The sequence below is a fragment of the Oryctolagus cuniculus genome, chromosome 11 (assembly GCF_051225735.1).
Source record: "Oryctolagus cuniculus isolate XC-2025 breed Fujian yellow rabbit chromosome 11, ASM5122573v1, whole genome shotgun sequence".
Taxonomy (NCBI): domain Eukaryota; kingdom Metazoa; phylum Chordata; class Mammalia; order Lagomorpha; family Leporidae; genus Oryctolagus; species Oryctolagus cuniculus.
This window is the reverse complement of record NC_142877.1, coordinates 10,316,552-10,454,137: the sequence shown is the minus strand read 5'-3', so window position 1 is coordinate 10,454,137 and position 137,586 is coordinate 10,316,552. Positions and strand designations below refer to the sequence as shown.

The following is a 137,586-nucleotide window of genomic DNA, read 5'->3' as shown; positions in this document are numbered from 1 at the left end:
CAGCTCTGGCCGTTGTGGCCAATTGGGGAGTGAACCAGTGGATAGAAGATCTCTCTCTCTCTCTCTCTCTCTCTCTCTCTGTAACTCTGCCTTTCAAATAAATAAATCTTTTTTTAAAAAAAGAAAATAGATTTTTTTAAAAATCTCATCTGCAAAGCAGAACTGCTCACCTCCACCTCCCGGGCCATCCAAAGCGGAAGCGCTAAGCAGATCGCACCAGGAACGGCCCCGACCTCATCCCTGCACTGTGCAGGCCACGGACTGGCAGCTCTTCCCATCAGCCCCTGGCGTGGCTGCGGGACTGCTCCGGACAGATGGGTCGCGGAGGCTTCGCGCTTACCAACCCGCGTGGCCGCTTCTGCTTTAGAGGAAGCTCACGCGCCTAAGCTCCGAATCAAACCAACTCCAGAATCTGAACAGAAAGCCTGATCAGGGGAAGAGGCGGGCAGCTGCCCACGGCCGTGTCCCGCGGCTTTGCTGGGTGGCGGCACAGGGGTCCCTTTCTCAGCCTTTGCTGCGCCCGCGCCCCGCCCCCGGCGTAAGACCAGAGCCCCGCCCGCCGCCGGCTCCCGGCCGGGCCTGGCGCTGATGCCCCGCAGCCGACGACGCGCTCAGCCCGTCAGCTCGCAGCCTTTGTTTTTTTTTTCTTTATTCTTTTTTTCCAATTTGCTGCTTTGTACAAGGCGAGCCATCCGGGCCATCCGGGCCATCCGGGCCATCCGGGCCACTTGTGATTGTGAAGTGCGAGTCAAAAATGAGCTGGCGGAGCCTGGGCGGAAAGGCCGGGCCGGGGCTTATCAGGCCCAGAGTCGGGAAGCAGGGGCTCCCCTCGGCTGTCACAGCGGGCGGGCCACAGCGGGGGCTCCCCACGGGCGGTCACAGCGGGCTCCCAGCACGGCCGCCCGCCTGCTCCCGGCTGGAGCTCGCGCCGCCTGGGACAGGGTTATCTCAGAACAGCACGGGTTCCGTCCCCCGCCAGGGGCCCCCCACCCCAGACTCCCCTGGCCAAACGCAGCCCGCGGGAGGCTCGGCCGCCTGGAATTCCGCCACCATTGACACAAACCAAGAGATTTGGAAGCAAGCGGGAGTCTCCCTGAGGGGCGCGGGACAAGGTGGGGGTGGGAAGGGCCCCGGCACTGTCTGCCCGCGAGAAAGTCGCCTTCCAGTCCCCAGGGAAAAGTGTGAAATACAAGAACGGGGCAGGGGTGAGGGGTAGGGGAAGGGGCAGGGGGTGGGGGGCAGGGGCCAGGCCTTAGGCGCAGTCGCTGGGATGCGGCTTGCGTCCGGTGCCAGTGCCGCAGGCTGCCAGGGCAGTGAGAAATTGAACTCCCCCAGGGCTCACACGGCCCGGACAGCGAGGGGCTGCTGCTGAGCCACAGCCCGGACTCTGCAGTCCCCACCGCTCCCGACCGCCTCCCGTGCCGCCTGCTGTCCCCTGTGTGTGTGTTGGGGGGGGGGGCACCTGGTCCCTACTGCCCAGCATTTGGAGTTGGGCGGCAGAGCAGGGGCACAGGTCCTTCTTGTCCCCAGAGACGCCCTTCTGCAGGAGGGAGGGGCCTGCGGGCTGATCAGCTGGGGGCGTGGCTCCGAGAGTCGGTGTGCCCCGAGCAGCGGCCTCCCCATGCCTCAGTTTCCTGCTCTGCAGAATGGGATGATGGGAGCCGTCCCTTATTGGGCTGCCTGTGAAACACTCAGTCCAGGGCCAAATGTGCAGGGTGGGCCAGGGGAACCGTGGGGGGGGGGGGCTGATCATGGCCTCCCGCAGCCCCTGCCTCAGCCCTCGGACTTCCCCGGGAGGGCAGAGGAGAGGGGGAGGGGCGGAGGTGTTCGGATTGTTCACCTTTGACCTCCTCTTGTCAGAAAGGAAGGGTGAGAGGAAACCACCCCGCCCACTGCGGCTCTCAATGCAGCCAAAGCCGACGGGGCTGCTCCCCGCTGTGTCCCCCCCCCCGGAACCAGACTCTGGGACCCCAAAGCCTCCTCTGGGCCCCCGCCAGGGCACCCACTCCTGACAGCCTTGCCTCTTCCAGCTCTGGAGCCGCGAGGCAGGCGAGAGGCGGGAGACGGCCGCAGCGTGGAGCTGGAACAACACCGTTAGGTTGTGGGGAGAGAAAGGGCTGCCAGTCAGGACCCAGCCCCGCCCCGGGCCCCAGGAAGGAGCCGCAAACTGGGGATTCTGGGAAAATGAAACTCTCCGGGAGCCGTCCTGCTCGGGGACCCAGCAGCGGGACGGTGCAGTCCTGGTGGACTCCCTGGCGCTGGGAGAGGCCAGATGGCACAGTGGTTGGTGCTGGGCCTCAGTTCCCTCATGTGCGCTGCACCTGCCTCTGGGGTTGGTGAGGGTCCAGTGAGGTGGTGCCCGCACACAGTAGGTGCACGTGATAGGACCCTGTGAGTGTAGAATGGTTAGGGGGTCTCAGGCAGCCCCAGGGCCAGTGATAGAGCAGTGCCCAGGCCTCGGGTCCAGGAAGGTGAAGGGGGTGGCCTGGGCATCTCTGGGGCCCCGAGGCCCATGTGGTTGGCAGCACCAGCCCCAGCCCCCGGCCACTGGGAGGCAGCAAACGCAGGGGATGTGTGGCTCCACGGGACTCTTCCTGCCTGTTACCCCACACAGGCCCCGGAGGACCCCCGCAAGAGACTCCCCCCAGCTGGGAGCTGAGGCAGAGGAGCAGAGACGAGCCTCAGCCACCAGAGGTCTCTCCCAGCCCTGACCCTTCCACGCCACGTGGCCGTTGTGGCCCGGCCTCACTTTCTCCACCTGGAAAGTGGGCCCACGCTGACACTGACCTCACAGGTTTGAAGATGGGATATTTGGCATTCGGCCGGCACTCAATGATGGAACCACAGCTACATCAAGGAGAAGGCGGCAGACGCAGGGTGAGGTGGAGGAAGACGCCACCGAGCTCCGTCCTGGAGAGCCCCAGGCCCCCTGCACGTGCACAGCCCCTCTGTGGCCATGGGGGCAGGGCCTGCTCTGCCTTCTGCCTCCCTGGCTCTTTGTCACAAGTGTCAGATCTGTGAGTGTGTGGGGCAGGGTCCACCTCCGTGGGAACAGGAGGCCCAGAGAGGCCAGGTGTCTTGTCTGAGGCCACACAGCCCACCTCCCACAACGAGCTGGAGCCGGAACTGGAGAGGGGCTGAACGGAGCCTCCCCCAGCCCAGCCCTGCTCGGTCTCTTCTCCCTGTGGAACCCTGAGGGCTTGTCCTTCTCCCTCCCCGAGGCTCTCCCACATACCCGGGCAAGGATGAGCCTTTCCCTCACTCCCTGGCAACCACCAGCCACAAACTCGCAGCTCGTGCCTCGTCCGGCTCAGATCTGCCCTGTGTGGTCCGCGCCCGTGTCTGTTTCTCCACCAACACGGAAAGCACAGAGATTTCACATAGAACCAGATCCCCCAGGCCGGCGCCGCGGCTCACTAGGCTAATCCTCTACCTAGCGGCGCCGGCACACCGGGTTCTAGTCCCGGTCGGGGCGCTGGATTCTTTCCCGGTTGCCCCTCTTCCAGGCCAGCTCTCTGCTGTGGCCCGGGAGTGCAGTGGAGGATGGCCCAAGTGCTTGGGCCCTGCACCCCATGGGAGACCAGGAGAAGCACCTGGCTCCTGGCTTCGGATCAGCGCGGTGCGCGGGCCGCAGCACGCCAGCTGTGGTGACCATTGGAGGGTGAACCAATGGCAAAAGGAAGACCTTTCTCTCTGTCTCTCTCTCTCTCTCACTATCCACTCTGCCTGTCAAAAAAAAAAAAAAAAAAAAAAAAAAAAAAAAACACCAGATCTCCGGCTCCCTGTGTGTCTCTAAGCCACTCCGGGACGTGAGTGGTCAGAGCAGCAAGGGAAACGCATAACGGGGCTTGAACACTGGCACGGCCGCTGCAAGGGACATCCCAGCACCCGGCCTGGGTTTGTCCATTTGAACGGGGCCAATGCGGGCTCCCCCACCCCCGGGGCGAGAGTTGGGTCAACAGCACAGATGCAGCACAGAGAGCAGAGCCCCCGTGTGCTCGGTGCTGGAGCCACCCGTTAGCCTCGCCTCGTAGCTCCTCCCACCGCTGTGACGGCAGCCAAGGGCAGATCGAGAACAGTCTGCCATCTTCCTCTTGGTCCCGCGTAGTCTGCCCTGCCTGGCGACAGCGACAGCCCCGCCCCCTGCACGCGCCAAACCCTTGGGGCCTAGGCTAGCACTCTAACTGGGCAGTGCGTGCTCATCTGGTGGTCATGTGACACCATCGCATGGGGAAACTGAGGCCCAGGGGAATGCATCACCTGTCCAGGGTCTCTTGGAAGGGTGGGCTCTCATCTTGGTGACTGCACCCCTATACCTTCCCGGGGTGCGATCCTTGACTTGGCTCTGAGGGCTGAGGGTCCTGGGGCAGCGTGGTGCCCACAGGTGTGCTTGTGTCACCAGCAGTTTCCGGCTGGGCACTGGGTTTACTGTCTCCAAGTTCGTGGCGACAGATGAGCACCCAGGCTGTCCCAGGGACAGCAGGAGCGTGGGGGGCAGGGAGAGGTCAGCCGAGGCTCCCGGGGGAAGGGCCATCCAAGGAGCGGCCTGCGGCGCTGTTGACATTGGCACAGCCGTGGGTCTGAGCAGAGCGCTCCCGGGGGCACGGTCCAGGAAGGCTCCGGGCGAGAGGGAGCCTGGGTGCTTGGAGACCAGGACACGGCCACACGGGGCGTGGATGCAGGCGGGGGACATCAGCAGGCTGGTTGGTCAGCCCGGGCTCAGCCGCTCACTGTGGGACCAGGGGCGACTGCCATGGCCTCTCGGGGCCGCAGTGTCCCCCTCCATAAAACGGGGACGGTGGTGACCCCTACCTCCTGGGCTCACCCCAAAGCCTTAGTGCATCAGCAGGCATAGCCCCAGGAAGGACTGTGACTGTGATGGGTGGGACTCTGCAGCCCCAGGGCGCCCCACCCACTCTTGTCCCTGCAGGCCCAGGAGCCACGGAGCCCCCACCGGCCCGCAGGAGGGGCCAGGAGCTTCCCGCGAGGAGCTGTTGCCTGCCGGACAGGCTCGCTCAGCGGCGGTGCTTCTGTTGCACAGACCGCCCTGGAGGTGGTGCCCCCGCTGTCCCTGCTGGCCTTTGGGGTCAACAGGTGCCTTTCCTCGATCCCTTGAACGTCTTCCTCAGCTTGGCCGTCCGTGAGTCACATGGCCAGCTCGTCTCTGGTTTTCAAGTTCGCGTTAAGACGCAAGCAAAGCTGAGCTTCCGAGCCCCTGCCGTGCGCCGGGTCTGTCTGTCCACGCACGTGTCCAGCCATCCGCCAGCGCTCCGCCCCATCCATTGAGCACCTCGCTCATGCCTTGGGGTTCATGAGGAAGTGGGTGCCCTGGGACATGTAATGGACAAGTCTGCAACGTCACAGACCCTTTCTGATCCATGCAAGCTCCCTTAGTCACAGTGACCTATGACCTATGTAACCCATTCTCCAGATGAGAAAACCAAGGCTCAGAGAGAGGACATGCCTTTCCCGAGGTCCCATGGTCCGATTCAATATTCAAGCTGGGATTCGAACCCACACCTGTCGGTGTCCAGATCAGCAGCCCTCCACGTCCCAGGGCCACTGTCCACTAGGGGCATGCCGTCCCCTGCCTCGTCAGTGGTGCATCTGGGGCATTGGGGGCACCGCTGCCCAGAGCCCAGCTCCTTCCCGTGAGGCCCCCGGCAGCATAAGCTGTGCCCTCCCTTCCAGCATCTCCTACTGGCCAAGTGCACGGTCACTGTCAGGCCAGAGCCAGCAGGAACAGGACGTCCCGGCCCTCCTGCCCTGGCCAGGCTGGGGTTATTTTTGGGCACTTTTATTGATGGGCCCTGGGTGCCCGCTGGACTCCGGCTCAGGAGGAAGTCCCCGGGCTGCTTCTCCAGGCCCATTGCTGCCCCGGGGGCAGCACCATCCCTGCTGTGTCTACACTGCAGGCCAAGTGTGTTCTGAGCCGGCTGAATCCGGGAGTGGCAGGGGTCGCTGCTAGTGTAGACAGACACCAGGAGCCAGGGACTATGGTTTCCCACTGTGCCGGAACCTGATCTCTTTAGTAAGCAGAACACCAGGTTCTGTGAGAACAAACCCGCAAGTTTACCCTGGGCGAGCCAGGGCATCATTTGCAGACTCAGTTTACCCAGGAGTGAGGAGTGTGCTGGGCACCAGGTTAAATCCTGTGATGTTTTAAGGGTTCTAGGGCATGGGGGAGGGGCCGCTCCCACGGAAGCCACTGTTTGCCTTTGTGCAGAGAAGCGATGGAGGCTTGGAGACCTGGGTGACTCACCCGGGGTCACACGGCAGGCACGTGGCAGAGCTGCCTTTGAACTCAGGCCCACGTCCCCAGCTCCCGTCCCAGGGGGATCGGCGGCAGGTCCTGCAGACACCAGCAGTGAACTGGGTCCACCCCGATGATGGCGATCCCGAGACAAAGATTCCAGAATACTCCCCCAACAGGAATATGTTATGTTGTTTTCCTGGCTTGGCAGAGGCTCTGGGCTGGGGGGGGGGGTCTCACTGCATATTCCAGGGCAGGGGTGCTGGGGGCCGGGGGCCGGGGCGGGGGGCTGAGGAGGGCAGGGGGCTCAAACTCTTGGGCAATAGTAAGCCAGGAGCAGATGGGACGTTTGCTGGCTATGTGGCCGTGGTGCCTGCACCTGCTGTGAGCCACCCTGAGGCCAGAGGGCACACGGCAGCCTCCCTCGCAGGAAAGCAGTGGCCTTTGGTGAGCTGTCTCTGTCCGTCTAGCTCCTTCCCCGTCCCGGGTCCCTCCTGCTTCCAGGCCTTCGTCCCGGCGCTTCCCTCCCCTACCCCGGGAGGGCTTTCCTGCACTCTCCACCTGTAGATGCTTCACCTGTGACTCCACGAGCCCGTCCTGGGGCTTCCCAGAACCAAATTCCACCACCATCACCACCACCACCATCACCTCCACCACCACCATCACCACCACCACCACCACCACCACCATCACCACCACCACCACCATCACCACCATCACCATCACCTCCACCACCACCATCACCATCACCTCCACCACCACCATCACCACCATCACCACCACCATCAGCACCATCACCACCTCCACCACCATCACCATCTCCACCACCATCACCACCACCACCACTACCATCACCACCACCACCACCATCACCACCACCACCACCATCACCACCACCACCACCACCACCATCACCACCACCACCACCACCACCATCACCACCACCATCACCATCACCATATCACCACCACCACCATCACCACATCACCACCACCACCATCATCACCATCACCACCTCCACCACCACCACCACTACCATCACCACCACCACCTCCATCACCACCTCCACCACCTCCACCACCACCACCACCTCCACCATCACCATCGCCATCTCTACCTCCACCTCTACCACCACCACCACCATCACCTCCACCACCACCACCATCACCTCCACCACCATCACCACCACCACCATCACCTCCACCACCACCATCACCACCACCACCATCACCTCCACCACCACCACCACCACCACCATCACCACCTCCACCACCACCACCACCATTACCACCATCACCACCATCACCACCATCACCACCAGCAACAGCGGTGGTGCCTGTGGGACCCAGTGCAGGCCGCCTCCGTCATGATTGCTGAATGCAGCCTGCAGGCTGGGTGCCTGGCGCGATGCCCCAGGTCGTCTGTGTTGGAGGGGGTTGGGGTATCAGGAGTGTGTCTTCCACAGGGGGTCCTGGCACCCACGCCCTGGGAACACCAAGGGCCATCGGCACGTCCCATATCCATGTCCTTGTTGTCACGTTCTCAGCTACCGCGGGGTGCAGGTGCCACTGTCCCTGCCCGCTGGGCTGCGGCTCCCAGCTTTGCTCCCCTCCCCCCACAGCTGGAGGAAGAGGATCCCGGCGTCTCCTACTCAGAGTCCCCAGCAACTCCCCACTCCTCTGAGACCAACAACCCTCCTCCCTGCTGTGACCCCTTAGACCTCCTATGATCTGACCCTTGCCCATCGCCCTCTGCTCTGCTCACTTGCCCGACTCCTGCCACATGCCTGAGCCCACGAGCTTATTCCTGCCTACGGCAGCAGCTGGCTGATGCCCTGGCCCAGACCTTGGTCTGCCGGGTACCCACTGCTCACCCTCTTGCCGACTTCAGGGGTCTGTGGAAATGTCACCTCCTCAGAGACGCCTCCCCTGACCCAGCCTCTCCCACCCTTTCCCTTCCTCGTAGTCATTTCCTGTTTGATCTGTGGTGCTCTTATCAGTGCACCTGTTTTTATCTGATTTGCTGCTAAACACTTTTTTTATAAAGATTTATTTATTTATTTGAAAGCCAGAGTTACACAGAGAGAGGAGAGGCAGAGCGAGAGCGAGAGCAAGAGCGAGAGCGAGAGCGAGAGCGAGAGAGAGAGATCTTCCATCCGCTGCTTCACTCCCCACTTGGCTGCAATGGCCGGAGCTGTGCCGTTCTGAAGTCAGGAGCCAGGAGCTTCCTCTGGGTCTCCCATGCGTGTGCAGGGGCCCAAGGACTTGGGCCCATCTTCTGCTTTCCCAGGCCACAGCAGAGAGCTGGATGGGAAGTGGAACAGCCAGGACTAGAACTGGCGCCCATATGGGATGCTGACGCTTCAGGCCAGAGTGTTAACCCGCTGTGCCACAGCACCAGCCCCTGCTAAACACTTTTTAACAAGATGTATTTATTTGAAAGGAAAGAGATACAGAGAGAGTGAATGAGAGGGTCAGAGACAGAGCGAGAGCAAGAGCAAGAGATAGAGAGAGACCTTCCATCTACTGGTTCACTCCCAAGTGGTTGCAATGGTCAGGGCTGAGCAAGGCTAAAGCCAGGTGCCGGGAACCCCATCCGGGTCTCTCTCGTGGATGCAGGGACCCTAGCACTTAGGCCGTCTTCTGCTGCTTTCCCAGGTGCATTAGCAGGGAGCTGGATTAGAAGTGGAGCAGCAGGGACTGGACCCCGGCTATGTAGGATGCCGGCGTCACCAGTGGTGGCTTAACCCACTGCACCACAGTGCCGGCCCTGCAGCTAAACATTTGCCAGCCGGCTCCCTGGAGGAGGGGGTGCCTTCTGTGGTGTGCGCGCTCCTGCGTGGCCGTCTTATCAACCGACGTCATCAACCTGCTGTTGCCACATCCACAGTGAACGCAAGGGACATCAGGAACTCACTCAGAAAGCAGTAGATGATTGCCAGGTGACGAGCTTGGAGCAGTGGCTACTTTCGGCCTTATTTAATTGTGAGTTCACACAATTTCTTTTGTTTAAGATTTATTTATTTGAAAAACAGAGTCACAGAGAAAGAGGGACGGGGTGGGGGTGGTCTTCCATCTGCTGGTTCACTCCCCAACTGGCTGCAGCAGCTGAAGCTGCGCTGATCCGAAGCCGGGAGCCAGGAGCTTCGGCCAGGTTTCCCGCCCAGGTGCAGGCTCTCAATCTATTTAACTTTTTAAAAACAATGTTGCAGCTACTTCAAAGTAGCAAACCTCCATAAACCCAGACTTGCAGCTTCTCCTGGAAAATCAGGAGCCCTGGGCGCACCCGGCCAGCTTCCCTGGTGACAACAGAGCCTGGACGCGGGAGCAGCCGCCCAGAGCCCGCCACAGCCCCTGGGTCCGGCTCGGCCCACCTCACCGATCCCAGCCCCGCCCCGGCCCTGCAGTGGCCCAGGTCTGGCACTCATCATGGCCTCGTCGCCCCACTGTGGGTGCCTTCGGGACAGACCCTGAGGGTGGCTCCTGGAGCCTCCCTTGCCATTACAGGGCCTGGAACCTGATTAATTGTTTGTTGTCGAATGAGTCCCAAACGCCTAGCTACCCTAACTGGGGCGCACACCGAATCCAAGCCCCGAGCGGAATGTGACAAAGAGGTTGGCCGAGGCCAGGGTTTAAAAATACCCTGGGGCTGGGCGGCTGCTGGGTGCCCGGAGGCGTTGAAGCACCCGGGCAGAGGTTGGCCGGAAGCCAGCGCACCGGCCTGGCAGCGGTGGGGACGTGGGAGGGGTCGCGGGGAGGCGGGGAGCCTGGGCTGCAGCCCCCGCACCGTGGCCTGGCTGGAGAAAGGTCAGGGGTGCAGCACTGGTGACATGGGTGACATAACTCCACGCCAAGGCTGAGCGGGCAGGGCAGTGTCCCTGAAGTTGTCCCGCCGCGGTCTGCTGGCGTCGCGGGAGCCCTGTGGTCTCTCAGCGGCCTTTGCAGTCGCTGCCCAGTCCGTCAGAGCCATGGCTAAAAATAAACACGAGCAGCCCCGTGCTCGTGGGGGCCTCGAGCGCGCAGGGTGCCAGGCCCTGCAGGCCCTGAGCTCACGGCAGGGAGGGGGCGGCGCGACAGGTGGGGAGACGAGGCTCGGGGAGTGACGTCACAGGGCCAGTCCCCCACGAGGTCAGGGCCAGTGCTGGCGCTCAGATCCCTGCGATGGAAGTGGCAGGAGCCGGGCCCCTGTGTCTGATGCTGTGGGGCCAGGGCCCTGGAGGAGGGGCAGGCAGCTCCGTGCTCTTGGCCCAGAAGGGAGCCTGCTCCCCGCTCCAACCAAGACCGGGACACCCTCTGTCCTCTGTCTCCCCCCCACACTCTACTTCCCATCCTGGCTGCGCCCCCCAGGCACGACCAGGCCTCCCTCCCTTGGCCCTGGTCAGCCCCTGACCCCTCCTGCTGGCCCAGGCCCGGAGCTCCGCCCTGGTCCCCTGCAGTCTGCCACGGCCCCTGTGCACCTGCTGGTGTGGGAGACGCGGAGAGCAGGGGCAGCAGCATCGCCAGGGACATGAGATCTGCCAGGTTGCAGACGGCAGTCGGGGCTCGGGGTGGGGGGGCTAAGCCGCGGAGGGGGCAGAGGGTCGGACTGGCGCGAGTCTAATGGGGGAGTAGGGGGTGCAGGGCCAGGGAGGCCTCCCTGAGCAAATATTTGAGTTCCGACTTGAAAGGGAAGAGGGGATTGGGCAACGGGGCTCACTGGGGGAAGAGTGTTCCCATCAGAGGGAGCAGCACGTGCAGAGGCCCTGAGGCGGCCCCGGGCCTGCGACGTTTAAAGAAGTCGGGGAGTTGGGGGCGGTGGGTGGAGGGGGCGGGGGTGAGGAGCGGGTGGCGCAGAGTCTTGCAAACCACAGGGAGGGCCGAGCTGTTGTCCGGGGTGGGTGGGGGTCACGGAGGGTTCCGAGCAGAGGCAGTCACCCTCTCTATGTGGAAGGAGGTGGCGGGGGCGGGGGGGAGGCTCAACCAGAGGGGAGGGGCTGCAGCGGTCCGGGGGCCAGTGAGGAGCCCACGGGTGCAGACGCCGGACCTCTGCTGACAGTGGAGAGGCTGGGACTTGCGCCTGGAGCACACGTGACCGAAACCGAGACGGCAGGGTTGACACGGAGGCTCTGGGCCCAGCCACGGGGCCGGTGGGGATTGTGGGTGTGGACAGGGCTCAGCACGAAGCTCGGCTCTGCCAGAGGCCACCCCCCCCCCAACTGGTTGTGTCGTCCGAAGTCCCCTGCTATGGCTTCTCCCTCACTGGCTCCCCTCATTTCTGGCCCGGGCCCTGCCCACACTGCCTAGGAGCCCCCAAAGCCCCCTCTGCTGGCTGACGCGTCTGAGTGGGAGTGGGTGCTGCATCTGTTTAATTTTATGGGTGAAGAATGGCCCAGAGAGGTTAAGTCGCTTGTCCAGGAGCACACAGCTGGCAAACAGCAGAGGCAGGATTTGAACCCAGGCAACGGGGCACCAGGCTCATGCTTGTCTTCTGAGGGGCTGCCACTGGCTGGGAGGAGCCAAGCTGGGCTGGAGGGAGGGGCGGAGTCACAGGACAGTCCCCATTCTGCAGAAGAGGCGCGGGCTCAGCGAGGCCCCTGGCACGGCCAGAGCCAGCGTGCTTGTCACCTGCTTCCTGTGCAGGGAGAGGCGGGTGCGTGGGGCTGCTGCCAGGGTGGGCTTTCTCTCAACTGGCAGAGGCCAAGGAAGTGGGCTGAGGACGGGGCCAGGTACGGCTCTGTGGGCTTGTTGATCCCATCCAGTACAACCAGTTCTGGGGACACTGGGGCACGGGCACGGCGCCAAGCAGGTGAGACAGGTGACAGCCGCAGCTGGCCCTGCCGGGGCAGGAAGTGGCGGGCTGTGCCAGGAGTTCAGCTCCGGAGCAGCTCCGAGGAGCAGGTGCTCTGTGAACCTTGGCCCTGGGCAGCCTGCTCCTGGCTGGGCCTCGGTTTCCACCTCCGGGAGATGGGCTGATGGCACTTGCATCAGAAGCCTGGCAGAACACTGCCGTCAGCACCAACAGTGAGCGTGCGGTGGCGTGGGGGGCGGCGCCACCTGCGGCCCCCTGGGAGTCCCGAGCTTATGGTTCCCTAACAAACCGACAGCCAGAGAGGTTACGAGACAGCCAAGGTCAGAGAGCAGAGATTCAAACTTGATCGTGGCTGCTCCTCAGCATTAACCCTTCAAACACACAGCAGAAACAAAGCCTGGGTCCTGCGCCCCGCGACGCTCGCAGACCTTGGCGGGCGCTCCTGAGGGACAGTCGTCCCTGGAGCGCGTGAGCAGGGGCTGCTCTCTCCTCGTCTTGCACAGAGAGGCCAAGGAACTTGTGCAAAGTCACACAGCCAGTAGTTTTCAAAGCTGGGATTCAGTCTCGAATCCCAAGGGCCAGCACCCTGCTTCCCGGGAGCCCTTGCCCGGGCCGGCGGGGCCCAGGGAGCACGTGGAGAAGCCCGTCTGTCCTGGGCTCGCCCCCGCCGAGCTCACCCTCGGGTCCGCCCGCGCCACTTGCTGCCTGGCCACGATCCCCTCTCCCCCTCCCTCTGGGAAATTCTGGGCGCCAGCCACCGGGTCACGGGCCGTGGGCCAGAGGCGGCCGGGCAGAGTTTGGCCAGGTTATCAGATTTCGTGGTCACCACCTTCGCCCCTGTCTTTCCAAAACAGAACATTCAGTCAGCGCCCGTCCCTGAGCTCAGCTGTCCCCGTGCCCCTGACCTCGCCTCCCGCTGCTCCCTCGCTGCCTGCGGATCTGGGCGGAGCCAGAGCCACGGGACAGGGAAAGGGTCTGAGAGCCGAGACGGAGCAGAGGCTGCGACTGCTCGGCCCTCTGCAGCTGCCCCAAGGCCTCTGCCAATGCGCTTAGAGCAGCTCCTCCCAGCAGAGCCACCGCCGCCAGCCCCACGGGTCACGGGAGACAGCCCCCGCCTCGCCCCCCCACCTCCAAGCACAGTTCCTCGCCTGGCTGACTCCTGCTCATGGCCCTTCCTCCAGGAAGCCCTCCCTGCTGCATAGTCCGTCTGCATCCCCGACTGCACCCGCCTGTCAGCGGTGCTGGTTGGTCTCCCGTGGGGGCTCGGCACGGGGCCGGCGCACAGTGGCTGCTCAGTGAGGACCGCCTGAGCTGGCGGCTGCTGGCGTCGCCTCCTGAGAGGACCTGGCCACAACCTGCAGGTCGTGGTTTAGGATCTGTGTCCCCTCAGGTCCCAGGCACCCAGGGGCCGTAGCTGTCGCCTTGAGTCTGGTTTCCCCAGCACCTGGCATGGCACCTGGCACATTCAACTATCGGTTGAATGAATGAATGAATGGACCAGCAAATGAACCACATCTTAAACCCACTTGAACCCGGTCAGACGCACCCCCTTGCCCGTGAAAGTGAGCGCCATGTCCTTGCCAAGGTCCCGGGGTCCCCTTTGTACGACCCCACCCTTGGTGCCGCCCCTTCCAGACACTGGGGGCCCAGGGCGCCGTCCTCAGCCCCCGCGTGCACCTCCGTCACCCAGGGCGGGAGGCTTGTTTTTCTTGGTGACGCCACTGCCAAGGAAAATGGAGCACATTTGCACAAACAACCTCAATGTCACCCATGGACCTTGGTCACTGTGGGGCCGTGGCCAAGGCCCCGCCGCCCCGTGCCCGCTGCCCGCTGCCCGGGCCTTGCCCTGAGGCTGGGTTTGAGAGCTGGCTGTTCTCTCTCAACCCCCAGCCCGGCCTCTGGGGGGCTTGTCCCGGGTCCCAGACCGCCCAGAGGCACAGGGATGAGGGCGGGGGTCTGTGCAGCCCCCAGCTCATCCTGCAGGCCAGGGTGCGCCTCCTCCAGGAAGCGGCTGGGGTCGGCCTCCTCCCCCTCACTGTGCTTGGCCACGGGTGTCCCCTGGGCTGCGGGCTACCCCACCTTCAGCAAACCCACGCTCGTGGAGCCCCGAGCCCAGGCCTGGGTTTCAGGAGGGGATCCGGCCTCAGTGTGTGACGCTGCGGAGAGCTGTGTGGCGCTGGCTCAACTTCGCAACTTCTCTGTTCCTTCCTTTCAACTCGGGGCCACGCCTCCTGCAGCGAAACCACGGAATGGCTCGAGCTGTGGAGTCCGGGATCCCGGGTTCGAGCTCAGGCTCCCACACTCCTCGGCTGCGTGGTGTCGGAGGAGCCGCTTGCCCCGTCCAGGCATGGTTCCTGCACCTGCCTCCCAGGACTCCCTGCTGTTTCTCAAGCCCAGAGAAGCGGAGAAGGTGAGCTCCTGGCATCCACCTGGAGGAGGTGTGGGCTGCTCTGGGGTCGCTGTGCACACAGAGGAGCCGACTCGCCCGCTGGTTTCAGTTCCACTTGCACCTCACAACTTTGTATGGCACAGGCGTCTGTCCGGTCCCTGGGCTGTTCCTGCACCCCCGAACTCCAGCTCCGTGAGAGGGAACCCCTGGCATCGGCTGCTGCACCCTTGGGCAGATGCGGTGCAGAAATGGATGGGTGGGTGGACAGACGGACAGACGGACGGACGGAGAATTGGCACGTCGGTCACTGAGCTTTGACACACACACAGCTGTGCAAGCCCTGCTCCAAAAGCAAAAAAAGAGTCCACACTTAATGAGCACCTACTGCATACAGGCCCCTTGCTGCCGGCTGCTCCCCAGGGGGCTTCGGGAGGCTCGGGGGGGGGGGTTGGCCCACCTGTCGTGCTCACCGCACCGCACAGACAGAGAGAGGGCAGGCGCGAGGCCACGGCACGAGAGCTGCGCTGAGTTCCGGTTCTCGCCCCCCGACGGCTGCGTGGGGGCCCTAGGCGCTCCTCTGGGGACCGCCCTGTCGCCCGCGGCTCGGGGTCCTCCCCTGCGCGAGTGCGGACGCGCTGTCTCCTCTGCACAGCGGTGCCTTTGTTTGGGAAGCGGAGTTTGCACAATTGTGAGCATTTTGAAAAACAGAATAGAAAGAAAAAAGGAAATTTCTTATTAGATTTCCTGCAAGGCGGGTCTGCCAGCAGCGCTGTCCTGGGAGTAGCTGTCTCCATTCCGAAATCTGATTACAAAGTTGCAATTGCGCTGGGTACACAACTGCAAATCTGGGTGGGTCCCAACCGGCAACATCGCACTTTTCACATCATTGCAAAACCTACTTGGACCTTAAAAAACCACAGGACTCTTCCTTGCCCCTTACAGCCAAGAGCGTCCATGTGGCTAAGATCCGGCCAGTGGGATATAAGTTGCCCTTGTGTGTGTGGGGGGGTGCCTCTTCTTCCTCATCCTCCTTCTTGCTGACTGGAATGCAGATGTGACGATCGGAGCCTGGTGGCCATCTCGGGCCCAGTGGAAGTTGTTGATGAAGTTGTGAAACCTGGACTGCCTTCTCCATATTTATATTATGAAAGAGACAAACAACTTTCTTCTTTTTTATTTAAGTTTTTTTTTTTTTTTAATTTCGGGGGTGGGGCGGGAGAGAGAGAGAGAGAATCTTCCATCTGCTGGTTCATTCTCCAAATGGCCGCAACGGCTGGAGCTGGACCAGAAGCCAGGAGCCAGGAGCTTTTTCCGGTCTCCCATGGGGGTGCAAGGGCCCAAGGACTTGGCCATCTTCTATTGCTTTCCCAGGCCACAGCAGAGAGCTGGATCGGAAGTGGAGCAGCCAAGACTAGAACCAGTGCCCACATGGGATGCCGGCACTGCAGGCAGAGGTTTAACCTACTGCGCCACAGCGCCAGCCCCAAGAGGCAGCTTCCTACAGCCCATTGGTCTCTGCTACTTTAGTATTTCTGACACTCAGAGGGAGGAGCTAGGGGCTGAGATGGTGAGCATGCCCTGCCCCCCCCCAGCAGGAGTGCGGGAACCCCGCCAAGTCTCCAGCACCCAAATGGGTTCCTCCAGCACCCGAATGGGTTCCTCCAGCAGCTGAACGTGGACCCGAGACGCCACTTCGAATTTTTGTTTGCTTTATTTGAAAAGCAGAGACAGAGATCTTCCACGTGCCGGCTCACGGCCCCTGCTGCCCACAAGAGTCGGGGCTGGACCAGCTGAAGCCAGGGGGGTGGCAGGGACCCAACTGCCTCACAGAGACAAGGGGCGAGTGCCACACCCCCTCCCCGCCCGGTGAGGGTCTCCGAGAAGCCGTCATGCAGGGGCTGCCCCAACCTGGCCCGCATGCTCTGTGGGCAGCCGGGCAGCCGGAGCTGCAGGCAGAGGGGCCCACCCCACCCCCACCCTGGCCCCGTCAGGGGGGTGGAGGGGCTCGTGGGCTCACTATGGGCCGGGCGCGGGGCCTCCTGTCACACTCATCCCGCTGCACCTGCTGGGATGCTGGCGAGGCACGTGCCTGCCCACGAGCTGCGAAGGAGCCTGGGAAAGCGAGTTTTCTAGCATCTTCCCTCGGGGAGCCATGGGCTGAGGCGGGAGACCCTCTCTGCGGTGCAGACAAGGTGGCAGAAAGTAGGCCAAAGTTCAGCGCCCCGAGCAGCTCCGGGCGCAGGTTTCTGGCCTCGCTGGTTTATTTCTCTGCACTCCATTGGCGTGGCCCCTGCAGGAGCTGCCTTAGAGCCGGGACCCAGGGCTGCAGAGCCCGCCCAAGCCACGGTTGAGCTGCCGGCCTCCACCCAGGCCCCGGGCGCAGAGCAGGTGCACCACAGAGAAATCTCAAAGGGAGGAATGAATACCGCATTGGATCTCGGGATCCTGGAGTTAACATCCTCGACTCCACCAAGTTTCCCCGACGGGCGCAATGCCGCAGACGCAGGCCACGTGGCTGCTCTCAGTACAGGAAGCAGGATCCAGAGAGCCCGCACAGCGAGACCGGCGTGGGGAGGGTGGGTACAATGCCAGCTGAGGCAGGCGGTCTTTGAGCCGGGTAAGTGGCTTGGAGATGCGGGAGGGAGTCCCCTCTGAGAAGGGGGTGTTCGAGCAGAGACCGGAGGTAGGCGAGGGGAGCTGAGCAAATAGCCAGCCTATTCTGGGCACAGGGAACAGCCAGTGCAAAGGCACTGGGGCAGAAACGAGCTGGGCTGGCGCCACTGTGGCCAGGCAGCCAGGGAGGCAAGGGTTACACCAAGTTTCCCAGCTTCAGCAAATCCACTGGTGGAAATGGGGCGGGGCAGGGGGGCGAGTTCTTCACATTTAAGCTTCTCTGGAAACACATGATGTCAGGGACAGACAGTAAATCCTGACTTGTCCCAGAAAACAATGGGCCCGTGTAACTAGCGGAGCATCAGGCTGGAAGTCAACAGCCAAAGGCTGGGGCTCGGCGCGTCACATGGAATTTGCTCACAGATCTGTGTTTGAAAGAGAGCTTCCCACTTGGGCAGAGGAGGCTTCTGGAAGACATCAAACAGACGTTTGTTGTGGTGCTCGGTGCAGACATGACCGATGGGGCTCAGCAGCGCGGCTATGTGGAAAGACGTCCCCGAGGCGCGACGCGGACACAGTGGCCCGGGGCGCTTAGCTGGTGCCCGAGTCCTTTGGAAAATCCACGCACTCGCTCATTCAGGAGTTTCCTGTGAACCTACTGTGAGCGCCCACAGACTGCTGCAGGGGGGAGACACCGACCCGGCCGTCCCACGGCGGGAGACGTGGACCCGGCCATCCCACGGGGGGAGACACAGACCCAGCCTTCCCACAGGGGAGACATGGACCCGGCCATCCCACAGGGGAGACACAGACCCAGCCTTCCCACAGGGAAGACATGGACCCGGCCATCCCACAGGGGGAGACACAGACCCAGCCTTCCCACAGGGGAGACAGCCGTCCCACGGGGGAGACATGGACCCGGCCATCCCACAGGGAAGACATGGACCCGGCCATCCCACGGGGGAGACATGGACCCGGCCATCCCACAGGGAAGACATGGACCCGGCCATCCCACGGGGGGGACACAGACCCAGCCTTCCCACAGGGGAGATGGCCGTCCCACGGGGGAGACATGGACCCGGCCATCCCACAGGGAAGACATGGACCCGGCCATCCCACAGGGAAGACACAGACCCAGCCTTCCCACAGGGAAGACATGGACCCGGCCATCCCACGGGGGGAGACACAGACCCAGCCTTCCCACAGGGGAGATGGCCGTCCCACGGGGGAGACATGGACCTGGCCATCCCACAGGGAAGACATGGACCCGGCCATCCCACGGGGGAGACATGGACCCGGCCATCCCACAGGGAAGACATGGACCCGGCCATCCCACGGCAGGGACACAGACCCAGCCTTCCCACAGGGGAGACATGGACCCGGCCATCCCACGGGGGGAGACACAGACCCAGCCTTCCCACAGGGGAGACATGGACCCGGCCATCCCACAGGGGAGACACAGACCCAGCCTTCCCACAGGGAAGACATGGACCCGGCCATCCCACTGGGGGGACACAGACCCAGCCTTCCCACAGGGAAGACGGCCGTCCCATGGGGGAGACACAGACCTGGCCATCCCACAGGGGAGTCACAGACCTGGCCGTCCCATGGGGGGAGACACGGACCCAGCCAGCGCCCAGCAGGGAAGGCAGCCCACAGCTACATCCTGGCCCGGATGTCGGCATTGCGGGAAGAGACCGGGCACCCGCAGCCAGCCAGCACAGGGAGAGAGTCACCAGGGTGTGCTCCAGCAGGCTGAGGGGCAGCACGCACTGGGCCCCGCTGCCCTCACCTTTCCTTCCTTCTGTCGTGATGTTTTAGGTCCTGATTTACAGCGGATAACTCGACAGCCACGCATGCCAAGACTTCAGACCCGGGAGCGAGGGCTGGCGGGGGAGGGGCCTCCCTCCGGACCCGCGAATCTCCTGCCTTCTAATCACAACACCAACAACAAACAGCATCTTAAAACGAAGCACCAGGTCAGGTTATATTTTCACAAAATATGAAAAATTTTTAAAAAGTTGGCCAACGGCAGGGGGTCTCGACCTACAGGTGTCCAGGGCGCGTGGTTCTCCAGGGGCCGCCTTCTGTGCCTCCGAGACCTCAAATAAGAGGAAAAGGAGGCTGCAAAGAGGCTGCTGGGGGTGTGGAGACAGCGCCAGGGCCAAGGCCCACGCCGGCACCTCGGCAAGCACGGCTCAGCCTTAGCCGCACCACAGCTACCATTCAGTAGACAAAGGAACCGCTGAGCGAAAGCCAGCGCAGACGGCCCCCATTTGACAGATGAGAAAGCTGAGGCCGCAGCCCCAGGCCCGGGCCGCCCCGGGGAGTCTCCCAGGGCCGGCTGCCTGGCAGGCCTGGGTCTTCGCCGGGAAGCTCAGACGCTACGCGGGCGCCCTTCAGGGGCGAAATCAGGGGCGAAAAACAAACAAACCGAACAAGAAATATTGCATTTTTTAGCCACTTATCCGGGCTCTGATGGGGCCAGGCTTGGCCCGGCTCAGCTCGGGGAGGGCTTCTCACAGGGTGCTGTTTGGATTTGGGGTGTGGCCTCCTTCTGACCCCCTCTTCCTCAAGGCACATCCCAGTCTGATGAACGCAGGGGACCCTCACACCCGGACGCCCCGCCTCCCCGCCCCCCACCCCGCCAGCCTCCTCGGGGCCTCAGACCTGATGGGGGCGGGGTCTCCATACTGTACAGGAGCTGAGGTTGAGAGAGGCTGCTGACGCCCAAGGTCACGCCTCTGGGACCCCCGCCCCCCGGGGCCCCGCAAGGACAGGAGCTGCGCGAAGGGAAGGGAGGAAGCGAAGCGGGAGGCTGAGCCGCCTGCAGCTCCCGCCCCCGGGGCCGGCGGGGGGTGGGGGGGCGCGCCGAAGCCCCCAGCCGAGCGCCAGCCTGGTGCTGGGCCAGCGGCCACGGCGGGACCGGGAGCCGAGCGCTCCCTCCGCCTGCCCTGCCCGGCAGCCGCGGCCCGTGGCGGGCGGCCAGGCCCCGCCTGACGTCAGACCCCAGCCGGGACATAATGTGCTGGCTGCGGGACAAGGACTGAGCGCGGAGACAGAGAAAGTGAAATCGACACAGAGCGAGCAAAGCCCGCAGGACAGACGCGGGGAAGGGGGCCGTGGGGGGGGGGGCACGGGGGAGGAGCCACGGAGGGGGGCGTCACGGGGGAGGAGCCACAGAGAGGGAGCCACGGACAGGGGAGGCTCTGAGGGAGGAGGGAGGCGGCAGCCCGAGGCTCGGGTCAGCGCAAGCACGTGGGGGTGAGGCCCGAGCCCTTCCCGCCAGGGGGCGGCCGGGGTGCGGGTGGACCTGGGAGTCGCTCCCCGCCCCCTTGCGTGACTCGAGCGTGAGGCAGCCGCGCAGACCTTGGCCCGGCCCGGCCCGGCTCTGCGCCCAGCCCCCCCCCTCCCGCCATGGGCTCAAGAAGGCCGTGATCCCAGGGCCATCGCGTCACCGAAGCAGCAAGGCCAAGGCCTGGTCACGCGTGGCCTTCCAGCCCCGACGCCCCTCGTCCGGCTGCACTATTCAATGGCCCGGCGGGGCCGGGCGGGGCAGGGCGGGGCAGTGGCAGGGGCCCCGCCCCTCGCTCCCTGGTCACCCTGCTCCTTAGGGTTCCCGTGCCTCCCGCTCCTCCACGCGTGTCGCCGCGCCGGCCCGGCTCTCCCATTCCACAGGGGAAGAGGCTGTGGCCCGCCCGCCCGCCCAAGGCCACCTGCTAAGGAGCAGGGCCAGAGCAACCCCCCAGCAGCCCCACAGCGGGGGCCGCGGCTCACCCCCTTCAACCAGAACACCCCGCGGTGCCCCGCCAGCGGCCACGAGGCCACAGCTTCTGGGAGACGCTGCTGGCATTCGGTGGGAGCGGCGGCTGCAGGGGTCCGGGCAGGAACGCGGCGCGCGGGGGGCGGGGGGAGCAGTGCCGCCTTAGTCAGCCCTGGAAAGGTTCCGAGGGGACGCGGGCCGGCGGGACCCCGCGTGGCCGCCCCACACGTCGGGCCTCAGGAGGTCAGGGGGTCCGGCTGCTCCTCGAGGCGGAGCTGAGGCTCTGGGGCCGCCCGGGCCGCCCAGGCTGGGAAAGGAGGGGTGGGGTGCAGCTCGGCGCCCCGGGTCAGGCCCCAGCTCCGCGCCCCTCCTGCTGTGTGGTTTCCCTTCTCTGGTCCAGGCCTCTTGTGATAACTCCAGCAAAAATTCTAGACTGCATTGACGGAGCCCATCGCGACTTTTAAACAAGATGCAGGCTTGGTCGGAGCTGACGTTTTTTGGCTGCTTGGGGTATACAACTGTAGTCATAATAGAGTGTAATAAGATTAATTTGAAAAAAATCAGCAATAAAAAACAAACCAAAAAAAAGGAGTTTGTTTTACTCTCATGTCAATGCAGTCCAGATGTGGGCAGTTTGGGGCGAGGTTGGCAGCCCCACAGGGCCTCAGGGTCCCACCACTCCCACCATTTGCAGGCTGTGGTCCTCTTCCTCATAGTCCAGTGTGGCAGCCGGTGCACCCGACTTCACATCTGCCTTCCAGATGGCAGGATGGAGAAGGAAAGCTAGTGGGTAAAGGCAGGCAGCCCTCAATCTCTGGGAGGGATTCTGGGAACGGCCACCCGTGGCAACCTGCTGGCTGTGCTTAGCTGCAAGGGAAGCTGGGAGGAGCTGTGTTTGTTCTGCGTAGCCATGAACTAGATTGGTCAACTATGTGTCAGGACACAGAGGAGCGCAGGCAGGGATGGATTCCTTCTACGGAGCAGCACGACAGGGTGACCTGACGGGAGCCGGCCCGAGAGGGCGGCGGGGCTACGGCGTAAGTGAGGGGGCGCTGAGGGGACAGGCGGGAACAGGCACCGGGAACAGCAAAGTGGGCTGCCCGAGGGGGCCCCGTGGGTGCTGGAAGAACGGGAAGGAGGCCAGTGTGGCTGGGGCAGGGATGGGGCAGGCCGGGGGCACAGCTGGCTCCGCCCTGGGCGAGACTGGCAGGACCCGGGGGCCGGGATCGCAGGGACCTGACATGGGACTCGGGGCTCCCTGGGGCTGTTCACCCAGCCCCTTCTGGGAGCGCCTTCAATCCCCAAATGACTGCTCCTGGCTGGCCTGCCTTGTGCGGCTCAATGCCGGGTACAGGGCCGTGGGGGCAGGTCCCCGCCCCGGTGAGAGCAGAGCGGGACCCAGCAGACCCGGGGCGCCCGGCCTCAGCTCCCAGGTGGCCGGGGAACCCCTGGGTGAGATTCCCGCCGGGCAATGTCCCCTCGGGACCCCAGGGGAGGGCGAGGGCATTGGGGAGGGAGCCTGGGAGGGGGCGCAGAGGTCCCCGGAGGGGAGCTGATTTGCTGAGTGCTTTGACCCCAGATCCCTGGGCGGGGCCTGCGGCTGGATCCAGACAAGCAAGGACCCAGCGCCCGGCAGGGCTCCTGTCTCCCTGCGCTGCTGCGTGCCCGGATGTTCCTCCCCGTGACTCACGCCCCTCACGGCCAAGGCCGGCCCTGCCCCCGCTCCCAAGAATCACAAGACCCCGGCGCCAGCCCTGCAGGAACCACCAAGGGCCCAGGGGGAGGAGCTGTCCCGAGAGCGTCTCCCCAAGGCGGGCGGGCAGAGAGCCGGCTCAGACACCTGGTCCCGGAGCCTCACTTTGTTCAACTGAAGACAAAGACAAAGAAGAAAGGCAGGAGGAGAGAGCAGGGCCCCGCAAGCAAGCAAGCACCGAGGCTGGAGGGGCCGGCCGCGGGGACAGCGGGAAGGCAGGTGTCCTGGGGCACCGAGGGCCCGGCGTGGGGCCAGGTGCGCCCGAGGCCCCGCCCCGCCGCCCACGCCCCACCCCCACTCCAGGATCGCGGGGAACGGGCTCGCGTTGAGACCTCTCTGTGTCTAAGACGCCCCTCGCCCGTCCCCACCCCAGCCGGGGCCCAAGCGGGGCCGGCCCGGCTCCCCGCGCGCTCAGCAAACGTCAGCTGTGCGGCAGGTGGCCCTGGCTGACCCCAACCCCGACCCCCATCCCCCTCTTTTCTAACGGACCCCGGCTGCGCCAACCGCGCTGTGCCAGCCCCAGGGAATGAGTGTGATTGGTCGGCCAGCGGTGGCACGCCCATCCCGGCCTCCCCGTGATTGGCCCAGGTTGAGCACGTGATCTGGCTCTAGCCAATGAGACGAGGCAGGCAGTCGGATGGACGCTCCGAGATTCTCTTTGGAGAGGCCGGCGTGGGCGGTGCTGCTCGGAGCTCCAACCAGAACCCCCGGGAGAGGAGCCGCCTGCAGGGCCGGCATCCCATGTGGACACCGGTTCGAGGCCCGGTCGCTCCAATTCCGATCCAGCTCTCTGCTGTGGCCTGGGAAAGCAGTGGAGGATGGCCCAAGTGCTTGGGCCCCTGTACCCACGTGGGAGACCGGGAAGAAGCTCCTGGCTCCTGGCTTCGGATGGGCGCAGCTCCGGCCGTTGCGGCCAACTGGGGACTGAACCAGCGGATGGAAGACCTCTCTCTCTCTCTCTCTCTCTCTCTCCCTCCCCCACTCCGCTTTCCAAGTACATAAATAAATCTTTAAAAGAAAAGACAAATAGTCTACGCTGGCTGCCCCTGGCACCAGCGACCCCAGGGCTGACCACGCCCCACCCCTTGGTGAGGAAGCTGTGGCCGTCGGAAGCCGCGCTGGGGTGGCCCAACGCCCGGTGCTGCTGTCACGTCCTGGCCGTGTGGCGCCCGCTCTGTGAACGGAGAAGGGAGGGATGGGCATGTCGCCCGGCAGGTCAGTGACCGCGGTGCTTGTCGCTGGCCCCACAGCGGAAGCCAGCGCCTGCTGTCCCAGCACTGATGGAGCGACACAGAGGCCACCCCAATGCAGGTGGCAGGGCCGGGCCTGTTGGAGCCGAGTAAATGGCAGAGTTTGCCTGAGGCCCTGAGGTTCTGTACATCGAATCCCCGGTGCCCAGGACCCAAGCAGGCTCACCGGGCTGGGCCGCTCTCCAGGGGCCCCGGGGCAGCGGTGGGGGAAGGAGGTGTCAGCCACTCCTGGGAATAAAGGGGAGCTCCGGCCTCCGGGGATTCGGGGCGGACACTCCAGGGCCACGATGTGGGACACAGGGAATGCCTGCAGGCTGCCCCGCCCGTGGTGGTGCTGTCTCGCTCATTCACAGACAAAAAAATACACCTGGAGCTACACCAGGGTCAAGGCATGCCTCAGCCGTGGTCCCATGTCCACCACTTCCCATTCCGACGCCCTATGGCCTGGCTTTTTGGCGTTAGCCTTGCTGCCTCACAGTGACGAGATGGCTGCCACAGCCCCAAACATCACACCCTGAAGGAATTTCAAGACGGGAAAAAAGTGTTAGGTGGTAGGGAACTCGAACCGGCGCCCCCATGGGATGTGGGCACTGCAGGTGGCAGCTTCACCTGCCATGGCGCCAGCCCCCATGCACAGCTGTTCTCAGCACGCACTTCCCAGGCCTCTCTGCAGATCCCTGTGGCCGAGCGCCAGGCAGGCTTCGCAGAAACCGCGTCTGCCGCCCCTGTGCCTCTCCCCGGCCGTGTGAGATGTGCCCGCGTGCTGGCCGCCAGGTCGCCGTCTTCCGCTGCGGCGACTCTTTCCAGGTGGCTGGGATGTGGACAAGAGGGCCGGACCTCCGGCACCCTGAGCCCGGGCACTGTAAGGAGGGCTGGACGCCAGGGACGGTGCATCGGCCGCAGGCCACTCCGGGAACTGAGCCGCGGCGTTAACGGGGGCCGGGACGCAGGAGCTCTGGGCCCCTGCGCTCTTGTCAGGATATCGCCCCGGTAATCACAACCACCAAAGGAGGCCCTGAGGGACGGGCCCTCAAGCCCCGTTTCCCAGATGGGAAGACTGAGGCTGGGCAGGTTAAGCCAGATGGGGAGTGGCAGCCCCGCTCAGTCAGGGTTGGGGTGGGAGGGAGAGGTGGGGACCCGAGGCCCCAGGTGCCCCATGCCGGCGCTGCCGCGTGCCAGGCCCAAACCCCACGGTGAGTTCTTCCGCCCCTGCGGGGCATGCGGTCTTGAGCAGGGCGGTTTTGGCAATGCCCGAGGGCGTTTGGTGATTGCCATGACGGGAGCTGGCAGCCAGTGGGCACAGGGGCCCTGCCGCACCCAGGACAGCCCTAGCTCCAGAGACCAGGGGAGCCCCGGCCCCGCGGCCCGCCAGCGCCCAGGGCAGGGCCAGGCCGAGGCCCGGGGTTGCAGGCAGCGGGCCTGGTTCTGGGGTCTTCCCGCTGGCCGCGAGGCGCGCAGGTCCCCTCACCCCGGGTCTGCGGCTCCCCCACGTGGCCTCCTCTCCTGAAACCTGGGCCACGCCTCCAGCGGCTCTGCCTCCTCTGCACCCACCTGGCCAGCGAGGCCCGCTCCTGGGGCGGGCAGAGGCGCAGGGCACCCGAAGGCACCCAGCTCTCCGGGCCCGGGGGAGGGGCTCAGCTTTGGCTCTGGGAAGCCCCCCACCCCCCGCTGACTCAGAGAAAGGAGCGTCGGCCCCCGGGGACTGTGTCCTAGGGCGAAATCCGAGTGTGCTGGGCTCAGCCTCCTGGGCCGGCAGGCGGCTTCCAGGACCTTCTCAGCCCGGGGCCGGCTGGGGCGGTGCACGTGCACACACACGCGTGCACACGCACACGTGCACACGCACACACACACATGTGCATGCACACACGTGCAGCAGCCACAGTGGCCAACTCCCGCGCTGTCCACGCAGCTCAGGCAGGAGGGACACGGGGTAGGGGGGCTCCTCTCTGTCCCCTCATTCACCGAATCTTCCTCCAGCAAAGCGGTCACCGACCAGAGCCGCAGCTTCCCGAGGTCTGGAGAGAAGGCACCGGGGCTGGGCCCCTGCAGGTCCGGGGACGCCCCCAGTGGAAACCCCTGCCCGCCGGCCAGGCCCCTGGCGAGTAAGATGTCCGGGTGGGCGAAGCCGCCCCTCCCCCATGCGGGCTCGGCCCCGCCCCTCACGGGGCCTCACCCGCCACCCCCCCCCCCACGGGGCCTCGAGTAGTCCATGGTCACTCAGCGAGACACGGCCTGGGCCCTGCGGTCTGCAGAGGTGGGAAGCCGCTAGCCTCCAAGCTCCTCCACAGAGGGGCCCCAACGCAGGGACCTGGGTACAGGGGTGGCCGGGGGGCCGGGAAGCCACAAGGGGGCTCCGGGGGCTGCAGGTAGAATCACTAAAGCCCAGAGGCCGGCGTGGGAAACCACAGCAGGCTGCCTGGAGGAGGAGGGTGGTGAACACCGGGGCGGAGCCGAGCACAGGGCCGTCCTGAGGGCCAGAGAGAGAAGATTCGGGCGTCCGGGGTCTCCGTCCACGGCCCCCCAGCTCTGCAGCCAGGGACTGCTCGGGCTGTGTTCCAGGGACGCTGGGTCTACAGAGGAGGGCCTGGGCGGGCAGGTCGCTGACGCCTGAGCTCCAGGGGACAGGGAAAGGCGGGGCAGCCCCGAGATTCTCCAGGACTTGTGGAGGGTGCGCTCCACCTGGGATGGCGGTGAACGAGACAGATGCCAAACACCCAGACCCAGGAGCAAGACTCATGGCTCCCTCGCTGGCTGTGTGACCCGACGCCGTTCCTTAACCTCTCTGTGCCCGAGAGGCTAGGGCGAGCAATGGGCGGGCCCAGCGCCACGACTGTTCTCTTAGTGTTTTGCTGCTGCTACTGTTTTAAGCCAATGTGCAAATAGATTTACAATTTTTCACAACGTGCCCTGTACTGCACAGAAAGTGAGCAGGTGCATGAAAGAGAGAGAGAGAGAGAGAGAGAGAGAGAGAGAGAGAGAGTTGGGGCCAGGGGTCCCGGGAGGGCATCCGGGGGGTGGAGGGCAGGGCTGCCCGGGGCCACATCCTGGGAGTGGGTGCCCTGGCACTAGCGGTGCCCTTGGGCCCTGCGGCCTCACGGGAGGGCGTAATTAGAACTGCCGGCCGCTCCGGGGGCAGCAAGGTGTCTTCTCTAATTAGTGAGCGAGCGAAACACGCTTTGAACTCGGGGATGAAAGGGGAGCAGGGTGAGGCTGTGGTCACGGGGCCAGGGCGCCCCGCTGGGAACTGACCCGGGCAGCCCGACTCATGCTCCCGCTCCTTGCTTGCACGCCTCCTGGCTCCCTCAGGTCCCAGGTGGAGCCTGGGCGGGGACGAGGGAGCAGGCCAAGGGCAGCCGGACGCCGGGCTCAGGCGGACCCAGCGCTGGTGGCCGCGTGGGGAGGGCTGTCTTGCTTGCTGCCCAGAGCAGGGTGACCCGGGGAGTTACTGACACTCTCTGTGCCTTCATGTCCACCCCCCCCCCCAATCTGGCCTTAATTTTCTCTTCTTTAAAATGGGACGATGGTGGTGTGGCGGCGCTAGGCGCAGGTAAAGCCCAGGGCAGGGGGCCGAAGTAGCCACATCCCTGCCCCTGTTGCTGCCCCTCGCGTGAGTTCACTCACTGAGCCCCCGCAAGCATCGTCCCATTGTCCAGACAAGGATCTGAGAGCCAGCAGGGACGGCCGCGAGGGACACAGCCCACAGAGCAGGGGTCACCCAGGTGACGGGTGACCGCTCCGAGGTCACCCCCGGCCACCGGCTCCTGTGACCTCACGGAGGCGCTGCTGTGCTGGACAGTCCCCCTGGGCCATGGCCAGCGAGTGTGAGCCCCCCAGTCTCCCTGCGCCCACGACCTGCGTGTTTCTGGGGGATTTCTGGTGGTTTCGCGATCTTCCAATTTTACGAGATTCTTGGCTGTTTGGATGTGCTGTGTGCGCGGCAGTCCTAGGGGGCTTTGAACTTGCCAGGCTGCGTGCCTGAGAGCAAGGTGGGCAGCTGGTGCCACAGTGAAGACACCACGTGGGCTGCCCATATCCCGAGGCAGAGGGCCTGGGTTCGAGTGTTGGCTCTGCTTCCCGCTCTCGCGTGTCCTGGAAGGCAGCAGGTGATGGCTTGGGCGGCTGGGTCCCTGTCACCCACATGGAAACCTGAAGGCCGTGAAGGCATTTGGGGAGTGAACCTGTGCATGAAGATCTTCCCCCCCCCCCCACCTCATTCTTCCTGTCTCTCTGACTTTCAAATACAATGAAAATAAATGAGCCAAAACAAATTTATTTTTAAGCCCCAGAGATCAGGTCTCCCCGACAGTTGGGCTCAGAGAGGGCAATGGGCGGCCCGGGGCCACACAGCCGGGCCTCTGCAGAGCCAAGACACCGCAGAGCCTCCAGCCTCCCCCTCAGTCCACCCGGCTGCCTCTTCTGGCCCACGTGGCGTATCCACAGAACTGAATCCACCATCAGCACGCGAAGAAAGGGGCAGCCCCAGCAATGAGACTGACACCGTCTATGCAGCCTGCCAGGGCACCGGGCACCCAGAGGGAGCCCCGAGTCCAGCCACTGCCGCCGCTGCAAGAAGCAATGCCAAGGAAGCCGCGGAGGCAGGAGGCGGATGAGGGGCCGCGGGGTGTGGCCAGATGTCCAGGGCCTGCGGCTCCACCCCGGGCGGGGGGACACCTGCTGCTCATGCTTGTCCCAGCCCAGGCGGCACACGACGCCTGCCAGGACTCCCATGTCCGGGCGCCGACTTGCGGTGCCACGCTCATGTCCACCACCAGTAAGCAGGCGCTTCCCTGGGTGCAGGGGGGATCCTGTGATGGGGGGGCGTGGCTGGGGTTTTCTGGAGCTCTCTGTACCTTTCTCTCCATTTTGCTGTGAACTTAAAACTACTCTCAAAATCAAGTCTATTAAAAACAGCCCATGCCGGCGCCGCGGCTCACTAGGCTAATCCTCCGCCTGCGGCGCCGGCACCCCGGGTTCTAGTCCCGGTCGGAGTGCCGGGTTCTGTCCCGGTTGCCCCTCTTCCAGGCCAGCTCTCTGCTGTGGCCAGGGAGTGCAGTGGAGGATGGCCCAGGTCCTTGGGCCCTGCACCTGCATGGGTGCACCTGGCTCCTGGTTTTGGATTGATGCAGCGCACTGGCCGGCTGTAGCAGCCACTTGGGGGGTGAACCAACAGAAAAAGGAACACCTTTCTCTCTCTCTCTCTCTCTCTCTCTCTCACTCACTGTCTAACTCTGCCTGTCAAAAAAAAATAAAAAAATAAAAAATAAAAACAGCCCACCAAGTCTGGCCTCGTGTGTCCAGGGGCCACCGGGAGCCCTGTCCCCGATTCTCCGGAAGCTCCTGGTGAGAAAGGGAGCCGGCCAGAGAGGCGGACGGGACAGGGGACGCCTGCCTGGGCGTGGTGAGCCATCTTGATTCACCTTCGCCTGCCTGGGCCTGCGGTGGACGGGCGCCCACTGCGGGGTGATGCAGCCGAGCTGGGCCGCCAAGCCCGCAGAGCCACTGCTGCGCAGACCCGGGGGGTTAGGACATGCATGGCAGCCCGGGCTGGCGCTGGGCACCGCGGTTAAGGCGCCGGATTCCCACTCCGGAATTCCAAACTCAAGCCCTCGCTTCCGGCCAGCTTCCTCCTCACGCACCCTGGGCGGCAGCAGATGACGCCTAAGTGCTTGGGACCTGCCGCCCACGTCCGAGACCCAGAGGGGGCTCCTGACACCCGTCTTCCGCCTGGCCCAGACCTAGCCATGGTGGGCATTTGGGGAGTGAACCAGAGGACGGAAGAGCTCTCTCTCTCTCTCTCTCTGCCTCTGTGTGTGCCTGTCAGTCTGTCTCTGTCTTTCAAATAAATATTTTAAAAAAGAAAAATTCAGAAGCTGCCCAACTCCCCCAAGAAGCTAGCCCCCAAATGACGTCCTTCCTGACTTCACTTGTACAATCATTTGTTCACTCAACAAACACCCACTGAGCTCAAAGCATGTGCCAAGGAAGTCTCGGACAGGCGGAAGCAGGACAGCTGATGGTGACCCTGATGCTGACCCTGATGCTGACCTTGATCCTGACCCTGATGCTGACCGTGAGCCGTCCCCATCTTCTGGAAACACCTGGAAAGCACTGGGAGACCATTTGCCCCTGTGGTTCCAGAGGGTTTGTTTGTTTATTTATTTAGTTATTTATTTGAAAGTCAGAGTTACGCAGAGGGAGAAGGAGAGGCAGAGAGAGAGAGAGAGAGAGGTCTTCCATCCGCTGGTTCAGTCCCCAGTTGGCCACAGCGGCCAGAGCTGCACCGATCTGAAGCCAGGAGCCAGGAGCTTCTTCTGGGTCTCCCACGCGGGTGCAGGGATTCAAGCACTTGGGCCATCCTCTACTGCTCTCCCAGGCCACAGCAGAGAGCTGGATTGGAAGAGGAGCAGCCGGGACTCCAACCGGTGCCCACATGGGATGCCAGCGCTTCAGGCCAGGGCATTACCCACTGCACCTCAGCGCCGGCCCCAACACACTTTGCTTCTGACACCACTTTGACTTGGGTTTGTGTCCATCACTTGCAGCCAAAAGACACTGACCGTACAAGCTGCCTTCAGGCTAGAAAACGAATCGCTATGGGCAACCCAGACACGGGATCCGTGTCAGGAGTGGAGGCGAGGGACAGAGCTGGAAGTGGCGTCGAGGACGCCCCGCAGGTCACAGTGACAGCTCCTGGACGGCAGCAGGTGGCAGGCCCCATGCTCAGCCTCCCTCCAGCACCGTGAAATCCACGCGTCTCCCCTGGCTCTACGAACAGGAAAACGGCCAGGGCGCCAGAGGTAAAGACAGGGCAGGCGTGGGACGCGGCAGCTGAGCCACCCCTGGGGCGCCCACGTGCCACGTCGGAGGACCTGGGTTCTGGTCCCATCCCTGCCAGCACACACGGGGACAGGCAGCAGATGGTGGCCCACGTACTCAGGCCACAGCCCCCGGCGGGAGACCTGTATGGAATCCCAGGCTCTCGGCTTCAGCCTGGTGCAGCCCTGGCTGATGCAGGTGTGCGGGGAGTGAGTGAGCAGGTGGGCGATCTCTGTCTTCCGAGTAAAATGATAACAAATACATAAATGCAATTTCTAAAAGACTTGTTGAAGGTCATACAGGAATCGGAGGGAGCGGGCAGAGGCCAAAGCTGGACCCCCGCACCCCGCTGCCCCTGCCTCACCCTCACACTGCCACATCTCCAAGTCTTGCCCCAGAACGCAGACAAAAGCAATGCAGTGGACTTGGAGATGCGCCCCTATCCCGGAGCGCAGCCGCTCAGAGCCCCCCACACTCATCCCTGGCCACGCCCCTCCGACAGCCCCCGGCCAATGACTGCGCGGGGGAAGGGTTCCCTGGGCCTTCGCTGGCTGCGCTTTGGCGGTCTGCGGCTTCCCTCCACGCTGGCCCCTGCCCGGCCCTGCTGCCCCCCTCTTCCCCTCGAGGGGATCGATCCCTAAGAGCCCCTCAGACCCAGCGGGTGCCGCCCAGGAGCCCCCACCTGGGGCCTGCTATGGAGTCGTGGCGGCCCTATTTCTGGCAAACTCCGCGGTCGGCTCTGACGCCAGCCAGAGTGGGGCTGGCGGGGCCTCGGCTGAGCTCTGGACCCACGGCGTCAGCGGGATGAGTGACAGCGCCACCGGTCGACCACCCACCCACCCGCGAGCCCGACCCCATTTGCCTATTGACGCCCCGGGGCCCAGGGATTGCAAAGGCTTTGTCCAAAAACAGCGCTGTTGCTCGGGTCTTCACGCCCGCACCCAAAGCCCTGGTGACATTTGGTCCCCGTTGTGGGGCGGCAAGAGGGGGCCCAGGGGCCCCGTCCGAGGGACTGGACCATCAAGTCCGTGTGAGCCTCTCGCGGGTGGATGGGCTGCAGGGGCTTGCAGAGCGTGCTGCCTACAACCCCCACTTGGGCTCGGTCCCTTGGGGCCTCCTCCCACGGGAGGCCTCGCAGTCTCTGGCAGCCAGGAGGCGTCCGGCTCACCGGGCCCCTTGACCCTGGGCCGTGCAGCCTCCACACCTGGAGCTGAATTGGCCTTTATTTTTCACAAACTCCCGGGTCTATGGTGTTCAGTTATAGTGACAGGAGAACACAGCTATTTTTCTTTAAAAAAATTTTTTTTATTTATTGGAAAGGTGGCATTACAGAGAAAGATCTCCATCCACTGGTTCTCTTCCCAAATGGCTGGGACAGCCAGGGCTGGGCCAGGCCGAAGCCAGGAGCTTCTTCCGGGTCTCCTCTGTGGGTGCAGGGGCCCAAGGACTTGGGCCATCTTCTACTGCTTTCCCAGGTGCATTAGCAGGGCGCTGGATCAAAAGTGGAGCAGCCGGGACTCGAACTGGCACCCATATGGAATGCTGGCACTGCAGCAGCTGGCCGGCCGCAAGGCCCTGTGGGAAACCAGCACGCCAGCACCCTCATTTCCAGACCATGAAGACTCTCCGGGTGGCCAGGGCTGAGCGATCGCCCGGCCTGGGGTGTTGTGTGACCGCCTGAATCAGATACCCTCAGGCTGGCCCTGAAGCCAGAGAGCCAGTGTCAGAGTCAAGATTTGAACTCAGGCCTTTTTCTCACAAATTCCGTCAGCATTGGGAGGACCACAGGTGGACTGGGGCCAGCTGTAGGGGCTGCCGTCCCGGGGGGGGGGGGCAGCGGACGGTGGATGCAGCCCCCTCCCCTGCCCTCCCGCTCCTGATGGGGCCTCGGAGCCTGGGGCAGCAGGGCTCCCTGTGAGGAGGGGTTTCCGGCGGTTCCGGGAACGCTGTCACCTTGGATCCGTGACAGACGTGACCATGGCCCTCCTTCCGGAAGCGCCCGGGGTGCAGCCTCAAGGGACAGCCAGGGCGCTGCCGAGGCCGGCGGGAGCCCTGCTCTTCCGAGCCCGCAGCCGCTTCCCCCGGGACCGTCTGTTAGGTGGGGACCCTCGCTTCGGTGAGTCGGATTTCCGGTCACTTGCAGCCAAGCGCGTTGCAGCCTGTCCCAGTCACCTCCCGGGGACCACGGGTGGCCTCGGGTCCTACCAAGACGTGCACAGACCCTGCGGGCTGGGATGCCGAGGGAACCGCCCAAGGCCCCTGTGGCGTCACGCGCTCCTGACTCGCCGGCCAGGGCTCCTTCCTTTTGTTCATGCAGCCGGGGACGTGGCCGAAGTCGACACTTCCCATGGAGGCAGCAATGACCGTGCCTTGAATCTTTGCAGCTCTTATGTACACAGCCCCTGAGCCACCGTCCCGTGCCCCTCAGCCAGGACAGCTTCCTGGCATCCTTTGAAAGGTAAAAAAGCCAAATGCAGACCCAGTGCCCTGGGACAGCCGTGAGCTGGGAGCACGGAGCAGAGGGCTCGCAGCGGCGTCTGCCACGCAGTCCCCCAGGCTTGCGTCTATGGCCGTGGGCAGCTCTGACGCCCAATCGCCTTCTGTCATCCCACGCCCGGCTGGCGGCCTGGCACTGGGCGCTGTCGGCTTCACTCCCCAGTAGCAGGTTACATGGATACTGAGAAATGGCAATGATAATAAAATAGCGGCTAGCATTTACCACGTTCTGAGTGCTTTCAATGAATTCTTTTTCTCAAAAAAATCACTTTCTGAGGGGTGGGCGGTGTGGAGCAGCAGGTTGGGCTGAGGCTTGGGACGTCCACTTCCCATAGGGGCGCGAGTTCAAGTCCCCGCCCCTCCGCTCCTGACCCAGCTCCCTGGTGGCCGCGGCAGATGGCCCACGTGCTTGGGCCCCTGCACCCACGTGGGAGACCTGGAAGAAGCTCCTGGCCCCTGAGCTCAGCGTGGCGCAGCCCAGGCCATTGTGGCCATTTGGGGGAGTGAGCTGGTGGATGGAGAGATCTCTCTCTAACTGCCTTTCAGGTAAATAAGTAAACCTTCAAAACAGCAACCAACAACCACAAGACACCTGGCGATCGGAGACCTCGCCATGTGTCGGCGTCTCGAGGTCTCGAGGTTCTCCCCTCGCCCCTCTGCCTGACAGTCAACAGTGAGCCGGCAGCCGCTCCTCGGGCTGGTCCTCACGTCACAGACGACTGCCACGGCTCACTCACCACCTCCTCACACAACAATGCCCAAAGCAGGGAGGGAATTTCCCAGAAGCCCCCGGGGGAGTTTCCCTGTAGTCAGAACTGGGTCACATGGGTATCACGGGATCACTCACAGGCCGGGAGAACAGGACGGCCATGGTTGGCTTGAACCAAACGTGGTCCATCCCCTGGCTCTGGGCGCACGGCCAGCTGGAGGGAGGCCGCCTCAGGAGCAGAGGGAGGGGGCGTGGCCTAGCAAGCCCAGCCCTGGTCGGACACCCCCGCATGGCAAGCGCCCGGGGTGGCACCAGCGTGCGGGGTCCCTGTGGGGGCACCTGGACGAAGCCGTGAGTTTCAGGGTGCCTGAGAAAACACACGTACAGCAAACACGCCCATGGGACCCTGAGCTCAGCCGTTCTTCTGTGGGCTGGGGTGGGGGAGGGCAGGGAACTCCGCCCCCCCACCCCGCCCCTGGGCCTTTTCTCCGGCGTCTCCCACACCCTCTGACCTCAGCCTCGCTGCGGATCTGATTCAGGCACAGGCTTGAGCTCGGCCGGAGCCCAGCGCCCCTCAGCTGGGCCCCCGCCTGCTCGGTGGCTCCGTCGTTATCGGACCCTCCCCGCAAATCTCATTTCCGAAATAACGGGATACAAGCAGCCAACCGAGTGACCGCCGGCAGTGCTTCTCCTCGTCAGGAATCCGACTTTCCTAAAACAGCGGCAGAAGGCCTGGGGGGCCAGGGGCCGAGGCGGAGCCCGGCGCAGTGATGCTGAGCAGCGAGGAGGGGGGACATGAGGGGCGCACGTGAGGGGCGAGCGGGCGCGCAGACTGCGAGGCGGAAGATCAGCCGCCTGATCGGCGGCGAGAGGCACTCCCGACGGTCTGTTCGAAATGCACGTTATGCTCGAACTGCGAAGACTCCAAAGTGGTTTTTATTGCATCAAAGTGCACGCGTCTTCCCGGCTGCTTCCCGTGGGCTTCGGTCTCTGCTCGGCCACCCACCCCCGCCGCCCAGCATGAGGGCAGCCAGGCAGGAAAACACACGGACAGCACTGGGTTTCAATGCAGCTTTATCGCTGGGGCTGGCGCTGTGGCGTAGCGGGTAAAGCTGCCGCCTGCAGTGCCTGCATCCCATATGGACGCCGGTTCAAGTCCCGCTGCTCCACTTCCCATCCAGCTCTCTGCTATGGCCTGGGAAAGCAGTGGAAGATGGCCCAAGTGCTTGGGCCCCTGCACCCACGTGCGAGACCTGGAAGAAGCTCCCGGCTCCTGGCTTCGGCCTGGCCCAGCCTTGGCCTTTGCAGCCATTTGAGGAGTGAACCAGCACATGGAAGACACCTCTCTCTTTCTCCCTCTCCCTCTCTCTCTCTCTCTCTCCTTCTCTATATCACTACCTTTCACATAAATAAAAAAAGAAGTTATTGATGGACATTGGAATTTTAACTTCATACAATTTTCATGTGTTATAAAAGTATTATTATTTTGGTTTCTTTTTTTAAGAGAAGATTTTATTTACTTATTTGTTTACTTATTTATGTATTTAAAAAGCAGAGGGAGAATCTTCCATCTGCTGGTTCACACCCCCCCCCGAATTCCCACAGCAGCCAGGGCCGGGCGCAGGAGCCAGGAGCCCAGAGCCCCACTTCCGCCTCCCACGTGGGCAGAGCCCGAGCCGGGACCAGCGCCGCCACTGCGCCCCGGGCGCGTGCACAGGAAGCCGCACCGGGAACAGCCCGGGGACCGCAGCCGGGCCCTGACCCGCGACGCAGGCGCCCGGGCCGCGCCTGACCCGCAGCGCCCGGGTCTCTCCATTTCTGACTTCCAAGTGTGAAACCAGGCGCTGGGCAGACTCGTCCCGAGGACCGCCACTTGCCCGTTGCCCTGTACATCGCCGATATGAAAGGAAACCGCAAAGCGTGGGAAATCCAGGCGTATCAAACACGGATGCGCGCGCGTACACGTGCATCCACGGGAGGAGACCGAGTGGCTCATGCCCGGTGGGGGGGGGGTGGGGGGATAGGGGGGTGGAGGGCGGGGGGGCTCGCAACGGTCACGCGCACTGAGGAGGGAATCCGGGTCGCCTGAGAGCGCAGAGGAGGCGGCGTCTCCTGCCAACCCCCGCGCGTCTGCGTGGCCGGAGCCCAGAGGCCGCCTGTGCCGCAGTCCACGCGGGACCCAGCCGGGCGATCCCCGCACAGCTCCGGGGGCGCCGCCCCGAGGCCACGCGGGGACCGGAGCCCACAGCCCTAGAAATTAAGAGGGAGTCGTGCGGGGCGGGAGAGGGGGCGGCCGATAAAGCCGGCTCTGTCCGCCTCTCCGCGCCGCCAGCGTCTGCTCCGGGCCGAGGCGATGCCCGGGCCGGCGCAAACACCAGGGGGCACGGAGAGTTCCAGGAGCGCAGGGGACTCCGGAGCTCACAGCAAAGCGCCACGCTGCGCAGAAACCCCGCAGGGCACCGCCCTGGGGGGCTCCCGCCGGCTCCCCAGAAGCCCGGTCCCTGAGCCCCACCTGGAGGCCCTCTGACCCGAGCCAGGGGTCACAGACGGCGGTCTCTAAGGTCGGCACCAGGTGTGGACGTCTGATGAGCGGGGCCGGGGGGGGGGGGTTTGAACTCACGCCACTGCATATGAATACCCATAATACCCATGTGCCTGGCTCCCTGGGGACACTCGGAGCCCTGGTCACCCCGGGCCCACTTCCCACACAGGGCTTTCCGGCTACCAGTTTGCCGCAGTCCCCACCACTCCCCGTTGCCCTCCATCAACACCGCTGCACACACTCCTTTCCTTTCCATGTCACTGCCCTGGCCAGTGTTTGCTGCGCACCTACTATGTGCCAGGCACTGGGGTTACAGATGTGCGCAGAGTGGGAAAAAATGCTTCTGTTCACTGAGCTCATTTACGTTCTGCTTGGAGACGGACAACGAAGTAACGACGCCACAGGGTGCTGTGGCCGGGCAGGGGAGCCGCCACCTGGGACTCCCACGTCCCTAGTCAGAGAACCGGGGATCAGACCCCCACTCTGCGTCCAGTCCTTCCTGCCAATGCGCCCTGGGAGGCAGCAGGCGACGGCTCGAGTCCCCGGGTCCCTGCCGCTGACATGGGATAGCTGGTTTGAGAACTGGGCTCCTGGGCCAGCGTGGCCGAGCCCTGGCTGTTGCAGGCGTTTGGGAAGCAAACCAGCAGATGGAGGATCTCTCTCTCTCTCTCTCTCTTCCTAATATAAACAGACAAATAACTATTTTAAAAAAGAATAAATACAGAAAAGAGGGGCTGTGCTGGGCGGGGCCGGGGAAGGGGGTGGGGTCAGGGCTGAGGCCAGCTGCAGGAAGGGCAGAGCGAGAAGGGGTCAGGGAGCGGCCGGCGCTGCCTCCGTGTAGGGCCTGGGAGTGAGGTGGGAGCCATGGAAGACTGCAGGCAGAGGATGGGCGTGGGCAGCCTTGCTTTTGACTGCTGCGCGTGCAGGCGGGACTGCGTGAGCATATGGGGGCCACGGGCGGGGTCAGGGAGCCCAGCAGGACCTCCGGCAGGAGCCCAGGTGAGCCACCACGGGGGCTGTGAGGGTGGGGAGGGGGCGCCCTCTGCACATGCTGACTTTTCCCCACTTGGCTCCTCTGCTCCAGCCACGTTGCCCTTGCACAAGCCACCCCAGTGCCTTTGCACTTGCTGTCCCCGTTGGCTAGAGCTCCGGGCCCCTGGCATCCTCTCTCCCTTCCCCGGGTCTAACCACACCGCTGGGCCAGCGCGCTGCCAGCACTCCCGCCCCGGCCTGCTCGGGTTCTCCACGAGCTCCCGGCTTCACGGTGGGGCCGTGATGCTGTCTGCCTCTGTCACCGCTGTTCCCTGCGGTCTAGAACCGTCCCTGGAGCAGAGCAGGCCCTCGGTGAGACTCCCAGAGAGAGCGCGGTCCTGCCGCTCATCACGGCCTGGCCGCTGCACGCGACTCCTCCCCGCGCAGCTTCCGGAAAGTGTAAAGGGGTCCAACTCTGTAACCCCAGGCCAGAACTGTCGTGCGCGAGGGCTCTGAGCCTAAGCGGCTGGAAGGAGTCGCCCTCTGAGACGGAGAAGGAAGAGGGAAGCCGTGTGCCCCCCAGGACTCTCAGCGAGACACCGGAAGGGCACCTGAGGCTCCCGGGGCGCAGTGCAGGCCCAGCACCCTCCCCTCGCCTCTCTGCTCTCGGGCCCTGGTCCCTAAGCCATCTGGGCCTTTGGGGCTTTCCCTCTAGCTGGATGCAAGCAGCCCATCTCCAGCTTCTTTACAAAAAAAAAAAAAATATTTTTATTTATTTGAAAGAGTTACAGAGAGAGGAAGAGACATGGAGAGAAAGGTCTTCCATCCGCTGGTTCCCTCCCCAGATGGCCGCCAACAGCCAATCTGAGGCAGGAGCCAGGAGCTTCTTCCGGGTCTCCCTCGTGGGTGCAGGGGCCCAAGGACTTGGGCCATCTTCCACTGCTTTCCCAGGCCATAGCAGAGAGCTGGGTAGGAAGTGGAGCAGCCGGAACTCGAACCGGCACCCATATGGGATGCCGGCACTGCAGGCCAGGGCTTTAACCCACTGTGCCACAGCGCCGGCGCCTCTCTGGCTTCTAATTCCCCAGCAGCCGGGGGGCGGGCGGGGGCTGCTCAGCACCCCTCCCTCACTTCCAGCTATGACCATTGCCGCTGTTCCTGTCCTGTGAACCCTGCCGGCAAACCCAGCCCACTGAGCGGCACCAGGAAGCCAGAGAACGTGCTAGAAGGAGAGTGACCGGCACTGTTGGCACCCAGTGTGTACCAGGTACCGTTCCAAGCCCTCGACGCCTTTAGCTCATTTAACTGTCACACCACCCACGCACGGCGTGCTACAGATAAGGAAGCTGGGGTGTAAGTGGGTCTGAGGCGAACCCCAGCAGAGCCGGGGTCCACGTGTCTTTCAACCCCACAGCCTGCTGCCCACGGTGCTGCACCATTTCCCAGGCGCTCCCTGAGTGCCGGCCACGAGGCTCGGCTTCCGTTGGTGTCGCCTTTTTAATCCCTCGAGGACCGAGGAGCACACATGGCTGAGGCATAGCCCCATTGCACAGCCGAGCAAACCGAGGCACGGGAAGAGGCTGCGCCCCGATCACGCAGCGCAGCGGGCCGTGTCTGCTGAGGACTCCCATAGTGGCATCCCCCAACCTACGACCTGTATTCCTGTTTATGAAATAACAGTTTCGGGGCAGGCGCTGTGGCGCAGGGGACTAGGCCGCCTCTTGGGGTGCCTGCGTCCCATCTCAGAGTGCCTGGGGCAAGCCCGAGCTCCACTCTGAATTCCAGCTCCGCGCCCCTGTGCACCTGGGAGGCAGCGGTGATGGCTCGGGTGCCTGGGTCCCTGCAGCCATGGGGGGACCAGGTGGAGCTCCCGGCTCCTGGCGTCAGCCTGGCCCGGCCCAGCCCCGGCTGATGCGGCCATTCGGAGAGTGAACCAGCAGATGGAAGATCTCTCTGTCCCTCTGCCTTTCAAATAAACAAATGAACAAGTCTTTAAAAAATATAAAAGATAACTGCTCATTTTCCCTGACAAAAAGTGGGGTTGCTGTACATGTGTAGTTCTGCCCTGGCTTTTGCATGCTCAGAACGGCTTTCCCAGGGTGCATTCTCCCGGCCTCCTTGTGGGGGAAGGCGGCTCCCTCCGCTGCAAGCTGTCCTGGCCCGGCCTGGGGCACGGGGCGAGCCCAGCGACACCCCCAGGCCTCGCAGTGGTGATGCTGAGTGAGAAACCAGATGGGAGGGGCTCGGGGCACGAGTCCATTTACAGCAAGGTCAAGGTCAAGGTCGGTTGGAAGCAAAAGCAGCAGGAGACACCGCGGGGCAGCGGGCGAGGCCGGGGGACTTACTGGGAAGGCATGGGAAGGGGCTCCCGCAGTGTTCCGTGTGCGCATGGGTCCTGACCCCGCGAGGCTGACCGAGGGAAGCGCTGTGCCATGCGGGGTGCCCGTCCCCCGCTTCGCCCGCACGTGGCCATGTGAGCACGCTGAGAGCACTCCTGTGGGAGTGGGAGCCCAGGGCGGAACCCGGGCACGGCCGCCGCTGGGACAGTTACTTAAGCTGAGTCTCACAGAGACGCCTGTCACGCCCACAAGGGCACAGGGCCAGCCCCTGTCCCTCCGTCTATCTGTCTCTGAGCTCCAGCCACACTGGTCACCATTCTGGCCCTCCCACGGCAAGGCCTCGGGCACCTCAGGGCCTTTGCACTGGCCCTCACTGCTGTTCTCTCAATTTCCCCGCGGTGGGTTCCTTTCTCTCATTCACGTCACGGCTCTCGCTGACACACGAGCTACGTCTCGGGTCTCTGTCCATCTGAACCGGCCTTGTTTTCCTGCGCGGCTGTCGGTCACTTGTCTGGCGCTCCTCCAGACCCTGGGATCTGGAACCCTCGCTGTCTTGTCCACTGCCACTTCCCTGCCACCCAGACCCAGGCAGAGCTGTCAAGCTCACGGGTCGATGGGCGACCCCCACCCCCAGCGGTCGCTCTGCGATGGCGGCTCTGCAGGTGCACTTTAAGTGGCCGCGTCTATGCAACACGAGGCAATGGAAGCCGTCCGTGTGTGGTTAACTCGCCCGAGAGCGACCTAGGCGGGCCCAGGCTCCCCGTGGCCCAAATTCTCACTAATTCGACCTGTGTGGAAAGTCACGCAGCTTCTGCATTATTGGCCGCTGGCCTGGGGTGAGATCGCTCCCTGCTTCTCCGTTTCTTTCTGTTACGTTAGCACGGTTTTAACGGTGTCTCCCTCCAACTCCTGCCCAGCTAACATTCCGGGCACCCAGTGGGTGCTTCCAGAAATTTCCTGTGCTTTAACAGGCTTGGGGCCACACACAAGGGATCTTCAAGAAATTCATGGAACCGGATATAGTGAAAAAAAAAACATGCATCAGATTTCAAAAAGTTGTGGCACCCAAAGAAACGTCTTTCAAAGCCATTTCCCGCACAGGCTCTGGGGCGTGCATCCGTGCTGTGCGTCCGTGCAGTGCCCACTCCCCGGGTCGGACCGCGACACCGCTCTCTGCTTCGCTCTGCCGTGGCGCCGCCCTACAACAGGGCTGCACCGCGGCTGCCGGAACTCCCCGTTGCAGACCCGGTGTCCCTCCGGGGGACACTTCTGCCACCCGCCCAGCGCCGCGGGTGAGTCCAGGAGAATGCCCGGAGCCCGCTGGAGTCTGTCCAAGGGGCCCGGGGCGCCCCTCCCCCGCCATCGCCGCCCTGCGCCCCACCTCGCCCTCCTGGTGTCTGCTCTGCCTTTGACAGACTTTTTCCGATTTGACTTTGGCTTCTTGGCCTGAACTCTGCAGTGTTTGTGCTGATAAGAGAGCGGCAGGCTGGGGGCCAGTGCGGCAGGAGCAGGGGCCGCTGTGGGGGTCCCTGGGGGGTGGGAAGGCGACCCCGCCCTAGCGCCACGCCTCCTGACCCTCTGGGACAGCACCCAGAGAGCCTGCATGAGGGCTCCTTGGACCGGGCCTCTCCCAATCCAAACACGACCCCTGGGCAAAGTCCCAGCATGCCTCGAGGCACGGCGCACCCTGGGGAGGCCGAGGGGCCACAGGAGGTCTCCGTGGCTGTGTGGACGGCACGGCTCGGTGTCAACATGCTTTCTGCACGTGACACCACGGCTGTTTCAGGCCAGGGTCCAGGTCCTAGGCCACAGTCCATATTCCCACCCCCTAAAACTGTCTCAGCCTCAGAGGCAGAGACAGACCAGAGGTGCCCAGGGTACTGGGGGCTCAAGGGGGCCAGGAGGCCACGGGGGTCCAGGCAGAGGCAGTACCTGGCCCAGTCTGGGGGAGGTGTCCCCAGTGCTGCCTCCCCTAGCCCAAAGCATTTAGGGGGTCCCCAGACTTCCCAGGTCACGGCATGGGGTCCATACAGAGTGTGTGGCCTGACCAAATCCGGATGACCCAGCTACAAGCGAGCAGCTTACTGCTGCTTGCCCCAGTTCCCAGAGCGGGCCATGGAGGCCCCAGAGGGGGCGGCATGGCAGCACGTGGCTTCAGGTTGCGGGCAGCTGGTGAGTCTGGGGCAGGGACTGGGCCACTGGGCACAAGGTGCCCACCACCTGGCCTGGGGTCCAGCCAACAACGATGGCCTTGCCGTGACAGCTAAGTGACGGACGGACGGACGGAGCAGCGGGTGGGTGGACGCATGCGTGGAGTGAACGCGTTACCGAGGACACAGAGGAAGAGCAGAGGTGGAAGCGGCTGTGCCCGGGCCGCTCGCAGGCTCCAGCCGTGTTTTGGTTGGGCCTCACAGGGTTTAAAGCTTTTTTTTTTTTTTTCCCAAAGATTCGTTTATTTATTTGAAAGGCAGAGTTACAGAGAGAGAGAGAGAGAGAGAGAGAGAGAGACAGAGAAGCAGAGAGAGAGAGAGAGAGAGAGAGGTCTTCCGTCTGTTGGTTCACTCCCCAGATGGACGCAACGGCCGGGGCTGGGCGGATCTGAAGCCAGGAGCCGGGAGCTTCTTTCCGGTCTCCCACGTGGGTGCAGGGCCCAAGGACTTGGGCATCTTCTACTGCCCTCCCAGGCCACAGAGGAGAGCTGGATGGGAAGTGGAGCAGCTGGGACTTGAACCGGCGCCCCTATGGGATGCTTTACCCACTATGCACCACAGCGCCAGCCCCCAAGGGTTTAAACATTTTTAAGTTAAGTGTCATGATTTCAAAATTAGGACATTTCACGGTGAAAATTGAGAATTCTGGCTTCTCTTGCGAAACTGGGTGGATGAGCGCACTGGGGAAGCCACACGGCTGCGCCCCTGACGGCCCCGCTGCAGCCAGCGCGGGCTTGCTCAGGGCCGCTTCCCGGGGGCCCAGGGGAAGGGCAGTGGGCAAGCTCCGCGGGGGAATGAAAACAGGGGACGAGCTCACGGGCGAGAGGGCGTCATCCTTGCATGTCCCCCGAGGGAGACAGCACCGCGGCGACCAAGGGCGCGGGGCCCCGGGCTCCTCATCCGCCCAGCAGGCCCAGTGCCGGCCTCTCCACGCAGGCTGCCCGGCACCTGCTGCACGTGATGTTGTGCAGCTGAAGCCGTCGCTGTCCTGCGCGGGACCGGCCTCTCCAAGCACGGCACTCACCCGACGCCTGGGGTCTAGGGCAGTGGGTTTCCAGCAAGGGGACACTGGCAAACGTCGGGGACATCTTGGCTCGTGGCGGCTTGGGTGAGCAGGGGCTCCCAGCGGCTGGTGGTCAGCCAGGCAAGGTGCTACTGCAGGACAGACCCCTGCCTAGGCTGAGAGGCCCAGACCTCCAGGAACCCGAGCCACCATCACCCCCCGGCGGGGGGCAGGGCTGGGGCCAGACAAAGGCTGCTGGGGCCGACTCCATCCAGGGAGGCCAAGGCGGAAGAAGCTGCCCGGGTGTGGCCAGGGACATCCCTTCGGGCCTGGAGCCACCCAGCCTCCAGATCATCAGCCTCCAAGGACTGTGTCCACCTGGGGGCCTGGGCATGGAGTGTGTCCCTAGCGCCTCCCAGTGGCCTGGACCTAAACTACAAGATCCCTCCGAGTGAGCGGGGTGGTGGAGGAGGAAGGGGCCTTGCCCCAGGTGGTCCTGGGGGGACTGCAGGAAGTGGCCGGAGACAAACGGGTAGGCGTCAGAATCCCGGTTCTTCCACCTGCCCGCTGAGAGAGCTTGGACAAATCCCGTGATCCCTCTGGGCCTGTCTGCCCACCTGTACAATGGGAGAGGTGGTCCCTGTGCCTATCAGGTGCCCCTTGGTCTTCACAGCTGTCACCGTGTCCATACCAATCAGTAGCCTCTGGCATCCGATGAGCTTCCCGCATGCTGAGAGTGGTTCTGAAACAAACATCTGTAATGTACGAGGTCACCAGGCGTCCTGGCAGACAGGGGAATGGAGCCACAATGTGTGGTCAAGCGACCATGGCCACGGCCACAGCACCCAAGACACAGCGCACACCGGGATCGCACTGTGGCTTGATGGAGCTGTATTTTCTTTCTTTCTTTCTTTCTTTCTTTCTTTCTTTCTTTCTTTCTTTCTTTCTTTCTTTCTTTCTTTCTTTGACAGGCAGAGTTAGACAGTGAGAGAGAGAGAGACAGAGAGAAAGGTCTTCCTTCCGTTGGTTCACCCCACAAATGGCCGCTATGGCAGGCGTGCTGTGCCTCCTCCTGGTCTCCCATGCGGGTGCAGGGCTCAAGCACTTGGGCCATCCTCCACTGCCTTCCCGGGCCACAGCAGAGAGCTGGACTGGAAGAGGAGCAACCGGGACTAGAACCCAGCACCCATATGGGATGCCGGCGCCGCAGGCGGAGGATTAACCCAGTGAGCCATGGTGCCAGCCCCATGATGGAGCTGTATTTTCAAAGTCCGCGCAGTGTGTGACAGAGGAGAAACAGAGACTGGGTTTTCTCGCAGGTACGGCCTTGCCGATGGATCCGAGACCCTGGTGCAGCAGAGAGACAGGCCGAGGCTATGACTACGTTGCCATCAGGAAGGAAGCACTGGTGGCGTTTAGATATATTTGTTAAAAGCCGGACCTAACGTAAGGAGGAGGCACACGCAGGCTGGAACTAAGGTAAACACCCTCTCCCTCCACGGGCGAGATGGAGAAGTCAGCCAGGGCGTGGCCTTGGCAGGAGCGCGGGAAACAGCGCTCACCTAACTGCTGCTGAATGCCAGTGGGCAGCTCCACCTGGGACAGCATTTAGACAACGCGCGTCAAAACCGCCCGGCGCACCTGCCCGGGACGGCACAGGTCAGCCGCCAAGAATGTGGCCTCCCGAAATAGACCCCTGCACACGCACACGGACGGGCCGGCGGCATGAACGGCACACGGATTGCGGCACTGTTTGTCACGGCCAAAGCCTGGAAATACCTTCACGGCTATCAGTGGGGAGCTGGTTAGCGAGATCGGGACAGGCAGACAATGGGCTATGTGAAGAATGCTCTCCTGGCGCTGGCCTGAGAGAGCGCCGCGGTGCTTTGCTGAGTGAAGAAACACACGGCCGCGGTGCAGAACGGGGTGTGTGGTGCGCGGCTGCTTAGAGAACCGCGTCCAGGAATCCAGGCGCACGGCTTATCTGCGCTCTGGGCTTCTCTGCAGCGATCCCAGCACGATAAGCCCAATGCCTGCTGGGAAGGGGAGCTCGGCGCAGGGCAGGGGGAGGGGCTGGGGGAGGACACCCAGCTCGCAGCTTCAGGGACCCCGGGACCTTCTCGATGGCGCTGTGCCTCCTCACTAATCTTAAATAAGTTTTTTTTTTTTTAGTAGTCCCGGCTGCTCCACTTCTGATCCAGGTCTCTGCTGTGGCCTGGGAAAGCAGTGGCAGATGGCCCACGTGCTTGGGTCCCTGCAGCCACGTGGGAGACCTGCAGGAGTCCCCTGGCTTCGGATCGGCGCAGCTCTGGCCGTTGCGGCCATCTGGGGAGTGACCCAGCGGATGGAAGACCTCTCTCTCTCTCTGCCTCTCTCTGTAACTGTCTTTCAAATAAATAAAATAAATCTTTAAAAAATAAATAAATAAAAGGAGGCTGGGGCCGCGGCTCACTAGGCTAATCCTCCGCCTTGCAGCGCCAGCACACCGGGTTCTAGTCCCAGTCAGGGCGCCGGATTCTGTCCTGGTTGCCCCTCTTCCAGGCCAGCTCTCTGCTGTGGCCTGGGAGCGCAGTGGAGGATGGCCCAGGTGCTTGGGCCCTGCACCCCATGGGAGACCAGGATGGGTGCCTGGCTCCTGCCATCGGATCAGCGTGGTGCGCCATTGGAGGGTGAACCTACGGCAGGGGAGGACCTTTCTCTCTGTCTCTCTCTCTCACTGTCCATTCTGCCTGTCAAAAAAAATAATAATAAAATAAAAGGAGGAGCTCCAGGGTCCACCGTGCTTCTTCCTGGGTGAACGGAAGGGCGACTTTCCTCTTCTTCTTTTTTATTTGCTACTTTTCTAATTTTAAAAGATAATTAGCAAGATGTATTTAGGTGGGCGTGACTGTTTCTAGAGGAAAACCGTGGTGTTTTCTTGGTGGTCAGAGGAAAACCAACTTCTCAAAAAAAATAAAATCAACCACACGCGCACTTCCCGCACGGCTGGGCTGGGTGATTCCACTGCTCAGAGCACACGGAGCCTGAAGCCAGGCCTGGGAGGGAGACTCGGATGCACCTGCTGGACAGCCGCGCGGGCCTGCCTGGAATTCCGACTCGGCCCCCAAGGCTGAGCGAGTCCCGCTGACCTCAGCGACCTCTGGGCCTCCGCGTCCTCACCTGTCCTGTGGGGACAGCGCAGGTACTGGTAGCCTCTGTGACACGATGCCCGGAAGTGCTTAGCTCAGTCCAAACGAAAGGCAGCAATTCTGCGTGCCCAAGGGCGCGAGGGTGGCAGGAGCACAGGGCAGGAGCCTTCTCCCCCGGGATCCCTGGGCGAAGTCCCCAGCCGGTGGCGCAACCTGGCCGAGGATTCTCCTGACCGCTTGCGGAGGGCGACACCACGTGGTCAATCCTGAAACCGCACGGCCAGGCTGCCGGAGCTCAGGGCCCCTCGGAGGTCTGGGCGCCCCCTCCCGCTGTGATCTTGACCGAGGCCTGACCTTCGCGATCTCAGCTTTCTCAGCCGCAAAGTGGAGGCAGTGCCGCCTGCCTGGGCCATCGGGGGCGCACGCTGCACGTTAATTGGGGTCGTTCGCAGAAACCCTCTCTGGGGCCGCTGCCTCGTCCAGCCTCCGGGGCCCCATTTGTAACATTGCTCCCTGCAGCACCCCAGCACCTGGCTCGTGTCACCTCCCTGGCACAGCCCAAGCTTCCTTGCACCCTCCCACAGCCTTTCCAAAGTGGGGTCCCGCGGCCGAGGCCCCGTGCCTGGGGGTCCCCGGGTCTTCATGTCCACGGGCGCCCCTGTTGTCCTCTCCCCAGAGCTCTGGTCTCGTGGATCCGATGCCAGTGGGACTGGACGCCTTGCTGACGCTCACCCTCTGCCTCTTGCTTAGAAAGCAGCCCTGGGTCTCAGCGCCTTCAGATGGCGACATCACGGGGCTGGGACCTCAGGGAGTCCCTGCTTCTGTCGCCTGCCACTGGGGGTGAGTGGTGCCGGTCTGCAGCTCAGGGCCGCGTCTCTCCTGCTGGCAGCTCCCTCGCCACCTCCCTCCCCAAGTCCCACTCGGTTGCGTGACTTCCTCCGGCCCACAGCCTGTGAGCGACACTTCCACGAGGAAGATCCGAGAGCCACCAGGTGGCTGTGCCACGCACGTCCACCCGGGTACGGGCCACACCTGCAGCGGGGACCCGCGGGTAGGAGATCCTTGGGCCAGAGCCACAGAGCTGTGTGTAAGCTGAGCAAGAGCCGACGGGGGCTCCGAGGCTGCTGGACACTGCAGCAAAACCTGGCCGAGCTGACCGATGTGGTGGGAACACGAAGCTTCCTTTAGAAATGTCTCCTTACGTAAAATAAACGTATTTGTGTAACGGAAAATAGGAAGATGATGGTGATGCGGGAAGTGGGAGACCTACATAAAGGGGCAGAGCTTGGTTGGTGGGCATTGGAAAACAGGTCCAGACTTGTTAGTTACTAGTGTTTGAGAGGCAGGCACAGAAAGAGAGAGTGATCGAGACAGAGAGAGAGAGAAACTCCCATCCGTGGTTTGCTCCCCAAACACCAACAGCCAGGGCTGGGCCAGGCTGAAGCCGGCAGCCTGGACTTCACCCTCGGTCTCCGACACGTGCAGCACGGGGCCGAGTGCTTGCGCCCCACGGCCACCTCCCGGGTGAGCATCAGCGGAGGCTGGAACCTGAGCCGGAGGCGGGACGTGAGCCCAGCTGCCCTGATCCGGGTGCGGGCGTCTGGACCCAAGTCCTAACTGCTCGGCCAAACCCCCCAGCCCGAGTTTCCAATGTGAAAATCGTCCCGGCCGGCGCCGCGGCTCACTAGGCTAATCCTCCGCCTAGCGGCGCCGGCACACCGGGTTCTAGTCCCGGTTGGGGCGCCGGATTCTGTCCCGGTTGCCCCTCTTCCAGGCCAGCTCTCTGCTGTGGCCAGGGAGTGCAGTGGAGGATGGCCCAAGTGCTTGGGCCCTGCACCCCATGGGAGACCAGGAAAAGCACCTGGCTCCTGGCTCCTGCCATTGGATCAGCGCGGTGCGCCGGCCATGGCGGCCATTGGAGGGTGAACCAACGGCAAAGGAAGACCTTTCTCTCTGTCTCTCTTTCTCACTGTCCACTCTGCCTGTCAAAAAATAAAAAAAAATTAAAAAAAAAGAAAAAAAGAAAATCATCCCCCCGATCGCATGTGGCTTATCTCAGAGCCCGAACGCCGCCCACCTGCATTTCACATCCTCACCGGGCAGCCTGCGTGGGTTTTCCTAGCACAGAGCGGACCAGGTTGCTCCCCTGCTCGAGCCTCTAGGACGGCTCCCTGGGGCCCCAGGGTGCAGACCACGCTCGGCCCCGTAGCCCCTCGAGTCGTACGTCCCCGTGCCCGTCCCCACCTGCCACTCAGCCTCCTCTCCTCGCCTCTCGCCCTCCCTGCTCCAGCCGCACCGGCTTCTCTGTCGTCCTTCCCACAGGCATGCCATGGCCTCAGCTTTGCGTTTGCTGTTCCCTCCATCTGGGACGCTGTTCCCTGTCCTGGGAACGTGGCAGTCCCCTCCCTCCCCCAAGAGCTCCCGCCAGACGCCTCTGCGTCCTCCTGCCCCCAGATCCTTCTCCACTGGTGGCCTTTTGCTCTGGCCCCCGACCAACTGACATATTTGTTTGCTGTGTCCGTGCCCCCAGGACAGTGCCAGCCCCCCAAAGGTGAGGGTGTTGTCCGTTTTCTTCATTGCCCTGCAGGGGGCGCCAGGCCAGTGTTTGCTGGTGACTAAACGATGACCAGAGTAGACAGCAGCAGCCCAGGGCTCAGCTCACATTGAGCCAAACTTAAGTCGGGCTGGAAAAAGGTCGGCGCCCACTCGGGCTGGGCCGCAGGTCTGTGTTTCCATCGAAAAGGCAGGTGCAGATCCGTCCGAGGCATCCGGGCCGAGGGTGAGCCAGGGGAGAGCCGAGCGGCTGTGATAGGCAGGAGGGAGGAACCGCGCTGGGAGGTGGGCACCACGTGGAGCCTGGCCCCAGGGCGCCATCTGGATCCCGCACACGCCATTCCCCTCCTGTCCCTACTTGGGATCGGGCCATGTAGGGCACTGGGGACTGTGCATTCCAGGTGGAGCTCGAATACGGGGCGGGTGACTCAGGCGGTCTCTGGAGGCCGATACATCCGCGGTGGCAAAACAGCGCGGGAAGCCAGCAGAGTCCGGAGCCAGAAGAAGTCTCCAATCTCCACGCACAGCGTCTTATACAGAACAGAAACCAACCCCTGCCCCGGCGCTGGTGGCTACACCCTGGCCAAGCAATTACGAAGAAATGTTGTCGGCTGTCATCCGGTCACTGCTGATCGGCCGGGCTCCGACCTCAGAGCCTCGTGCTCTGAGCATGAGCCATTCCACAGACCCAAGACCCGCCACGCGGGGCCCCGGAGGTTGGCGGTCACGGTCGGCTGAGATCCCGAAACCATCCTGCCTCGCGCTGCTGCAGGAACGTGAAATCTGTGTTGTTCCAGAACCTTGGCTCCGAGCTCCCCCTAACGCCTGCGCCGGCAGACTCCGGCAGGTGACCCTAAGGTCAGTTTTCCTCTTCTGCAGAGACAGAAGCAAGGACTACATTTCCCAGCCTCCCTTGCAGCAAGGACTGGCCATGTGACTGCAGTTTGGCCAATGAGATGGGAGCAGAATGAGGGAAAACAAACTTCGTGCCCAGGCGCTGGGGTCTTTGAACCGGGACCGCAAGCTGGTGATGATGGGATAACAAGTTGGGGACCCAAACCCTGGAGACGCGCTGGTGCAGCCCCCACCCCCCAGCTCAGGCTTCCGTGTGAACGCCCGAGAAACCTGCGCCATACTCAGGCCCTTCTATGTCTCTGGACTCCACCGATGAAGTTACGTCTACGTGATTCGCCCGTGGAAGAGAGCTGGCCCGGAAATGCCCTAAAACACACCCACGAGTAACTCCTTTGTTTGCTTTTTCCAACAGGGGGAAGGGATCGGATTCACTCCGGTTCCACAAGCTCTTAAGCCTAAAGTAAGATGCCTGGCCGGGTGCCCCTCTGCCCCGGCGCCCTCAAGTCCTCCCCGCCCTGGCTCCCACGGGTGCCGGCTCAGCGCCAACACACCGGCGGCTGCTGAAAGCCGACTCCTGGCCTTCGGCTAGCTGGTTTCAGCGCTAAGATTTTAGGGATGTGACATTCTACAAACAGCCCCATGTGGCCAGCGGTGGGGCCATCGCCTCGGTGCAAAGGGGACGATCAGAGTGGCCCCCACACAGGTCTGTCCTGTGCCGAGCACCAGAGACGTGGAAATGTGCCGGTTCCAGGTGCACCTGCTGGCGCTCCCAGACCCTCAGGCCCGCAGCGGTCGCTGCTGGAGCACGTGTGACAAGGACGTGGGGACAGTGTGACATGGATGTAGGAACAGTGTGATGTGGACATGGGGACAGTGTGACGTGGGTATGGGAACAGTGTGACGTGGGCACACATGGGGACAGTGTGACGTGGACAGACACAGGGATGGTGACGTGGACGCAGCGACAGTGACGTGTACGCAGGGACAGTTGACATGGACAGACATAGGGACAGTGGGACGCGGGAGCAGCTGGTAGAGTCGCCCCCCGCGGGCCTGCTCCCCTTCCCGCCTCCCCAGCAGACGCGAGCGCGGCCCTGCCCCCACAGTGTGTCCCTGCCCACACGGCTTCTGGGCATGCGCCAATCTGCTCGGGGCGGAATGACCGCTCTGCGCACGGACCTGCGGCCGGCTTGGCGGAGGGAGCGGCGTGTCCTGTGGCGCGTTTACGGCTCCTGTGTTTCCTCTGCCCGGCTCAGCCATCTCTCTGCCGGTCACTGGGCCCGGCGCTAACGGCTGGAAGACGGAAGGGGCAGAGCTGGAGGCCCGTCCCGTCGCTTTTGCCAAGAGGGAAAGTCTTGGCACATACGCGAAAGGACCCCGGGAGCGCCGCAGCCTTGCTAATGGGGGGCTAGCCTCGGTTTCGTTTTCTCTGTCAGCTCGAGAAAAGTTTGTTATTTTATTTATTTATTTTTTACAGATAGAGTTAGACAGTGAGAGAGACAAAGGTCTTCCTTCCGTTGGTTCACTCCCCAAATAGCTGCTATGGCCGGAGCTGCGCCGATCCGAAGCCAGGAGCCAGGTGCTTCTTCCTCGTCTCCCATGCAGGTGCAGGGCCCAAGGACTTCGGCCATCCTCCACTGCACTCCCGGGCCACAGCAGAGAGATGGACTGGAAGAGGAGCAACCAGGACTAGAACCGGCACCTATATGGGATGCAGGCGGAGGATTAACCTACTGCACCATGGTGCCAGCCCCCAAAATTTCGCCATTTTAACGCTCTCCTTGTGGGGCTGCTTGGGCACCTTCTAACCAGGCTCCATAGTTCTTTGCTTTTCAAGTAATAAAATAATAAAAAAAAAAAAAACCAGAGTGATAGGGAGGGAGGGAGAGACACAGAGAGAAATATCTTTATTCCCGAAATGGCTGCAACACTTGGAGCTGAACCAGACCAAAGCTAGGAGCCAGGAGCTTCTTCCGGGTCTCCCACGCAGGTGCAGGGGCCCAAACACTTGGGCCATCCTCTGCTGCTTTCCCAGGCCATAACAGGGAGCTGGATAGGAAATGGAGCAGCCGGGACTCGAACCGGCGCCCATATGGGATGCTGGTGCTACAGGTGGCGGCTTCACCTGCTGAGCCACTGACAAATGTTTTGAAATTTACACTTTGCAATAAATTCTGTGAAAAGACACAAAGAAAAGACCAAGATAGCAAATCCTCGATTAGGGCAGTCAGAGAGGCAGGGACACTAGTGTGGAGAGAAGAGATGAGAAGGAGCGGCCTGGACCCCACGCAGGAAAAAACCAGGTGGGGACCCCGCTTTGCAGCGGGCCTGACAGCTTCCAGACGGCCCAGGGAGCTGCAGGCGCGGCCGGATAAGACTGGGGCGAACGTTTGACAGCTTCCGGCTGATGGGTTTCCTAAGGGTGACGCAGACCTAGAGGTCCTGAAATGAGAGTTACGTCTGGCAGAGGACGAAGGCTGGACACTGGGCTGGTGTGGACCCCCCAAGGGCCGCTGCTCCTATACATGGAGAGCTGCCGCGAAGCCTCGGTAAGAGCGGTAACCGTACCGCGGGCAAGAGACAGCTGACAGGCGGCAGCGCAGGCGGCAGAAGCCCGCAGTGCCACGCTTAACCTGGGACACAGATACCACCCTGGCTGGCCGAGCCCGACTGCCCCCGACCCTACCCTGGGCCGGGGAGGCCACACGCGGGCACTCCCACCTGCGGTCCAAGGAGGCGCCGCGGGAGGAGCGCCGGCCAAGGGTCAGCAGGTCTCCTGGGCTCGCAGCTCCCACCCAGCCGTTCTGCTCCCGGGACCTCATCCCGCAGGCCTGTTCCTACACGTACCAAATGACACGCAGGGGCCGGCGCTGTGGCGTGGCGGGTAAAGCCTACACCTGAGACACCGGTATCCCATACCCCAGTGCCAGTTCAAGTCCTGGATGCTCTGCTTCTGATCCAGCTCCCTGCTAATGACCGGGGAAGCCGCAGCCGATGGCCCTGCCCCCACGTGGGAATTCCTGGCTCCTGGCTTCAGCCTGGCCCAGCCCTGGCTTTTTAGCGGCCATCTAGGGAGTGAACCAGTAGATGGAAGCTCACTGTTGCTCTCTCTCTCTCTCACATACAGCCTCTCAAGTGAATAAACATTTTTAAAAACACAGTGACGTATAGACAGGTATCTGTATAGACAGAGGCATCCGTATAGACGGGTATCCGTATAGACAGGTATCTGATGTCACATTGCTTCTAACAGTAAGGAAAGTGAAACAGGGACTGTGGGAGAGGGCTGGGTGACAGTCCCTGGGCGCAATGGGACGTGACCGAGGCTGGCAGAGGGGACGGCGGCGTGGGAAGTCAAGTTCACGCCAGAGCCTCTTCAGCAGGGCATGGGACCACGCCGGGCCCGGGAGTGCGGGACGCGGCACGGGTGACGTCTTAAGGAGCGGGAGGAGCCGGATCTGAGTCCCCAGCTGCTCGGCCAGCAAGCATCTGAGCAGGAAGGGCACGTGGCCGGCGAGGCAGCAGATGGGGCAGCCATTTCAGGAATGTGTGGAAGAGGACACAGGACAGGTGGCGACCAGATGCCAGCGTCTGGTCTCACGGCCAAGTGAACACATCCTGAACACCTCGTGGAGGGAGAGAGCCACAGCAGGGCACCACGGGCAGGCTGGGGTGGGCGGTCCAGGCATGGGACAGGGAAGCAGGTGGCCGTTGCGGAGCCGGGTGTGGCACAAGGGGAAGACAGCCCGCCTGGGGCTCACATGGCCGCGTGGGTGGGGCCGGGCGCGCTGAGCTGGGGAGACAGGGCGAGGGGCCCGGTTTGGGCTCGGGGGCTCCAGGGCGCCGGTTAAGATTGAGAGATCCGCAAAATAGACAAGCGGCAACGTCCAGTACTCGGTGTGGCGCCTGCCCCCACGGTGAGGGAACCTGGGAAGAATGGAGAAGCCTGCGAACGAGGAGCGCGGGTCCTGCGTGGACCCCGGGCCGCACCCGTCCCGAGAGGGGCCGCTCTCAGCCCGCCAGGGTCGCGCTCCGGGTGCTCCGCAGCTGCGTCTGAGCGGGCAAAGCCTGCAAAGTCCAACGCTCTGCGGAAGCGCACGGGACCCTGCGCCATCGCCCACGCGAGAACCGAGTGCGGCTCCAGTTCTGGCCTCAGCTCCCGCGTGTGCGCGTGTGCGTGCGTCACACACTAAATAACGAGAGCACACAGCACCGGGGCGGAGTCCCCAGGCACTCTGCGACCCACGACGCAGACACCGATGCCGCTGGGACCGAGCGGGGAGGAAGCGGACAGCGCCGGCTCCGGGTATGGGGATGCGGCGCAAACTCGCCTAAAAAGCGTGCACCTTCCTTCCTTAGGAAACTGCTTCGGCGATAAATGAATGAGTTCCATTACACGTTCATTTAAAACTAAAATAATCTAAGTTAATGCTCCAAGCACCTTTTACTTCTCTTAATTGTGTTTATTATTTATTTGAAAGAGAGGGAGAGACAGAGAGAGGTCTTGCATCTGCTGGTTCACTCCCCAGATGGCTGCAACGGCCAGGGCTGGGCCCAGCTGAAGCCAGAAGCCAGGAGCTCTATCTGGTCTCCCTCACGGATGGCCTGGCCCACGCGCTTGGGCGTCTTCGGCTGCTGCCCCCGGGCTGAGGTCGGCAGGGAGCTCGACTGGAAGCAGAGAGGCCAGGACCGGAGCCACCGCTCTACTGACAGTGCCAGCTTAACCCGCTGCCCCAGGAGGTCCCACGCCATGCTTCTTAGTGTTGGAAAGACTTTTCAGGGGCTGGCGCTGCCTGTGTAGCAGGTAAAGCCACTGCCTGTCACGCCGGCATCTCATTTGGGTGCTGTATTGAGTCCCGGCTGCTCCACTTCCGATCCAGCTCTCTGCTGTGGCCTGGGAGAGCAGTGGAGGACGGCCCAGGTCCTTGGGCCCCTGCACCCACATGGGAGACCCAGAAAGGGCGCCTGGTTTCTGGCTGCAGATCAGCGCAGCTCCGGCCATTACGGCCAACTGGGGAGTGAACCAGCGGATGGAAGACCTCTCTCTCTACCTCCCTCTCTCTCTCTTCTTCCCCCCCCCCCCGCCTCTCCTCCTCTCTCTGTGTAACTGTGACTTTCAAATAAATAAATCTTTAAAAAAAAAAAAGATTTAAAAAAAAATACACAAATACGACTTGGGATAAAAAAAAAAACTTTTTTGGACAGGCAGAGTTAGGCAGTGAGAGAGAGAGAGAGACAAAGGTCTTCCTTCCGTTGGTTCACCCCCCAAATGGCTGCTATGGCCGGCGCACCGCGCTGATCCGATGGCAGGAGCCAGGTGCTTCTCCTGGTCTCCCATGGGGTGCAGGGCCCAAGCACTTGGGCCATCCTCCACTGCACTCCCGGGCCACAGCAGAGAGCTGGCCTGGAAGAGGGGCAACCGGGACAGAATCCGGCGCCCCGACCAGGACTAGAACCCGGTGTGCCGGCGCTGCAAGGCGGAGGATTAGCCTAGTGAGCCGCGGCGCCAGCCGAAACCAAGACTGCGACACTTGAAAACTCCCTTTTTCATTTCCTTTCTCTTCCTGCTGCGTAAGTAGACAGGGACGTCTATGACATACACTGGACAGGTGGCACTGCACGCGCCCAGAGCAGGGGCGTGGGGCATGCTGGGAGCCGGACCCTGGTGCAGGGAGGCCCCAGCCAGCCTGAGGAGGGGCCCCCCGGCGTGGCGGGGCTGGGGGCTGCTTCCTGGAGGTGGTAGCAGAGACAGGAGGTGGGCACTGGGGATGCAGGAGCTGCAGAGGGCGGGGGAGGCAACGGCCGGAAGCAAGGCGGTCAGACCCAGCACTCGCCCCAGCTCAGACAGGACCCTCACGGGGAGGCCCGGAGGTGGGCCTGCCCAGCAAACACGCTGCCGGGCGCCGACCTTCCGGACGCAGCTGGCACAGCTGGCCCTCAGCCCAGCCATGCCCCAGGGAGACCAGGGCACTTCCTGGGAACTCGCCGGTGCCTCCTCTCAGATATGAGCGAAAACCAAAGAGCTCCTGGCATCCGAGACGCCTGCAACATGAGACGGGCACCGGGACCAACCAAAAGAAATCGGGGCCCAAACTGAGACGCGGCGGGGATGCAAAGGCATCCAGGTGGGAGGCGAAGGCGAGGGCTTGCATCCCAGCTCTGCCACTAGCACGGCTGCCACACACGGTTGTGCAGGTCGTGGACTGCTCAACTGTAGGGGGCGCCCTCTATCTTGCGTGCTGTGTGCCTCATCGCCATGGAAGGATCCTGGCTCACCACCTCGCCCTGGAAAGTCACGGTCGAAGAACCTCACACGGGGAAGAAAACCGTTTTGATTCTTAGTCCCCAAGCCCAACAGTCTGTTCGGTTGGCTTTCAGTTGATGTTGCTGCTGAGTGAGTGACACTGAATGCAGCGTCCACACCACAGCCACAGCCCTGGCAAGATCAGGGTAAGGCAGCCCCACGACTCAGTGGCCGGGAGCCCACGTGCTGGGAGCCGGCCGCGGCTTCAAACCCCAGTCATCTGAGGCTGGTGTGGTGGCGTAGTCAGCTAAGCCTCCGCCTGCACCGCCAGGATCCCATACAGGCACTGGTTCGAGTCCCAGCTGCTCCACTTCCAATCCAGCTCTCTGCTATGGCCTGGGATAGCAGTGGAAGACGGTAGAAGATGGCCCAAGTGCTTGGGTCCCTGCACCCATGTGGGAGACCCGGAAGAAGCTCCTGGCTCCTGGCTATGGACTGGTCCAGCTCCAGCTGTTGCAGTCATTTGGAGAGTGGATGGAAGACCTCTCAGCCTCTCCCTCTCTCTCTTTGTAGCTCTGCCTCTCAAATAAATAAATATTTAAAAATCAGTCCCTTTGGACCTCTGTCCCCTCCCCATCCACTGGGGGAGATGAATGCCCGAGCCCTGAGTATTCTAGGAGTGTCGGGGCAGGGCCGGGCGCCGCCCTGGGAGGGAGCACCCAAAGAATGCAGCCCAGCCAGGCCGCGGAGCTGGCAGCGGCCTTGGGGACCGGGGACAACTTTGCGTCCAGGAGCTGCGATGCGGAACCGCTGCCCCCTCCACGCGGTGTCCTGGGGGAACAGGGCCGAGCGCAAAGCCCCTGGGACGGGGCCGCCGGCAGGGGGGCTGCCGTGGCGCTGCGCACACGGGGCAGGGCGCGCCTGGAGGCCGGAGGGTGGCTCGGGCCCGCACTTGCCGGGGACGCGGCTGCAGCTTGGGAGGCCACGTTCCTTATCGAGGGCCTGGGTTCGAGTCCAGCCCCACTCCTGACTCCGGCCTCCTGCAGTGATGGCGCCCGCGGCCCAGTCGCTACCACGCACGCAGGAGACCCCGAGTCGAGGGGTTCTAGTTCTAATGCTCCTCCGCAATCACAGTAAACCACGTGCGCTTGTCGGGGTCCCCCCAAGCTCACAGCCAGACAGCGGCCTTCCTAGCAGCCGCCAAACATCCGGAGATGAACTCTGATTGGACCCACGTGCACCGTAGGCCCATCTCCGAACCAATCATCGTACCGATCGTGCGTCCCCTGCTCTGGTTGGCTGGCGCTGCATCACGTGTCCTGACTGGGGCGGAGACTCACAGGGAACTTGTGGAGGGGGAGCATCCCTGGTCACGTGCTCTCCTCCACCGCCATTCCCCGGCGAGCGCCAACGGGTAGCACCGTGACAGCACCGTCAGGGCCGCCTCCCGTGGCACGCGGACCCGAGGGAGGCGGAGCCGCCCGCGCCAGCGCCAGCCCCTTACGAGAGGTATCCGCAGGGACGCAGCGATGTCTCGGCGTGGAGCCCCCGGCGCCCTCCGTGCACCTTGGCCTGGATTTTCCCCACCGCACCCGGGACCCGGCAGGCACGGGCGGGAAGAGGCAGGTGGGCCAGCAGCGAGCCAGTTACCGCAACAGATCCGGGCCGCAGGGCCGGCACGGGGTGCCGCGTGACCCGCCCAGGCACCAGGGGCACGGGGCCTGCACCCCACCTCTGGCCACTCGTGGGTCCGAGGCTTCCAGAAGGAAGGGAGGGCGCATTTATTCCCCAGCACCCCAGGCCGCTGGACGCTGGTAGTCAGACAGGAAAACCCCACACAGAATCCATCACCCAAGATGCGGGAGTTAGGGCTGCGAAGTCGGGCAGCAGCCTGGGCCGGCGCTGACGGTCCCGCAGGGCTGGGAGCCATCCCGGGGAGCGGACAGCGCGAGAGGGAGGGGACGGTGGCCAGCGAGGGGCTGTGATGAGCTGCCTCCCTCCACGGGCAGCCGGCACAGTCCACTTCAGGACGGCTGAGAAGAGGAGGCTGGGCGTTAGCCACGCCCTCTGTGCTGAGGGTCACACCCGTGTCACCCACTGCTGTGCACCTGTGCTGGGCTCAGGGCAGAGGTGCAGGTGCAGGGAAGCCCGCGGGCATCCAGAGCTCCCATCAAGCTTCTGCCAGGCCCCTGCAGTGACAAGATGGGCCCTGGCAGAGAACTGGGAGAGAGGCCGGAGCGGGCAAGGTACAAGGCGAAGTGCAGGGCACCTCAGCCCGGCCCTGACCACCACAAACGCCTCAGACCTGCGCCCTGCTGAGAGCCACAGAGGAAAGAGATAAATAAGGAGCATGGGGCGGGGAGGGGGTCACACACACACGGAACCAGCAACAGAACCTGGTCACGGGACGTGGCTGTAGGAGGGGACCCAGGCAGAGGGGAGGAATGGGGTCGGCAGTAAACGGGCAGCCTGTGCAAGGGCCCTGTGGCGACATCTGCAAGGCTAAGGAACAGATCACGGCCAAGACTCGGGTCACCCGGGGCCTCGACATCTGAGATACGAATTTTAAACTTTATCCGTGGTGACTTTTAGCTTTTAGATTATTTTAGGAATGGTTAAAATAAACTGAACCGAAATAGACAACATCAAAAGAGAAAGTATGGACAAAGATGGGTGGCCACCGGACACACGGGTGGAAGCGCCAAGCGTACGGGCCTCTCTGGAAACCAGCCGCGGCTTCCATGAAGACGCCGCTGCCGAGTCACCCGGCAGTCCCACTCGAGACTCACCCAGACAGAGCGCGAACTCGCACGCTGGCTTCACTCACGAGGGGCAAGGCTGGGGAGCTGCCTAAAGGCTCCCTCGGCCGCAGGGCACCCACAGGCAGGCACAGCTCCAGGGCGGCGCTCTCCGTCCCGGTGATGGTCTGGGCGGATCCCCGGGTGCCGGGCCGGGCAATAGCCCTGCGGCTCCATGACCTGGGGGGACGGCAGGACTGCAGCTACAGAAGACAGGCGGCTGCCGTGGCGGGCGGGGGTGTGGGCACGCGGCAGCCCACGGGGGCCGCGCATGCGTGCTGGAGTGGTTCTGCGTTGACTGTGCCAACAGGTGCACGGCTGCATGCATTCGTCAGAACCTGCAGAACCCCACTGAGCAGGGTGAGTTTAACGCATGTCAATCATGGCCTAGGCTGGCGCCATGGCTCACTAGGCTAATCCTCTACCTAGTGGCACCGGCACACCGGGTTCTAGTCCCGGTCGGGGCGCTGGATTCTTTCCCGGTTGCCCCTCTTCCAGGCCAGCTCTCTGCTGTGGCCCGGGAGTGCAGTGGAGGATGGCCCAAGTGCTTGGGCCCTGCACCCCATGGGAGACCAGGAGAAGCACCTGGCTCCTGCCATCGGATAAGTGGGGTGCGCCGGCCGCAGCACGCTCGCCGCGGCGGCCATTGGAGGGTGAACCAACGGCAAAGGAAGACCTTTCTCTCTGTCTCTCTCACTATCCACTCTGTCGAAAAAAAAAAAAAATCATGGCCTAGTCAGAGAGCAAAACCGACGTCTCGGGACGGCCCCAGCACGGCCACCAACTGCCCAGCCAAGAGAGAAAAATTAAGGCTGGAGGCCCGCCAAGCGCACTCCACTCCCACGGGGCACCTGAACAACAGGGCGCAGGGACCTTGGGAGCTGGCCTCAGACCACACACCTGGTGCGGGCGTGGGGAGTGAGCGTCCAAGACGCCTGCACGCCTGTCGCGAGCCTGGCTCCCAGGTGGGAGAGGAAGGCCCCGCTCGGAGACCAGAGTCGCAGGTGAGGGGTGCATTTGTCCTGGCTCCGCTGCGGGGGTGTCACACGTGGTCTGTACAAGTCCCATGAAAACACCCTAACCTCACACCGGGGAGGCTGACGCGGCGGCTCCGGTTCTGGCCGGTCTTCAGCACTGCCTGGGGCCCACCTGAACCCTGGGCCAGCTGGGAGTCTGTCTTTGACAGTGACACTCTGAGTGCCAGCAGCAGCCGAGCCTGCCCAGGAAGTCAGCCCTGCGATGCGAAACCCGAGAGGTCACATTCCGGCGGTGGGCACTTCCACTGAGGTCACTGTGTGGATGCCGGGAAAACACAACACAGGCAAAATGGCGACACGAAGAGCCCGAGCCCCCTGTGTGTCTGTGTCCCCGGGCCCAGATCAGTCCGACACTAAGCCCGGCCATGAAGGGCAGGGCCCGCCCGTCCCTGCCTGTGTGCCCAGCTGCCGTGTGGCCTGAGGAAGTCCCCTGGTCTCTGAGCTCTGGCTTCCTCACCTCCTCCCTGCGGTGGTGACAGAACGGGGGAAGCAGGTGAGGTGGGGTGCGTGGCGCGGCAGGCAGGGGGTGTGTGGCGCGGCTCTCCCTGGCCCCGTCGAAGCCAGTCCCCACCAAGCTGGTGGCTGAAGGGCACACCTGTGTTAGCCGACAGTTCTGGCCATCAGAAAGCCAGAATGGGGGTCTGTGGGCATCAGAATCAAGGTCTGGCCGAGCTGTGTCCTCCGCGGAGGCTTGAGGGGCGCGTCGGTTCCCTGCCCTGTCCGGCTTCCAGAGGCCGTGTGCAGCCTGGGCCTTGTGGCCACACCGGGCGCCCTGTGTTCAGGACTCCGTGATGTGCCGCGATCATCTCCCCTCTTGACATGCATTGCCAGCTGGTTTATTTTAAAGTGAACTTGCCTTTGTTGAAAACAAAAATTATTTGAAAGGCAGAGAGACAGATGGGGCTGCAGTGCCCTAGTTCACCCCCAAGTCACCAGCTCGGCAGGGTTGGGCCAGGCTGAATCCCGAAGCCAGCGTCTTAATCTGGTCTCCCGCGTGGGTGCCAGGGCCCCACGGTGTGAGCTGTCACTGCTGTCCCCAGGATGCAAATTAGCAGGGGCAGGGGCCTGGGCGAGGCACTCTGCCAAGGGCCCCGGGAGCCCCGGAGCGTTTGAAAGTGCTACCCCGATGCCTTCCCTCGAGGCCTCGATGTCATCACAGCTGTGCGCCTGCTTTTGCCATAGACAGCACCGTCTTCACCGGGTCACGGGATTCGGGTACAGGCCTACGGGGAGGGCGACAGCTGGCTGTCACGGCTGGTGTGGCCGAGGACGGTGCCATCCCCGGGAGGGGAGCGCACAGAGGTTCGCAGCTGGCACGGGGAGAAAGGCTGGAAGGACAAACCAATCCGACTGCCCCTGCAGCCCTATCTTGGGGATGGTGTTTCCTCCTTTCTCCATGACTCCCTTGTGTCCATCTTATAAGAAATGCTGTAAATGTAAGTAAAGGTGAACACAAACAATTATGTACGTGTACAACATCTGTATACCTGCACCGCTCTGGCCATCAACTCCTGCGCCCCAGATGGCGTGGCCTAAGCACAGCTGCCTGGCGGTGCTATTCAGGGCTCGGTGGGCGGCTCTTGTGCTCACCGGGCCTGCTGGGGGGGGCCACCATCGTGACGTGGGCTGGAGGTCCGTACAGCCTCTCAGTGCTCTCCCGGGGCAGCCAAGAGTTCTGCTACGGCTCAGGGCTACCAGAACTGGGCCGGCGTCACCTCCAGGAGGTTCTGTTGGTCAGAAGAGACCCAAGGCCAAGGCCAACGCTGATTCCAGGGGTGCAGGAGCAGACCTCGTATCTGGGGCGGGAGCTACTGTGTGGCTCCCTCTCCCTCTGCCCAGCCCCGCCCGCGTGCTTCCAGCAGATGTCCTCCTGTTCCCAGAGGGGCGTCCATCCTATTCCCGGAGGGGTGCTGTCCCAGCTCTGCGGGTTCCCTCAGGCCCCACCAGAGCCTCAGCTGCCTAGAGGGGTTGATCTGGGCTTTTCCTGCTCATTGGACCGCCCTCTCCGCCCTCTGTGCCGGCACCCCAGCTGGTGCACAGGCACTGCTGGCCTGCCACAGTGCACGGCCCTCTGAAAGCTGGGAGTGGGCACAGGGCCTGGGCCGGCCACCCACACCCTCTCGGAGATCTGAGTCCCAGCCAGGGCGACACAACACGTTCTGAGCAGCAGTTGGCAGTGGGAGCTGCCGGTGCCCTCCCCCGACCCTCGTCGCCCGTCCCCTGCAGCAACAGAGGGGCGGGGAGGAGCTGCCCTGTGCCCTGCGGGGTGTCCAGCTGCACCCCTGCCTTCTACCCGTGAGCTGCCACTCCAGCTCCCTCGTCGCCTCCCCAAGTTGTCATAGCCAGAAACGTCTGTCTGCACACGAAACGCCCCCCAGGGGACCAAAATCCCGTCGTGCCTGCTGTTGATGACTGGGTCAGAGGTGAGCTGACCCCAGCCGGCAGGGGCCAACGAGACAGCGGGGTGTATTTCCTGGGGGACTCTGGCGGCAGCATGGCCTCAGCCTTAGAGAGCCCCAGCTAGGCACCCCCTCTCTCTTTCCCACGCTGGAATTCTAACAAAGCGTCTTCGAGTCATTACCGTGATGGTGGCCCCGGGCAGCCTCGGGCAAGCAGCTGTGGGATGAAGGCGGCTTGTGATTGGCACGGCGGGAGGCGGGTTCTCGGGTAACACACCTCAGCTTCTGAATCCACCAAGTCAGCCAACCCCGGAGCTGCCCTTCCTGCCGATAATCGACAGCAGTGTGAGTGCGTGTTGAGCGCACTGCGGGCAGCGCACTCTGGTGACATCCCCAGAGCTGATGGTGCGGGCAGCGCACCCTGGTGACATCTCCAGAGCTGATGGTGCGGGCGGCGCACCCTGGTGACATCCCCAGAGCTGATGGTGCAATCCGGAGCCCCCCAGGGCAGCCTGCTGCCAGGCCCTTCCACGTTTAGTTCTGGAGCTTTCTCTGTTCACTTCTCCACAGCGCACCACAGCCTCCATTCCTGCAGGCCAGGGCTGGTTCCTGGAATATACAACGGGAGAACTCTGGTGCCTCCGTGGGCGACCTCTGTAACAGAAACCCAACGGTGGGGTTGGGGGTGTGGTGCGGCAGGTGAAGCTGCCACCAGCAAGGCTGGCATCCCGTCCGAGTGCTGGTTCCAGCCCTGGCTGGCCCAGCTCCCTGCTAACATGCCTGGGAAGGCAGTGGAGGGCGGCCCAGGGCTTGGGCTCCTGCCACCCACGAGGGAGACCAGGATGGAGTTCCCGACTCCTGGCTTCAGCCTGCCCAGCCCTGACCGTTGCAGCCGTTTGGGGAGTGAACCAGCGGATGGAAGAGCTCTTTGTGCTCTCAGGTCAATCAATCTTATAAAAAGAAAAGGCCGACCCTCCCGGCTGCCGTGCGCTGGGCTGACCTCAGAACCTGTTTGCTGAGTTGTCTGACTCACGGGTTTTTCGTAAAGTGCTCTAATGAGACCACAAGAAAGATTCAGCCCCATGTGAACAGGCAGATGAGAAAACATCAACACAGACTATATTCCAGTAAGTTCTGAGGCTGCACCACACAGGGGGTCACCCCTGTGCGCCCCAAGGGCCGCGAGGCCCCGCAGGAGATGAGGACCGGGTGAAAGGCAAGGAGAACAGTGTGGTTCCCGGTCCCTCGCTCTCCAGCCTGGGGGCGCTGCTTCTCGGTGGGTGGGGGAGACCTCAGTTGCCTCATCTGGCGAAGGAGCACCATCCCCACGGCCTCTCGGGACTGGTGTGACCTTGAACTCAGGCGGCACCCGGCTGACCGGTTTCTGAGACATCTCGGTTCACTGAGGCATGACTATGAAATCATTCCCTTTTTATGATAATTGCCACCAAATATTCTCTGTTGAACTCTCTTTTCCCTGCTCTGGGTCATTGTAAGAGGAGCAGAGCAGTGGCCGCACCCGTAGCAGAGCCTGCAGTGGGCAGCGCCTCCCCTACGCCGGCCGCCTGCAAAGTGCGCTGACCTCACCCAAAGCGTGTGAAGGCTTGGGAGGCGGGACCCGACATCTGTCCCCGTTTTAGAGAAGCAGAACAAGAAGTCATCGCTCCAGAGGTGTGGTACCGCTAAGGGATGGGCTTTGATGGGGCCACCACCTGCGATGCCAGCACCTCATATGGGTGCCCACATGAGTCCCGGCTGCTCCATTTCCAGTCCAGCTCCCTGGGAAAGCAGTGTCCCTGGGCCCCAGCACCCACATGGGAGACCGGGGTGAAGCTCCTGGCTTTGCCTGGCCCAGCCCCAGCCACTGCAGCCATTTTCAGGAGGCAACCAGCAGATGGAAGGTTTCTCTATCTTCCCCCTCCCCCTCTGCAATTCTGACTTTTTAGGGGAAAAAAAATTGAGGGATGGGCTTTGTCAACCTCCCTCTCTGCAATTCTGGAGCGTGCCAGGCTCTTTTGGGCAGCAGAGCTGTCTCGGTTCTGCCCCTAAACCTCCTCACCGTTCAGCCATCCCAACAAGGGGGCCACAGCTAAGCCCACGACGAGCTGAGTCTCACGGCCACACTGCTGACGCAGGCGGGCGGCCCCAGCGCGTGCACGCGGCACAGGTGCGAGTTCCACAGGCAAGACCCAGCCAGGGTGTCGGGCGTCAGGACAGCAGTCGCTCTTGATTGAGGGGCAGGGACCCTGGGCTGGGACCCTGGTGGGGGAGGGGACCCTGGGTGGGGTGGGGACCCTGGTGGGGGAGGGACTTCTGCATCTTTTTTTTTTTTTTTTTTTGACAGGCAGAGTGGACAGTGAGAGAGAGACAGAAAGGTCTTCCTTTGCCGTTGGTTCACCCTCCAATGGCCGCCGTGGCTGGCACACTGCGGCCGGTGCACCACGCTGATCTGAAGCCAGGAGCCAGGTGCTTCTCCTGGTCTCCCATGGGGTGCAGGGCCCAAGCACTTGGGCCATCCTCCACTGCACTCCCTGGCCACAGCAGAGAGCTGGCCTGGAAGAGGAGCAACCGGGACAGAATCCGGCGCCCGACGGGGACTAGAACCCCGTGTGCCGGTGCCGCAAGGCAGAGGATTAGCTTAGTGAGCCGCGGCGCCGGCCAGGACTTCTGCATCTTGATCTAGTCTCAGGGTAAACCAGCATGTGAAGTTTCTAGAAATTCTAGAAGCTGTGTGTTTACACTTTATATCACAACCCCCCCCCCGGTCATGAAAAAATGGAACTAAACGTTTATTTTTGCATTTTCCATGAAGTATACGCAAGGGTACATGGAAAATGTATGTTACGGAAAAACCACGCATGGATTTCAAATTGTTTTGCAGCACAGTGAATAGCTCCCTAAATTCCATTTTCCACTTTGTGAAGTTCCTGTGTGAGTGTCCAGCTTTCTGGTGTGTGTTTCAGATTTCCTTGAGAACACTCCAATCTCAGATTTGATTTCAGAGTTCTGCTTCACCCCCACCGCCCGTCCGTCACCCAGGCCGGACTCACGGCTCAGGGACATGGAGCTGCCGGGTGTGGAGGGCAAGGCGCGCTTCCAATTCTCACGTATCCTTGCTGGCAGGCGCGGGGGCAGGCTGCCATCGGGCTGAAGTGACCCCCAGCGGGCCGGGCTGGCCCCCCTCTGAGCGCAGGCTGAGGGGCTCGGAGCACCTGCCGCCACCCACCGCACATGGGAACACCTGGCACCAAGCAGCTGTGGGGGCTCCTGGACGGAAACCCAGTTCTGCTGCTTCCATGACTGGAGGCTGGGGGGAGGGGCTGCCCCTTCCCGGCTCCCAGGTGCCCAGATTCCCAGGCGGTGGAGGGGGACAGCTCCATTAGGAGCCTTTAGCCGGATGCAAGGAAGAGCCAGACGCCCGCCCCCTTTGGCTGGCGGCGACCACGATGTGAACGTGAGTAATTGACTGGAGAGGAGATCTGGGAGGCACCTGCTGAGGGCGGGGAAGGAACGTGCGGGAGCAGGTGTCACGGGGCAAGGGGGCCGCACCCCACTGGGGGCCTCCTGGAGACTGGCAGGGCCGTGCTGTGAGCTGCCCCCACCGAGGGCCGGGAACAGAGGCATTCGCCCACGATGTCCGGTCCCGCACTGGCTAAAGCAAGCTTCTCAAGTCGTGAACTCCCCCGCCCTCCTGGCTAGTGCTGGAGGAGGGCTCAGCCCGAGCTGCAGGGCTGAACGCCGCGGGGGTGGCCAGCTGCGTGCGCCACGCCTGAGGCACACCTGACGCCCCCAGACCTCTCCTTCTCTGTAGGACAGAGAATTTGCTAAGCTGCTGTCAGTCAGGCTGAGTGTTGCATTCCTGAGAGAGGAACAGGAGGACGCTGGGAGCGGACTGGGGCAGGAGAGCCGCGACCAGCGCTCTGGGGACAAAGCATCCAGGTTTCCCAGAGGTTACCACGGAGGGGAGAGACGGGACTGGGCGCTGGCGGACATCGAAGGGAGAGCGCTCTCAGAAGGTCGCAAACATCGCGGTCTGACAGAGGGGGAGACAGGAGACAGAGAGCCGGGGAAAGGCAGGCAGACAAGGGGACAGAGGAGGGGGGACAGAGAAAATAGCAGAAAATGAAAACCCCCTTCCTGGGCCGGCGCCGCGGCTCACTAGGCCAATCCTCTGCCTGTGGCGCCGGCACCACGGGTTCTGGTCCCATTTGGGGCGCCGGATTCTGTCCCGGTTGCCCCTCTTCCAGGCCAGCTCTCTGCTGTGGCCCGGGAGTGCAGTGGAGGATGGCCCAAGTGCTTGGGCCCTGCACCCCATGGGAGACCAGGAGGAAGCACCTGGCTCCTGGCTTTGGATCAGTGCAGTTCTGGCAATTGTGGCCATTTGGGGGGTGAACGAACGGAAGAAAGACCTTTCTCTCTGTCTCTCTCTCTCTCACTGTCTAACTCTGCCTGTCAAAAAAAAAAAGAAAACCCCCTTCTGAAATCTGAACGCGGCCGTTACAAGTGGTGTGGCTCTGTCCTGCACAGTTCCAAGTTTCCTTCATTAAACGTCTGCTACTTCCAGGATATAAAACAAGGAAAATAAAAGTGTCCCGCTTCCAACGCTGGAGCTCACACTCGTGCCTGAGACGGCCCACTTGGCCCACTTTACGTGGCTTCTCTCAACTCCCCCCCCCCCCCCGAGAGGCAGAGGCAGAGATAAAGAGAGAGAGAAAACTTCTATCATCTGGTTCACTCCCCAGATGGCCGCAAAAGCTGGAGCAGGGCCGATCTGAAGCCAGGAGCCAGGAGCTTCTTCCAGGTCTCCCACGCGGGTGCAGGGGCCCAGGCACTGGGCCATCTTCTGCTGCTTTCCCAGGCCACAGCAGGGAGCTGGATGGGAAGTGGAGCAGCCGGGTCGTGAACTGGTGGTGCCCAGCTGTGCCACAGTGCAGCCCTCTCCCCTGTTTCTAGAAATGACTTAAATCCACACAATCCCTTCCTACTCTCCTTGGAGAAGAGCCAGGTCAGAGCTGGCTCAGCGCTGACGCGCTGGCAGTGGCTGGATTAAGGATTAAGGATCGCTGAAGACGGCAACCAGAAGCAGCTTTGGAGCTGAGAATTGGATTAACCTCTCCCCGAGCTCTCTCCGCAAGAACCGTCTTGTTCTGCAGGAGCGCGGGGGAGGGAAACTGGCTCTGTCCAGGCAGGTGGCAAAATGAGGTGGTGATGGCTCATTCTTTCACACATTCACTCGACAAGCACGAGGGAGCTCCTCCCTGTCTCCCAGGCCCCGGGCGAGGCCCCGCAGTCTAAGATGGAGACTGGACAGCCCAACACGAGGGGACGCCCTGCTGCTGGGACGGACACTCAGACAGACACACACACACACTCACACACACATCCAAGACCTACACCAGCTCTGCCAAGACAGAGCTCAGCACACGGCCTGGCCCGCCTGGATCCTGAATGAAGACGACAGATGACACAGAGATTCCTACGGAGCACGGGGTGACGGCGATGCAGACGGCTCTCTAGAGATCCTGACTTCCAAAGCCGCTGGTACTCTCGGGAAGGGGCGTGGCTCAACCTGAGACCCACAGAGCTGCAGGAGGCCGATCACGTGCACGCACATGGCTGCCGCCACAGACAAGGACAGGCAACGCGTCCCTCCCTCTCCAAGGAGCCGAGCTGGGCGGTTCCAGGAACAGCTCAACGACGGCGTGATGCTGCCCAAGACCTAGGTGCTTTCTCTCCGCTCTTCCCTCTTTGCCCGTGGAGAAAGTCCCCCCGGGCACGAGGGGTGGGGCTGGTCCAGAAGCTCCGGGCAGACCCCATCTCGGGTCCCATCAGGCGGGACCCAGGCCCATGACCTCATGCTGGCTGCAGAGCAGGCTGAGGGCCGCACGCGTGACCAGGCTCGCAATCACGCCCACGCAAGTGGCTCGGGAGAAAGGGGAAGGGGAGGAGGAGGAGAGAGGCTACCAGCTGCGCTGGCCTCAGAGGGAATTCACACGCGCGGGCACTTGTTTATTGCCCCAGCGGCCCCAAGGTTTCCAGCTTCCCCTTTAACATCTGAGATGGGCGCTCGTGACTCGACGTGAGTGCAGCCCGGGTTCTTTCTGAAGGACATTACCCACAGGCTCGGGCCGCGCTCGCCTGCCTCACTGACCCTCCTGTGGCTGCCTGGCGACCACCGGGGGCTGGGCAGTCAGAGACGGCGTCCCCGGGATGTGCCCGAGATGCATGAAGGGGGATTTATCAGGGACTTGGCTCCGTGATTACGGCATTGAGAGGCTGCAGATCCTGCCATGTCTGTGGTATCACTCAGTTCCAGTCCAGGAGCCTCAGAACCAGGGAGGCGGAGGCTGCGAATCTCAGCTGAGTCCAAGAGCCAGCCACTGAGGTCCCCGGCGGAGGGTCAGTCTCGGCGCACGAGGGTGTCCCTCCAGGGGAGGCCTGCTCCTCCCGCTCGGTCCACTCACTCCCTGGCTAGTCTCACTTGGAAGTGTCCTCGGAGACACGTCCCAAGTCACGCCTCGGAGACACGTCCCAAATCACGCGTTTCCAAGCTTCTAGGTGTTCTTGATCCAGCCCAGCTGACACCAGAAAATTACCCACAGTGAGTGACGTCTGCTAGGGCTGTCACTGCTGGCACCACCTTGACCGAGAAGTGGTACCCAGCCCTCGTAACAGCCCCCCAAAACAAGGCCAGACTGCCTTGAACACAAGGTCAGGTGCTGCGCCTGTGAGCCCACGCACAGGGATTTCAACAAAGTGGAGTGTATTTCTAACCAGGGGAACGGCCCCCACAGGAGCCAGCATGACGAGAGCCCAGCACATCAGCGGAGCCCGAGCCCCGTGTCTCTCACTCCTGCAGAGGCCGGTGTGACCGTCAGGGGCTGACCGGGCAGGTGCACTGGGTCTGGGGCCAAGGCTGGCTCTCTACTGTTTTCTCCACCTTTCCACGTGGCCCTTGTCTGCACAGCTCAAGTTGGGGCCCACCAGGTCACATTCCAGGCAGAAGGAGAGAGAGGAAAGAAAGCTCCTACAGCCCCCACGCACCCATTCCCATCAAGCTGCAACCCCATTTCTCCAGGTGCGATTCAGAAATGGACCACACCACTTCCAATCACCCTGTCGGGCAGCGTGGAGGCAGGTGGAATACTGGCAGCCGCAAGGGAAGCTGGGAAGTGTAGTCCTCAGCCGGGCAGACTCGTGCCCTCTACACTGCAGGGCAGCGGGCACTGGGGACACTCAGCAGCTGACCCACCAGTTAAGACGAGCCCAGAGCAAGCCATAGAGCGTCATGACGCCCCGGGGGAAACCGTGAGAAGCACACCGCGTCTGCCCTCTGTGGCCCTCAGCCTCTGTCCAGCCGGCCGCTGCGCCGTGAAGCTGGCCCGGCTCCTGGCGTGAAGGCTGCCTGCGCCTTTCTCTCTCTGACACTGGGCCCTTCGGCCTCCTCTGGGCCCCAGAGGCCAGCGGCCCTGCCCGTCCCACAGCAACTCTGGCTTCCTCAGCTGCCTCTGGCCATGGGCAGTGGGACTGTCCACGGCCTTGAGAAGGCAGCTCCATCCCCGCGCGGTGCCCACGGCTGCACACTTGGCCATGGCCTGGCGGAGGCCCTCAGGAGCGCTGTCGGCACGTCCCCCCAAGTCTGGGGCCGCCTGCTCTCTGTCACCCCAAGTGACAGCGTTAGCAGCTTCCTTCTGGGACAAGGGCACACACGCTCCAGCCGGCCGCGCCACCTCGGCTCGATCAGATCTCCAGCGGAGGATGGGCTCCACCTCCGAACACAGCCACCAGAGCAACGCTCCTCCATACATCTAAACTCTGCACCTGCTCCTTCTCTCCAGCGGGCTACGGTCTGGCTACGGCCCACCCAACTCACACACATCATCCTGATGCCACTGCGCCACGGGGGCCAGCCACGCGGCCCTCACGGGACTGCTGGGAAGCCCTGGGCAGACACGGAGAAGGCCCGAGGCTCGCAGCTACTGCAATTACTCCACCAGGCAACGAAGCAGCTCCCCGCCACCCCGGGGGATCGGGCCGTTCCCCGCCCCCAACAGTGGCTCCTCTCACAGCAAAGGGCCAGGACCGTCCCAGCTTCAGACAGAATCTTGCAATTCTACACCTCCCTGAGCAAAATGAATCAATCAGCAGGGCTCCTTGCTCCCAGATTATTCAAAATCTCAAGATAACCACAGCAGCCCAGAGGGCCCTGCGCGTGCACAGGCTGCGTGCGCGTGCACAGGCTACGTGCGCATGCACGGGCTGCGTGCCCACCCACAAGGCTGGCCCTGCTTACCTGCAGCAGGACAAAAAAACGAGGTGGAAACAGCAGGTGGCAACATATACTATGAAAACATCTGGAGACAGATGGCAGCCTGCAGGACTGTAACAAGAGCCAACCCACCGAGTCCTGGCCTTGAACTACAGACCACCTCATTGAGCTGTCAGGACTCTGCCTTACGTAAAAGGTGGCAAACGGAGGATCAGAGAGGGTAAGCACTTGCCCAAGGCCACAGAGCCTGAGTCAGCCAGACTTGCACCCACACCAGACCACTGTGTATACAGCCGAGGCACCCCCACCCCGACCCTATAAACTGGAGTGTAGGGAAGTGGCTGTGGCCTCTGGGAGCCCTCCATCGACTTCTCCTTTGCTGGAGGCAAGGACCAGCTATAGTTTCCATCCTTGGGTTCAACTTCCCTCCGCGAGCTCCCCCCACTGCCTGTGCCTTCTTGGAACACACGTGATTCCCCCAGTTCCTCCCCCACAGCGCACTGCCTCCTCCCCCCGGGAAGTCACTCTTCGGAGGCAGCTTGGGAGTGTGTTTATGGCTTTATTTATTTATTTTAGATTTATTTATTTGAAAGGCAGAATTACAGAGGCAGAGGCGGGGGCGGAGGCAGAGAGAGAGGGGTCTTCCATCCACTGGTTCACTCCCCAGATGGCCACACTGGCAGGAGCTGGGCCAATCCGAGGCCAGGAGCCAGGAGCTTCTTCCACGTCTCCCACATGGGTGCAGGGGCCCAAGGACTTGAGCCATCTTCTGCTGCTTTCCCAGGCCACAGCAGAGAGCTGGATAGGAAGAAGAGCGGCTGGGACTAGAACCAGCGCCCTCATGGGATTCAGGCACTGCAGGGGGTGGCTTTAGCGGCTATACCACGGGGCCGGCCCCATTTTTGTTTTATTTTGAATGGCTTAAAGTCTGAGCTGCTTTCTGGGGTGGAGAGCTGGGGGTCTTCGTGGGGGTGGGAGGCGGCCGGCGAGGACGGCGGGGAGGGGTTCCAGGCCGCCAGCCTTCCTGCCCCTACTGAGGCTGCAGAACTCACGCAGGGGAAGGGATTTCAAAACCAGAACCACATCCCGAATGAAGCCAGGTTCAGACCCGGCTCCCCGTCTCTGCCCTGCGTGAGCGTGGGCACGCGCCTCGCCTCTGCCCGCTCCCCGCCTCTGCCCTCCGTGAGCGTGGGCACGCGCCTCGCCTCTGCCCGCTCCCCGCCTCTGCCCTCCGTGAGCGTGGGCACGCGCCTCGCCTCTGCCCGCTCCCCGCCTCTGCCCTCCGTGAGCGTGGGCACGCGCCTCGCCTCTGCCCGCTCCCCGCCTCTGCCCTCCGTGAGCGTGGGCACGCGCCTCGCCTCTGCCCGCTCCCCGCCTCTGCCCTGCGTGAGCGTGGGCACGCGCCTCGCCTCTGCCCGCTCCCCGCCTCTGCCCTGCGTGAGCGTGGGCACGCGCCTCGCCTCTGCCCGCTCCCCGCCTCTGCCCTGCGTGAGCGTGGGCACGCGCCTCGCCTCTGCCCGCTCCCCGCCTCTGCCCTGCGTGAGCGTGGGCACGCGCCTCGCCTCTGCCCGCTCCCCGCCTCTGCCCTCCGTGAGCGTGGGCACGCGCCTCGCCTCTGCCCGCTCCCCGCCTCTGCCCTGCGTGAGCGTGGGCACGCGCCTCGCCTCTGCCCGCTCCCCGCCTCTGCCCTGCGTGAGCGTGGGCACGCGCCTCGCCTCTGCCCGCTCCCCGCCTCTGCCCTGCGTGAGCGTGGGCACGCGCCTCGCCTCTGCCCGCTCCCCGCCTCTGCCCTGCGTGAGCGTGGGCACGCGCCTCGCCTCTGCCCGCTCCCCGCCTCTGCCCTCCGTGAGCGTGGGCACGCGCCTCGCCTCTGCCCGCTCCCCGCCTCTGCCCTCCGTGAGCGTGGGCACGCGCCTCGCCTCTGCCCGCTCCCCGCCTCTGCCCTCCGTGAGCGTGGGCACGCGCCTCGCCTCTGCCCGCTCCCCGCCTCTGCCCTCCGTGAGCGTGGGCACGCGCCTCGCCTCTGCCCGCTCCCCGCCTCTGCCCTCCGTGAGCGTGGGCACGCGCCTCGCCTCTGCCCGCTCCCCGCCTCTGCCCTCCGTGAGCGTGGGCACGCGGCCTCGCCTCTGCCCGCTCCCCGTCTCTGCCCTCCGTGAGCGTGGGCACGCGGCCTCGCCTCTGCCCGCTCCCCGTCTCTGCCCTCCGTGAGCGTGGGCACGCGGCCTCGCCTCTGCCCGCTCCCCGTCTCTGCCCTCCGTGAGCGTGGGCACGCGCCTCGCCTCTGCCCGCTCCCCGCCTCTGCCCTCCGTGAGCGTGGGCACGCGCCTCGCCTCTGCCCGCTCCCCGTCTCTGCCCTCTGTGAGGGTGGGCACGCGCCTCGCCTCTGCCCTCCGCTGCGCTAACAGGAGTCAGAACAGCACGTCTATCAAGTGCTCCACGATGCCGAGGCCACGGCAGCCTCCCGCCGCTTTCGGAGCTCGTGGGCGCTGAGCCCACCCGCCGGTACCTAGACCTGAGTCTCCCCTCACTGGGCTGCGGTTCAGTAACTCACCCCTCCTAAGCTCAGTTTCTTCATTGGTCTAATTCTCCCCTGGACACATTCTGGCTTAGAGACGGCAGGTGGGCCTGAACTGGACCAATGAGGCCCAAGACCCAGCCATGTGCTGGGCCCAGCGGGGACACGGCTCCTCCCGCTGGGGCGGCTGGGCAGCCAGGCTGTGAGCTGGGTGGGGGAGTCCCGGTCCCCCTGCCGCTGCCTGAGCTCCCGGACTCGGCCGAGTCTTCACTGAGCCCCCTCAGGACTCCCCACTTTCACAAGCCGGTACATCCCCGATTCGCGAAAACCGCTTTCAGCCAGCTCTTCCTCACTGGAAAGCGTCCAGGCTGCCACCAGCAGATGAGGCGACTGCCCGGCCTGACGCTGGCCAGCACGGAGCCGGGCTCAGCCGCTCCGCCCGCTGGGCTGCAGCGCTCACCGGCCGCACCTCCGGCTGCTCATCTGTAAACTGGGGGCAGCACCAGGCTCGCAGGGCTACAGGGTGAAGCTCTGTGCATCCGGTTCCAAGCGCTCTGGGCCTCGGCACTGCCCTGGTAGGGATTCCACCCCAGGGATGTCCTGGTGCCCAAACTCCGGGGGGGAGGGGCTCACGTGCCAATCTCAGCAGGAAGGGCCGCCTCCCTTCCTGGCTCTGGGTTCCCAGGGGTGCGGTGAGGGACAGAGGGAGCTCTGAGTCCAGGAGCTGAGGAGGAGCCCTGCCACCTCAGTTTCTGGAACCTTCCGAGGTGGGCTCTCCTGGAACAACCTGCTCTCGAACCAAGCCAACTTAGTCCCTTCACGGAGCTGACGTTCAGTGCAGAGCCAGGAGACAAAGCACGCACAACACGACACCTCCTGGCGACATGGGGAGAATACAAGCCATCCAGGGCCTGGTGAGCGCTGAGAAGGGGCGCCGTGGACGAGGAGGGCTCCCCGGGGGCTTCTCGGAGGAGGCGACATTTCATCAGAGACCCAGTTTAGGCTCACCTGGGTCCTGTGCTACCTCCTGGGAGAAAGACCGTGAGGGAACTCACCAGGAAACCTGCCCACGTCACCACGCTGGGAGCCAGTGACCCGCTACAGGTGAGGTAACCAGCTGCCCCTCCACTGGCAACCCTTAGGACATTTTTCAAAGTTTAATGGGCCATTGATCTGTAGTACCGACTTCCTCCATTAGCTAAGTCCACGCAGGAGAGGCCAGAGAAGCCTGCCAGGAGGGCTTCAGCCATCGCGACATGTGGGCATCCGCTCATTTCTTGCTGGTCCTTACTGATTCCCAGCCCCCGCCGTCCAGGCCCAGGCCTCGACGGGAACAGCAGGACTCCGCAGGCAGAGCCGGGCCCCAGCCTCACGCGCTCCGGCTCCTGCGCTCCCCCCTCCTCAGCCAGCACCCGGGGACGGGACACAGGCAAAAGGCTGAGCGCAGGACGCTGGCCGGGACATCCCACAGCAGAGCGGCTACCAAGTCCCAGCCCCCGCTCCTGATCCAGCTCCCTGCCAACGTGCACCTGCCCCCACCTCCCACCTGACAGAGCCACATGAGCTGCTCCTTCCGGGCTTCAGCCTGGCCCAGTCCCAGCTGTCGCGAGCGTCTGGGGGCAAACTGGTGGATGGAAGATCTGGCTCTGAAATGAAGTGAAAACGGGGGCCGCCGCTGTGCAACAGTGGGCTAAGCCGCCGCCTGCAGCGCTGGCATCCCCTGTGGGCGCCGGTTCTAGCCCCAGCTGCTCCTCTTTCCATCCAGCTCTCTGCTGTGGCCTGGGAAAGCAGTGAAGATGGCCCAAGTCCTTGGGCCCCTGCACCCATGTGGGAGACCCAGAGGAAGCTCCTGGCTTTGGATCAACCCGGCTTGGGCCGTTGTGGCCGACTGGGGAATGAACCAGCGGACGGAAGACCTCTCTGTCTCTCCCCCTCACAAATAAAATCTTTATTAAAAAAATAAAAATTTATAAAAGAGGTTGAGGTCCCCATCCTCACAGAACCTTATGGGGTGGGGTAGAAAATCAGCCAGCACTAAAAACGAGACACAGGCCGGCTCGCGGCACAGTGGGTTTCACTGCCGCCTGTGACAACTGCACCCATATCAGAGCTCTGGTTCGAGTCCTGGCTGCTCCTCGTCCAACCCAGTTCCCCGCTAACGTGACTGGGGAAGCAGAAGAAGATGGCCCAAGGGCTTGGGTCCCTGCCAACCATGTGGGAGACTCAGCTGGAGCTCCAGGCTGCTGACCTCAGACTGGCCCAGCCCTGGCCATCGTGGCCACTTAGGGAGTGAACCAGCAGATGGAAGATCTGTCACTCTTTCAAATTAATAAATTTTTCAAAAGATTTATTTATTTACTTAAAAGTCAGAGTTACACAGAGAGAGGAGAGGCAGAGAGAGAGAGAGAGAGAGAGAGAGAGGTCTTCCACCTGCTGGTTCACTCCCCAAATGGCTGCAATGGCCGGAGCTGTGCCCATCCGAAGCCAGGAGCCAGGAGCTTCCGGGTCTCCCACGTGGGTGCAGGGGCCCAAGGACTTGGGCCATCCTCCACTGCTTTCCCAGGCCACAGCAGGGAGCTGGATTGGAAGTGGAGCAGCCGGGACTCGAAGTGGCGCCATGTGGGATGCCGGCACTTCAGGTGAGGGTGTTAACCCGCTCTGCACAGTGCCAGCTCCAATAATTTTTTTTTAAAAAGACAATGATGAGTGCTATGACATAAACAAGTTCTGGGGTGCAGAGTGTCTGGGGGCTGTTTTAGAGACAGTGGTGACCTCTGACCCGAGATCTGAAGTGTGTGAGAGTTACAAGAGCGATGCGTCAGAAGCAGTTGCTGGTGCAAAGGTCCTGGGGTAGAAACTAGCTTGGTGTGTTAGGGGGTGGGCATGCGACCAGAACAAAGCAAGCAAGGGTGAGAGAGCTTGGCAGTGGCCAGGTCAGGTGGGTCTTGTGGGCCAGGGTTAGGAATTATTTAGGTTCTATTCTAACTGGAATGGGAAACTTGAGTTTTGCAAAGGAGGAATCATGGTCCACATATTAACATCTCTGGCTGCCGTCAGGTGAAGAGTGAATGCGCGGGGCATTAGCTGGTGCTCGAAGTTGGGAACTTCCTCCCCTGCCCCTGTGTGGGCTGCACGGGGGCCCCACCGAGGGGACGGCCAAGTCCTAACACCCAGTGCCTGGGTGAGAAGTCTTTGCAGGTACAGTTAACTTCATGATCTCAAGCTGAGATCATCCGGGCGCCCTGGGATCGCCCGTTCTGGATTAGGGTGGCCCCCACAACGGCAGGTGTCCTTGTTGGCGTGAGGCAGAGCGAGCAGACAGGCGGAGCCGGCGGCGCCGGGCCGGAGGAGTTGCCCCCACGCGGCTGGCGCCCCGTGGACACCCTAACTCCCACCTTTTGGCCTACAGCACTGCGAGAGGATGCACTCTGCCAACTGAAGCCCCGGAATCGGCAGTAGTTGATGACAGCAGCCTCTACCGTGACCAGCTGTGGCCCCAAAGGCGGAGTCGGTCACCCTGCAGGCGTGAGGGCCGCTGGGGCTCAGGACGGGCCCTTGATCTATTTACCCATCAGCTCTGCGTACGACGGCGACAGGACTGAACCAGGTCTGTTCTCTGTCCGCCCGCGCTCTCATCGCGGTGAGTCCCAGACAAACCGGCACTCGCGAACGGAAGGGGCAGGAGCAGCCCACGGCCTTCCCGGGGCCAGGAGGTAAATGAGGCCGCTCTCGCCTGGACCAGCGCCTCTGTTCCACTCTCCCTGTGGGGCCCTCGGCTTCAAGAGAGGCCTCCAGAGAGCCCAGCAATGCAGATGCAGGTGAATCCGTCCACCTGCCCGCCTGCTGCTGTTGGGCTGAGCTCCTGGGCTCCCCGCTAGGCCAACAGCATTCTGTACCCCAGTCTTGGTTTTTAGCACATCACCCATCGAGGGCCTGGAGGGCGCAGATGCACGGTCACCTGCGGCTCCCCCAGGCTGTGGCCCAGGTGGAATTTGGACCCAGGCAGCCCGCCCCAACGCACGCGGGAATCCAGTGCTGCTCCGGACGGGTGGTTCTCCCTCCCGGCGCCTCCGTCTCCCCAGAACTGGAGCTGGCAGTGCCTACTCCAGGGGGTGCGCGCGCAGATGACCCGAGCGCGTCCTCGGGACGCCAGGCCCAGCGCCTGCCCCAGGCGCCCAAGGAATGAGCTGGAATTCAACCGATAGCGCCAGGCAGCACGGGCTGGCCGTGGGCATGGGCACAGGGGTCAGAGGACGGGCCCTCCAGCTTGGCTCCCCCCCAGCCCGTGGCCCTCACAATGTCCCCGTGACAAAGCCAGGCCTGGATGTGGCCAAGCGGCCAGTCGGCCAGCCTTTCCCGCTGTTTCCAGGAACGGGTACCCTGGTCAGCCGGGCTGCACTGTCCACCACGCGGCCCGCGGGATTTCCCACGCCCACCCGCCCACTCCTCGCGTCTCGGCCAGGGACACTACCGCTCGAGGGCCGGGCCCTCGCCAGCAGCCGGGGCGGCCATCGGCCAGAGCCCAGCCCCCCGCACGCCGCACTGAAGGGCAGACGCGGGACGACTCCCAGGCCCCACTCTGACTCACCGCGCGCGCCTCGCTTCCGCGGCAGCCCCAGCTCCGCCCGCACCTCGCGGGACCCCGCGGTCACCGAGGCAACGCGCGCGCGCCACGCCCCAGCCCCGAGCCTCGCGCGGGAGGAGGGCGTTCCCTGCCGGACTTCCCCGGAGCCCCGCCCCCGGACCCGCCCCGCGGAAGTGCTGGCCGACATTCTCGGGCGCTGATTGCTCCTTTCGCTGCGGAGGCGGAGTCGGCGGCAGGCGCTGTGCGTACTTCCGGCTGCCGGGTTGACATGAAGAAGCAGCGGCGGCGGCGGCTAGGGCGGCGGTAGCGGCGGGCGTCGCGGGGTACGGCGGGCCTCGGGGCGAGGAGCGCGACGCGGCCTAGAGCGGCAGACGGCGCAGCGGGCGGCGGCGGAGGCGCAGCGGCCGCCCTGGCCCGTCATGGAGATGGAAAAGGAGTTCGAGCAGATCGACAAGGCCGGGAGCTGGGCGGCCATTTACCAGGTTCGGGAGCGCCCCGGCGCGCGCAGGCCCTTCGCCGGGGCCGCGTGAGCCTTCCCCGCGGGCGCCCGGGCCCCGTTCTCGCTCCGGGGCTGGGGGACTCGAGCCGGCGGCGGCGCGGGCCGCCCCCCGCCCCGCTCTCTTTGTGCGCCCCGGGTGGGCCGCGCAGCCCGTTCGGGTCCGCCACCCGCCCCCTGCCCCGGCGCGGCCGCCTCTGCGCGGAGGCCGCCGGTGGGCGCCCCGCCCCGCCCCGGGGGTTGACTGGCCCCCCTGCGGCTTCCTCTTCTGGCCCGGACCACCCCGGACGCCCTTCCTTTGTCTCGCTGGGGACGGGGCTACTGCGCGCTCGCTCCCCGCGTTTCCTCCCGCCGTGGTCTCCGCGCGCGCCCGGTGCCCAGGGTGACAGCCCCCTCGCCCGGGGCTGTGAGCCGGCTGCCGCGTCGCGGGCCGCGCACCTGCTCGGGCGCCGGGGATGGAGGCTGCTGAGCCCCGCGGGAGAGGCCGGACCGGAGCGGACAGCCTCAGTGACACGGGCTGCGCCGAGGACCGCATCGGAACGGGCGGCTCCGGAGAGCACGGGGGCGGGCTGCCCGGGGACACGGGCGCCGCGAGCCGCGCGGGGAGGGGCCGGCGGGCCGAGGAGCCCACGCGGGGCCCCGGGAGCTAGGCTTTCTGCCTGGCAGACACAAAGAGGCCCTCTCCGTGAGATGCCACTGCGGGGCCGAGAGGGCTGAGCGGAGCCACACTGCCGGGTGGCCGTGGGCAGGGCGCGGCGGGTGAAGGGAGTAGCAGCTTCCAGGCCCAGGGGCGAACTGGGAGACTCATCAGCGGGGTGTCGAGGTCTCTGGTGGGCTTTGCTGACGACAGCGTGCTTGCTGGGGTCCTCTCATGCACACTGCCATGTGTGCCAGCTCCTGATGGACTCGCGTTTATAGCGGCTGTGATCTGTGTGACCGTGCGAGTCTGCTCTCTGGGGAGCTATGACCGCCTTCCAGCCGGGGCTCGGAGAGGGTCTGCAGCGGCTCTGAGTGGATTTGTTGCATCTGAAGCGTTGAAGCTGATTACGGTACAACTCATCCCAGGTGTAGACATTCGGAGGGAAGCTCTGAACTCGTCACGGGTGTAGACATTCAGGGGGAAGCTCTGAACTCGTCACGGGTGTAGACATTTGGGGGGAAGCTCTGAACTCGTCACGGGTGTAGACATTCGGGGTGAGGGGGAGCTCTAATCCTGAAGCAGGCTGAGCTCTCTGCAGGTTGACGTTACACAGTCGCCGGCCGCATCTGATGTGGGAGTTGGCGAGCAGACTGGCTGCCTTCCGGGCTGGAGGTGCTAGCGCGAGCGCGGTGCCGCTCTGCGGGGATTTCCCCGCTGAGTGTCCACCCCGCGTCACCCCGCGAGCCAGCTGAGACCTCGGTCTTGGTTCGGGATGGATCACCACAACCAGGGATGCATCATCTTTTGATCTTGAAGAATCATCATTGTGGGTTTTTCTCACCTCTGCTGTGGAGACTTGTTCTTTTCTAAAATCGAAATCAAAACCTCTTTCTTTTTAGGGTAAAAGTGGCTGGTCGTGCAACCGTGGCATTTTTAAAAACAGTTCAGGTGACTTTGGATCCAGAGTAGCTAGCTTCTACGGTGTGTGTCCGTTTACCAAAACCGCTATGTTTCAGGATTTCAAAGAAACGTTATTACACTTGGTAGAAAATAGAAGTTAAAAAAAATAGCATTTTATGGCATGGATTTATAGTAGGTGGGCGAGGACAGCCTTGAGCCGTTAGCCGAGCCTGCCCTGCCTGTGCGGTGAGAGACGTCGCGTCACTCCCGCTCACAGCTGTGGAAAAGAGCACAGCACTCGTTCTCTCTCTGCTCAGGTGCGAAGATGGGGAGGGCGCAGGGGCGGCGCGGTGGGAGGGGCCGAGATGCGCCAGCTCCGCGGGAAGGAGCAGCAGCCGGCGCGGGCCTTTGAGGCTACTGTTCGCCCTGCGGTCCGTGAAGGCGGCCGTGACGGCCTGCGTGGATGACTAGAGTCGCGCTCTGGCATGTCCGTGACGTGCGGTCGCCGCTGGAGAGTGGGAGCGTCGTGGTGCGAGGGGCCGGCCGTGCGGGAGGGGTGAGCGTCGGCACCGGCGGATGCAGGGACTGGGTCAGGTGTTGCCTGTTGTTCTCTCTCAAAGCGCGGATTCTGACGCTGTCCTCGGCCTCAGCTGCGCAGCGTGAATGATTTGATTGTTTCAGATACAGGAGATTGCAACACGGATCGTGACTTGCAGGCGAGATGGGCTCCGCGGTAGAGGCAGGCTTTGTAAAAGGGGCCACTCCGCCAACTGGCGCTTGTCCTCAGGGCGGCTTTCGTGCTGAAATACAGCCTACTGCCTCAGTAGGTTCAAACCACGTCAGGACGGTAATTCCACTAACACGCCTTCCGCTGTCTCCAGCGTGGGGTGTTCCAAGAAGATGAATGTCGAAGCGGCCCAGCCATGTTTGTTTAAATACCGTTCTCTTCAGGGGAAAGAGAGAACTTGCATTTTGGGCAGAGGAGAAAGATCTATAAACCATGACTCATTTTAGCTAAACACCAGCAGCAACAAGACAGCCGGAAGTGACGCGGAGGGGTCGGGAAGCGCTGGCCACCCCGCGTGGCCCGCTGGACTCCAGGTTCCCCTGCAGCCCGGTTTGAGTGGACTGAACTGCGGTGTGGGATCCCCGCCTTGGAAAAGGCAGGGAGCACAGGAGGAAGCGTGGCGGGAAGAGCCCCTTGCCACCGCCGATGGGCGTCCTGGTGTGTGGGAACTTGGGAAGGAGGCAGGCTGGAACGCCAGCCGGGGCACTGGCAGTGCCCAGGGCTTCAGCTGCCCGTTGTCGGCCCTGGGATCCTGGCTCCGCTTGCCATTGCATCTCTGCGAAGTGCGTCCTCAAAACCTGTAACAAAGAAGACTTGGTATTGAATAACGTGAGCGAGTGCGTGCTGAGTTTCCTGGAGGCGTGAGTAAGAACTCTGCTGTGGGGGTTCCAGGCTGTCACCCGTGGAAACGGCTGCCTGTGCATTTTTTTCCTGTCTTTATTTAAAAGCGTTGTCTGCCTGCTGGCTCTTTCAGAGGCAGCTCCTGTGGGCACGCTTCCTGATGGGCTGGGGGAGAGTGCAGGGCCTCTCTCTGAGGCCCCCAGACCCATGGGGTCGCGTGCAGCTGGGCATTCCTCCTCCAGGGTTTGTGCGCGGCCCTTCCAGGCGCCAGGTGCCCTGCAGAGGCCGGGCGTGTCCCTTTATGTCACCTGCGGAGAGCAGGCCTGAATCCTCGCTGGGCCACCGTCTCCCAGGTGAGGTAGGTGGGCCTCCGCTGTGCGGGGCGCAGGAGGCCAGGGGCTTTAGCTCGTGCTTCTTGCTGCCGCGTCACATTGCTGGCTCGCCCATGGCTCCCCGTGGCTCGCTGGAGCTCACCGTCTCCTACTGCCGGCCCAGGGCCTCAGACTTTGCACACAAGGCTGCGGTGGTTCGTAGTCGCACTGCAGATGGGAGCGAAGCTGGTACTGTCCGTGCACCTCCCTGGTCAAGCTGCTTCAGAAAGTTCACGGCAAATGGAATTAAAAGGTCAGTTTCTTTTTGGTGCAAAAATTTTTTGTGGCTGGCGCCGTGGCTCAATAGGCTAATCCTCCGCCTTGCGGCGCCGGCACACCGGGTTCTAGTCCCGGTCGGGGCACCGGATTCTGCCCTGGTTGCCCCTCTTCCAGGCCAGCTCTCTCCTGTGGCCAGGGAGTGCAGTGGAGGATGGCCCAAGTGCTTGGGCCCTGCACCCCATGGGAGACCAGGAGAAGCACCTGGCTCCTGCCATCGGATCAGCACGGTGTGGCGGCCGCGGCGGCCATTGGAGGGTGAACCAACGACAAAAGGAAGACCTTTCTCTGTCTCTCATTGTCCACTCTGCCTATCCAAAAAAAATAAAAATTTTTTTTTCATATGAAGGATCTTCAAAGCATTCATAAAAATGCATATTATGAAAAAGCTATGCATGGGTTTAAGAATTGTTTTGTGCCCAAATCTTTTCACTTCCATTTCCCACGAACTTTCTGAAGTACCCTGGAGCACAGAGGAGGAGGGGCGGAGGGACACTCCTGGAGCACCCGGGCCTTGCTCACGTGATCCGAGCCCGTCTCCTCCTTGACTGGTGCTCTGAGTGAGGCCTGTGGGGTCAGAATCCCCGCCTGGCAGCGGGGCTCCAGCCCTCCCTGCCGCTGGCCTCCTCCTAGCGCTCCGCCAGAGGCAGGCTGCTCCAGGCTCAGCCTGGTCTTTCGCTCCGCTGCCCTGTAGCTCCACGCTGCCCGGGCGCCGTCCAGCTCCTCCTCAGGCTGGACTTTGGCTGCCACCTGTGTCTCCGTACAGCCTGACACAGGCTGTCGTGGGCCCTGCCCGCGAGGTGCCTGCTGCTTCGCACCCAGGGCTGTCTCTCCCTGAAGTGACCCGTTCCGTTTCCTCTGTGCGTGGGGATGGAACTGGCCGACCCGGGCCGACCCCGGCCGACCGCGCTTGGCCAGCCTGACGGTATGAAGGTGCACGGGGTAGGGGGTGACAGGCACATTTCGCTGCCAGCAGCAGGGCCACTCCGGGGAAGACCCAGCACGTGTGCGGCCCTGGCCTGGCGAGGTGATTGGTGCCGCTGACTCGAGCCGCGCATCCTGAGCAGCCAGGGCGGACGCCGCCAGCTCTCCCAGCGGCTTTGAGCTGAATGAGAGGTTTGTCCCCGGCCTGAAGGCAGACTTGGCCGTGACCTGGAGACGGCGGTCGCTCTGTAGGAGCTGCTGCGCGCACTGTCCTCACTCTTGGCTTGCTCTCAGGGCTTCTCTAGACAGGGGCTCTGCACGTAGTTGGTCCATAAAATGTTTGATTGTGGGAGGTGAAGCAGTTTGTTAAGGAAGCCTGTGGCGCTTTCGGAGCTCTGGAAGTGAAGGCCTTTGCTCAGACCACCCTTAGTGTCAAGACACCAGGTGACTCTCGGCACTGGTGGGAGCGGTTGTCCCTGCTGTTGGCTGAGCGGCGCTGGGCTCCGGGCTCCTCCCTTGTGAAGAGGACCTGGACTAACTGGTCATTAAGCCCATGGCAGGCAGTAGAAGCCCTCCACCGCTCACACAGGTGATCTCAGCCCTGGAGTCGCCTTGTAAGACGCAGCGGTGACTCAGGTTTTTAAGGGGCAGGTGGGTGGGTGCAGTCAGGCTCCAGAACGCAGAGCAGTTTGTTGATGACTCAAAGAAGTGAGTCTCTCTTTTTTTTTTTTTCCAAAAGTCAGTGGCTTCACTAGGAATGCCAGGCTTTTTTTTTTTTTTTTTTTTAATTTATTTTTTGACAGGCAGAGTGGACAGAGAGAGAGAGAAAGGTCTTCCTTTGCCGTTGGTTCACCCTCCAATGGCCGCTGCGGCCGGTGCACCGCGCTGATCCGAAGGCAGGAGCCAGGTACTTATCCTGGTCTCCCATGGGGTGCAGGGCCCAAGCACTTGGGCCATCCTCCACTGCACTCCCTGGCCACAGCAGAGAGCTGGCCTGGAAGAGGGGCAACCGGGACAGAATCCGGCGCCCCGACCGGGACTAGAACCCGGTGTGCCAGCGCCGCAGGCGGAGGATTAGCCTAGTGAGCCGCGGCGCCGGCGTGAGTCTCTTTCCCAAGAGGCATTGCACATTTGGAATGAATCAAGTTGCTTCGACTGAGCAGTGTGGGAACGCGAGGAGCCCGACACAAGTGGAGCTCGCCGCTTTGTCTAACCAGCAGTGGGGTGGTTTTTCCTGTAAAGACAGAGGAACTGATTCTCGAAGTTACGGAAGATTCAACCCCAGCTAGGTGCTGGGGAGGAGCTGCCCTTTCTGTTGTAATTTTAGAAAGAAACCTACAAGTAAGCTGGGCTCATTTGAATAATGGAAGAGTTGACACATCGGCCGTGTTTGGGAAGAAAGTACCCAAGTGCCCAGGGCTCAGCGTGCTGCCGGTGTTGTGTCGAGTGGGTCTTTCGGGTTTACTGGCTGCTGCCATCTCCTTCTCGGAGCTACTGAATGCAGTGTGGATTCTGGGTGTCTGACAGCTGGGAACAAGCCCATTCCACAGGGGAGATCCCCGCCCCCAACAGGCGAAGTGTGGCCCCGCGCTTGGCGCTTGTGGGTTTGCTAGAAGTCGCAGTGCAGACGGACAGCAGCCTGAGACAGGCTTCTCGCTCTGGTCTCCGTCCGTGACAGTTGTGAAGCTGTGATCCTGCCGAGCGGGGCAGACTTCCCGATGCTCCAGGAAGTCCGTTCTGGGATCCGTTCAGAGTAAACACAGCTTAACAAAGCCACACTCGGCCTGCGTTCCCCCTGCCTGAGCCAGCACTGTGCCAGGAAATTCTAAATCCTCACTGAGGCTTAACCGCCCATTGGAATGAACGTTGGGGTCCAGCTGGGCGTGTGTCCCAGGCGCCCTCTCACAGGTGACTTCACAGGGGCCGAGCTGGGTCCCTCAAGATGAAGAGGAGCCTCGGCGCTGCCTGTGGCTTTTGTGGGTCAGCAGCGCTGCTCGCAGAGGTGAGCGTAGCAACACGCGGTGTCCAAAACTGTCTTATGAACTTGCCAGAGATCCGAGAAGGAAAAGGCTTCTCCGTATTTCTGTCGTGAAACACTTTTCTCTGCCTTTTTTCCCCCTTAATGGATCTCTTCCTGGCACATCGCTTCCTATTGAAGAATCTCATTTACAGGTGGCCACAGCTAGCAGCTTAGCTGTCTTTTATTCTCGTGGGTCCTGGTTACTCGCGGATTCCAAGCCGTTGCAGACCGCTTACCGGAAGCGTGAGCGTCGAGCGATTCCTCCCTGGTTCTCTTAAGAACGTGAGTTACTTAAACGTCCAAGGGTGAATCACTTCTCTCAGCAGAACAGAGCAGCAGACTGCTCTCAGTGTGGCCGACTGGAGTGGCTCCGGCTCCCCGGGGAGGTGCACCTTGCGGCGTTCCCGTCATCCCTCTGGATTCTGTGCTGTTTGACTGAGAGCCAGGGCTCAGGTCGTTTCTGTGAAGGCAGAGGCTGACTCTGTCTCCACGGGGTATTGGTGCTTGCGCGGCTCACTCCTGTATAGGGAACGGGCCTGGAAGAAGCGTCCAGTGGTCTCAGGGACAGGATATGTTTTGTGATGTCATCACTTGGCTCTGTTTTTGTCCTGGTTTGAACTGGGTTTTAATAGCACCTTTGAACTCAGCATGCCCGTTGCCATTCTCTATTACCTGGACACTGCCTCTGGCCGGAGTCTTGTGGGTCATCCCTGGACGTGGGGTGAAGCGGCTGCTGCTAAGGTCAGCAGTGCCCAGGCCCACGTCTGGAGCACTCCCCAGCGCACTGGTGGGTGTGGCCACACCTCAGGACTACCTGGTCCCCCTGGCTCTGGAACCGTCCTTGAAGACCCAAGTGCCCAGGATGCTTTTGAGATGTGAAAGGCAGTGGGGAGGGAGGGATGGATCTTCCATCTGCTAGTTTACTCCCCAAATGGCTGCAATGGCCATCGCTGGGCTAGACTGTAGCCAGGAGCCTGGAACTCCATCTGGATTTCTCTTGTGGGTGGAGGGACCCAAGTACATGGGCCATTACCCACTGCCTTCCCGGGTGCATTAGCAGGGAGCTGGATCAGAAGTGGAGCAACCGGGACTTGAACTGGCGCTCTCATGTAGGATGCTGGCATCGCAAGCAGCGTCTTAACCCACTGCACCACAGTGCCAGCCTGGATGCTGGGTTTGAATGGTCCCTTAGGTACCTGCCATAGCCCCATTTCTAAGGAATTCTCAATATCCCTTCACGCCCTGTGAGTTTTTTGTTTAAATCCTAAGTACTTTATTTAGTCTGTTCACACCACAAATAACTCCCAGGGCTGCTACTTTTCCTTGTTTGTCCACCTGCTAGTGAGGATCCTGGTGGGCACTCAGCGTGTCGCGGCAGAGTGCACAGTGACGCTCAGTGGGTTCCGTCTTGTCCTTAGTCACTCGTTTCCATCTCTGTGAACTTGTCTTCCTCATTAAACTTGCCACAGGACACAGGTGTCCCGAGCGTCCCTGGCAGCCGCTGAAATGCAGCAGACCTAGGAAGCTTGCTTGTCTAAGCCTGGTTTTGCGCATGTTCCACTGCTTGATGGTGACACTTTTGTTTCCCAGCAGGCTTTGCTGCAGGAGATTGCCTTTGTGAGTAGAAAGTGAACAGCATTGGAGGGTGGAGCCGAGCCTGCTGGGTCTTGAGGTGGGGTCTGCGGTGTCCTCTCGCGTCTGCGTCCGTGTGAAGGGCAGGACCCTCAGTCCGAGGAGTGGTGTGCCTTGTACGCAGCACGGGCTGCGCCTCCGTGCTGCTGAGAGGCGGGGCCTGCCGGCCTCGCGCTTCCCTGCGGGCTTGCCTTCACGATGGAGATACTGTGAAGTTAGAAGATCCTTGCGGATCCACATGGCCTCACCCCTGCAGCTCTGTAGATGCCTTTAATGTTGGCGTTTTGTAGGTGGATCATCAAGACGCGGTAAGAATGTTAGGTTATTTGTGGTTGGAGCTAATTTTAGTCTTGTTCACAGCTTGCTTTACGGCCCTTGCCATTAAAACATGCTTTCTAGAAGGCAGATTTTGAATTTAGGACACAATCTGTATTGTTGGCTACAGTGAGCCAAAAAAAAAAAAAAAAAACTACGTCTTTCTGTGCTTTGGAAGTTGGACAGCTTGGAGCGTGGTAACATTACTTCAGAATCATGGACTCTTCCTTAGTCACACTTCTGCTTCTCTAGAAATAAATTCTTTCACAGAGGTTTGGATCTCTTGCCCCTGGCCAGTAGTTAAAGGCATAATTTATTGGAGGGTTTCAAAGAGATGATGACTGGAGCCAGCACTGTGGCGCAGCAGGTGAAGCTGCTGTCTGCAGGGCCAGCGTCCCGGTGAGAGCCGGTTCCAGTCCCAGCTGTTTCTCTTCTGACCGGCTCCCTGCTGTGGCCTGGGAAAGCAGCGAGAGATGGCCCAAGTGCTTGGGCCCCTGCACCCACGTGAGACATGGATGAAGCTCCTGTGTTTGGCCTGGCCTAGCCCCAGCTGTTGTGGCCACTGAGGGAATGAACCAGCAGGTGGAAGATCTGTCTGTCCCTCTTTCTCTGTAACCCTGCCTTTCAAATAAGTAAATCCTAACTTTTTTTATGACCAGCCACATACCGTAGTAAAGCAGGGGTTTGCTGGGGCTGTGTAGGAGGCATTCCCCAGCCTGCCCCCTTAGTTGACAGGGCATTTTGCTCCAGAGGGCAGGCATCTACCCAAGTACTAGTTAGCTTCACACGGAGCAGTTGTGTTTCAAAGTTTGATTCCTAAGCCGCCCGCTACCCAAAGCCAGGCACCTGGGAAGTCACAGGGTAGCGGGGGCTTGGGAAGCCTGAGTTCAGGTCTTGAGTGTGCCACGGGCTGTTGGAGGGGCCTGGAGGCGTTTCCTACTGGTTCTGTAAGGTGCGCCAGGGACACCAGACAGCCCTGGAGCACGACCCCGCCCTAACATCCACCCACCGGGTCACCATGGAGCCCCAAGGCGGGGGTGGTGACCTTTTTGGAAAAATTCAGGCTTTGTGTTTTACTCATGCTGGATTGGGTAGCATTGCTAATCTGAAAGTAGGACAGAACTTAAATCTTATCTGCACTCAAATTTAAATTTAAAAAGTGCGTTATTACGCCCCTGTGAGTCGGAACATCCTGTGAGGGTCCAAGTCAGCTTGCGTTAGAGAGTGACTGTCACACGCAGGAGCAGTTTCCTCTGAGATCCTTCCTGCGTCTAAAGGGGCTCATCGGGCTCTGTCCATGGACCAGAATCTCCAGGGGGTAAACGCGCAGTCTGCCCGTGCCCGCCCTGGGCCGGGGTAGACCCCACTGAGGGCCTTCTCTGGCCCAAGGCTCTGTGCACAGTGTCTCACGCACAGTCCTGGGACTGTGCCCAGCAGTTGGGCTGTGGTAGCAGGAAGTGCCTCAGGAGCACATTTGGGTCTTGGAGCCGCTGTCCTCCTCGAGGTTTCCCGACCCAAATCCAGCTGCACGGCAACAGCGGGCCACGCAGACACTCGGCTGACTGCAGCATGTGGCGAGGGAGGGTGCCAAGCCCCCCCCCCCCCCCGACTTCTAGGACACGGCGGAGGCGGGGGGGCTTGTCCTTTTTGACCTTCGCCCACTTTTCTCTCCTTGTAGCAAGATGTCACAAACTGGCCACCCACGGTCATAGTTTGCTTGGTCCACACAGTGCTTTTTTATAAAAAAGTTGACTTTTATGCCATTGTTTCTAAGTCAGGAGAAATCATATCCAAATGTAGACTTGCGACCCCTCTGGAATAGCCTGAAGCTCACCCGCCCTGGGCAGGCTGGGCTGGCCGCGCGTGTGGTCTGTCGTTGACCGTGGCCCTCTGTGTGCACTCACTGCCGGGCCCCTGGAGGCTCCTGAGTTTGCAGCCCCCCTTCCTAGAGGGGCTTCCTTTTGAAATTTGATGTGAGTACTCGTTGTAGAGCCAGTGTGAGGTCCAGCCTCGTCAGTGGTTGGTGTGCTTGCTGCTATCCCATAGAATCGAAGCCAAGGAGTCCAGGGTTGATGCCCAGGGAGTGCCCTTGACCGCAGGCCGGAGCTCAGCCAGGCGCCCTTTCTTGTCCCCCTTCCTTCTCCTCTTTAGCGCCCATCTGCTGTTCTGAGGAAGTTAGAAGCCACTGCCTTTTTTTTTTTTTTCCCCACCTTGGGCAACTGAGTGTGACCCTATTTTTGCTGCGTGTTGAGTTATTTCCACGAACTGTTTGGCCAACTTAGAAGTTAAATTGGTGAGCCCTCTGGGAATTGATAAAGACTAACATGCCCAAGTGTGCGTACTTGGAGAAATCTGAGAAATAACGTTCTCAGTGCCGCGCCTTCTGCCTTGGTTAGGAATGCCACCTCTTGCCACGTGGTGAGCTCACGGTGAGATGGTTCCTCCGCTCTATCCCTCTCCGTCAAGGGGTGGCATCAGCGATGGCCATGATAAGAAAATAAGTCTGGAGGTTACAAGGACTGTTATTTAAGGTCCCTGTATCCCTGTTTGCCAACAACGGTGCCTGTTGTGCTGTAGGCATGCTTCCCCACTGGTCTGTCTTGAACATCTGTTACTCCATAGTTAGGCTGTATATGACAAATTAGAACAGGCACTAGGTAAGATTCTTTATCATTAGAAAGCAGTGAAGGTCTTTGTCCCAGGTTTTGTACCCCCCTCCCCCAACGCTGAATCCTTAAAGGAGAGAACCAGCTCAGTGTTCTAGCACTGTGCGTCATGTGACGTGAAGGCACAGCTAATTTCTGCTTCTACTGATTTTTGTCTTGTTTGAGAGGAGGTCCCGTTCATTCGTTTACTCCCCAGACACCTGCGGTGACTGCAGCTGGACCAGGCCAAAGCCCTGACCCGTCACCGGCCCCTCCCAGGGTCTGCATTAGCCGGAAGCTGGAATGGGGAGCCCTCTAGTGAGGAATGCCAGCTGTGGACTGCGGGCCACATGCCTGTCCCTGTGCTTTTTCCATGTATGTATCTGAATTTAGAGTCAACTACTTGGGGGCTGGCGCTGTGGCAGGTGGCAGGTAAAGCCCCCACCTGCAGTGCCAGCATCCCATATAGGTACCGGTTTGAGTCCCGGCTGCTCCACTTCTGAATCTAGCTCCCTGCTGGTGCACGTGGGAAAGCAGTGGAGGATGGCCCAAGTCTTTGGGTCCCTGCACCTGCGTGGGAGACCTGGAAGAAGCTCCTGGCTTCAGATTGGCCCAGCCCCAACTGTTGTGACTATTTGGGGAGTGAACCAGTGAATGGAAGATCTCTCTCTCTCTCTCCCTCTCTCTTTGTGTGTAACTCTACCTTTCAAAATAAACCGTTAAAAATAGTCAACTACTGAAGACCAGTTTCTCCATGAACTGTTTCCTCCATCTGTCATTTGCTCCTCTGCTGTAGAGTGTAACTTTCGGGCGGAGTCCGGCTCGTTCCATCGTTCGGCCGGTGTACACGAGCAGCTGGCTGCTGAGTGCCAGGCTGTGGGCTGGGCAGCGGGCATCAGCGCTGAGAAGACACTCAGGCCTGCCCTGAAGAAGCTTCACAGGGGCTGGCTGGTGCTCTGGCAACACCACCTGCAACTCCGGCATCCCATGTGGGCGCTGGCTCAAGGCCTGGCCACCCCACTTCCCATCCAGCCCTCGCTAATGTGTGTGGGAAAGCAGTAGAAGTCCCTGGGCTGTTGCACCCACGTGCAAGACCGAGATGAAGCTCCTGACTTCTGCCTGGCGCAGTCCCAGCTGTTGCGACCGTTTGGGGAGTGAACCAGTGGGTGCATGTCCCTCTCTGTGTAACTCTCCCTTTCAAATAAGATAAATAAAATTAAGAAGCTTAGTAGTCCAGCTGACCAAGCTGCTGGGTAGAGCTGATGCCAGTTGGGAGTGGCGCGGCTCTCCCAGGCCTAGGATTGGAAGCAGCCCCAGCAGAGGGGTGGTTCCTAAAGGCAGTCTCGGCAGGTCTGAAGGGCAGGGAGGGGCGAGAGCGGTGGTTTCTGGTCCCTAGTGTGGGGTCTACTCCGCCCTCTCTGTCCGGCTCGGTGTCATTGTCGTGGTTCACCGTCTCCTCTCTGGCCGAGCATCCTTTCTCCTCTGCCCCCAGTTCCTGTGCACGTGTTCTCACAATGTGTGGCCGTTCCCTCCCTTCCCTTGTATCTTTTCCCTCTGCCATCACCTCTGTCGTCCCCTCTCACTTTGACCACTAGAAACAGTTCTGAAGCCTTCTAATGGAGTGGCATAGGTCGTGGCCTTGACCTCGTGACCTCATGCCGCTGTGTAGCAAGGGCAACCTTACCTTGTCATTGCCAGCCCTGGAGCACAGGTGACGGTGCGTGGTGCCTGGTAGGCAGGCGGTACAGTCATTGAAACGGAGCAGTGACTTTCGTCTAAGCCTGGATGCAGACAGACTTCAGTCTATGAAAGCAGACTTGGCATCTATTTTAATCTGGAAAGATTTTTTGAAGGAATCTTTTAATTCCAGTCTGCCTCAGTAAGAACAAGCTGAAAATACGTGGCGAGACCACTGGTCTGTGCTGACACTGGGGGCGGGGGGGGGGGGTCTCGTTTGTTCCTTGTGAATTTTATGGGATATTTGTAATGGTGCTGGCTGGTTTATCCCATTATGTGGTCTGTTTATTAACAGCTCTCAGCACACCGACGGTTTGGTTTGAGTGACTCCTTCAGGCTGAGCACCTTGTAAAATAACTGCTGGTCATCACCTTCCTTGTAAATGGCGGAGATGGCTCTTGATTTTAGGCATTTTAACACTTCAGCTATTACAAGTTTTGAGACATTGATGGTTAAATGCAAGAACTGTCTTCCTGGGTAGTCCTGAATGACTTACCGACTGCTGCCTATTGTGCGCTTACATGTTTGTTAAGCTCCCCTTGCTGTGTAGAAGCAGTCAGAAGTAGGTGAGCATAAGGCAATAAAGCATGAAAACCTCTGTCCGTCGTTCCTTCTGTTTCCAGATGTGACGGTGATGTGCCGGAAGAGGTTCTTGGAGAGCTGTGCCTAGTCCTCGCCGGAGGATCTGGAAGAGGGCGGGCTTCCCTCGGCTGTGCCAGGACAGAGACAGCGCAAAGCACGCCTGCGCCAGGGCACCTTTCTCGGCTGGCGGGAAGGAGGGTGGGGAAGTGGTTTCCCCCCCTTGCTGCGGTTGCAGTCACTGGTGTGTTGCTGTGGGCCTCGCAGAACCTGCCTGCAGGGGTAGCTGTGTGGGGTGGGAAGTGGTCACTCACGGCCTCTTGGCGGGGTCACAGCAGCGTGGCGGTTCCGTGGCCACACTCTGCAAGGGAGGCCCCAGCTGCAAGGAGGGGACGCATTTGAGAAAAGCACCCTGGACTGAACCCCAGACGCGGGGCCAGGCCCCCAGTCGGCCATGCTTTGTCTGCCGAGTGGCTGAGGAGGATAAACATTTGGGGTGCTGGGACTTAGAAGAGCGAGCGACATAGAGGAGTGTGTGTGTGTGTGTGTGTATGGGTGTCAGAGGGTGCCATCAAGCTTTCCTAGTCAATAAACTGCCGCTCTGAGGAACCGTTTGCCCCTCGGGCCCTGCTAGTGTGTTACTGACGGGCATCGCCCGCTGCTCCTCTTGGTGTACCCGGCTGGCCGCCCTCCGTTCCCAGGCTGCTGCGCCCCTGGCCGTGTCTGGGGGCTCTCGGCCTCTCCTCCTGCCTGCCCGCCCCTCCCTGACCCCTGAGCTCCCCTCTGCTCCTGACATGCTGTGGAACTCGGACCTGCTGCTGCCCGGCCCAGCCTCCGGTGCTCCCCGGTCCCACACTCGGCTGATTGCCCTCCCCAGGCTTCTCTGCTCCGTCCCTCCCTGTCTTTCCCTGTCCTCACTGCCCTCCTCGCCACCTCACGGCAAGATCAAGAGGGAGACACGCACGTGCTGTGTCCCCTGTAGCCTTTGCCCATTTCCTCACGCCCGCACCCCACCACCTGTAGCCGGGCCGCGCCAGCTGCCTGCCCGCACTCCTGCTGCGGAGGGAACCTCCTGGCGCTGCCGACGGAGCCACTGAGATCCGGTCTTGCACCGCGAGTCTGCCTCCCACTCGGTGTCAGGCTCTGTCTCCCTCAGCTTCCGGCACAGGCCTGGAGCAGATCTGCCCTCCTTCCCCTGCATCTGGGAAGAGAAAGGGCCCTCACAGCAGTCTGAGCGTGCCTGGGGAAGGCGTCCCACCCTGGTGTGAGCGTGCCCGTGGGAGGCGTCCCGCCCTGGTGTGAGCGTGCCCGGGGGAGGCGTCCCGCCCTGGTGTGAGCGTGCCCGTGGGAGGCGTCCCGCCCTGGTGTGAGCGTGCCCGTGGGAGGCGTCCCGCCCTGGTGTGAGCGTGCCCGTGGGAGGCGTCCCGCCCTGGTGTGAGCGTGCCCAGAGAAGGCGTCCCGCCCTGGTGTGAGCGTGCCCGTGGAAGGCGTCCCGCCCTGGTGTGAGCGTGCCCGTGGGAGGCGTCCCGCCCTGGTGTGCACGTGCCCAGGGAAGGCGTCCCGCCCTGGTGTGAGTGTGCCCGGGGGAGGCGTCCTGCCCGGTGTGAGCGTGCCCGGGGAAGGCGTCCCGCCCTGGTGTGAGCGTGCCCGTGGGAGGCGTCCCGCCCTGGTGTGAGCGTGCCCAGGGAAGGCGTCCCGCCCTGGTGTGAGCGTGCCCAGGGAAGGCGTCCCGCCCTGGTGTGAGCGTGCCCAGGGAAGGCGTCCCACCCTGGTGTGAGCGTGCCCGTGGGAGGCGTCCCGCCCTGGTGTGCACGTGCCCGGGGAAGGCGTCCCGCCCTGGTGTGAGCGTGCCCGTGGGAGGCGTCCCGCCCTGGTGTGAGCGTGCCCGGGGGAGGCGTCCCGCCCTGGTGTGAGCGTGCCCAGGGAAGGCGTCCCGCCCTGGTGTGAGCGTGCCCGTGGGAGGCGTCCCGCCCTGGTGTGAGCGTGCCCAGGGAAGGCGTCCCGCCCTGGTGTGAGCGTGCCCAGGGAAGGCGTCCCACCCTGGTGTGAGCGTGCCCGGGGGAGGCATCCCGCCCTGGTGTGAGCGTGCCCGGGGGAGGCGTCCCGCCCTGGTGTGAGCGTGCCCGGGGAAGGCGTCCCGCCCTGGTGTGAGCGTGCCCAGGGAAGGCGTCCCGCCCTGGTGTGAGCGTGCCCGTGGGAGGCGTCCCGCCCTGGTGTGCACGTGCCCAGGGAAGGCGTCCCGCCCTGGTGTGAGTGTGCCCGGGGGAAGGCGTCCCGCCCTGGTGTGAGTGTGCCCGGGGGAGGCGTCCTGCCCGGTGTGAGCGTGCCCGGGGAAGGCGTCCCGCCCTGGTGTGAGCGTGCCCGTGGGAGGCGTCCCGCCCTGGTGTGAGCGTGCCCAGGGAAGGCGTCCCGCCCTGGTGTGAGCGTGCCCAGGGAAGGCGTCCCGCCCTGGTGTGAGCGTGCCCGTGGAAGGCGTCCCACCCTGGTGTGAGCGTGCCCGTGGGAGGCGTCCCGCCCTGGTGTGCACGTGCCCGGGGAAGGCGTCCCGCCCTGGTGTGAGCGTGCCCGTGGGAGGCGTCCCGCCCTGGTGTGAGCGTGCCCGTGGGAGGTGTCCCGCCCTGGTGTGCACGTGCCCGGGGGAGGCGTCCTGCCCTGGTGTGAGCGTGCCCGTGGGAGGCGTCCTGCCCTGGTGTGAGCGTGCCCGTGGGAGGCGTCCCGCCCTGGTGTGCACGTGCCCGGGGGAGGCGTCCTGCCCTGGTGTGAGCGTGCCCGTGGGAGGCGTCCTGCCCTGGTGTGAGCGTGCCCGTGGGAGGCGTCCCGCCCTGGTGTGAGCGTGCCCGTGGGAGGCGTCCCGCCCTGGTGTGAGTGTGCCCGTGGGAGGCGTCCCGCCCTGGTGTGAGCGTGCCCGGGGGAGGTGTCCCGCCCTGGTGTGAGCGTGCCCGTGGGAGGCGTCCCGCCCTGACGGCTGACGGCTGGTGGTGGCTGACGGCTGACGGCTGGTGGTGGTCTCTGCGCTCCCTTGCCTGCTCAGGCCTGCTGCACTCCTTCCCGACTCCCTCCAGCCCTGCTCAGGAGGTCTTTGTGCCGTGGGTCACCTCCCAGTCACCTTGACCTGTGCCAGCTAGACCTTGCTGAGCTGCTGAAAGAATTCTGTCCTGCTTGGTTTGGGTTTTCCATTTGAAAGGCAGAGCTACAGAGAGAAAGATCTTCTATCTGCTGGTTCACTGCCCAAATGGCGTCAGTGGCCAGAGCTGTGTGGATCACGGTGGGTCCCTCCCTCCAGGGCCTGGAGTGCACTTGGGCTCCCTTGTGGTGGGCTGAGCCTTGATGGGGGACGGAAGTCAGTGTCATCTACACTCAGTCCTTGTCCTCATGAGGCCCTGCCAGTGGGTCCTGCTTCCTGCCCTGCACAGGCCCCCTGCTCGGAGGGGCTGTGGTTGACTGGTCTTGTGTTCCAGTGGACTGGCCAAGTAGGAGAGAGGTCAGTGGGCTGAGTGCCTCCCTCCTTCAGCCTCACAGTCCTGGTAGCTGGGACTGACCAGTGCCGACAGGAAGGAGAAGCATTTATTAAAAGCCAGAGAGTTGTCAGCTTGCAGGAAGCTGAGCTCTTGTTAGCATATGATTTTGTGGTTGATCTGGTCGTCCTCTTATAAAAATAAACAGCTAGATGCAAGTGGGAGGGCCGTGCTGGTCTGAAAGCTGGGGCGTTTTCCTAAGGAATTTGCCTTCAGAGCTCCATTTGTTGGGAGTTTCCCGAGATGTTGATCTTGAGTTCCCAGCAAAAGTTCTGGGCAGGTGGAACATGTGCATCTGAAACGGAATCATTGTTGGTCTTTACCGTTTATCTGAGTCGATTGTACTTGGGTGAGCCCTGAAGATGATTCCATTGTTTGGGGGCCTCAGCTCCTCTCTTGTGGCCCCCATGGATTGGCGTTTGAATAGAGAAAGAGAGGGGGTATAAAGATAAATCGAAGAGGCTGTCTGATGGGTGAGCTGGGCGTTGGAGCCCAGTGTCCTGTCTCTGCCTGGTGAGCTGGGCGTTGGAGCCGGATGTCCTGTCCCTGCCGGGTGAGCTGGGTGTTGGAGCCCGGCGTCCTGTCCCTGCCGGGTGAGCTGGGCGTTGGAGCCTGGCGTCATGTCTCTGCCTGGTGAGCTGGGCGTTGGAGCCCGGCGTCCTGTCTCTGCCGGGTAAGCTGGGCGTTGGAGCCGGATGTCCTGTCCCTGCCGGGTGAGCTGGGTGTTGGCGCCGGATGTCCTGTCCCTGCCTGGTGAGCTGGGTGTTGGAGCCCGGCATCCTGTCCCTGCCTGGTGAGCTGGGTGTTGGCGCCGGATGTCCTGTCCCTGCCTGGTGAGCTGGGTGTTGGAGCCCGGCATCCTGTCCCTGCCGGGTGAGCTGGGTGTTGGCGCCGGATGTCCTGTCCCTGCCTGGTGAGCTGGGTGTTGGAGCCGGATGTCCTGTCCCTGCCGGGTGAGCTGGGTGTTGGCGCCGGATGTCCTGTCCCTGCCGGGTGAGCTGGGTGTTGGAGCCCGGCGTCCTTTCCCTGCCAGGTGAGCTGGGCGTTGGAGCCCGGCATCCTGTCCCTGCCTGGTGAGCTGGGCGTTGGAGCCCGGCGTCCTGTCCCTGCCTGGTGAGCTGGGCATTGGAGCCGGAGGTCCTGTTCCTGCCAGGTGAGCTGGGCGTTAGAGCCCGGTGTCCTGTCCCTGCCTGGTGAGCTGGGCGTTGGAGCCGGATGTCCTGTCCCTGCCAGGTGAGCTGGGCATTGGAGCCGGATGTCCTGTCCCTGCCTGGTGAGCTGGGCGTTGGAGCCGGATGTCCTGTCCCTGCCAGGTGAGCTGGGCGTTGGAGCCCGGCGTCCTGTCCTTGCCGGGTGAGCTGGGCGTTGGAGCCGGATGTCCTGTCCCTGCCGGGTGAGCTGGGCGTTGGAGCCGGATGTCCTTTGGAAGCAGGGGTCTGTACGGCTGGTTTGGCTTCATGTCGTATTAGCTTTTTTTAGGTTTATCTTTTTAACTGGAATTTTGTGTGAATGTAATTCGGTTTAGAACGAAAGCACTTCATCTCACAATCTGCAGAGCACCCTCCCCTGTTTTAACTGGGAGAGGCCCGTAAGGAGCTGGGCGGGGACTGATGCTAGGGTGCAGGGGGCACCGAGCAGCCCAGCACCCTTTGCTCCTCCGACCAACCGCCTTTTCTCTGCATTGCTGGACTTAAGGGAACAGAGGGTCCCTCCATGGACCCCTCACTCCCTGGCCTGACTTCTAACCCAACTGAAGGGCAGGGGGAACGAGGCGGAAATCTGTTGGCAGGAGTTCTGCAAAAAATGTCACCTGTCGTGGGACAGGTGGAAGTGGATGGCGTTGGCGTCCAGGCGGGCCCCGTGGTAGCCTGTGTGTGGCTGAGTCCCTGCCCACTCTGCCTCATCCTTGCCTCCTTCCTTTCCAGCCTTCCCTCCCCCACCCCCACGACCACCACAGCTCCCAGTAGCAATCACTGACCTGGGGGAGCTTCCCTCCAAGGTACTGCGTGTGTGGTGTGCGGTGTTGGCGCTCCACACGCACCGTGCGAGGCGGGACTGCGGGCGAGCAGTAACCTGCGTCTGGCACCTGTCTGCTCTGTGCTAGGGACGTGTGCTGCCAGCAGCGCCAGCTGAGCAGGTTGGAGGGAAGTTAAAAAGCAGCTACAAAGCACTACGACAGATTGTCAAACAGCACAGCGTCCTTTTGCGACAAAATCAGGACATCTGTTGTTCGTGCTTGAACATCCTTGGGTAATCTGTAAATCAAGAGTCTTTGAGTAAAAGCCGTGGCCAGTCCGATGTGCCGTGGAGTAGCTGGCTAGTGAGACTCGAAGCTGGTGCCTTATGGAGTGTCCCTCTGACTCTTTCTTGGGTCAGCTCACAGAACCATGTTCAGATGGACTTTTCTTGGCTGCCATGGAGTCAGGGTGGTAACTGTTACCGGAGAAGCAAGGGTTCTTCGCGCAAGAAAGAATTCAGGCGTGAGACAGTAGTGGAAAGCAACATAGCAAGGCTTATTAGGGCAGGGACATCCGTAGGAACGGCTGGGCACCTCTCCAGACAGGACCTGAGAGAGCGCCTAGTCACTCAGACTGGGGGAGAGCGGGGTTACATGGTTGAGTGGAGAGAGTACACCTGGGCAGGCGAGGCGGGCGGCTCAGCCGAGAGGCAGAGGGCTGAGCGCGCAGTCCGGTTGAGGCCGGGGGTTTTTAAGGGGATGGGTCTTGCCTTCCGCCTCTTCTCCTCCTGGAACAAAGGACTTCTTGGATGTAAATATGAAAAATTCCTCTCTGACTTTGAGTTTCCCCCTGAAGTTATCAGACAGGGGAAGCCTGGCTGGCATTGCCCTCCCCCCCCCCCCCCAGAGGAAGGATGGTTATCAGTAGAAGGGGCAGGACGACGTTTGAAGTGCAGATACTGGGCTGCACCTGGAAGGTTGTCAGGATGACTTTGAGGTGCGGATGCTGGACCTGGATGTCAGTGCCTTAGGCCTTTGTCACACACACATAAGTTCATTTCCTTTTTTTTTTGGACAGGCAGAGTGGACAGTGAGAGACAGAGAAAGGTCTTCCTTTGCCGTTGGTTCACCCTCCAATGGCCGCCGCGACCAGCACACCGCGCTGATCCGAAGGTAGGAGCCAGGTGCTTCTCCTGGTCTCCATGGGGTGCAGGGCCCAAGCACTTGGGCTATCCTCCACTGCACTCCCTGGCCACAGCAGAGAGCTGGCCTGAAGAGGGGCAACCGGGACAGAATCCGGTGCCCCGACCGGGACTAGAACCCGGTGTGCCAGCGCCACAGGCGGGGGATTAGCCTAGTGAGCTGCGGCGCCGGCAGGTTTTTCTGACGCCTGTGATTTCGGAGTGCAGGCCGGATGCCACGGAGCCGGGATTGGATCGGAGCTCTGAGGAACCAGGGGGACAGGGAGCAGGGACAGGTAGCTCCTGGGGCACTTCCCAGGCCTGGCTGTCTTCTGGCCCCAGGCCTGGGCCTGTTGGGTCCCTTGGTTACCGTGTTTTGCTTTGCACCAGGGATTGTTGCTCTGGTCTACAACTGAATATCCCATGGGAGCCTCCTGTTTTTGAAATGAGTAGTCTTTTTGTGATGTTTCAGTTAATTTCTAGTCTAAATGTTGTGGCAGAGTAACTTGTGCTGGGAGGAGTTAGCGTGTCCCGGATGACATCCTGTCAACGGTCCCTGGGTCGCAGTCACATTTCCCTCGATGTGTATCGCGTTGCAGAGAACAGCAGCTCTCCCAGTTCTCGTGGCTTCCTTCAGAGTCCAGGATGTCTGCAGCCTGGAGACAGATAAACCTCGGGAGGGAAGCTCAGGGGTCCCTCGGGACTCCGCCCGTGGCTTACGTGGTGCAGAGGAGAGGCAAGGGCCCGCAGCGTGGGACAGTCGCCACGAGGGCGGCCTACCGCTGGGTGCCGGCGGGCCTGAGCTCCCTGCTTGTTCCCGGGAGCTTTCCAGCCCTGACTTGGCGCCTCTCCTGCCCTTCAGCAGGAGGGGACACCTCTGCCCCACCTTCCCCTGAAAGGAAGACTTGCTGTAGCCCTGGCGAGAGCTGGCGTCGCGTCCGGGGCAGCGTCTGGGTGGTGGGTCAGGGCTGCCTGGGCCTGCAGGTGGCCTGGTGTGGCGGGAAGTTGCTGGGTTCCCACCCCACCCCCACCCCCACCCCCACTCTTCATGAGAAGCACAGAAGGGGTGCAGGTGGTCTGGCCCTAGAAGCTGTCGTATTAAGCGGCACTTTCTGCTTTTAGTAAATTTTATTCAAATGAGGCTTTATTTTTTGCTTTCAGCAAATTTTATCCAAATGAGGCTAAGTTTCTCTTTCTGACTTACTGGCAGTTCTTCTGAAAAATGTCTAGTTATTTTTGCCAGAAAATCACCCAAGTATTTAAGCTTTTTTTTTTTTTTTACCTGTGAAACTGTCTCTTAAAATACATTAAAGCCAGTTACCAGTGAGACTTCTGTATTCCCTGGTGTGTTATTGTTACGTGAGATGGGTTCTGTGTTTCCTGGTGTGTTATTGTTACGTGAGATGGGTTCTGTGTTTCCTGGTGTGTTATTGTTACATGAGATGGGTTTCTGTTGCTTTGGGGGCATATTTTGTAACGTGGAAGGCTGCTGCACCTGTCCTGTAAGCTTGATCTTGGCTTTGACCGGGGGGCTTTTTTTCTGGTGCTGGGGGCTGTGGTGAGAAGTGGACTGGGTGACCGTCGAGTCGGTGGCTGACGTGTGCACTTTGCTACCTGTGTCTGTCCTCAGTCTCAGTAACTGAAACCTACAGGGATCCTCCGCTCTTCACCTGTGCTCACCGCCAGCTGATTACCGTCCCCGGCTTGGCTCCAGGAGTGGCCGTTCTGGCCTCTTTCCGTTTGCCCGGGCCTTGGTTCAGGTCCTCCTTGTCTAGCCTCGCCGTCGCCGCTGCTGGTTCAGGCTCTGATGCAGGGGCATCACGTGTCACGGTCCTGTTGAACCCTTCCTCTGGCTGTCTGGTGCCGGCTCTCTCCAGAGGGGGTGGCCTGCCCAGCAGTCCTGCCGCCTCCCTGCCATCAGCACCACGTGCGCGCCGGCGCCTGCTCAGCCCTGGCACCGAGCTGTGGCACTGAGCTGACCTTTCTATCCAACCCCTCCCTCCCTTGTACTCTGGGGAACGCTTTATTACGAACGGTCTCTGTGGCTTCTGAATGTGCTAACTTTGATCCAAATGAGGACTCCATCTGTCTAGCGGAAACGTAGGATTTGGTGACAGAAGCAAAAAAACCAGCAAAGCCCTGGAGAGTAGCTCGGTGCCTGACAGTCGCAGCGGCTCTCGGCACTCGATGTCAGTCTTCATAAGCGGATCTTTTTGTTCGGCTCTTGCATTTGACTTCTTAGCTAGAATGTAGCCCTGTCGGAGTGGGGTTCTCACCCCCACAGGGCGGTGTCTGGCCTGGGCGTGGCCCCCTTAGTTACGCTGTGAGCAGTGCCCTCTTGTCACCCCGCCCTCTTTCCCGGAAAGAGAGAGAGAGAAATTCCCTTAAATACCACGCTGCTCCTATCAGCCAGCCTTGACAGCTCTAGGGGAAGTGAGGCTGCGGGTGAAGAGAGATTTCTGGGGGTTCCAGGACCCGAGGCGTGGATGCTGGCAGTGTGAGGCGTCGGCCCACGGTTGACTTAAGTTGCGGGCACTTCTCTGCTTCCGGCTGCTCAGACGATGGGCCATCTAAGTCCTCAGGCGTGTTCGAGGGGGGAAGTACAGACCTCCCGCGCCTAAGGGGGTCTCTCCAGGAACCTGTCAGTCACCAGTCCCTGTGAAGGGAGTCGGGGAGCGCAGCGCAGCTCTGGCGTGAGGGCAGGTGCGTGCCCTGTGCTGCTTGGCAACACGTGCCTGTCCGGATGTCCTGTGGTCGTGGGAGAGACCTAGAGCCGCCACGGGGAGGAGCGGTTTTCACTGTGGAGGCAACATTGGGAGAGAGAAACTGCAGCCTTGGAGTGAGGCTGGGGCAGGCACTGCTGAGCACAGGAGACGGTGCGGGCAAGCTGTGCAGTGAACCAGGGCTACCTGTGTGTAAACAAGCAATACAAATGGGTCACTTAGGTGCAGGTGTTTAGAGAACAGCGTGGAGGAGGGGACACGGCTCGGCGGGTGGAAGCTGCGTTTGGTGTGTGTGTAGGGCCTGCGGTCGTGTTAGCTTTCAAGGAGGATTCTGGCCGTTTGGGAACATTGGTGTTTGCTGCTCTTGCTTCTTGCGATGCCATCGTTCTGTGCTCCCCGTTCCTCGGATCTGGCTGTGGCCGCGATTCCCTGCCGCGCGCAGTACTGAAGTCAGCTGGTTGTCATTTCGTCCCCACCCCTTAGAGCCTGATTTGAAATATTCTCGGTGGACCTCGAACAGCAGCTAGTGAAGGGATTCTGCCTTTCAGAAACGCGCCTGGGCCTCCCAGCCCCTCCTTCTTGTAGCTAGATCTCCATCAGAACTGCTAGCCAGACTGGCGTGTCGTCACCTTGATGGCCACGCTTTGGCCTTGGACCTGCTAGTACGGGGTAATGCTCCCCGTAAACCCTGGCTTCCCTGGCCATGGCGGTTGCCTGGAGCGTCTTCCGTCCTGCACTGCTCGGAAGGGGTTTGTGGAAACCACGCTCTGCGAATTCGCAGTGCTCTGCGGTCTTTAGTCTGCCTGCCCCTGGATCCCGTTGCCCTCCCCTGGTGACCTGAATGAGTTACAGCCTCGTCTTCTCGTGGAAGCCGGGCTGGTGGTGTCGGGTGCACTGCTCTCCTGCACGCGTTATTTGGGGATTGCTGCCTAAGTGCCCGCTGAGGTTTTTAGCCTTTTGTTTCAAAGTCTAGACATCTATTAAATCCTATCTTGGGTAGCGGCTGATGGCGGGGGAGGACCCAGGGCCACTGCCGGATGCAGGGGCAAAACCAGCATCCCACTCCTCATGACCGGGGTTCGGCCTGTGGGCCGGTCGGAGACGGCGGCAGGACGCTCGAGCGAGTGGGGGAGGCGGGTGCCCCTCGTGGGACACTGGTGGGGTCGCGTGGTGTGGGATTTGTTTCTGATCGGATCGCAGGTAACAGCTGAAGGAACTGGTTTGAATCCTAATGCCGAGTGTGGCAAGAGATTCCTCCCGGAAGTCCTGATGCCGCTCCTGTAACTCACGGAACCGAGTGTTCGCAGCCTGATACGGCAGCCACGCCAGGGTCCCCCCGAGGGGGAGCTTTCAGGTGCTCCGTGGAGGGACCGTGAGTGACGTGGGCTTCGTCGCGCGGAGCCTCCAGAAGTTCAGCAGGCACTGAGGGCCACTGTGCCGGGAGGCTGAGCCACCAACACCGGGCGTGTCAGAGGAAAGCGTGCCGCCGCCGTTGCGCAGAGCAGCAGGAACGCCCGAGGAAGCCAGCAGGGTTCGGGGTGTCTTTTTCTCTCTTCAGATTGATTTATTTACTTTAGAGCAGAGTTAGAAGGAGAGGCAGACATCTTCCATCTGCTGGTTCACTCCCCACATGGCCACAATGGCCAGGGCTGGGCTGATCTGGAGCCAGGAGCTTCCTCCAGGTCTCCCATGAGGGTGCAGGGGCCCAAGGACTTGGGCCATCTTCCACTGCCTTCCCAGGTCATGGCAGAGAGCTGGATCGGAAGTGGAGCAGCCGGGACGTGAACTGGTGCCCATGCTGCAGGCGGATGGTTAACCTACGCCACAGCTCCGGCCCCTAGAAATCCGTTTTTCATGAGAAAATTTGTCAAAGGATCTTTACTTGATTTCTCAGATGGATAGTGATCAGTTGGACGGTTGCCAACATAGAAGAACTAAAAAAAGCTGACCACAGGCCCTGATCTAATTCTCGGAGCGTGAGGTCTTCTCCCGTGGTGCAGCTGATGAGAGGGGAAGGCGAGACCAGTAAGTGCTGCGTTGTGATCTCGAGTCCTGAGGCAGCAGCAGCAGTGGAAGTGAACGCTCTGCTCGGAGAGGAAACCTGCCCCCGAGGACAGCTGTGAGCTTGCACACAGCAGAGGCGGCTCGGCACCTGTCACCTTCCAGTCGGAGCCAGGTGCACGGCAGGCTTTGAAATACTGAGAAGTTAACTTCCCAGGGCAAGCCAAACACGGCAAGGATAAAGGCTGTCAGTACTTTTTTTTTTTCTGCTAAGAATGGTTAACAATTAATGGATGCTCTTATGTATAATCAGCCCGTTCAAACTCAAGCACATGGGACGCTATGGCGTAGTGAGTTAAGCCACTGGCCCGTGGTGCCGGCATCCCATATGGGTGCCGGTTCAAGTCCCGGCTGCTCCACTTCTGACCCAGCTCCCTGCTATGGCCTGGGAAAGCAGTGGAAGATGGCCCAAGTGCTTGGACCCCTGCACCCACGTGGGAGACCCGGAGGAAGCTCCTGGCTCCTGGCTTCGGATCGGCGCAGCTCCAGCTGTTGCAGCCAATTGAGGAGTGAACCAGCGGATGAAGGACACCCCCCCTCCCCGCCCCGTAGCTCTGACTCTCAAGTACATAAATCTTTAAAGAAAAAAAGAGTTTGATGCACTAAAGAAAAGAGTTTGATGCACAGTGCCTGCAGAGGGCAAGCACACAGGCTGCGCTCTGCCCGGCGGCTCAGCGTGAGTCCTGGTCCTCCAAGGACCGCCGAGCGTCCTGTGTGAAGCACAGCTCGGCAAGACAAGCACGAGGGGAGGGTTTGTTCCCAAGCAGCTGGATGTGCCAGCTTTGCCAAGAACTGAAGAGGTGTCCGGGCAGACGCTGCCTCACCTGTAGTCGCAGAAACAGAGCTGTGGCTGTGGCTCCGACGTCCACCACCTCCAGGTCTGTGCGGCCGCTCCGGGAACCGCCCTCCAAGGGGGTGTCTCCCACCGAAAATGAAGAGGGCGGAGCTCCTGAGGAACCAGGTGGGAGGGCCAGGGACCATTCCCAGGGGAACAGCGGGGACGCTTGGGCGGAGACGCCAGCTTAGCTCCACCTCAGGGAGTGGCCCAGCGTAACTGTGGAGAGCGGCAGTGCCTCCCAGAGCACCAGAGTCCAGCAGGCAGGCAAGCAGAACACCTGTCTGGAAGCTTCCCCCTCTCCTCACACTGAGCCTTTTGCCGGGAGAACGGAGAGCCAGGAGGGAACTGGCAGCAAGCAAGCAAGCAAGCAAGCGTGTCCTGAGTTGCTGTGGGCTCGGGGTCGTGAGCAGGGGGATCCCAGAATTCATCTCTGAATGATTTTGAAGTGAAGGATTCCAGTCAGTAAAAATGTAACTAGATATAGATACATATACAAATATTTTTCTGTTTTTGTGTTTTGTTTCTAGTTTTGTTTTTGATTTTAATTGGCAGAGATTTTCTTCCTGGAATCAACTTTGAGGTTCAGATTTAGCTTGGAAAATGGAACAATAATATAGGAGCTGAGGGAGTTGAAGTGTTTCTGTAAAACTAGAAACTTCTTTGGAAAATCTGTTTGAAGTTTGGCTGGAAGAATGCCGTCTCTGACTGTGGCCTTGTGTTGCAAAGCAGATCAGTGGCCGGGGGCCTGCAGGGTGATTTAAAGTCGGGTCTGTTGCTGTGTTCATAAAACAGAATGGAATCCGTGAGTCGGTTTTTTAGCTGGAGTTTTAGTTTGTCTCTTGACCTTCCTAATATAGCTCTCAACAAGATGTTAAGCTCCGATTGTGCTTGGAGGTGTGGCTGCCAGTCAGCCTGATGGGGTGAGAACAGGGGTTTTCTAAAGTTGGGAATCTCATCCGAGGCCTGAGAGGCTGTGTCGGGACTGAACATGCTGGGACTGTTCTGTGGTTTTCTTGATTCTTCCTGAAATGGGAAACACAAAAAAACTTGTTCTCTGTTCTTTGGCTGCCCACCTTCAAAGTGAGAGAACCAATCGCCTGCTGAGTATGTGTTTCTTTTTTTCTTTTAAGATTTGTTTGAAAGTCAGAGTTAGAGACAGAGAGAGAGGTCTTCGAACCGCTGGTTCCTCCCCATTTGGCAGCAATGGCCAGAGCTGTGCCAATCCGAAGCCAGGAGCTTCTTCCAGGTCTCCCACACAGGCGCAGGGACCCAGGCACTTGGGCCATCTTCTACTGCTTTCCCAGGCCACAGCAGAGAGCTGGATCGGAAGTGGAGCAGCCAGGTCCCTAACCAGCACCCCTATGTGATGCTGGCGCTGCAGGCCAGGGCATTAACCCACTGTGCCACAGTGCTGGCCCCCCAAGTATGTGTTTCTGACTACTTCGCCCAGTCTAGTAAAATCATGTGATTGCCATAAATTTCAAAATTTAAAAAAATTGAAGTTTTTTTTTTTTTTTTTTTTAGATTTATTTATTTGAGAGGCAGAGTTACAGAGAGGCAGAAGCAGAGAGAAAGAGATCTTCCATCCACTGGTTCACGCCCTAAATGACCGCAACAGCTAGAGCTGAGCCCATTAGAAGCCAGGAGCTTCTTCCAGGTCTCCCACATGGGTGCAGCAGCCCAAGGACTTGGACATCTTCTACCGCTTTCCCAGGCCACAGCAGAGAGCTGAATCAGAAAAGTAGCAGGCAGGACATGGACCCGTGCCCATGTGGGGCCGGCACCATGGGCAGAGGCTTAGCCCACTACGCCACAGCACCGGCCTCACATGGAAGTATTTTTAAAAACCATATCTTGGTGTTGGCCGTTTGGAGTTGTTCTCCCCTCAAAATTAGTATGCTCGTCCAATATGTAGTTTCGAGTCTTAATTTCAGGAAAGTCAAATTAGCTTTCCATGGTTTTGTGTTCCATTGCTTCGGTTTCCTTCCTCATAGCTCAGCCTGCTACGTGTGTTTGGTGTTTGCCAGTCATCTCCTTTTAATCTTTTATTAAAAGATATTTTTTCATGACTTTAAGCTTGGAGGAAAATCTAATAGTACAGGAATGATTTTTTACTTAAAAGTTTCCTCTTTTCTTTTAAGGTATAAGTGTGTATTTGCTCTCATCTTCCTCATTGTCATTTCTGAGCAGATTTTTAAGATTTATTTATTTGAAAGGCAGAGTTACAGAGAGGCAATGGAAGAGGGAGGGAGGGAGGGAGGGAGGTGTCTTCCATCGCTGGTTCACACCGCAGATGTCCCCAGTGGCTGGAGCTGTACCCATTCGAAGCCAGGAGCTTCTTCCAGGTCTCCCACGCAGGCGCAGGGACCCAGGCACTTGGGCCATCTTCTATTGCTTTCCCAGGCCACAGCAGAGAGCTGGAACAGAAGTGGAGCGGCTGGGACTAGACACAGCACCCACATGGAATGCCGGCACTGCAGGCGGCGGCTTTACCTGCTACGCCAGAGTGCCAGCCTGGATTTTTTCTTTTTTATTTATTCTTTCACCTGTGTTTAAACCTTTCTTTAGCCAGGCATGCTATTCCTTTGATTTTTATCCATTCTGATGCCTGTTCTACAGCTGCTGTCATTTGCTTGATTTCTTTCGGCTTGTTGAAGTCCATCTGCATTTGCCTTTATTTTCTGTAGGGACATTGTTTTGTCCCTGTCCTCTCGTTATAATGCTGAATGACTTCACTGCTTCTTTGCTACTTGGCATTTTACAAATATTTTTGAGAGACAGAGGAAGACGGGAGAGCTCGCTCGCTCTCATCTGTTAACTCCATTGCCTGCGGTGGCCAGCGCTGGGCTGAGCCGGAGCTTGTAGCCCGGAGTTTGTCTGGGTCTCCCACACTGGCAGGAGTGCAGTCCCTGTGCCGTCAGCACTGCCCCTCGGCGTCTGTGTTGATGGGAAGCTGGAGTCAGGACTCAGACCCGGACGCTGCAGGGTGGGTCACGGGCTAAACACCCCCGCCGCCCTTTTTGTAGCAAGCGAAGACTCTGGAGTTTGGGGTCAGGACAGCTTTTCCGGCTCCAGCTGCGTTGTCTTTGTTTAGCTTCAGGGCTGCATGAAAAGCTGTGCTCACCATCCCAGCCATTGGCCGCCTCCCTCCCTGGTAGCTGGGGAAGCCGTGGGGGCTTAGGGAATGTCGCCGTCCCAGCAGTGTGGCACATCAGAACACGGTGCTGCCTGCAGGAGAAATGGAGGGTCAGCCGCGTTCTCTCCCGCCCGTGCGCTCCTGGGTGTCCTGGCAGGAAACCGCTCTTTACTGGAAACCCTGGAGCCCGTGCTGAGGTTGGAGCAGAGTTCTCGGTGGATCTGGTCAGCAGTGCTCTCTGGGGCCGCTGTTCCTTGGTTTTCCACTGTCCTCCTCACGCTGCCTCTGTGGAACCCAGACGCACACTTTTACTCCCTCCGGGACCGGGGGCTGAGGGCGCCCCGTCTGCAGGCCTGCGCTAGCCCTGTGAGTGCGTGCTCCTTTGAGATAAGTGGTGAGGCGCCTGTGTCCTCTCCGGAGGAGCCGGGCCAGCCCAGTGGAGCGGGGGCTGTGTGTGTGCCTTCAGCCTCCGGGGCCTGGGCACACAGGCCACTCGCAGGCCCGTGGAGTCTGGAGCCAGCGTGCTCTCCTTCCTGAAGGCTCGTGTGATGAGGGCTCCTCGCAGAGCGGCGTGAGCAGCAGGTCTGAGCTTGCCCCAGTGGAGAGCGGCCGTCCCCCCTCACTCGGACCTCAGGGCCGAGGCTCCCTTTTAAGCAGCAGCCGCGGAGCAGATGGGGGAAGCAGTTTAGGCACGGCTGTGTGACTTACCTCCCTGCGGGGACGCCCGAGGCCGGGTGGGCGGGGCCGGGGAGACCTTGTGTTCCCCTGCAGCAGGCGTGGCTGCCCGGCAGAGCTAATTTTGACGCCTTTCCGTCTTCCTGCGGCACAGACTGCCCTCTGCTGAGTCCCTTCCACTCCGTAGTGTGTGTGTGTGTGTGTGTGTGTGTGGCCACAGGTGGTCTTCCCCACCCAGTGGGAACTCTTAACCACCTGGCTTTCCCTCTGAAACACAAGGACAAAAATTGCTTGAGGGGTTGCTCTGTGGCGCAGTGGGTTAAATGGCTGGCTCAAGTCCCAGCTGCTGTACTTCCAGTCCAGCTCCCTGCTACACCTGGGAAAGCTGTGGACGTGGCCCTGCACCCATGTGGGAGACCCAGATGGAGCTCCTGGCTCCTGGCTCCTGCCTGGCCCAGCCACAGCTGTTTGAACCAGCAGATGGAAGATGTATCTTTCTTTCCTTTCCCTGTCACTCTACCATTCAAATACAAGAAGTGTAATGAGGCTGCGAGCACCATGATACATTGTCGTCTGGATTCTAAAGGTGATCCTCAAAACTCGGCTTTGGCATCCAGTCACCTCTGAGAATATGGTTGGTGGTGAAACTAGTTACTAGTTAAGAGTTAACAGCTCGGGGGCTCACTGGTTAATCCTCTGCCTGCGGTGCCGGCATCCCATATGGGCGCCAGGTTCCAGTCCCGGTTGCCCCATTTCCAACCCAGCTCTCTGCTGTGGCCAGTGGAGGGTGGCCTGAGTCCTTGGGCCCTGCACCTGCATGGGAGACCAGGAGGAGGTGCCTGGCTCCTGGCTTCGGATTGGCGCAGCGCGGGCTATGGCAGCCATTTGGGGAGTGAACCAACGGAGGGAAGATCTTTCTGTCTCTCTCACTGTCTGTAACTCTGTCAAATAAGTTAAAAAAAATAAGTTAACAACTCTGGCTCCATAATTCTCATCTGCTAATGAACAAATCCGAGTGAGATTGTGTGCTTTCGCTCTTGAGCAGTTCTGTGAAGACTGGTGTTTTTAGCACAGTGGGAAGACACATTCTCCAGGTGACTTCAAGTGTATGTGTTGGTATTGCATAAAAATGTGTGTTGGAAACTATGCGTACCTGCTGTTTGCAGGTCCTGGCCGTGTGTGTCAGTGCCAGCCCCACTTGGTGTCCTAACTCTGGAGGAAGGGAGTGTGGCTGCTTGTGCAGTCTTCAAAGGGTATTGGCCCTGCAGTGGCCGTGTGGGGCAGTGATCCACATGACGACCACGACCCAGGTCTGTATCTAGCGGTGCATACATGGATTTTAGCGTGGCCGTGTGGGGCACAGTGACCCACATGACGATCACGACCCAGGTCTGCATCTAGCGGTGCATACATGGATTTTAGCTCCTGTCTAGCTGTGGCTGTGGCAAACCCTCTGAAGGAAGGACTTGGCATCTGTCAGCTTTCAGAAGCTCCTAAAAATTGATCCTGTGTCATTAGCAAAGGTTTACTGCCTGCTTCCATTGTTTGGAAAACTCATCTTCTATGTATTCAGCTGTGAGAACCCAGCGGCTGAAAGACTCAATGGCTGTTGCCCAAGGCTTATGGCTAAAGACAGAAAGGGATAGAATTCTTAAAATCCCATTTTATATAATGTGAGGATTTTCAAAAAGTTCATTGAAAATGTGTATTGTGAAGAAATTGCATGAATTTCAAAAAATTTCCACCAAAATAATCACTTAATTCCATTTTCCAGCAACCTTTTGAAGTTCCTGTATATGTTGAAGTAGTAAGATGCACTAATTGGTTGATTATGCTATTTTATGCTAGATACTATTTGAACGTTGCTTTTTAATTAAATATACTTTATACAGTTTGTTTCTGAAGTTAGAAGGTAACTCATGGAAAGCTATACTTTTTGTTTGAGATTTGTATAATTGTATAAAGCAGAGTTGGAGACAGAAAGAGATCTGCCTTCTGTTGATTTATTCCCCAAATGACAGCAGTGGTCAGAGCTGGGCCAGGCCCACGCCAGGAGCCTGCAGCTCCGTCCGTCTCGCACGCAGGTGTGTAGGTGTCCGGTCCAAGCGCCGGGGCCCTCTTCTCCTTTGCCAGGTGCATAGCAGGGAGCTGCATCAGAATGGAGCGGCGGGGACTCCAGTGAGCATTGCCAGCATTGCGGTGGCAGCCCAACCCGGGCCACACCACCAGCCCCGAGGCCTTTTAAATCTGCTGATGAACACGGCAAATAGAAACAATGTGATGCTTTTAATGTAGCCTGTGTTTCACAGCAAGTTTCTACTAATGTAGACCAGATAAACATGGGGGGAGACGTTGCGCCAGAGCCGTCTGCCCAGCCTCCCCTCGCGGAGAAACAAAGTGACAGTGTCCGTGTTGGCCACAGGAGTGCTGTTGTAGAGCTTCAAAACTCTGCTTCAATCTCTTGTGTTCCTCTCGGTTTTAATTTGCGAAATAGTTAGAATGAAGGTAACCTATGTGATCCCCCTCAAAAGCAGCTCCGCCTCCGTTGTGATGGCTCCTCTTACTGTGAGAAGCCTTTGGCTCTTCTGAGGTCAGAACTGCCCTCCAGCCGGGCTTTGTTACTGTTTGAATCTGGAGGGGAGGAGGCAGCAGCCCTTGGAGCTGTGTGGCATTGGACCTTGGAGACGACACAGGGGCAGTGGGACCTCGACAACCCCAGTGGAGACACCGGCTCTCCGAGTGATCTGAGACTCATGGCCACGCAGTGGGCGCAGCTGAAAAGCGTAGAAGGAAAACAAACTCTGGATGGATGACGGTTAAATGTTTGTTTTTCAAAAAGACAGGCCCTTGTGGAGGAGAAGACTTTCTTCCTTTAGAAGCAATAAAGGGAGTTGCAGAGGGAAGAGTCGATAGACTGGAACACATAAAAATTTAAAGCCACTCGGAAGCTTCTGTTACACAGGTAGTGCGTACCTGGTGTGGAAGACTGGAAAGCAAAACGACTCACCCATCCAAGTCCCAGCGGCAGCTCTGTTGCGCCCACACACACACGTCTGATTTCTCACCTGTGAAGACAGTCAAGCTGGATACGTGGTTTCCAGCAAGGACAGAGTTAATGGCATTAAAATATGGATCAGAAAACCACGAAGGTTCGGCAAGGTGGGAAGGACACAGTCCCTGCGTGTGCGTCCTCTGGCAGGTGCAGCTCACCATCCAGGCCACGTCTGGGTTGAAGCCGTGCTTCCTGGATCAGCGGCTGTTAGAACAGACATGTCTTACATTTTTGTCTTTTGTTTATTACATGTTGAAGTATAATACAATATAAAATATAAAATGTGTTAAACATTTGTCTTCTTTAGATGACCTTTCAAAAGATGTTGTAGGAATTTTTTTTTTAAGTTTATTTGAAAGGCAGAGTTATAGGGGTGAGGGGGGGAGAGAGCGAGATCTTCCATCTGCTAGTTCACTCCCCAAATGGCCACAACAGCCAGAGCTGGGCTTGGCCGAAGGCAGGAGCAGGAGCTTCATGCTGGTCTCCCTGTGGGTGGTAGGGCCATCCTCTGCTGCTTTCCCAGGCACATGAGCAGAGAGCTGGATCAGAAGTGGAGCAGGCTTGAGCTGGTGCCCACACGGATGCCAGCATCGCAGGCGGCAGCTTTAGCTGCTGTGCCACAGTGCCAGCCCCTAGGAATGTATATTTTTGAACTTAGAATAAGCAATGTTAAGAGGCTCTGAAACTAGAATGAGCAGTTGGAATTAAGAGACTCCAAAACTAGTTACAAATGAAAGCGGTGGTGAATTGAACTCCATGCAAATGAAGAGCTTCAGTGCTTCAAAGAGGCCACCAGCATTCGGTTGTTTGCAGAAGTAACCACAGATTTCTCCCACCCCGTCCATCTGTTTCTTTGAGGTGACTCAATCGAGAGGTGGAGTCTTTCTCTACTTTTCAATTTGTTTGACCACATGACTCACTTTGACCAATAGAATATGGGCAGTCTTGCATGGTGGGGCTTGCCTACTCCTGAATTCCATGAACATGACCATGTGAACAAGCCTTTTGGGTGTGGACTAGCCTTGGTGGATGAGCAGCACACAGCCCACTCACCACCATGACCCTTGTCAGCAGGCAGCCGAGCATCAGATACGTGAGTGAGGCCGCTGGACAGATCTGCATGAGCCCGCCAACATCACATGAACAAACGAGCCATCCCAGCTAAATGCAGCCTCTGCAACAGGAGTAGTTGTAAGCAGATATGTTTTAGACTAATTTGAATACGTAGCCAAAGTTAATAAATACAGAGAAAGATATTTCTAGTAAATGACCCATGGAGAGACTTGAGCCCAGACTATATAAGGAGCATTCCATATCGTTAAGAAAAAGATGGACCAGCTAATTGCAAAAGCAGGCAAAAGCTATGTGTAGTATTATTCTGTGATGTCCTGGAGAAGGGGTGACAATGGAGACTGAAAGAGATGAGTGATTGCCTGGGGTTTGGGGCTGGGATAGATGGGTGAGAGCACAGGGTCTCCAGGGCATTGAGAACATTCCGTGTCATTCTACAGTGGTGGCTGTGTCTCCGTGAACATTGGTCACAACCCATCAAAAGTACAACCCCTTCTCCAAAATGCTTCGAGGGCTTCTGTTGCCTGTAGCAGTGGCATTGTATCCAGAGGGCTCCTGAGCAGGTAGGACATGTACCACTAACCGTTAGCAGTTTTTAAATGCCAGTGCTTATAAATAACTGAAAATAATTAGGTTAAGAGTGTAAGGTCATTCCCATTCAGTTAATTCCATTTGACTATATTCAAATGTTTTCTGGAGTCAGAATTTCAAGTAACCCCAAATATCGCATGACTCTTACTTGGGGAAAACAAAACCAGACTGAAGTGGGTTTTCTCTTGTAATCTCATAAGACAGTACATCGCCGGCACGGTGAGTGGGAAACACTGAACTGCTGGTTCTAGTTTTTCTCAGTTAGCTCTCTTGCCAAACTAGCCTAAAGAGATTTTTCTCCTGAAGCTCTGAGGTTTACACTCTTTGCTGTTTATTCCAACATCATCCTGAATTAGCTTTAGGTTAGTGGAGTTACATCTTATTGTAGAAATCTGCATGTAAACCAAGTTATCTTCAAATCGCCTACACCGCCTGGGGCCCTGTGTGTAGGTCTCGGCACTGTATCCTTCAGTCCACGTCCCCGCCAAAGCCCTTGATCTAACCCAGGAAGAAGCGGGGAGGAAGACGCCTGCGCACGTTGTGGCCTTTGAACCAGGAGATGTGGGGGCGGGGCGGGGAGGGGCAGTGGGTCCTCTGCCCACTCGTTGGTGCCTTTCATCCATTGTTTCACTGCATCCTCTGACCGTGCTGCGTAGCCAGGCATGTTCTGTGGCTGCCCTCCTCCCCCAGTGCAGGGTCCCGGGGAGCGCGATGCTGCTCTGGTCCTCGTCGTGTCCTGAGCCCCTGCCACGTCGTCGGTGCTCAGGCAATGCTGCGATGGATTAGAGGGACTCCAGTATTAAGTCTGGAGCTTGCTCCCTAAGTCCAAACACAGAGTTCTTGGGAAAGCCGCGTAGAAGAGTGTGGTTATCTGCTTCCTCTCTTCCTCCAGCTTTTGTCGTCTTTTTGTGGTCTCACTGCAGAGCTGTCACTTGAGTTGCTTCTGGCCTTGGTCGTGCCTTAGTCTTCGTTGGTTCTTTACCCGTGACTGCTCAGGTGACAGTAGAAAGGCGTGTCGCCTCTGGGAAGCACCCCATGACCTCATCCGGTGATGAGTTAGGCTAGACCTTTTCCGGGCTCCTGGGCGTGGAATCTTGCTGTACTTGAAACATTAAAGAATGTGCCAAGACCAGTTTGATTTTGACATTCAGCTTGCGTCCTATTCATAGCCCTGAATTGGGCGCAGAGTGTAAGCATGGCTGCCACTTATTTCGGAGTAGGACTATCACGTGGGCTCCTCGGGGCCTGCCTCTGGGACCGTGGAGGAGGGAAGCTGGTGGCCGGTGAGCTGGTCCCCTGTCAGGGAAGCTTTCAGAAGCCGGCCAGCTCCTGGTGTCCTCTGGCAGCGCCAGAGCCCCAGGGCCGAGATGCCGAAGCCTTTCTGGAAAGCGGAGGGTAAACGGAACCGAAGTGAAAGTAAATCTGATTTTTAGACTGTTCTCTTACAGGAATGGCTTTGTGGTTCCAGCATTTAAAGACACTGATCCAATGTTTTATTGACGTCAGTTACTGCAAGTCTGATTCATTTTCTGCCTTATTGATTTTTGTCCAAGGTGAAATTGATGACGTTCACCAGAAAATACAAGTGATTTTTAAAAAGCAGACACAATTACGGATGGCAAAAGTAAGGCTTAAAGTTAGGGACACTGTCAGCTGCGGTTTATAGAACTCATTGTTAGTGATGCCGTCCGAATTCTCTGCATAAGTGATGTAAAGCTGCAGCACCTTGCAGGAGTAGGACACAGAATGCCTTCTCTGGGCCCCAGGTTGAGGCGGCCACGCCCTTTCCGGGGGAATCTCCTTGTTCCGGGTGGAAGGTAACTTTCAGTTCTGAAGCTGCATTGAGGCAGGGACTCGAACAGCCAACTGGTTCAAGTCGGCACCGATGATAGCGGCCCCTTTTTTATATTTTTAAGATTTTCTGTTTCATTGTATTAAAGGCAGAGAGAGACAGAGATGGGCAGAGACACAGCTGCCCCTGAGTGCTCACAACAGCCAGGACTGGGCCAAACTAAAGCCAGGAACTCAGCGAGTGTCCAGGGGTAGCAGGACCCAAGTCCTGTCCTTGAGCCGTCACCTGCTTCCCAGGGTTGCGTGAGCAGGAGCCAGACCGGGACTTTGAAATGGGGTGTGGGCAGCCCCAGCGGCTTCTCATTCCCAGCCGCTGCCCCACGCTGGCTGCTGCCCTGGGTTTCTTGCTTTTTCTTTTTTTAATAAAGAGTTGCTTATTTACTTGAAAGGCAGAGTTAGAGGCAGGGGCGGAGAGAGAGAGTTGACCTGTCTGTTGAGTCTGTTCGAAATGTCTTTGGTCAGTTTGATTTCCAGGTTGCTGGGTCTTTGGTTTTAAGGCCACTTCCCGGGTGGGCCCTGCTTTGCAGGTGACTGAGTAGCCTTTCTTTTTCACTTCTCACTCTTGTTCTGGTTTTGAGCCGAGCTCGCCCTTGTGGTTTGCCGGGTTAGGTGTGGAGCGGCGCCGTGCGGCTCCCACAGGCCCTCAGCTTGGTGAAGGCTGCCCCTTGCCCCGTCCCTGCCCTCCGCCCAGATGCACGGGCAGTGATGGTTTTTTCCAGTCTTCCGAATGCACACAGTGTTCTGCCGGTGATTTGTGACCCCGTTATCACTTAGCTGGCGGCAGCCCCCTGCCTCCGCAGGGTGGCGGGCGCGCACTCAGGCCCCAGCAGCGCCCTGGGGTCCCCAGCTGCCTGCCCGGTGCTGCTGGCCAGTGTTGTCTTCTCCCCCTCTTGTCTGTCCACTGCCAGGTGCTTCCTTTGCTTTTCAGCGTCTGTTTTTACTCAATACACTCATTTTAAAATTTAAGCCAAAATAGGCTTGGTATTGATTAGCTGAATTTCAAGCTTTTTCTTTATTATCTAAGCATCATAGTTTATCTTCAAATATAATAATATTGAGTATATGACTCTTGCGTATTGATTGTCTTTATGAAAATATGAAGCTAATAAAACTATTTTCCTAAGGTTTTAGTAGTAAATGATATTGTTCTATTAACTTCCTTGAAAGACATTGAACGTCTGTGTGTAGCTCTGAGTATACATTGCGATGCAGGGATTTTTGTTCTCATTTATGATAAGATTTATGATTAGCAAAATGTGTTCTGTACATGTCACTTTGAAGGCATGGCCTGCCCCTCTCCCACCCCCACGCCCCATTTCTCTGTGGCTCCCGCTTCAGTGCTGCGGGAGGGTTCCAGGAAGGACGCCCGCTGCCCGCTGCCCGCGTCTGCAGTGACCGCCCTCAGTGAGCCTGGGCTTTCCCTCGGCGCAGCTCCCTGTCCCTCTGAGAGCCAGCAGCTTCCCAAAGCGCTGGGGAGCGCCTGGAACAGTCAAAGCAGACAGCCGTGTGGGAGCGCCTAGGGGATGGGCGCCGGGGACTCGAGTTCTCGGAAGTTCCAGCAAGCGGAAGGTACCGGTGGGGGTGTTTTCATGTCCTCCCTTTGGGCTTTTAAAACAGAGCTCAGTCAACGTAGATCAATTTTCTGCTTTGAATCCATGTTTTTGTGATTTGGTTCTGCTGTAGACGCTGTGAGGACCAACTCCAGAAACCTCCAGTAACTTCCATTTTCTAACATTTGAGGAAATGGGATTGCCTCAGGCGTGTGCTCATCTGTAGCCTCCTGCAGGAGCTTTTCTGGACTGGAGCTGCGGGGCCTGTGGAACGATCATGAACTCGGTCAGCGAGGCTCTGCCGGAGCCTGCGCCTGCGCTCGGAGGCGCAGGGAGGGAGGGCCCGGGCCCTTCTCATCAGACAGCTGGCTGCCCACAGGATACTGTCCCCACCACCCCACTTGCCAGTTTCTAAAGCGAGTAGTGCATTTGACCTTGGAGCCGGTCAGAGACACTCGGCTGTGGACTGAAGAGCAGGTGTTGAACCAAAACCGCTGTTCCGCTTAATGAAGTGCTTAATGTGAACACACAGGTGTGTGTTTCCTTGCAAGGCTGGGCTGCTTTTGATGCCTGTGTATTTCCAAATGAAAGAGACGTCAGATCACAACTTATCAGCATTTCATCCAGGTGCGACTTTTTGGGAGAGACTTGGATAATGAACTTCCCTAAGTACAAAACTCCGTCCCCTGTGGGCTGTAATTCCTTCTGTTCTCCCCTTGTGTGCGCCAGAAGATGGCCTGTTGCCCTGCGAAGGGGATGAGCTGTGGCTTCAGGAACCACTCGGGCGCTGCGGTTTCTGTCCTGCCCACCCTTGGCCTCCTGAGAGCCTGGGCTCAGCAGGTGCTTTGTTTAGGCTCGATCCAGACTTGGTAACTTTCTTGCACAGCCGAGTCATCACTTTGAAGGGTCTTGCTTTTTCTTCTCCCATGTAAATGGTTTGACATGGAGATGCTTCAGATTTGGGGTGCCTGATGCTTACATAAAATGACCCCATGCAGTGTGTGTCCTTTACGTGTAAACTGACCAAACAGAAGCCTGCTGCGGTCACGGGAGAGCGTGACGCTGGACATCTGCTCCGTGTGGTGTTTTGCTCTGCGGCGTTTCTGAGGTCGGCACTCGGGGGCAAGCAGGCTCTTGAAGAGCCCGGGAGACACGGATGGGCCGGCGCAGGGATCTGGGTGGTGTGTGTTGGGGTGTGTTCGCTGGTGCGGTCTGATTTGCGTGCTCACCCTGAAACACTGAGGACGCAGGGAAAGTCACTGCCCTGTTAGGGTCCTGTTCAGAGGACACCTCGGGAACCTAGCCTGGATCGGCCCAGCAGTCACCGCCTCGTCAGTTTTAAGGCCTTTATTTTGTCTTCTCTGTGGAAGTTCTGCACAGCTGGTGGACTGGAAGCATGTGTTTAATCTCTGGTCAGCACGATAAAGGTGGAAGTGTGGTTAAGCTCGCCGTGAGACCGCTTCCACTGCAGTCAGAGGTTAGCTTACGCTGGCTCCGGTCTTCGAACACAGAAAGCCTGTTGTGCTGGAATTCGGTCAAGCCACGTGGGGAGCGGTCTGCTGACTTTCCTTAGGTGCCTCTGGTTGTATAGATACCACTACTCCATTTAAGATCTAATCTCGGGGCCGGCGCTGTGGCGCAGCGGGTTAAGCCACCGTCTGCAGTGCCAGCATCCCACATGGGTGCCGTTTCAAGTCCCGGCTGCTCCACTTCCCATCCCGCTCCCTGCTGATGCACCTGGGAGAGCAGCAGCAGAAGGCCCGAGGGCTTGGGCCCCTGCACCCCCATGGGAGACCCGGAAGCTCCCGCTTTGGCCTGTCTCAGCTGTTGCGGCCATCTGCGGAGTGAACCAGTGGATGGAGGATTCCCTGTCTCTTCTCTTTAACTCTGACTTGAAAAATAAGTAAATAAATATTTACAAAAAAAACATATCTGATCTTGGCATTTTCTGTTACTGTGTGCCCTCGGAGTGTGCATGGATTTCCCATGTGCCAGGCTGAGCCAGAGAAATGTGAAGGAGTCACCACAGTGATTGCTAACACTGTGCCAGAAACTGACCCCCTCTCCCCCTGTGATTAAGCCCCTCCTCTGTCACCTGTTACTGTGTTCTTCTAACTGGGACTTCCTTCGGCCGCTGACCCCTGCAGTCTGTCCTGGGTATCACAGCCACTAGAGATCCTGTTATTCTCCGCTCAGAAGTGCTCTGTGCCTTCCCACGTGGCTCAGAGTGAAAGCTGCTTCTAGGGGCCCCTGTGCTGGCCCTGGACTCTGCGCCCCCTCTGCTACTTCACCCCTCACGTGTTCTGGCCACAGTGTCTGCCTGAGCGCCCTCCTGCTGGGAGTGGTTTCCTCCTCGTGTTCCCACAGCCCAGTCGCTGCCTCGGCTCCCTCGGTCCTCAGCTCCCGTGGCACGTGCGCTGGGAGCTCGCTCGTTCTCTCTCACTCCCCCCCCCTTCAAATCTTAAAGCCCAAGGATCGTTAGATTTTACAAATGTGACTCAACTATATGCTGCTTGCAAAAATCCCACTTTTAGAATAAGAACATGGACGATCTAAGGATAAAAGGATAATAGAGCATGCCCACATTAACCGGGTGACTATTATCCAAGGAGACTTCAGAATAAGGAATGTCACCAATCAGGTGTTTCCTAATGAGAGGAGTTAGGTTTTCTTCACCAAGAAGGTAGTCTTAAGTGCATATGCGTCTAATAACAGAACTTCAGACGAGTGAAGAAGCTGGTAGAACTGAGGGAGGGGCGGGCAGATTCATACTTAAATGGATGCATCATCTTCTCTTGATGGCTCATAAACCAGACAACAGCAACACGAGAGTGAATGCTACCAACCTGTGACCTCAGTAACGTGTAGGCGGCACTTCAGAGAGCATGTTTTCAACTACACGTGGAGTAGTCAGACTGTATTCTGGATCACTAAATAGGTCTGAACGTAAACAAAATGCATTATTTTTAGAGCAATTTTAGGTTTATAGCTATCTTGGTAAGTCTTAAGATACTGAAATCATCTGTGTTTTATGAGCACGGTACGATTGAATTAGAAACCAATAACCAGAAAATCCCCCAAACACTTAGAAATGAAACAGCACAATTCTAAATAACCCTCCCCTAAGAGAGGAAACTTAGAACTGTTCTGAGTGGATTGGCAGTGGAAACAGCATGATCAGATTGTCGGGATGCAGCTGAAGCAGCATTTGGAGGGGATTTATGGCATTAAGTGTTCATCTAAGGGAGCAGGTGTTCAGCCTAGCGCGGAAGACACCGGTCAGGGCTCCCGTGTCCCACACTGGAACACCTGGGTTCAGCGTCCAGCCCCGGCTCCCGACTCCAGCTTCCCGCTCACGCAGACCATGGGAGACAGCAGTGATGGTTCCAGTGCTTGGGTTCCTGCCACTCATGGGGGGCCTGGGTTGTGTTCCCAGGGCTGAAGACGGCCCCCGCCGTTACAAGCATTTAGTGCACCAAGGGGTGGGAGCACTTCCTCAGAGCCTCCCCAACTCGCGCTCTGCCTCCGAGAGAGGAGATAAAGGTCGTGGATGGCCATCGGGTGGACAGCATCCCAGCCACTCCGCTCCCAGGTCGGCGTCCTGTCACGTGCACTCCGGGAGGCGGCACGTGGTGCCCCAGCGCTTGGGTCCGTGCCACCGGCTGGGAAAGCTGATGGAGTCGGCTCCCGGCTCTGTTCCTGCCCAGCCTGGCTGTTACAGCACTTGAGAAATGAACCAATGGATGGAAGATCTCACCCCCACCTTCATATAAAATGAGAATCCCAAGTTTTGAAATGTTTGTATTAGAGAAATTTTGAAATATAAGCTTCTATCGTAAGAATCTTTAAAGATAAAATTAAAGTAGGAAGAAAGGAAGTAGTACTTCAGTAGAAGTCAGCGAAATATAAAGCAATAAAGAATCATTTAAATAAAAGCTGGTTCTTTGTGAAGATCAGTTAAATCGATAAATCCCTACCCAAACTGGCCAAGATAAAAGCCACAAATGAACAAGATCAGGAAGAAAAGGGAGGCTTCCCCTAGAAACGATGGGCACGTGGGTGCAGCATTGCTCGGAACGCTCTGAAGGGCACACTTTATGATTTGTAAATTATACCTTAAAGTTGGCTCAAAAACTTTATTGAAGGCAATATCTATCTTTTTTACTCTGGGTATACATTTTCAATAATTTTTAAGTGAGTATTTGAAAGCAGAGTGACAGGAGCAGGAGTCTTCCACCTGCTGGTTCACTCCCCAAGTGGCTGCCAAAGCCAGCGGCTAGCAGCAGCATCCTGGTGTCCACAGCGGGGCAAGGACCCTGTCGTTTGGCCTGTCGTCAGCTGCCGTCTCGGGTGCATTAGCCCGAAGCTGGTTTAGAAGCGCAGCAGGTGGGGCTGAACCTGCACTGCAGCAGGGGACACTGTTGCCTATGGGGGCTGAACCTGCTGCGCCACACTGCAGCCCTTCACCCCATCTTCTAGAGTGTTGTGCAAATACCTCTCGTTTTGCCAGGGTCTAGTAAGTGACATCTCTAGGTTGCATTTCTCCACCTCGCTCTCTTCCCCTCCCCTCCTCTCCCTCTCTTGACATGCTAATATCTGCTCAGTGTAAATGCCATTAGCCTGGGGCTGATCCGTAGCAGGTACTTGCTCTGTCTTCACTCGGCTGCACCTGCTGACTGAACAGGTTGTGTCCCTTCCCAGGGCAGAGTGCGCACCTGCTGCCGCGTGCTTCCAGATAAAAGGCGGAGCAGTGGGTCCAGGGCTCGGATGTCTGTCGCCTGGGGCTGGTGTCCGTTCTCTGCGGTTCCCCTGCGGGCTTCCTCCAGTCCCTGGTGGTGTGATGGGTGTGTGTCAGCAGTAGCAGCACGCTCAGCGGCTGACGCTGTCTGATCGCTGGTTGGTTTACAGTCGGCCACGGTGTTTTTCAGTTACCAGCCACCGCCCAGGAGTCACAAACTCTTCCCTGCCAGCATATACTTGCGTAAACGAATCACTGGGGTAGCAGACTGCGGCGTTCTGAGATCCACTTGAACATGATGTGGCTTACAAGGCAGACGGTGCTGCTGGGTTTATGGTAGGACCCGGGCGTTGCCGTCCCTGCCCTCTCCTTGTGGACAGCTGTCTTCAGCTCTGAGGGGCTGACTTGGGCTTGTCTGTCCCTCCCTCTCTCCTCAGGTAACCCTTTGTTAAGGTAGAGGGTCAGTTTCTTTTATATAGCCAGCCGTTATAGCCTCTCTATCCCCCCCCCCCCCAATATGCTCACTTTTTGTTATCTGCATTTTTGCCTGTGGTAGTCAAGGATAGTGTGCTGTACTGTTTTTCATATATGTAAATATATATGTAAATATATCCGTATGTTTAATGTGTATGTATATGTGTATTTTAAAAGATTTGTTTGAAAGGCAGTTACAGAGAGAGAGTTTGTGTATTTTTCCATCCACTGGTTCACTCCCCACATGGCTGCAACAGCCAGCGTTTGGCCAAGCCAAAGCCAGGAGCTTCGACTTCCTTCCCTCCTAGATGGCAGGGGCCCGAGCACATGGGCCGTCCTCTGCTGCTTTCCCAGGTGCGTTAGCGGGGAGCTGGATCGGAAGTGGAGCAGCTGGCACTGGAGCCAGTACTCATGTGGTACCTCCTATGGTATGTCAGCAGTGCAGGCGAGGCTTAACACACTACAACACCATTCCAGCCTCTTAAATGTTTTCCTATTGTTAATAAGTTCTTGTTTTCTTTGTGCCTATTGCTGATTCTTCCCGTATTTTCTTGTAGCTTCTCTGAGCAGTTTCCACAAGATTACTGATTGCTGTCCACTAGAGACGTGGTGCAGCCCCTTAGGTACCTCGCCTCTCTAGCAGTCACAGTAAAACCAGCAGCACGAGCAGAGGGAGCGCCCAGTGCAGTCCTGCGTCCGTAGGTGTGTGACCATCGGCGTGGACTTAACACAAAGATGGCTGGGCTGTCACCAGGAGGCGGAGTCCCCGAGCCCACCTGTGTGGACTTGTGCCTTGTCCTTGATGGGACGGCATTCGCAGTGTGTGCTCCAAGTGTTGGCTCAGCGAGAGAGCCGAGAGCTCTCCTTCCTGCGCCAGGTTTTCAGGATCCGCTGTGTGGTGCCTGCAGCGTGGAGGGAGGCGATCTCTCGGGCTCCGGGTTGTCCCTGCAGACCTCACGCCTAGAAACCTGTGTTCTCTGTGTCTGGGTGGTGCTCTGTCACCTGCCACACAGCTGTCACCTCGAGACTTCCTGGTCCGTGCTTCTCTTCTGGATCCCGCTTCCTGGATGTCAGGTCTGTCTGCCCTCCGGGAGTTTGGCAGGGTCACGGCTCCTGTGGCAGAAGAGGGCGGGGCGTGGACGCACTCCCCTGAGTCATCCTGGCAGGAAACTGCCCGTCTGCGCGGTTTCTGTGGAAATTTCCTTTGCCTCTGCCTTGCGGAGGATCTTCTGCTTTAACCCCTGCGTGTCCTCCGTCTGTTTAGTTCTTGGCTCCGCCTTCACTCGGTAGAAGCCAATGCTGGTGGACTGCTGAGGTCGAGCTCAGGCTCGGGGCTGCCCCTGGGGAGGGTTCTCTTGTCCTGCGTGACTGTTGGGCTGGGTATGGAATTCCAGGAGGGAGCATTGCTCTGCGCTCTGTGAGGGACTGCCTCGTGGCTGGCCGGCCCCGTGCTTCCTGCGAAGTCTGAAGCTGTTGTCATCTCCTCACCTCTTGAAAGGGAGTGGTGTTTTCTTCCTGGAAGTTTACAGCACCTGCTCTGTGTCTGCAGGATTCTGGAGTTGCTCACTCATGTGCCTTGGGATGGGTTTGTTTGTCACGGAAGCCGCACTGGATAGTCTGGGAAATTTCCTTGAATTATTTTTGGTGGTTTCTTACCTCTTATCTTTATTTGAATTTTCTGAATTTTTTCTTTGGCTTTACTTTTGTCATTTCCCCGAAGGTTTATTCATTCGAAAGGCAGAGTGGCAGAGGTCTTCCATGTATTCCACAAATGCCCGCCACAGCCAGTGCTGGGCCAGGCCAGAGGCAGGAACTCCATCTGAGCCTCCCGCGTGGGAGGTGAGGACCGAGTGCTGACTTCCCAGGCGCATTAACAGGAAGCTGGATTCCGGGGGGGGGGGGGCAGCACGCAGTCGGGCACCCCGTCACCCCGTGTGGGATGCGAGCGAGCGTCCCAAGCTGCTGCTCAGCCTGCTGCACCACAGCGCCCCCTCAGGTTACTTGCGTCTTCCTTTGAACTTGTTGTTTTTGCTGTCTTGTTCTTACGGTCCAAGAGACATTCTTGTGTGTTTTTTATGGCATCCTGTTCTTAATTCATAGATACAAGTAACAAGCCTTTTCCTGCCTGAGGATATTAATGGCACATATTTTAAATATTTCTTCTGCAGCTTGTTTCCTCCAAGGGGTTTGCCCTGGTTTTTGTTTTTGTTTCTGAGACTTTGTTGGGGTCCCTTCCCCACAGGGGTGTGTGTACACTGTGGGGAGTAGAGGCTCACGGGGAAAGTGAGGGCCCCGAGTGGGTGCCAGGGACCAGTGGGCGTCTGCAGACCGAGGTGACGATGCTATCAGTCCCTCCTCGTCTGGTTGGATCATCCAGTGCTCAGCCTCCTGCCCGCAGTGTGACTGGGACAGGGAAGGGGGACACGGGGTCCTGGGGGCCGGCTTGTACAGCTCTTGTGGCAGAGCGCTTGCACTGTCCACTGTGCCACACCAGCTGCTGGGCAGAGGCCTCCTTGCTCATGTGTTCTCAAACGGATCTCCAGGTGGCTGCGCACTGGCGTGGGAGGGAGTGGAGGTGGTGACCCGGCCACTGGGGGCAGCACCACCCCACCCCAGGACGAGGTTGCGCCTCCTGAGCCCTCAAGGACATGGGGTGGTGGCGGGGGATGGGCTGTGCCGCCCCACACATGCCCGCCCACACCTCGTGGGCTGACGTCCAGCCTCTGTCCCCTGCCCTCCCTTTGTGGGCTTGTCCTGTGTGTGTGATCCGGGGCGTACCGCTCAGCGGCAGGAAGGCTGTTCCGGCCTTGTTGCTCTTTGCAGATCAAAGGCGTTTGTTCCCTGGGCTCCAGCGGTGTTGAGAGCGGCACTGAACACTGTGGTCCATCTGGCAGGAGACCGGTGCCCAGGCTTCTCCGAATTCTGGGGCGGGGGGACTCGTTTACCATGTCCCAGGAAAGCAGAGGGCTGCTGAGTTGACAGGAAGCTGTGTTTCGTCTGCTCTAACAGCTGTAGCTTTGCAGAAGGTTGTGGCTGGAACTCCCAGGCCTGGCACTGCTGCTGCTGGGGACTGGCCGGGCCCTGTGTCCCCAGCCGCCTTTCGCGCCTTCCCATCACCCCCTGCAGCTCCTGGCGCCGCACCGGCTCTCCAGTGCCCTTGCCTTGGCCGCCAGGGGCTCCTGAGTGAAACGCCACCCTCCCCAAACCTCTGCCCTCCTTCAGCCGCATCGCCGCCCCCCCAAACGGTGGACGTGTGCCTGCTGCCAGGGGTTCCAGGAGAGAACTCTGTGCTTTCTCGTAGGACATCCGCCATGAAGCCAGCGACTTCCCTTGCAGAGTGGCCAAGCTCCCTAAGAACAAAAACCGCAACAGGTACAGAGACGTCAGCCCCTGTAAGTATCCGGGCTGCCCGGCTGTGGCCTCGGGTCGAGGCGCCCTTCACTGCAGGATCTGGTAGCACGCGAGCACTCCTGGCACGAAGGTGGAGACTTGGGGTACTGGGGCGTGCTGCCGCCATGGCGGCAGGGGCACGGTTTCGGTGTCTGGAAAACAGAGCTCCAAGCGCCTCTTGGCTTTGACTGTGTGCGTGATGAATCATTTTCCTTCCAGGGCAGCCCCTCGGGGGTGACTCCACAAGGCCCTGTGCTGGCCTGCAGCGACACCCTGCACGGCCCCAGGCTGCCCCCACCGCGCCCCGCCCGCCACCCCGGCTGCCTTGCCACTCGCTCCCACTGCCTGCTGGGTGGTGGGCCGTCCATTTGCCAGGATCTGCACAGTAAATGTTTTAGGTTAGGTCTGGGTTCTTGTGAAGCAGGAAAAGCTGGGCTGAGCCCACGACCCTAACGGTGCCTGCCCCTCCCTGCCGCTGAGGGTCGGGCTCAGCCCCGCATCGCTCCTGCGTGCCCTCGCCGTGTCCGCGAGCGGTGGCTGCCACTGCTCCCCTCGGCCCGCCTCGCGTGGCACCCAGGTGTAAAGGGCCTGGAGTCGGGGCAGAGCCTGCGTCCCCGCCTGCTGCCGTGCTCCTCCTGGGTTTGTGTGCCAGCTGCCCGCTCGGGCTGTGTGGCTCTTGGAACATCATGTCCCTCACGGTCTTCAGTGCACTAGGAGAGCCACGCCTCTCTCACAGGAGTGTGTGAGGCTGAACCAGCAGAAGCCAGGAGCCAGTGTCTCACACGGACACAGCAGGCACCCATTATTTGCTGGCCACTGTAAACAGTTGTCACCAGAGCACCCCGAGTGCACTGAGGGCGGTCAGGGGCCTCGTGGCCACCCCCTGCAGCTGCAGCACGTAGGCATTTGTGTTAAAAACCTTGTGACTGTCGTGGCGTCCTGGCTGGAGACCTCTGGACAGCTGGTGTGACGGGACAACTCCCACGGCCCTCTTGGCGCCAGGCTCCCCCTGGCTGTGCTCGCTCAGAATTGGGGGACAGTGTTGCCTTTAGTGTTCCTACATTCCTGAGCACTTTTGTTGTTAAGATTGATTGATTGATTTGAAAGACAGAGTTACAGAGAGGCAGAGAGAGAGAGAGAGGTCTTCTGTCCAGTGGCTCACTCTCTAGATGGCTGCAACAGCCAGAGCTGCACAGATCCAAAGCCGGAAGCTTCTTCCAGGTCTCCCATGCAGGTACAGGGACCCAAGGATTTGGGCCATCCTCCACTGCTTTCCCAGGCCATAGCAGAGAGCTGGTTGGGAAGTGGAGCAGCTGGGACTCGAACCAGCACCCATATGGGATGCTGGTGCTAAGGCCGGGGCTTTAACCCTCTGTGCCACAGCGCCGGCCCCTGAGCACTTTCCATCTAAGGGGTTTTGTGAACCACTTTCCAGCACTTAAACAACGCCCCGCGGGGACAGAGCCCTAGCTTCTCCCCAGCCCCATCCTGACAGCGTCCTTTCCTGCTTTCCGGGAGACCAAGAGATGGGCTGGAGATCTGGGGTGACCTGCTGCCACACCCGGCTCCAGCGGCCAGCAGCCACGAGGCCCCTGTCTCATGCCTGGTGCTGGGCGGGGCCTTGCACACACACCTGCTCACTCGCTCCGCCCGCAGCCCCCTCGGTACCTCTGTGGGACGAGTGACCGTGCCGAGGCTCAGAGGACACGGTGTTGGCCTGGGGTCACCCAGTGGTATCAGCACCCTCTCCCATCGCCTGTGGTGACAGTCACGTGTGGTTTTGGAGAGCGTTTATTGCTGGGAGCCACTGAAGTCGCCCAGGTGTCTTGGTTTGTCTCGAGCATCAGGGTGGGGGCCAGTATTCCAGGTGGCAGCTGCTTTCCAGGCCCACGCTCTCGGATCCTTTAGAACACGCGTGTGCGCGCCGGTCTGCCAGCTCGTCCGGGGCCTCCCTGGGCGCTGCCCGAGTGGGGCTGCATGGCTGACGCCCGTGCCCTGCTTCATTTCAGTCGACCACAGCCGGATCAAGCTGCATCAGGAAGACAACGACTACATCAACGCCAGTTTGATAAAGATGGAGGAAGCCCAGAGGAGCTACATTCTTACCCAGGTGAGCAGATTGTTTTTAAAGGGTTAATTAATTATCTGTTGTATTTGACAGGCACAGACAGCTTCCTGTCTGCTGGTTCACTCCCCGGCCTGCAGAGCTGGGGCTGGGAAGAGGTTAAGGCAGAAGCAGCTTCTTGGGAGAGGTCAAAGTTCGCCTTCCTGTTCGTAGCTATTCAGCGTGGGAGTGGGCTCCGGAGGCCCTTTACGCGGGCATGACAGTGTCTGTGATAAAAACGGAGAGCTAGAAAACGCCATGGGAGAGAGTGCTGCCCCTCCAGGGCTGCTGGCCAGACCACCCAGGTGATCTGCCCTCGCCCTGGGGGCTACAGAAGGAGTCAGAGCGGTCCTGCTGAAGTCAGCCCGGGCACGTGGCGGGGGCGTTTCCTGAGATACACAGGCACGACGCCGCTGCTGACCCCAGTGCTGTTCACTGTGCGAGTGTGCAAGTCCGTGCGCTCGTCTCGGCGGATTTAAATCCCTGAGACCCATTCTGAACCAGAGTGTGTTGGCAGGTGGGGAGGGCGGCAGGCAAGTGGCGGAGCCGCATCCGGGGTCCTGGTGCACCGCCAAGTGCCCCGTGAGCTCAGCCTGCCTGGGGCTGTTTTTCCAATAGCTTGGGGGAGGGGTTCCACGTGTGGCCCACTGTTGTCCAGACGCATACAGGAAATGCTCAGAGTGTAACTTGTCTCATCGGGCAGTGAGTTCCAGATGAGTGTGGGGAAGGAAGTCCGAGGGCACCAAGAGCCATGTGGTCAGGGGACGTGGTGAGACTTACAGGGGAAAGATTTTAAGACTAAGAACTCGTGTGAGAGTAGACGAGACTGGAAACCACTCCAGAAGAAGTGGTGCTGGCCCAAGAGGTGGAGGACGTGGCAGGCGAGACAGACTCTGAGCCTTGGTGCCCGGGTGCAGCAAACACCCCACCGTGCCGCCTCAGGGACCCTCCGGGTGCCCATCGCTCTCGTGTCCCCTGGTCTCGGGGTGAAGGCTGTCATGGTAACGTTTACTGCGTGCCAAGTTCCAGGAACAGTGCTAAGTCCTTGACAGAGATGAACGCGTTATTTCTCACAGCCCTGGAACTGGGCACTGGGATTAGTCGAGAGAGAGTTGAGGGAACAGGCTCGGCTTGGCCGACGCCACACAAGGAGAAGCGCTTGGCCGGGTGCGTGGGCTGCCTGAGCATCAGGCTTGATCGCTGGCCTGCACACAGCGGCTGCGTCCTGCACTCCTCCTGGCCTGAGGGCTGCAGCTCAGGGCGCCCCTCAGCCGGCTCAGGAGGCAGAATCGGCGGTCCGGCCTCTGCCGTCAGCCCTGACCGAGATGCGGGTGCCACCCCTCGTTGCGTGGACTGCCCATTGGGCCAGGGGAAGGCACTGTCCCAGCCTCGGCCGCCCTCGGTCTGCGCCGGTGTGGAACCGAGTGGGAGCTCGCCGTGATTTGGGTCTGCAGTGCCACACCTGTGTCAATTGTTTGTTTGCAGGGCCCCTTGCCCAACACGTGCGGGCACTTCTGGGAGATGGTGTGGGAGCAGAAGAGCAGAGGCGTGGTCATGCTCAACCGGGTGATGGAGAAAGGCTCGGTAAGTGGCGGCGGCCGCTGTCCCTGCTCTGCGTGTCAGCCCGTGTCTCCTTTACGTGCGCGCTCTCAAATCTCCTGAGGTAAGCAGATGGAGTAAGGGAATGAGAAGGGAGACGAAGCGAAGTCGCGCTTGGCCTCTCGTCCCCGTGGGCTGTGCTCTGTTCTCTGCCCCCTGCGCTTCCTGGGCCACCGCTGTCGTGAGCTTGTGTAGACAGGGCTGCGTTTCGAGAAGCGAGGCCCAGTGTGTGTCCGTCACGCAGCAGTGTTGGCTGCTCACGCGTGCCTCCCGCCGCCGTGTGCAGAGCTGGGTCCGCTGCTGCCGGCCTCGGTGCACACGCTGCCGGCAGGCGTGTTCACATCAGGATCCGTGTCCTCGAGTTCCTCGCCACTCTTAAACCCCCACCCCACCCCCCGCCCGGCTTGGGATGCCGTGAGGACTGCAGGCGTGTGGCCGGTGTGGCCGGTGTGGCCGCTGTCCCCATGTGTGTGTCCTTCAGCCTCCTTCCCCATCTCCACTTGCTGGTGACCGTGGAGACCAGTGGGAATGTGTGGCCCGGGAGCCAGGAGCTCGGTGTCCCCGGGCCTTGCCAGGCCCTGGTGCTGTGCTGCCGGGGCTCAGCTGGGGCGCCGCCCTTGCAGCTGTCCCAGCTGCCTCCGGGCAGACGTGGCTTGCCTTGGAGAACACGAGGGCTCCTAACAGAGCACCGTCGTCGCCCTGGGAGGGACCCACTCCAGGTACAGGGAAGGGCCGCGGCACAGCCGCGTTGGCACAGCCCCGTGCCCAGCGCTCAGGAGAGCGGGCGTCTTAGGACAGCACGTGTTGCGGCTGGTGTGGGGGGTTCTGTCAGCTTCATTGCCTCCAACACGTGGGGTTTTTTTGTTTTGTTTTTGGGAAAAAAATGAAAGGACTCATTTGCTCAGCAGTTGCAAGACCGGAGCTTGGCGGCATGATCAGTTGATTAAATAATGCCTGTCTTAGAAAACACTTTGTCAGTGAGAGTGAGTGTGAATTTTAATCTTTCTGCTTCCGGCGTGATGAGTAAAATGTGAAGTTACAAACCCCAGCCTCCGCCAGCCTCGGCTACAGATTTGGATGAAGAAGCCAAACGCTGGCTTCCCGCAGCACGGAAGCCACACGGGCGCGCAGCCTGTGCGGCGGTGGGGGCTGTCCTGTAAGCTGCAGGACTCAGCCACGCCCCTCCCTGGACGTGGCAGTCCCATACGGCCCGCGCTGGACTCCAGACTTCGTCCGCTGCCCACCGCTCAGAGCGCTGCTCTAGGGCTGGGAGTTTTAGTCAAAGACGCTCATTCAGACATCGTCGGCCGTCGCAGCACTGTTGCCTATTAGCTTCTCTGTTGCTAAAGGAGCCGGTACAACCTTTTTGCTGTTAGTCCACAGCTTGCTTTAGCGGCTGTTGTCAGGTTGTAACGCGGAGCCGTGCCCAGCACTGCGGTCGCGGCTCCTGGTTGTCCCCTACCTGAGGCTGACCGTGAGTAGACCTGGGGTCCACAGCGACAGCCTTGTCCTCGGGCCGCCATGCCAGCCAGCAAGGAAGCATGGCCGCACGGCTCCTCGTGGCGTGTGTGTTCCTGTGTGAACTTGCCGTCCTTCTCGGGGGTCCGTGGACAGGAGAAGCGGCGTGTGGGTCAGGGGGCTTCCTGACGCTTCTGTGGAATCGACCTTTCCAGGTCCCGGCCGCCATCATCACTCCCATCTCGGGGCTCAGAGGCCTGAGGAGTGCCGGTCTGATGGGGTGGCTGACCGACTACAAACCGCCCAGCAGCCGTGGGACAGGCGGCTTGGCAGGAGCGCTGTCCAGGCTCAGCTGGCCCCGCACAGTAACTGAGGGCGCTCCCCTCCTGCTTGGGGCACACCTGCCTGCTAGCTTTTTGGGCCCCTGTGTCCAGGAACCCAGTTATGCAGAGGTGATCGTTAGCCTGGGGTCATCCGATGGCCAGGGTCTTCGCTGGCTCCCTGTGGAAGCTGGCGTCAGGCGCCTCAGTGTGGAAGGAACACGTGGCGGTCTTTGCTGGGCGAGTGGGATTCGCCCTTCCAGAGCTTCCGCCGGAGCTCCTGCGGCCCAGCGCGGCGGCTGGGTTCCAGGTGCTTGCTCGCACAGGGCGCTGCCTTTTGTGCCACAGCTGCCCTGGGCTTCCTGCGGCGCCCGGACTCTGTGCTTCATTCTTTGGGAAAGCGGAACCGTCCGCCCGGGTCCCCGTGGGTGAGATTCTTAGGAGTTTCCTTACGAGGGTCTGGCTGTTTTGGAAGGCCCCGAGGCCCCTCTGAGACTGCCTTCATGGTGGAAGTGGCAGTGCACCTGCTGGCACCGCCGAGCCCTCTCTGGCGCCTTGCTTTGAGCCTGGTGAGGGCTGCCGGCGTGGCGGGGTAGCAGCGGTGGCGGCCATGTGCCCATTCTACATCTTGTATCTTTTTTAAAAGCTTTGTGCCAGAAATGACAGTGGAATAGAGCAGGTTACTGCAGCTGCTGAAGAGTTCTTAGAGATAAATTGTGGCTGGCAAGCACTTAGCCGTGTGCCAGGATCCCTGCAGATTGCAAAGGTTGTGCCGCTCTGGTCTGGCCAGTGTGTGTGTGCTGTGGAGAGCTGAAAGGCGGTGTGGCCTGCTCCCCAGCCCCCCAGGGAGAGACTGTTCTGCACCTGCCCCTCCTTCTCTCTGCCCGCCTTGTTGGCAGCGTCTTGGGCTGGGTCTGAGGCCTTGTAGCGTCTCTTTGTTGCAATGCGGGGATCCTGTCCTGTTCCTCAAAGGTCTAGTTTTCAGCTGCCGTCCACTCTGGCACCAAGGGTCTTGCTGTATAGTGCGTCGTTCCATTTCCTGGGTGACGGGGTGGCTTCTGCACCCACAGACTGGTCCCGCCTACTCCAGAGGCTCGGCATGGGCGGCTCCTGGTCAGCTTGTGGAGGTGACAGGGCTGAAAGTGCCAAGACTCGCCCTGGCCTGCCGCATCCGCGCTCTTCCAGGAGCCCTGCGCCAGCTTCACAGCCTGGGGCTCTTTCTTACTTTCTTTCGATTTTTGCCTTGGGGTGTGGAGCGGGACCATCGAACACCTGTGCCTCCATCTTACCCTCCCGAGAGCCGCTCCCTGGCTGCAGCCTCTGCAGCAGGTCCCCTGGCCGCTGGGCCTGCTCACTGCTGCTCCCCGAGCCTGGCTCCTCACGGCCGTGCCCTGGGAAGTCCTGGGCGGCCTCCCGCAGAGCCTTCTCTGATCGCTGTCCTGGAACTGTGGCCGGAATCGAGCACCTGCCTCCCCCGTGTCCCGCAGCACATCTGTAGCACTGGCCCTGAAGCCGCCCCTGCCACCTGTGGCTCCGTGCAGGTGCATTACGGGAGGCCCCGAGTCATCGGGTGGCCATTGTGCGGCTCAGCCCCTGCCTACCTGCTGTTTCTGTCCCCTCCCACAGTGCTCAGCGCCCCGCCGCTGTGCCTGTCCCCGGGCCTCTGGGTGGTCGTCCACCACGCCCGTCAGGGCCACAGTCCACTGCTCGAGGTAACCTGCTGTTTTCCTGCCCTAGTTAAAATGTGCGCAGTACTGGCCGCAGAGAGAAGAAAAAGAAATGATGTTTGATGACACAAATCTGAAGTTGACCTTGGTCTCTGAAGATATCAAGTCCTACTACACAGTACGACAGCTAGAATTGGAAAACCTTACAGTGAGTATGGCGGGTGGTCCCTGGGGGGACGGTCCCTGGGGTGATAGGCGCTGATGCCGCCGTCTCCAGGTTGTGTACGCCCTGCACGAGGTGTGGCGCCGGCATGTGCTGGGCAGAGCCTCCCGCAGCCTCACCAGGTGCCTGGGGAAGGGCTAGGACAGGCGGGCCACAGAGCCCTCACCCCCGTGGGCACAGGTCTTAGGGGAAGGGGTTCCTTGCCGGGACCGTGGCCCACCCACGTGCGTGCGTGCGTGCGGCGGCCGAGCCGGGGCTGCGAGTTCCGCACCGGCAGAGCGGGCCGCCCGCTCCGGTGCCCCTGGGGCTGCTCTAGTGCAAGGCGGGGAGGCCTTTCCGCGCCGGCGCCCGCTCTGCAGCCGTGGCGTTGGAGGCGAGGTCCCCCTGCACCTGCAGCTGTCTTAACTGTGGATTCGGAAGGCTGAATGGCAGAGAGAGGGAGAGAGAGAGGGAGAGAGAGAGGGAGAGGGAGAGAGAGGGAGAGAGAGGGAGAGAGAGGGAGAGAGAGGGAGAGAGGGGGGTTCTGTCTGCTGGTTCACTCCCACGATGGCCAGGGCTGGACTAGGCTGAAGCCAAGAGCCCCGAGTTCCATCCAGGTCTCCCACGTGGGAGCAGGGCCCAAGCACTGGGCCGTCTCCCACTGCCTTCCCAGGTGCGTCAGCAGGGAGCTGGATGGGAAGTGGAGCAGCCAGGACTCGAACCCGCGCCCATATGGGATGCTGGCCTCTCTCTCACCTCCTATCAGATAGGGTTAGGGGTTTCCGGGAAGCTCTTTGAGGAGGGGTTGGCAGGTGGTGTGTAGTGATTGAGATTGCTGGGGTGGAGGGTAGCAGCCTGGAGGGGGGTGAGGGCGATCGGCCCACTGGCTTGCATGCTGGGCTGCGTGACAGTCACCTCTTAGCTGTCCACATAGTGCTGTGCGGCCCCGTGGCTCCTGGCAGTCTTGTGGAGTGGAAGCAGTGGGACTCAGCACAGGTTACTGGGGAGTGGATAAGTGCAGCCACTCCCGCGCCACCCCTGCCCCCCCGGGAGGGGAACTAGGGGGGCCAGGGGGCCTTCCTGGGGGTTCTGAGAAATAACACGGGCAGCCTGTGAAAGTGCCCGGAGGCTGATGTAGGAGACCTTTGTTAAAAATGCTTTGTAGCGTTTGCAAGCTGACACGGGCAGACTTCTGGAAAACTCTGGAGAATTTTTCCTGCTGTTGAGGGAGACAGAATTCAGAGCACAGAGGGTCGTGCTTTGTCCTAGTGGAGCAAATACAGTCCATCGCAGGTTGGCTTTTTGTTTAGGAGTTATTTACTTATGTGTTTGTTAGGAGTTATTTACTTACGTGTTTGTTTAGGAGTTATTTACTTATGTGAAAGAGCTACAGAGGGGGGCAGATGGAGATCTGCCAGTCACTGATTCACTCCACAAACGGCTGCGACAGCCAGGGCTGAGCCAGGCTGAATCCACCTGGGACTCCCACTTGGGTGGGAGGGGCCCAAGCATTTGAGTCCCCATCAGCCTCCTTCCCAGGCACCTCAGCGGGGAGCTCGGGCAGACGCAGAGCAGCCAGGGCTTGAACAGGCACTGGGATGGGGGGCCGGTGTGGAACGGGCACTCGGGTGGGGGCCGGTGTGGAACGGGCACTCGGGTGGGGGCCGGTGTGGAACGGGCACCCGGGTAGGGGAGTCTGGAAGTCAGTGCTGTTCTCGGGGGGGAGCGGCTGTGGCGGCCCTGGAAGGCGGGCGGAGTGGGTTCAGCACTGAGTCCCCGAGAGTCCGCCTGAGTGTCTTTCTCTTCCAGACTCAGGAAACACGAGAGATCTTGCATTTCCACTACACCACGTGGCCTGACTTCGGAGTCCCCGAGTCGCCGGCCTCCTTCCTGAACTTCCTTTTCAAAGTCCGCGAGTCGGGGTCGCTGAGCCCGGAGCACGGCCCCGTCGTGGTGCACTGCAGCGCGGGCATCGGCAGGTCCGGGACCTTCTGTCTGGCCGACACCTGCCTCCTGCTGGTACGCGGCCCCGCTGCAGCCAGAGCCCCTCCCCTCGGCCTGCACGCCCGCCCCAGAACGCAGGCAGCTGGTGCCGGCGCGGCGCGGCCTCAGCTGTCTCTGGCTTGCAGATGGACAAGAGGAAGGACCCTGCGTCCGTGGACATCAAGAAGGTGCTGCTGGAGATGCGCAAGTTCCGGATGGGGCTGATCCAGACGGCGGACCAGCTGCGCTTCTCCTACCTGGCCGTCATCGAGGGGGCCAAGTTCATCATGGGAGACGCCTCGGTGCAGGTCAGCCCGCCCCGCGCCGCCGGTGCCCTTCCCTGTGAAGTGGCCAGCAGGCTGTGGCAAGGTTGCGCTCGCTGCGGGCGCCGCCTGTGGCGTGTTCGCAGAGGGCGTCGGTGGAGGCTGCACCTGTGCCCTGAGCACGTGGTCTGCCCACGCGTGCCTGAGCCCATCGGCGAGAAGTGGGCTCCCGACAGTGCGCACGAAGCGCCCGCTGACGGGAGCCTCTCGCCGCCTCTCCAGGATCAGTGGAAGGAGCTCTCCCACGAGGACCTCGAGCCCCCGCCCGAGCACGTGCCCCCGCCTCCCCGGCCGCCCAAGCGGGTCCTGGAGCCCCACAACGGGAAGTGCAGGGGCTTCTTCCCCAATCACCAGTGGGTGAAGATCGGGGCCGAGGAGGACACAGATGGCCCCGTCCGGGAAGGAACCAGAGCCTGTAGCTTGGAAAGGTACCGTCGGGGTCCCGGCTTGGGGGAGAGGGGACGACCTTGTGTTCCGGAAACCCCTGGGCTGCCCCTCTCCGGACTGGACAAGGCCCAGCGCTGGCTGCCTGTGGCCCTGGGGAGTGACTGGCTTCGGCGGGGCTGTAGCTCCACCTTGTGGTGCTTGCTGGAATGGGCTCAGTAGGACTGAGCGGACGCTGGAGTTGCCGACCTGAGAAAGCCAGGTCCCCCGGGGTGTGCACCAGTGGGGGCTCCAGCCCAACTGAGCCGCGCAGTGGGAAGTGACCCCGGCACCTGTGGCCCCACCCTGGCTGTGGGTGTTGCCTGAGGCCCTCGGGTGACACCTGCCACGGCCTGGCTGGCCTCAGCCCGAGTGGCTCGGTTTCCCTGGAATTCCCCCTGTGGACAGCGCCCGTGCCGCCCGCTTCTCCCGCCGGTGAGTAACCCGTCTCCACCCTCTGATTCCTCAGCACGAGTCAAGACACTGAAGTTAGAAGTCGCAACGTGGGGGGCGCCCTGCGAGGCCCCCAGGCTGCCTTCACCGCCAAGGAGGAGCCGTCGCCGCCCGAGGAGCACGCGGCCCACGCGCTGACTCCCTGGAAGCCCTTCCTGTTCAACATGTGCGTGGCCACGGTCCTCACGGCCGGCGCCTACCTCTGCTACAGGGCCTGCTTCCACTGACGGCCACGGCCGCGGCCGGCGCGAGCACCCGGCTCCGGAGCGGCCCGCCGCCCCCGGAAGCCGCACGCAGAGGCTGGCCCTGGGCGTGGCCGGGCTGCCGGGGCGGGGGCGCCGCGCCGGGGCTGGAGGAGCCCGCGGCCCCAAGGACGGCGGAGTAATCTCAGGGCCTTCACCGATTCAGGAGTAAGTAGAGAAAATGCCAAATATGTCGCGCGCTCACTCTCTCCATCTCTCTTTATGTTCAGTTCTGGGGGAAGTTGAATTACAACACATTGTTGTTTTTAACCTTTATAAGAAGCAGCTTTTTTGTTATTTCTGGAAGAAAAAAAAACCAACCAGGCACTTAGGGAGCTCTTGTACCTGTGGAGTCAGGGTCACGGTTTGCGTCTGGGTCCCCAGGGGAGATCCCGACCTTGGCTGAATGTAGGCCGCCGGAGACGGGGGGCAGGCGGCCGTGGGAGGCCTCCCCGGGGTGGTGCCGGGCAAAGCTGGCTTCTGCCTCTGCTCAGGTCCCCGCTGGCTCCCCACACGTGGCTCCGCCCACAACAGGGGCTCAGGGCCAGGCCCACCCGGGGGCGGGCCCCTGCCTGCAGCCGCCCTTGAGCTCCGGGGAGTGGATTCTGCCTCGGGTTGGCTGACGAGCGCCGAGCACCGCTCGCTGCAGGGCCGGGGCGGCCTCCCCAGGCCCCTCCCATTCTGTCCTCTCTCCTGGCTCCGCTTGAGCAAAATGCAGTTTTTTCCTTAGGGTGATTTTTTGGGGGGAGAGGGCCGTGGTGAAAGCCCAACCCCACCCTCAGGGCTGGTGGCGCCCCTTGGGGCTCGGCCAGAGTGCTTGGTTCGCTCCAGTTCCTGTTGGAACACCGGCACGTAGCCGACCCTCTCCCACCCGCCCCTGCCCGCAGGCCTGCTGCCAGCCAGCCCGGAGGGGCCCTGGACACAGGCTTGGGCCGCTCCAGGCCCCTGGCCCGAGTCCGGAGGCCACGGCCCAGCTTGTCCGGAGCCAAGGAGCGGGCGGTGCTAGGCAGGGCTGCCCTCCCCTGGAAGCGCCCCCACGGCTCCAGCGTCCTCCCAGACAGCGCTGTGTGAAGATGGCTCTGGGCGCAGCCGCGTGGAGGCCCTGTCAGAAAGTACCAGAAGGAAGCTCAGGTGGCGCAGGGGCGCCGGCGCGGGGCTAGACAGACAAGGGGTAATATATAATATGACTCGGGTATTTAAAGACGTAATGAGACGGGACTTGGTCCCAGCCCCCCCCCCCCCCACCTGCGGAGCCTGGCTCTCGGCCGCCCCGCCCCGCCCCGCTGTGTGTGAGATGCATGTTCCGTCTTCTGTGTCCCGCGAGAACGCCACGTGCTTGGAACAAGAGACTCCGCGTTCTGCTCACCAGCGGGCCCGCGCCCGGGCCCGAGCCGGGTCTGCTCTCGCGCGGCCGGTGGCTCCTGGCGAGGCCCAGCCGCCCTGCCCCAGCTGGGTCCTGCTGTAACGCAGACATTCCAAGCCTCTGGGAAGCCGCAGCCACGCCTCCAGCTCTGCCCACCCCTGGGCTCAGCCTCCACTAGTCCAAGTTCACGCAGTGCCTGTGCAGGCCATGGCTTGGGACCAGGGCGACGCTGGAAACCACACCTCTGGAGCCACCTGGGGGCGCGGCCGCCGCCTGCCCTGGAGCCCCGTGGGGACCGATGGTGCTCACGACTCTTCCTGCGAGGGGAACCTCAGACCTCCACGCTCGTGGCTTTTTAACAAGACAAAGGGCAGCCGCACTCCGAGCTGCCTCTGCCAGCATTTTCACCCTTTGCCTTTCACGGGGTCGAGGCCCCACGGAAAACTCGGGGACACGGGGCCAGCCGAGGCATCGCCCTGCAGAGCCGGGGCGAGGCGTGGAGGGCCCAGGCCGAGCGTTTTGCAGTCGGGCTGTGTCGGTAGGTGCACATGTATGTAGTAGTCTGGGTGTGTCTAGACCGTAGCATCTCCGAGCGGACGTGGCGGCGCGGCGCGGCCCGGGGACGAGAGGTAGCGAGCTGCTCTGCTCTATGCCTTAAGCCAATACTCACTCGGCGGGCGGTCGTTCTTACGTTCCATGCACGGAACAGAGCGACAGCGAGGGGCTCTCAGGCGTGTGTGCGGGGTGCACAGCCGCGGGGGGTGGGGGGCGTCTGGGGTCTTCCATGACCGAGCTGTCGCGCTGCCCAGGTGCCCAGCTTGCCGTAAAATGGTGGGTTTGCATTTGAGTTGCAACAATAAATTTGTTTTTCTAAAGACATTGTGAGGTGCTTCGCGTTCCTTTGCATCAGGGGCCCCTTTTTGTAGGTGGAAGGAGCCACGGCTCCGGGCAGGTGGAGGCCGCAGGCCAGCACAACTTCTCTGGGCTCTGCCAACCTCAGCCCGGGTTCTTCCCCAAAACCCCACCCTGGAACCCCAGGGGAGCCTGGGAGACCTCCTGAGCTGGGGGAAGTTGGGTGGAAACTGCTGGGACCGCACACCCACAGCCCCGAGGCCACCACGTCTATTACTGTAAAGCTGCATGGGGCGGAGAACCGACTTAGAGACAGAAAAATTCGTCTAGCACTCGTCCTCTGAAAGCCATCATTTTGCTTTGCAGTAATTTCAGACTTGGAAATGTTGCAGTACTCAGTAGGACCGAGAATTCCCGCTTTTCCTTCAAGGCTTGCCGACAGGTTCAAAGCTGGCCGTGGCTGTGGCCAGGAACATTCTTAATAGTGCCAACCTCAACCTGGGGACTAAGACTGGCGAGCCGCAGCCCCATGGCCACACCGCACTGCCGGAGGCCAGGGGCTCAGAGGGCGGC

The 137,586-nt window shown here is 60.7% G+C and overlaps 1 protein-coding gene, 3 long non-coding RNA genes and 1 pseudogene across 7 annotated transcripts; 3 read left to right on the top strand and 2 right to left on the bottom strand.

The window, feature by feature from the left end:
• Positions 1-9,147: 9,147 nt before the first annotated feature.
• Positions 9,148-14,808, top strand: LOC149123323 (uncharacterized). The gene is made up of 2 exons (XR_016215771.1): positions 9,148-9,237; positions 14,278-14,808. It is a non-coding gene; the product is annotated as an uncharacterized LOC149123323 (long non-coding RNA).
• Positions 14,809-15,591: 783 nt separating this feature from the next.
• Positions 15,592-20,140, bottom strand: LOC149123322 (uncharacterized). Its single transcript, XR_016215770.1, has 2 exons — positions 19,093-20,140; positions 15,592-18,974 (listed from the first exon to the last, which is right to left on the bottom strand). It is a non-coding gene; the product is annotated as an uncharacterized LOC149123322 (long non-coding RNA).
• Positions 20,141-70,717: 50,577 nt separating this feature from the next.
• On the bottom strand, positions 70,718-77,440 carry LOC127487349 (uncharacterized). The gene is made up of 2 exons (XR_007914128.3): positions 77,282-77,440; positions 70,718-70,976 (listed from the first exon to the last, which is right to left on the bottom strand). It is a non-coding gene; the product is annotated as an uncharacterized LOC127487349 (long non-coding RNA).
• Positions 77,441-77,543: 103 nt separating this feature from the next.
• Positions 77,544-137,040, top strand: PTPN1 (protein tyrosine phosphatase non-receptor type 1). Of its 3 annotated transcripts, none has more exons than XM_051832625.3 (9): positions 77,544-77,760; positions 123,936-124,026; positions 126,034-126,134; positions 127,614-127,712; positions 131,243-131,380; positions 133,184-133,393; positions 133,504-133,665; positions 133,903-134,108; positions 134,573-137,040. In XM_051832625.3, the coding sequence occupies exons 1-9, from the start codon at positions 77,698-77,700 to the stop codon at positions 134,781-134,783; spliced, it is 1,281 nt and encodes a 426-aa protein (XP_051688585.3). In that variant the 5' UTR covers positions 77,544-77,697; the 3' UTR covers positions 134,784-137,040. The 3 variants fall into 3 exon arrangements, with proteins under 3 accessions (XP_051688585.3, XP_089163179.1, XP_089163180.1); XM_089307053.1 differs by lacking the exon at positions 77,544-77,760 and adding an exon at positions 79,680-79,870; XM_089307054.1 differs by lacking the exon at positions 77,544-77,760 and adding an exon at positions 95,391-95,409.
• Positions 81,168-106,691, top strand: LOC149123321 (la-related protein 4-like; annotated as a pseudogene). The gene is made up of 2 exons (XR_016216899.1): positions 81,168-81,282; positions 102,439-106,691. The product of XR_016216899.1 is annotated as a la-related protein 4-like (transcript).
• Positions 137,041-137,586: the final 546 nt, after the last annotated feature.

Bases quoted from the DNA above. Each gene is read 5' to 3' on its own strand.
- PTPN1 (XM_089307053.1), top strand. From the start codon at position 79,778: ATGACTAGAGTCGCGCTCTGGCATGTCCGTGACGTGCGGTCGCCGCTG. The intron at 79,871-123,935 runs GTGAGCGTCGGC...GCTTTCTCGTAG, and splicing joins GGGCCGGCCGTGCGGGAGGG to GACATCCGCCATGAAGCCAG. The intron at 127,713-131,242 runs GTAAGTGGCGGC...TTCCTGCCCTAG, and splicing joins GGGTGATGGAGAAAGGCTCG to TTAAAATGTGCGCAGTACTG.